General features: G+C 35.7%; 4 protein-coding genes across 5 annotated transcripts; 1 reads left to right on the top strand and 3 right to left on the bottom strand.

The window, feature by feature from the left end:
- The first annotated feature begins 24,128 nt into the window (after nt 1-24,128).
- On the top strand, nt 24,129-130,341 carry LOC111513967 (phosphatidylcholine:ceramide cholinephosphotransferase 2). Its single transcript, XM_074181613.1, is given in 9 exon segments — nt 24,129-24,553; nt 58,761-59,019; nt 110,208-110,371; nt 116,075-116,259; nt 116,261-116,291; nt 120,344-120,554; nt 120,766-121,040; nt 121,120-121,295; nt 127,238-130,341. Coding segments are annotated over 8 exon segments (1,377 nt in total). The 5' UTR covers nt 24,129-24,553; nt 58,761-58,834; the 3' UTR covers nt 127,388-130,341.
- Nucleotides 49,888-56,029, bottom strand: LOC141485252 (uncharacterized). Of its 2 annotated transcripts, none has more exons than XM_074181600.1 (8): nt 55,160-56,029; nt 54,984-55,085; nt 53,705-53,848; nt 53,564-53,626; nt 51,122-52,763; nt 50,669-50,828; nt 50,201-50,275; nt 49,888-50,151 (listed from the first exon to the last, which is right to left on the bottom strand). In XM_074181600.1, exons 1-5 carry the CDS (start codon nt 55,229-55,231, stop codon nt 51,744-51,746), a joined length of 1,401 nt encoding a protein of 466 aa, XP_074037701.1. In that variant the 5' UTR covers nt 55,232-56,029; the 3' UTR covers nt 49,888-50,151; nt 50,201-50,275; nt 50,669-50,828; nt 51,122-51,743. The 2 variants fall into 2 exon arrangements, with proteins under 2 accessions (XP_074037701.1, XP_074037708.1); XM_074181607.1 differs by having other exon boundaries at nt 54,984-55,069.
- Nucleotides 130,342-133,121: 2,780 nt separating the features above from the next.
- On the bottom strand, nt 133,122-138,071 carry Ppcdc (Phosphopantothenoylcysteine decarboxylase). Its single transcript, XM_023160772.2, has 3 exons — nt 137,930-138,071; nt 135,831-136,031; nt 133,122-133,500 (listed from the first exon to the last, which is right to left on the bottom strand). Exons 1-3 carry the CDS (start codon nt 138,026-138,028, stop codon nt 133,234-133,236), a joined length of 567 nt encoding a protein of 188 aa, XP_023016540.2. The 5' UTR covers nt 138,029-138,071; the 3' UTR covers nt 133,122-133,233.
- On the bottom strand, nt 138,030-138,409 carry LOC111505881 (cytochrome c oxidase assembly protein COX19). Its single transcript, XM_074181622.1, has one exon. The coding sequence runs from the start codon at nt 138,285-138,287 to the stop codon at nt 138,030-138,032; it is 258 nt and encodes an 85-aa protein (XP_074037723.1). The 5' UTR covers nt 138,288-138,409.
- Nucleotides 138,410-144,179: the final 5,770 nt, after the last annotated feature.

Here is a 144,179-nt window from a genome sequence, read left to right as displayed (position 1 = left end):
AAGACAAATACCACTGTATATCATCTGCGTCTAGATGTACTTGACAATGTGTTAAGAAAGCGGGGTAATCGAAAAATAAACCCTGAAAACATCAAGGGTCCTAAAATACTTCCCTGCGGTACACCCGAGATTGTTTCTTTTCGGCATGACCATGAGTAATCATCCAGTTTAACCCTTTGTGATCAGCCTGTGAGACAGCTGGTCATCCATTTAAGAGAAATGTCATCGAATCCTATAAACTTGAGCTTGCTGATGAGTAAATCGAAATTAACTGAATCGAAAGCTTTACTTTGATCAAGCAGTACTAAAATGGTGACTTTTGATTGATCTCTGGATCTCGCAAGATCGTCGATTACTTTCAAGAGAACAGTCTGTGTTTCGTGTTTTTTGTGAAACCCAGACTGCTCGTATCACAGAGCAGTCTGGGTTTTATATCACAGATGCTGGGTGTAACTTCATTCTCATTGGTGGAGTTAATTGACCTGATTCATAAATTGCTTAGTGAGGATTGCCAGACTTCACTTATGTTATTTATGTCTTCTTTTCGGTTGGAATCGACTCTGAGTGTTTGAATTCCTCTCATTTCCCTTGAATAGTAGTTCTGTCATGCCAGATTGTAACACTTTTTTTCGTGGTTCCAATGTTGACCGATATTTACAAAGGATCCGATATATCTTGTCCATTATATACTATCTTGTCCATTCATCAAGTCTAGAAGACAACACGAAAACGCCCAAAAATATTCAGGACATTCTTTTTTATACTCGCCCTGGACTAGATGACTAAGTCGTCGATATCTTTTATGATCCAGAAGCCGTCGTTACTCGATTGAGATGAAACCATCCCCTTAGAATAGTTAATTTTCCACCCGTGTCACTCCCTCATAATATTTTTACTAATCTTCTTCCGAGCCTACAATCTACCTGTAACCTGTTTCGTCGATATTTCTTCCACTCGTATTCATACAAACTAAGGTTCTGTAACGTAACAGATCCGTAACGAGGTTACGAAACAGTGCCGCATACAACAAGAAGAAATACGCGAAACCTATATACTCGTCCCAGCTTGTCGCCATGCGTAACGTAACAATGCGACTGTTAAAAACCGGCAAACAGTGGTTTGATGTGTAACTGTTGCCCATGTCAGAGTGATCATGGATAACAATGAACAGTACCCACTATCCATTGGCTTTAACGTTGTTTCCTGTTACGGAAAATGGTGTCTGTTACGTAACATATTCCTTGTTATGTTACATGTTCCCTGTTGCCTAACATGTTGCATGTTATGTTACATGTTCACGGTTACGTAACATATTTCCTTTTATGTCACAGCCCATTTGTTAGCGCCGTAAGAACGAATCACAGAACGACTATCTTGGAACAGTTCTTATCTAAGAAGACGGTACTTCATTTGAATCAATCAAGAGTTGGGTATTTTGCCGCTCAGCTGCTCAATTCAAATGAAACCTTATATCTTCGTTTAAAACCTTCTTTAACTGAACACTCTATTTCTACTGGCCCTTTCGTAATTGTTTTCAATAACAACTAATTTATTGTCATGATTTACTGCCGGAGAAATAAGGTTTTCCTAAGATAATGCCGTCTTCAGGGGTTCTGCTTCTGAGTATATATCTTCTTAGAAGATATAATATACTCTTGATATCTTTCAGGAACCTTCCATTCACCATGGCGCTTCAGCGTGTTCATACTACCTCCAGTCTCTTCCAAAAGAGTTAACAATGTTTGACGCAGCCAATGTTAGGCTTGGTAAATCCGCTCATATAAGAAATTATAATAGCTTATAATTCTGAGTATTTTTTATTTTTCATATTCGAAATATACGCCACTGTGAGAAAACATGCAATACAATATTGATTCAGGAAGGTGTGTCTCGGCGAATAGATTCAGACTAGCCTGTTACATTAGTAGAAGAGGTTCAAGAAAATTGAAATAAACGAGAGATTGATATATTTGAAGAATGGCTTCAATAATAATTTTCCACCAACTGTGAATGGATGCTTTGAAAAGTTACTGAATGCAATTAGGGATCATCTTTAGGAAACTTATTACTTTATAATAATAATAATAATAATAATCGATACAATATAAGCGTAACCTCTCTATGGCCTGGATCGATTAGCGTAAGGCGAACTCGCTTTACCATAACATCTGGTCAGCAAGAGTCCAAATAGGATGGGTCACTTTCAGAAGGGGTGTATTTTAGGGTGATTCCCTCAGTCCCCTCCTCTTACTCGAGGGTATAACTGTGGCACCTCCTTAAACCGGAGGCACAAGGTGACCCATTTGTTTTATATGGATGATCTTAAACTTCATGCCTCTGAAGAGAAGGATCTCCATCAGTCGTTGAGGGTGGTGGAAGAGTACACGCATGCTTTCGGTACGAAATTCGAGATAGACAAAAGTGCAATGGTCCATCTCAAGAGAGAACGATGCGGGGACTACGGAGAGGATGTGCAGCTCGTAGATGGAAGCACCCTACACCATCTGGATGCCGGAGAGACGTATACTTACCTCGGGGTGGAACAACGCCACTCACAAGAGGTAAGAGCAGTGAAAAACTCTCCCCGCGGCAAGTATCAGCACAAACTTCGACAGATACGGTCATCGGATCTGTTGAGGAAGAATAAAGATGCTGCAACAAATATGCTTGCCGTTCCAATCTTACTCTACTCGTTTGGAGTAGTGAAGTGGACTCAGGAGGAGCTGTATCAACTCGACGTAAAGACCTGAAAAATGATACATCTCTATAGCAGTTTGCATCCCAAATCGTCCGTTCCACGATTGTACTTCCCTCGACAACAGGGAGGCCGTGGACTTTTGAGTTTGAAGTGGCTACATGACAGAATGGTACTGGATACAGCCTGTGAAGTCGTCAGGAGTTTGAATCCCCTTCTCTGCATGGTCCGTGACCATGAGATAGCAGGAATTGGAGCATTTCTCTTTGGGGCAGCTGGCCGAGCAGCTGATGAACTCGGTATAGTTTTCAACACTGAACGAGGTGACCAAAACTCTGTCACCGAGTTGGAACCTGTTCAGCAAAAAGCTCAGATAAAAGCCGCAGAGATCACCTTACTTCTGCGGAAACACAAGGATAAGCCAATACATGGGGTCTTCTTCAATAACATTGGAGACCTTGGCTTATCAAAGCGCCTGACCGCTTTTCTCAGGTCGAGTGGGCTGAAGTCGGAAACTGCGAGAGGTTCATCATGGCTTGCCAGGATGGTGTCTTCAACACCATAGCCTACCGCAGACGCGTGATGGGAGTAGAGGTTCCTGACACAAGGTGCAGGGCCTGCCGCGAGGCATCCGAGACCCTATTGCACTTGCTATCAGCATCTCCAGCATATGCGGTCTCGGCCTATATCCATGGACATTACGCGGGCCTAAGAGTGCTATATTACCATCTACGGCACTCTTACGGTATTGACGAGACACCGGTGTTGCCCTATGCTCTGGGGAATCCCTTGTGGGGAACGAGAAGTGCCGAATTCATTGGAACTATTCGTTCCCCACCATCAGGCTCATACAAACTAATAAGCCTGATGTGGTCCTTCTCAACCATCAGAGCAAAACGATATTTGTCGTGGAGTTTTCAGCTCCTGGCGAGACGAATATCGTCAGAAAAGAGGAGGAAAATCGGATTAAATATCGAATCTAAAAATCATACCGGCTTGCCGCACTAAGGCAGAAATCTTAGCCGCACAGATGCAGAAGGCTGTCATTCTTGGCTCACTGCGTTTGCTCAGGGCACATGATTCTCGGACCCAATGATCACTTACCCCACGGTGTGGGGAGTGGTCATTGGTTGATTATGCTGGCGCGCCCTCCCGAATGTGTCGGGGCTTCGGGGATAGGGCCTGACCAGCGCACACTACGGTGAAAAAAAAAAAAAAAAAATAATTATATATATATTCGTCTCTCCGGCATCCAAATGGTGTAGGATGCTTCCATCTATGAACCGCACATCCTCTCCGTAGTCCCCGCATCGTCCTCTTTTGAGGTGGACCATTGGGTATCCCGAATTTCATACCGATGGCATGCGTGAACTCTTTCACCGCCCTCAAGGACTGATGGAGATCCTTCTCTCCAGAGATCATCCACATAAAACAAATGGGTGACCTTGTGCCTCCAGTTTCCGGGGGTGCCACAGTTATACCCTCGAGTATTTCTGAGCGCAACGGATAATGGCAATAGTGAGATGCAGAAGAGAAGGGGACTGGGGAAATCGCCTTGAAATACACCTCTTCTGAAAGTGATCCACCCTGTTTGAACTTTGGCTTCTCCATAAGATAATTTGCTTTACGCCAATGAAGTTCATGGATACATTTTCGTGGACCACCACGTATATAACGGACATAATACGAATATAATGGAGGTCTTCCTGAAACTAACCATTATTACTGTCATTCATTTTCTAACATACATCTCAACACTGTTTCAACTTTATTAATGAAAATATTTTCCTCGCTTTTTCTAGAGGTGGCGATAAAGATAGGAGCGGTGGAAGTGGTTCGAGACATCAAGTTTATCCATCTAGTAGTCAACAGGATATTCAAACTATCAGTTTACCATGGACTACCCCATCATCTAAACATTACACGGAAATAGGTTATCTCTACGGGGTTTTTCGTCTCCTGGCAGACTTTGGATTGAAAAACACAAATAATGCGAATCGGTAAGTCCATTTGTTTCGATATAAACTTCCATTTCATAACTCGGCAAAAACGCAGCGGATTCCATTTCCATTAATCGCAATGTACAGGGTGGCCCACACGGAGATACCAATTACTTTTCAATCAGGACAGCTCAAAACTTGTTATAATAACTTCAATGTACAATATGAACTACGCCAAATTCTCTATTGAATGATGTCATTAAGTTTTTAAAAACTTACCTTTAAGTTTCCTTAAATATGTAAAATATGTTAACTCGAAGATTCTCACGGATAAAGTATGATGAGCTGTTTTCTCGGGTTTCGCTCCGTGTTCTGTGTATTTTCTCCCCATAAGGATTATTTTCACAACGTTTCGGCAAAGTCTCATTTGCCATCTTCTGGTGATGTCTGGTTTTTTCAACTAGACTGATTACTTCGAACTCTGTGTCTCAATTTATAGGGATGGATGTTTCCCTTTACCTGCGTTGCTGCCACTACCTGTGTTTGCTCAACTACCTGTTTTGGTCTTATTATCTGAGCTGCCTCTCCTGTCTCTGTTATTGTACCTGTATTGTCATGTACCGAGTTTTGCTTCTGGGGTTGAGCGGTCTGATTGCTTGTGCGAAGCGATAAAACGGATCTCCATGTTGATGGTAATCTTTGCGCATCATCCCTCTTGTTCATATTATTAGGTCGTTTTTCAATTTCGATAGCCTCTCTGATTGTTCGTGAGTAAAAGTTTTCGTTACTTGCTAGCATTTTTGTGTTATCGAAATTGATGTTATGTCCTGTTTGAAGTACGTGTTGGAAGAGAGAAGACGTGGTGACTTTTCCCTTCACTGCTAGTTTGTGTTCATCTTTGCGAATGTTGATTCGTCTGTTGATCTGGCCGATGTAAGTCCTGTCACAATCATGGCATGGTACTTCATACACTCCTTGTGATTCCAGTGGTATCTGATCCTTGGGATTACGAAGCATGGACCTTATTGTCCGTTCTGGTACGAACGAAGTTGATATGAATATATGGTAGTGTGGTTGTTATGACCGGTGTATTTCGAGTTTTTTTGTTGTTTCCGTGTGGTCTTGGCAACCGCTTTTATACTTCTTTCTGAGTAGTTATTCATTTGTAGAGTTGTTTCGATGGTGTTCACCTCTTGTTGTCTGTGATCGTTGTCTGCCAGCCTCCTCGAACGTGTAATGAGTGTTTTTTGCCACCGCGTGAATTTGTTTTGGGTGGTGGTGTGAATTTGCGTTTAGGTACCTATTCGTGTGTGTTGGCTTTCGATATACCGTGTGACCTAATGTTCCGTCCGGCTTTTTCATAATCAGTACATCGAGAAATGCGAGCTGGTTGCCTTCTTCAACTTCTTTCGTAAATTCAATGCGTGGATGGATTTCATTCAAGTGATTAATAAACCTGGAAAGTTCCTGGTGTCCATGAGACCAAATCACGAAGATGTCATCGACATACCTCAGCCAGAGTTTAGGTTTCAAGTGTGACGTTGCTATTGCTTCGGTTTCGATTTCTTCCACAAAGAGATTGGCAACAACGGGTGATAGTGGCGAGCCCATTGGTGCCCCTTCAATTTGTCTGTATCGTTGGTCGTTATAGATGAAGTAAGTGTTTTTGATGCAATGTTCCGCCAAGGTGATGACATGTTCTTCCGGTTTGTATTTCTTTTTAATTATTTCTAGTGCCTCTCCGGTGGGTACCTGGGTAAATAACGAGGTTACATCAAAGCTGACAAGGATGTCGTCCGGACTAACGGTTTGTGTTGTTTCCAATATGTCTATGAGGTGGTCGGCATTGCGCACATATGAATCGACCTTTTCCGCATGTGGTTGAAGTACATGAGCAACGTGTTTCGCTAATTGATGCACTGGTGAACCTACCGAGCTCACGATTGGCCTGAGTGGTGCCCCTTCCTTGTGGACTTTGGGGAGTCCATAAAGTTTAGGGCACTTGGATGATTTCTCTCACGGAATCAGATGTCTTTTGATTTCGTCGTCGATAGGAGAATTATTGATGGCAGTTTTTGTGGTTTTCTTTAGATAGGTAGTTGGATCTCTAACTATTTTCTTGTATGATGTTTAACACTACTGTTGCATTGCCTTTGTCTGCTGGTAGGATGATGATATCCTCATTCTCTCGTAGATTTTTCAGTGCTTGGTATTCCTTATGGGGTATATTTCTGGTAGGCGGATTTGCATTTTTGAGTACGTGTGCAATGTCCTGTCTAATTGACTCTTGCGTCTCCTTGTCGTCTATTCTATTCAGGGCTGATTCTACATTGCTAATTATATTTTCAACCGGTATGGGGCCTGGTGCGACCGCGAAGTTGAAACCTTTAGCTAGCGCCTCAGTGGATGCCTCATCTAGGTGCTGGCTCGATTAGTTGTAAACCACTCTGGTAGCCTCAATCCTTGGTATGTTGTTTTTCCTTGTTTGTGTCAGACTGAGACGGTTGAACTTGTCCCTCTGTTTCTCTGTTGTGATATCGAAGTCATTTTCCGCTCGGAATTCCGCTAGTGTGTCAATCTTATCCCATATTAGTGGATGAATTATGTTGCTTGAAGTTGTGTGTAGTTGTGAAGTTGTGTGTAGTCTAAGCCGTTGTGTGTCTGTTTCGTTTAGTTGTCTTCTGGCGTCATAGATGTTGGCTCGTAAGAGTGCAAAACTTGTTCTTCTCATGATGTTTTCTGTGGCCTGGGTCTTGAGGTGATAATTCATTTTTACGTTTGGAATGATTTTTTGGTCTCTACAGCGTCGAAGGAACGTGAGTTGGCAGAGAAGCCTGGACCTCTTTGTTCGAAGTTTCTCAAATGTTCTTGTTTGTTGGAATACCTTCTCCCCGTAAAGGTTTAAAATGTTTACTCGAAGATTCTCACGGATAAAGTATGATGAGCTGTTTTCTCGGGTTTCGCTCCGTGTTCTGTGTGTTCTGTGTGAAAATACACAGAACACGGACCGAAACCCGAGAAAACAGTTCATCATACTTTATCCGTGAGAATCTTCGAGTTAACATATATATATATATATATATATATATATATATATATATATATATATATATATATATATATATATATATATATTATGCATATTATGCATCACGCACAAGCATTTTTTGCTTCAGTGATTAATATGTTTGTTTTCAGAAATTGTTTTAATTTATAAACGTGTTGTAATTTGTGTTTCATCGAAAAATAAACATTATCATTTATTCAAATATGATTTTGACTAAATATCGAAACTTCTACAAAAATTAGCAGACTCCTGCGTTCCTGCGAAAACTGCAAATTCTCAGAGCAGAATACTGAAATGAGCAGGTGCACCATGGTTCTATTCAAAGTGGGTATTTGTTGACTTGCAATCTATAACCATTCCTAAGAATTCAGATGAAGTGGATGTTTTAACGAAAGTATCATTGATTTTCTGTCAAAAATGTTTCGAAAATGTTTTTAAAGGAACAACAAATTTTTGAAAGGAAAAAAGTTACAGCAACTTTTCGAAAATTCACATGCAGTTTTCACCAAAAACTTTCTTATAAAATTTGACCCGCAGACAAAGCCATCAGTTTTCATCTATCTACTTTGAAAACAGGAGTTTCACTTCAAAAGTATCCAATTTGGCCAACTCTGTACACAAGCAGTGTATTCTCACTATTGAATTTATTACTATTATCATCAAATTCTTACAGAGGTGACCTATAAAACGTTTCGTCATGATTGGCGTAGGATGTAGACCTGTTACGTCCTACTTAGATAAAGGTCCTTGTCCCAATAATGGAGCGGCGACAATCCTCCCAAATTGATTCCAACAACGCAACGGAGCGAAAATCAATACAAGCAAATGACAAGTGAACGTGAGGTCAACTCAATCAAGTCGGGGCATAAACCCGAAGTTTCAATTACTGCATCAATTCCTTAGATGAAATCCAGACGATTTTTTCGAATATCGAGTTAGTCATACTGACGCCACATGTTTTCTAGACGGAAAATGATAAGGGCATGCGTCGTTTTGGCATTCTACATCCACCCCGTCATTCGCGGGTTCAGTTCCTAGTTGTACCTTGCGAAGTCGGAAATCGACATAACCTCAATTCTAAGTGTTTTCTGTAGTTTTTCTTGGGCTGTCAGTCGAAAATCGATTCTGGAAGGTAAATAAATAGCTCTTTGTGTCGGGAATTCTTCCAGAAATGTATGGTTGAAAATTGCTGGGTGAGGTTGAGTTTTCTTTTTTTTATTCTTGAGGAGTCCCTTTCTGAAACTAGGCAGCATCCATCTCCTGGATATGCGATATGATGCTGCTACTCTGAGTAGTAAAATATGAAAACATTTTTATTGAGGAAGCATATTTTCAATCTATGAATGTAAGTGAAAGTACCAAAAATGTACATAGGTACAACATATTCAATATTGTATCTTAATATTTTAAAGAACTGAAAATTTACAACATATTATAAAATCCGTGGACTGCATTATTCACTCCCAGAAATAAAGTCATTTTCCTGGGTAGTCCTTTCCAATAAAATTTTATGGAATTATTTATTCCGTGAAGAAATTTTGGTAATTCATTATGGTTTATGTTAACTGTTCATAATGTAGTGTGTTCGTTGGCAGGTTAGGATTTAGGTTAGGTTTTCTTGAATTGACTTTTATACAGTTGTTATTGTCTTTGTGCAGAATGAACAAAAAATTGTAACATATGTAATAATAATAATAATGAATCTTTGTTTTCCTTTTTGGTAAACTTATAAAATTTGTTTAGGAATCGTCAAAAAGATCGGAGAAGCAGATAATGAAAACTATAGTTATAGGTACACGTAAATTCTTCAAAACAATAATAACAGTTATCAACAAGAAAATCCTTGAGTTTTCTTTTGAAGATATGCATGGTTTTGTACTTTTTTGTTACATGTGGCAGCAAATTATAGATACGTGGAGCCATCTGATCGGGTTATTCAAAAGTCAATTTGGTTTTTGCAAATGGTACAAAAACATTGTAATTTTGTATCTTGTATCTCTGGAACGCTGTTCCATAGATACAAGACACCAATATTCACCAATTGTCACCAATATTCATTTCTCAATTTATTCAACAACCAATTTATTTGTTTGAATTTAATTGATTCATGCATTTGTTCGACACATTAAAAACGATTGTTCGCAAAATTTGTTCATTTTAAATGACACTTGATTTAAAATGTTACATGAATTAATTTGTTTGATGAAAAGTTGCGAACAGTTATAATATAGATTTATTGTTTGAAATATTTGGAAGTAAATGTTTGTCATAATATACTTTTTTTTGTAACTATCGAATAATTTACTACAATTTCTGTGAAACATGAGTAAAATTGTTAGTTGATAATTATAGTTACATGAATTGAAACGATTGTTGATAATTTTAATTCGGCGCTAGCGTCGAGTGGATTCTTGCAGAAGCTGAATTTTTGAATCTGGCAACATGATAGTCTAGTGATAGTAACACAATATTCCGTCCGACCGCAGCGCCGAATAAAAATTATCAACAATCAATTTGATTCATGTATCACCTAAAAGCAACAATCAAAACATTTCATTTTTACAAAATGCCAATAGAAAGTAAAACGGCGTGCCACGCCGTTTTACTTTTTATTAATATTCCTTTGAAATGATCTGAATTATTTTGTTTGCTGAATTTCAGTGATACATGAATTCAATTGATTGTTGATAATTTTTATTCGGCGCCACGGTAGAACGGCGTTTTGTCGTACTATAAATGAACTAGCATGTTGCCATATGTAACACTTGAAGTTCTTGATAAATCCGCTCGATACCAGCGCCGAATTAAAATTATCAACAATCGTTTTAAATGTATCTTCCAAATACAACAAACTTTTTAAATCATCAAAAAATTTAATTCTTTGTCAGAAATTGGCTTTTTAAAAAGATTGATGAAATAAAATTATACTGGCTTGAGAATGTTTTGCACAAAAGTTGTAATCAAATTTTAAATTGAAAGCATCAAAGTGAATGTTGGAAATATTCAACACTTTCAATAAAATTGAAGTATAACAATCTATATTATTCATAGGAAAATATTTAGTATGAAAAGTTAATTTGCTACATTTTCAGACAAACGAAAGTCTATTTTTATTACCAACAATGTTTCATGGGAAAACTTTGACAGTCATTCAAATATATTCATTGAAATTTTATTCCCAAACTTACTTTTAGAAAGTGAATTTAAAGTTTCATTATAATTCAACAGTCATATAAATAACTAACATTTTATTCAAAGGTAAAAATTATATGCGAAATTGAAACGTTCGTTGAATTTACTCCAATAATACATTCCATTGATTGTTGAATAAAAATGTTTGTTCATTGCTAAGTTGAACTATGTATGTAGATTATTTTTCAGCATAATATATAGTAAATTGGCATTCTATTTTCCAATACTCTGAAACTATATTTTTCATCGAAACCAATAAAAGCTTCAAGTTATTTCATTAGTTATTTTTTTTCAAATAACAATTTTATTCATGTAACATTTTAAATCAAGTGTCATTTAAATAAGAACAAATTTTGCGAACAATCGTTTTTAATGTGTCGAACAAATGCACGAATCAATTAAATTCAAACAAATAAATTGGTTGTTGAATAAATTGACAAATGAATATTTGGTACAATAAAAAGTAAAACGGCGTTCCATATGTATCAATATTATGCTTACATTTATTTGGTATAAACAACTCATTGCTATACTCAAAAATAGACAAGCACAAGTCGACAATTGAAAGACTGGGAACTGTTAGAATTCAATTTTTCAAAAGCATTTCTGCACGAATCACAGTAATTTATGCCACTAATGATTCGTATGAGTATTTTTTGTGCTATAAAGACATCAGAGCAGCGAGAGAAAATATCCTAGGAGCACACACTCCATATCTCAATTGGTATCAACCTGGGCATAGTACATCCTCAGCAGCTGATTAACATTTAAAACCTGCCTAATATTTCGGAACTGATATGAAATAGAGTTATTTGTTTTGATAAGGAACTCTCAGGAACGTTCATCAACGTGCACATTCATCAACTCGCACATTCTATTGTTAAAGTGTCAGAATTATCAGTTGTTCTGGAACTGAACATATGACATTTCCGTTGCCGATGATGAAGTCTATTAATACTTCCAAAAACTTGGTTACATTTTTCTTTCAAAACTGAATCTGATTTGTCAGAGATTATAATCGATGTGTCTTCTGCATACTTCGTTATGAATGTTACGGGCGTTGCATACAACAATATGGGTCCCAATATCGACCCTTGTAGTACTCTTTCTCGGAGTGGGCCATGCTGGAGGTTACATGGTTGACAGCGACATACTGTTAACCATACCAACGGTATACCCCTTATGCCATAACTGTACCTATAGTTTACTTAAGAGAATGTTATAATCAACACAGTCGAAAGCCCTGCAAAATATTCCATCAGGGCACTCACCTGCTTCAATATAGTTCACAATCTCTCTATGATATGATATATGGGTCAAATCAAACTAAAACTTATTTCCTGATACTGGAATTTAAAAAACACTAAGAAATGAAAAAATCGAAAAAATATTACAAGAACTAACCCCCTTGTAATTACAAGATCTTCCAACGATGGAACGAAATCGCAGTTGGCCACTGATGGTGAATCTGCTTGCTTGTTTTTGACCCCTTTTTTTGCAACCAAGTGTCTATCCTTTACACTTGGCTGTACTTCCATGAAAATCAATAGGTGGTTCCACTTATGTCTCGCTTGCGTTTACGCAGTTATTTTTATTGAGTACTTTTCTTGGTTAATCACATTTTGTCTTCAATTGAGTACCGCCTGCCGGGTACTGACGATGCCCAATAGGCTGAAACAGCTGTCTACCGGTGGCTCTTATATTGAAATCAATATGGGAATGATCAGAATGGTACTTATTTATATATCTTTTGATTTTCATGGAATTATTTTCCAGCAGCGTGACTGAATTAACCTTTCTTGATTTCAAATAATTTCTAGAAACATGTGGATTCGTTTTTTGATGACATTCCAGATCAGCTTCCCAAATTTCTGCTACCGCAGTTGCCGGTTGATTGATCAAACCACCAACACTGACATAAAAACTTGGCAAGGTGATTTGGATGTCACACTAATAGGTGGTTCCACTTATGTCTCACTTGCGTTTACGCAGTTATTTTTATTAAGTACTTTTCTTGGTTATTCACATTTTGTCTTCAAATGAGTACCGCCTGCCGGGTACTGACGATGCCCAACAGGCTGAAACAGTTGTCTACGGGTGGCACTTAAATTGAAATCAATATAGGAATGATCAAAATAGTACTCATCTATTCATCTTTTGATTTTCATGGAATTATTTTCCAGCAGGTTGACTGCATTAACCTTTCTCGAAATCATATCATTTCTAGAAACATGTGGATTCGGTTTCCGATGGCATTTCAGGATAGTTACCCAAATTTTTGCTATCACAGCTGTCGATTGATTGGTCAAACCATCAACACTAACATAAACACTTGGCAAGTTGACTTGGGTGTCACACCAATAGGTGGTTCCACTTATGTCTCGTTTGCGTTTACGCAGTTATTTTTATTCAGTACTTTTCTTGATCATTCACATTTTGTCTTCAATCGAGGACCGCCTGCCCGGTACTGACGATGCCCAATAGGCTATGGCTCTTAAATTGAAATCAATATGGGACTGATCAGAATGGTACTTATTTATACAGGGTGTTCCTTAAACACATGCTAATATATTTGAGGAGTAATTCTTAGACCCATTTTAAGAAAAAAACTTCCTATGGACGTATGTCCTAAACGCCTTAACTTTTGAGATACAGGGTGGCAAAGTTTTCAAAAATAATCAGTTTTTTAATAATAACTGAGATAATTTTGTAGACATCTTTGGCATATTTGGTACATATGTTCCATGTCTCAAGGCGCATTTTTTGATGTACACAAATTTGTATTTTTTCAAACAGTGGCATCCCTACGGGTTTCGCATTGAATATTTTTGGGGCAAAAGTACTACGCCAATGCTTTCTTTTCAAAATAAAATCATTTTTAAAATCCTCATTTATTTTTGAGAAAATTTGATCTCCTGGTATTTTTTGTCCGACGCATGATTTTCACTCAAAAAAATAAAAATCGACAGAAAGCAAATAAAGAAATTAGATCAATTCTAAAATGAATGAGAATCTGAAAATTGCTTCATAACGCATTACCAATTCCCTAATAATATTTGAAAACATAATCTGCAAAAAAATTATTTTTCACAAAAACGAGTTTTATTTTATTTTGTGACAGTGTCTAAACGAAAAGCACAAATTTGTTAATTAGTAATAATACCAAAACTGATTATAAAAATTGTTGGAAGTGGCCACCTGCACCTTCTACGCATGGAATTACGCACCCGTTCAAATATTCCCGGCGTATTTCGTATAGTTTCACACGAGGCAACTATTCGCTCTCTCAAATCTTCTGAAGTATTAACGGGAGTTTTATACACAAGAGTTTTAAGGTGACCCCATAAAAAAAAAATCTAAACTGTTGAGATCGGGGGATCTTGCTGGCCAGGTCCTCCGCGACCTATCCAACGATTAGGATAAACTGTATTTAAATGGTTTCGGACAATTACACTGAAATGAGCAGGGGCGCCATCGTGCATATACCATATTCGATTCCTTAACGCAAGTGGCACATCTTCCAACAACCCAGGTAAGTCTTCTTCAAGAAAGTGTAAATAAGAACGACCATCAAGGCGTCCTGGTAGAAAAAATGGGCCTATTAGATGATCACCTATAATTCCTGCCCATACATTAACCGAAAATTGGTGTTGGAAATGGGTTTCGGTTATTGCATGGGGATTTTCTTCAGCCAACACATGATTGTTATGGAAATTTTGAATGGCATTCCGAGAAAAATTTGCTTCGTCTGTAAAAAAAATTGTGTCTCAAACTGCGGATTTAGTGCAATACTTTGTAGATACCACTGACTGAAGTTCACACGCTGTGGAAAATCTCTGGGGAGTAATGCCTGCACTCTTGAAATATGGTATGAGTATAACAAAAAATCAACCAAAATACGCCAAACAATTTGATGACAAATATCCAGAGTTCTAGCGATCTTCCTCGTACTCGTCTCAGGATGTTCCTCAATTTCAGGCGTTTTTACTACACGAAGTCTACCTTCCGGAGTCCCTTTCTTGAAACTACCAGTTTCCCCAAGTCGACGATGAATATTTGAAAAGGTTCGGCTATCTGGTAAGGCACAATTAGGATATCTTTCCTGATAAATGCGCCTGGCTTCTGTTGCATTACTATCGGCAAGGCCATATACGTAATGCATTTGCGCCATTTCCGCATTCGTATAATTTAACATATTTACTGATATTCAGAAAAACAGTGGACTACCAAAATAACTTCAATAACACTTCAAAATCAATCAAAACGCGCTGTGACAGTTTTTACCACCAACACCTTACTTTAAACCAACATCAATATTAGCTACTGACGTTTGTACATACAGAGAATTCGTTTTTTATTGCTATGGTGTGTACGCTGTTTTTTCTGCTTTTAATCTTTAAAAGAAATCACATATCGACAAACCCCATATTTCCAAGAAGTGCAGTAAATAAATTCTGCTACACGTCATTTATTCCAGGATAACTATTATGTTTTCAAAAATTATTAAGCGGTGCTGCGTTATGACATAATTTTAATTGAAAACAGTGCATCTGACAACAAACAAATACCTTTTAGATCCTCAATTATTTTGCAACAAATCTGATCTCTTGGTTTGCTTTCAGTCGATTCACGATACCGCATCAGATTTTTAAGGAATTTATCCTTAAGTAAAGCGATTTTTAATTTTTTGAGCGAAAACCATGCGTCGGACAAAGAAAACCCAGCAAATCAAATGTGCTAAAAAATGTATGGAGATTTTAAAAATAATTTTTAATTCAAGATAAAGCAATGGCGTAGTATTTTTTTCGCCAAAAATATACATTTCAAAACTCGTACGTACGCCACTGGCAGAGAAAATTAAGAAAATTGTACATCAGAAAATGCGCCTTGGGGCATGGAACATATGTACCAAATATGCCAAAGATGTCTACAAAATTATCTCAGTTATTATTAAAAAACTGATTATTTTTGAAAACTTTGCCACCCTGTATCTCAAAAGTTAAGGCGTTTAGGACATACGTCTATAGGACGTTTTTTCCTTAAAATGGGTCTAAGAATTACATCCTTAAATATTAGCATGTGTTTAAGGAACACCCTGTATATCACCCGTATTATAACTGGCTGATGCGAATATGTCATAGATTTCTTGAAAACAAAAATTGTGTAATGAATTACCAATTTATATATATATTAAAAATTCTCCTCCTTGAAAATCACTTCTACTTTCCGAAATTCAGAAATACCCCCCTAAATTCATATCTAAATCCGCCCTTGACCGCCCCCATATCAGCACCGTTAATGCAATAGCAAATTTCAACCATATATTTCGAGTCTTTATTCAAATTCATTAAATGCTTCGAAGGGCGTTATTTTAGCTTCTTGAAGGACTTTCGTAAAGTTGTTAGATTGATTTAAAAATTATTGAATATGTGATTGAAACTATGAACACAGAAAGTGAAATAAAGTCATGACCACCTATCAACAGTGCTTTTGAGGACATGAAACTGCAACTCATCGTCGTAGAAACTGGAGAGAAGTGGAGAAGAGCACTATTGAGGTTAGCATATTGTTTTGTTGATGATAATTTTGTATAGAATTTGGAAGGGAAGTGGTCCAATCATCTTAGTCAAAATTAGGTGAGTATCTCGGCTATTAACTCGTATAAACTTGTATTTTGACGTCCTACAAACCCCTACAACTTTTGTTTCAAAATTTTTTTCGTACATTGAATCGTTTTTCAGATAGATGGCGGAGAGCGCGCGGTTAGAGCATCAATCAAGGTCAACCGGTAGTCCCGGTGAAAAACACGCCATATAATTTTCTACAATAATTAAACATCTAATAGGTTAGGTTAGATCCAAAGTGAGTGGGTCTATCCGCCCTCTACCGCAAATCGCAAGGGTTCATTGTGTCATCCATGTTCAATCTTTGTTTGGCAAAGCCTGAAGCGATGCCAATGACGGGTTCTGGTCCAATAAAACTACTTGCAGCACCCTCCTTTGCAAGGGAGTCGACAGTTTCATTGCCTTTCAGGTCGGTATGGCCAGGAACTCAGACCAGAGACAATCTGTTAAGTCTTTCTATCGAGGAGAATCGTTTTTGGCAACTTGCTATTGATTTAGAAGTTGCTCAGTAGGACTTGTGGTATGAGGTTGGATGGTTCCAATCTCTCCACACACAATTCAATAGCGTAAATTTTTGCTTGAAATACAGTCACAAAGGTTCCTAGGTAGGTTGATATCTCTGTCCTGCGTCTGCGACTGAAAACACCTGCACCAGAACCGGAAGGTGTTTTTGATCCATCTGTGAACCAACAACTATCTGCTCTTAAAATTTCCTTCTCCTGGAGGATCCAGTCTTCTCTACTCGGGAACAGTACTTTATAAGGCAGTTCGTAGTTGACAGTTGGAGGCATAATATCAGAGGTCATCTCCAGAATGCTGTGTCTTCCAGTGTCAACCAACAGACTGTTGCACTCTGCATTAAATTGATTGGAGCAATTGGCAATGTGCGCAAGTCTACATGCAGTCCATCTAGTCTCTCTCTTTAGAAAAATTTAGAGAGGAGGTAGATCTAGAAGGATCTCCATGGGCGCTGACGGTGTGGTACTGATGGCACCACTGATAGCTATCAGTGGTGCCAACAAAAAAATATTTTTTGAATGTTTCCTACACTAAATTAGTCAATTTCTACTAATTTTGGGGTGATAAAAACGAAAATAACAATGAAAAATTTTTATTAGCTCTGGTTTTTGAGATACACAGTACTTAATCTCAAAGAGTAGTTATACTATACGTGAAAAGTGAAAGTACATAAAAAACAATATTGTTATGTTTCTTTTAGAATATTTTAAGTACAATATTAATAAAAAAAAACATTATTCTTAGTGTTTTGACAAATAAAAGAAGTTTGTACCACCAAATTTCAATTAAGTCCATCCGATTCATTGTAAGATCGCTGTCGTTTAGCTTGTCTTTTATAAAACACTTCTGGAGCATCCCTACACACAGACCAGCGGTAGTCTGCAAGCATTGCTTCATTCCAACGGCCCTGATATCTCTGTTCCATTAAGGCAATGTCTTGATGGAATCTTTCTCCATGTTCGTCACTCACAGCTCCACAGTTTTGTGGGAAGAAATTAAGATGAGAGTGAAGAAAATGAATTTTTAAGGACATGTTGCATCCAAGTTGGTGGTAAGCTTGAATAAGCTCTTTAACCAATGCTGTGAAGTTATCATCTCTTTTGTTACCTAAAAACCCATGTACAACCCCCTTAAAGGCTTCCCAGGCTCTTTTTTCATTTCCTGTTAAAATCATGTCAAAAGCAGGATCATTTACGATTTCACGGATTTGAGGCCCAATAAAGCTTTAAAGCTTGTCCTTCCTGGTCCATGGCCTTCACAAAGTTTTTCATTAGTCCCAACTTAATATGTAATGGGGGAAGGAGAACATCCTTAGGATCTACAAGAGGCTCGTAAACTACATTTTTCTCATTAGGGTTTAGGTCTCGTGTAGGCCAGTTCATTTTTTTATAGTGAGATTTTCTATCTCGACTGTCCCACAGACACAAAAAACAACAGTACTTGGTGAACCCTAATTGCATTCCTAGGAGTATAGCAATGACTTTCAGATCACCACAGATGTGCCACTTGTGTTGTTCATAATTGATTGATTGGAGAAGTGTTTTCATATTTATATACGTTTCCTTCATGTGAACTGCATGACCTATAGGAATAGAGGGTAGCTGATTTCCATTATGCAGAAGTACAGCTTTTAAGCTTAGTTTTGAAGTGTCTATAAACAGTCTCCATTCAGATGGAGTGTGATCCAAATTCAAGCAGTCCATCAAACCATTAACATCAGAACAAACTACGAGATTTTCTTTTTTCTCAAAAAAAGGAAGCAAATCTTTTTGACGCTGTCTGTAGTGAGATATTTTCACATCATGTTTTAGAAGATTCCTATGTTGTAGTCTTGATCCTAACAGCTCAGCCTTTTCCTTAGACAAGCGAAGATCTCTTATAAGGTCACTCAACTTTGCTTGACTAATTCTGTGCGGATCACTAGACCTATCGCTTACCTCAAAATCAGGGTCATAGGATGTAGAAGGATGGGTTGCTTCTTCTAAACAGTCTTCATCACCTTCCTCTGAAATTTCATAGTTTTGGGGTGGAGAAGGGACTGGCAAATTGTCTGAGTGTGGTACAGGCCGAAGAGCAGATGGGAGATTAGGGTATTTAACCGTTCCTCTTTTCTTCATAGATAAACCTTGCTTAATGGGAGGAGTTAAGCAGAAATAACAGTCGTCTGTATGATTGGTAGGCTCACGCCAAACCATAGGTACTGCAAAAGCCATTGCCCGGTTTTTATTTTTCAGCCACTCTCGCAATATGACGGAACAAGAATTACAACATATATGAGGAGCCCATGATTTATCTTGGTCCCCAACTTTCACACCAAAATAATGTTCATAGGCTGTCTTAACGATAGGTGTCATTTTACGTTTCTGAGCCTTAAATGTTATTTCACCACATATATAGCAAAAGCTATCGACAGAATTCACACACTTTCGAGGCATTTCAGATCAGCACTTAAATTAATTTAAAAATCAACTTCACACGATAATTTCAATAGCAACCACGTGCGTACAATTGACAAACTCACATAGGTTATGTTTACCACTTAAGAACAGCTGATGAGAGGGGTGTTATGTAAACAAACATGTGTACCAACTGTTGGTGATGAAATATTTCATTTGTTGAAAACTCAATATACATATATATATAATATAATGATACTATATCTTGAAAACAAGAGCTAATATATAATTTTTATAGTCACTTTCGGTTTTAACACGTGGAAATACATTAAAATCATCTAATTTCAACCCCGAAACAAAAACTTTGTTGTGTTGTGATAGCCATAGACTGTCTCTATGTCTCTGTAAACCAGAGACACATCCTGAGCCATTTTCTGTAAAGCCTTCGGCCAATAGACAATTGTTTCATAAATGATCATTGGTTCTGACACTCATCACATGAATCTAATGTATTTGTTTGGGAACTAAATCCCAAGTTTTACCAAAAGTCCTTCGACATGTCCATAGAGACAGTCTGGCTTTGTGTAAATATCTAATCGTACTTGTGACCGATTCCTAAAAGAAATGTGTGTTTATTTATGAGTTTCTACAATTGTTGAAATTATTACAATGTGTTAAAACAACGATAAAAATAAAATAAATACAACAATAAAAATCAATTGGCGCTCCGGGGCGACTTCATTGATTCCAGTGGCGCATTTGCTTTTTCAGCTGCAGGAAAACCCGGAAAAACCTGCAGCACCACATCATCTGAAGATTTTGATCTAACAATGTCCTCTCTCTCATAAAACAAAATGTAGGGTGTCTCCAGAGGCTCCAATAAATTCAATGCATCGCCAGAACACTTCGTGACACGACTATCGTCAAACTTAAACCAGTCCGTTTCTTCTTTGACCAAGGCGTAATAATGACCAAATTCATCGCCAGAACCACAGTGAGCAATTACTGCATGAATATTATAACAGTGGTCTGCTAGGTTGAAATGTTCATCTATTTCGAACCTTCCAAAGAGTTTCTGGCTTCCGTTAGAGGTTGAGTCTTGTTTGAAAATCATCAGTGTTATTATTAGATTGACTGGTGCCTCAGCTATACTTGTTTCCTTATAACAGTCAGTTAGTTTGGCGCATGTTTGACAATACAGTCGATCATCACCTGTTAAAAATTCCATTTTCAGATGATTTAACAATAAACTTTGCACGGACTGGTTTTTAGTCGTATTAGGAAAAGCTAGATGAAGTTCCAGAAATTCACATAAGTTTTCAGTACTTCTTGAACATCTACCACAAAGTAAACAAGTGAGGATTTTTCCAGCAAAAGATTTACAAACACAAGACGAGATGGGTTGTACGGAATCATTCAGTCCAGAGCGGCTGGGAGTATTGATTTTGCTATTGTTTTGCTCACGAAGAGTATTCAACAAGAACCCCAAGAATTCGGAACAATCCTCTTGTTGTCCTAACGAGTATCTAGTGGACTTCAAAGACTCCAGGAAATCGGTTGGAGGGAAAGATGATACCTTCTTACGAAACTGCAGCTGCATGAACAGTTGTTTGAGTTTGATGAATAAGCAGGAAACATTCCCGTTCTCGTTCATCATTAAAACTTCGTTCTTGAAATTCTTCGTCATGAACAACACTTGTAAAATGCTATTCATGTAGCAAGTGTTTCCTAAATTATCCAATCCAATTTTCTTCTCTAGATTTTCTGGACAACTCTCTACTGATTCGTAAGGAAAAACACGTTTCACAGAATCTCCATAAGAACCATTTCTCAAGCTGCGATCGATCCTTCCAAGTGAAAAAGGGTTTCGTAGAGGGATCGATTCGGCTCTTGCTTCAAGAAGCGCTTCCACTGAAATGGTACCAGTTCTACGAGGAATGCAACTCATTTTTTGGGCCAAGAATGACGTGAGTCCACTGACCGCACTGAAAGAGAAGAAGGTGGATCAATCACTTGTGAATTGACCTTGATAGGAGACTGATAAATATCCACATATCTCGGCTTATTTCGAAGAGGTTTCAGTTCCGTACTGAAATTAGGGCAATGCATGATCTCATCAAAATTATGTGAAGGAGGAATAGTTCCAAGTACTGAAGCAGCATTGCCACGTTGAATAGCAATACTAATTATTTCTATCAAAAAAGAGGTAGAACGGTGATCTTTCGTTGCTTGGCCTATTCTTCTTCCTAGTTCATAAACGAATAACAGAGACTCCGGGCCATAAACACCAAAAGTTTCAACCGCTACTGAATGAAACAGATAGTTGTTTCCAAGATTTTGGTATCTTTTCCTTTTCAATTTCTCGCCATACAATGCTGCAGTTCCAGCAGACTTGGAACTTTCGGCTAGATGGGAAGCCGCGACCGTGTCAACGCAAGTAAAGTCCCATACCACAGGTTTACCGTATTTCCATGGTATGAGAGACATGCCATCTGGTCGTTTACCATCATCTCGACTGGTACCTAAGGGTTCCAGAATTGCAGGAACATCCTAAAATTGAAAATTATTTAGTGGCAAACTTCAACTCTCCGGTTCAAAGATTATTTGAAAATGGAATTCACATCTTATCGGCTGTCCATAATGTTCCAAAATCTGTGGACAGTGTCTTTGTTACACACAATACGTCAAGACTACAAAACTGAATAAACCTGTGCAGTTAACGATGTTCTGGAACCAATCACGACAATGTTAGCATCTGCTCTGAGCAGGGGCTAAACACAATGTTCTGCAACTGCAAGAGTGATTGTGGTTCGCGATGTAGATGCAGGAAATTGGGTTGCAGTGCTCTTTAGCTTGTGGTCAGTGTAATGGAAAAGCTTGTCTTAATGCTTAACCATATCAGAGCGATGTCATTGACGACAGGACCTAGGGCACCGAAATCATGGAAGACCTGGAGACAAATTTCGTTGAAGACGATAAATAAGAGGACTTTGAAATACTACAGCGGTCGGAGGACGACCAAAGTGGACGGTAAAATTGTAGTTTTTGTAATTTTCATTCAATTTTTTTATTTTCCACAATCATAAATGTATGGAATATTTTTTAATAAAACATCAATTAAGAAATACATTTCTTTATTGTATCAATTGGAGAATTTACTATTATAATTTACATTAGTACTCAAATATAATTTGAGTTGGCAACAGTGACTAAGAGTTCATCTATTGTTTGCTTGCCACGCCACTAGATCACTAGTTCTATTTTAGTCTTGCGTTTTGTGTGATTAAATGAGGTTATGTCAGTGTTAGCGTAATCAAGTGTCAAGTCAAGTTAATGTTAGTGCAATTCTAATACCGGCTTCTCTCATTAATCAATACGCCACAATGCCGAAACGTCAGTGCAAATTCAGTGACACTCATTGCAAGAAGTGGAACTTCATTAAGACAGTTCGTTTCGAGTACGAAGCAGAGTGTTCTGTGTGTAACTCTCTTATTAGTATCGGTCATGGTGGCCGTTCTGACATAGTTGATCATATCAACTCGCAGAAACATAAAATTAATTGACAATAATTAATAGAAAACAAAAAACAAACTTTGTTTCATTTTCAATTCATTAATTTTATATGTTTTAATAATATTAGTAGTTAAAAGTTGATCTGATATTGTAGAATTGAATATGAGTAATTATTTTCCCGGGTCCTGGGTAAATTATGGTTGGAGGAGAGGGAGAGTAAAATATGGAAGGAGATCCGGTTTTCTCGAGGAATGATTTGGTCAGCCTACTTTAGAGACAACTTTTCCAAAATAAAAGTTCATACAAGTTCATAACTGGGTATCTCAAATTCCGAGATGAACTTACTAAGATGACTGGACTGTACCAAAGAGGTATATTTTGGGTTCACTCACAATGCGTATACTCCTTTGAACCAAATGCGTAATGCACTCAGTGGGTTGTTGCTTTTATTGAAGACAATTTATGTAAATGTCTTTGTGTTTTGCTAACCTAGAAAATAATCAAAGCAGCCTGCATAATTGTATGCCCTAACATTATTATGTGACATTTATCCTAGACTTTCTTAGCCAGCATATCACCAGCGTTGATGTTAATTTCTAATTTCACATGGAGTAATGTAGGATTTCAGACAAGTTGCGCTAACATATAGTTCAAAAGTTATGAACAATCAAAGGGAAAATAAATATTTCGAAATGAAATCTGGAAATTATCATCCCTCCCAACTTACCTACACAGTAAATTCTGGTAAATGCCTGTTGGAAAACAACTACTTCCACGGCTAATACCACGACAGACTGTCGACAGACAGTCCAATATAATTCAATTTCAATTACTGTTATAGCCGGTGGCAGAGGAGCTGTCACTTTTAGAACACTAAACTAAAAGTGACAGCTCTTCTGCTATAAAATTTTAGGACACTAAAAGTAGAATCGTAACCATGCTGACCATTTGAATTTGATGACGAGTCAACTTCAGTATAGGAGCCTTAGTCATAAAGTATCACGTTCTTTTGACGTTTGAAGAAAAAGCGTCATCCAACAGTCATACGTCATAATGCTCTACTTTTCGACTGTACCCCGTATTTTCGCCAATGAGCCGGTACGATGTCGGCTACGGCTATCACATGAGGTAATAATAATTGTCTCGTCGTTTTGCTCTAAAGGTTATAGATCTGAATCTATTAGGCGACAGCTCGCCGACAGCGTGGAGTGCCGTGGAAGGGAAAAAGTCGAATGTTGACTCACAAACAAACGTCAATCGGTAAATAACTCGAAAACCGCACAGCGATTGCCGAACGGTTTGCGTACTGACGATTATTTTAAAAAAGGTTGCGCGGAAGATAAGCAATAGTTGGTTTTTGAAGTGAATGTGAAGGTCATCGTTATAAATAAATAGTGAGTTCTCGTGTTGCTGTGTTTGTTTCGCGGTGAGTTTAAAAACAGGTGAGAAAAACTGCATCGGTATTAGAGAAAAGTTGACGAATCTTCGAAGGCGGGATATACTCCATCAGTGCAGTGTCAACGCTACATCTACAGGTGGAAATGCGTACTTTTTACGTAGTTTGATAGCGATTACCTGATTGTCTCACTCGAGTGGGTACTTAAAAGGTAATTAAAATAATCGATTGATGGGTTGTGAAGGTTGTTTTCGAAATTGTAAAACAATCGGTCTGAGAATTATACAGTACGTGTTATACAGGGTATTCATCTGTGATATACAGGGTGTTCATACTTTTATCGTAATTCAACCTCAGTATACTGAATAAATATTTGCTTTTGCCATGATATCAATGCCGTGAATGTCGTAAATTCTAATCGCATGGGCGTAGATCTAGAGCCTGTTAGGTATTCATTGAATCAGTATTGAAACTACGACCTATGTAAATACTTCATTTCATTTAAACTCGCTCATATAAAAATAAAAAATAGAGATATAATTTGTTTTTCTATTACTGGAAAAAGCGAAGCATCAAATATGTGACCGTTTCTTGTTAGGTAAGAAGCCAAGATTACTCATAACTCACATCTTTGAACCAACTTATGATGCACTGTTGGAACCTTTGGTGTAGTAATGAATATTACTGGAGTTTTTTCCCAACACCAAATGGTTTTTTTTTAACCTCGACACGTGTTCCGATCACCAAGTGATCATCTTCAAAGAGGAAGATTAAAACTAGAAACTAGAAAGTTGATCAGATTCATAGCTCACTATATCGGGGCCAATCACAGATAAGCAAATTCAAACCTTGCGGGATTTTCAATCGCTTTGAAAATTTTCTATTTCAAAATGTATATTCTCAAACGTCAAACTCATTCTTCGATCTCACATTTCGTCTAGAAACATATTAGTTTGTTTCGACCTCATTTTCGAGATATCGACTCTTTCTTCAAAGAAGATAAAAGAAAAACAAAGTATGACCCTTCTAAAGTTTTGTACATTTTCAATGCTAGTTCACATGCAATTTTTTTTTCGAATCTTAAATAACTCATCTATAAAACCAAATTATATACAAGTTGGTCCAACTGAAACGAACCGAAGTCGATTTCTCATAGTAGGCGAAAAAATAATCGCTCAGCTTCGTCGAGTTCTATGTTTAGGGGGTAATATTTTGCGCTCATTTGAAAAGTCGCCGATTTTTCTTTTCATTTTCCATATTTCCCGATGCATTGGAAATCAAGAAATGATGTAATAAATTGAAGAAAAGTTAAAATGAGGAAATATACTTTTCATTATCCTTTTCCTCATTTTCATTGGCCTATTCTGTGTAGGATACGAACTTTGCACACCAATTTGAAAACGCTTCTATTTCAATTGAAATTTGTTACTTGAAAACATCCCGTGAAAGCATCTATAGAAGAGGAACAAATCTCCAACCTTTCTTCAATGTTCCAGACTATCAAGGTTGCAAGTGATGTTTGGGTCTCCAATCAGGCGGACGGCTCCTTTCTGGATGAAATCCAGCAACTTCAGGATATGCATAAGGGCGGAGCTCCATATATGAGAGCAATGTTCCAAGAGTAGTGTTCCAAGATTTTGAGAAGCAGCCATTGCAATTTCAGTGACATGATTATGCCAAGACATATTGATGTCCATTTTAACCATTAACAAACTTATCGAAGCAGACAGCGGAATTGTCTGCCTTGACATTATTATATCCGGTTCGAAGACCTTTATCTTCTTGGAGAAAATCGATGCCTGGGTTTTGGTGGCATTGAATTGAAATGTAACCAGGTTCAATTCAATTCCACCAATTCGAAATTACTTCTAGGTCCTCATCAAGATGATGAAATATTCTCTTTCCTTTATAAACTTTATTCAGATATAAATACTGGTGAAGTAGTTGCCACAATTTTCTGTGACCTTTCTAAGTCTTTTGGTTGTCTTAATCAAGAATTATTAGGGGAGAGGGGGGGACATTGGGACGCTACAAATATAATTAGCTATGTAGAGCTTGGCTTTCGATATATTGATCAAATAATTTTATGTTGTTTACATTTATAAGTGTACTATCTATCACCATAGGCTTAGCGCTTATCCACTAATAGATAAATCAGATTTTGAGATTTTACCGAGTATTCAAAATGTCCCGATGTGCCCCTTGGCTGGGGTAGATTTGGACAGTGTAGGGGCAGATGTAGACAAAAACAAATTTCTTTATTAAAAAAGTTTTGAGTCATATTCACTTGGTGAATAAAGGTGGTACGATCTAACATAAATCGTATAAACAGTAAAATAAAAATAAAAATACATTAAACAACATTTTCATTTGATTTAGTTGACATTATAGGCGCGGAAGTCAACTTGAAACCGTTTTATTGAACTAGACCTTGCAGTTGTTTCAGACGTTCTTGGCTTAGGTAGTTTTAGTTCCACTTGTTCCAATTCTATTAAGTCCTTATCAGGTACTTGGGGTAAGGTAAATTCAGTTCCTGTCTTCCTGAGAAAATTCATGAAATATTTTCCGTCGACAATTTATTCCACTTCTCCTACATAATATTTTTGGGTTTTCTTCGTGCAATACTCAACCAGCAAAAAGTCACCGACTTTGATATTTGGCATCCCAGATTCAGGATCTATGATAGCTTCTACATCTTGCATGAATTCTTCGTCAGAATTTTCACGGTCCATTTCACTCAAACAGTCAGATTCATCATCAGCATAGCTCACTTTCTCTCCGGAATCATCTGAATCATTCGCTTGTTGCTCAACATTATCAAATAGGTTATGTTTAACTTGCTTCTTCTTTTGCTTAGCTATTTTTTTTTCTTCCAGTCTATCTTTTTCTGGCGTCTCTGTTAGAATTCGTGATTTTCCGGGCTGTCTTCCTTTTGAATTTGATATCTTTCCCTCTGCTTTGGGATAGGGCCGTATTATGTCTGGAGATATGACATCCGACTGTAATGGAGTTGATGAAGTGCTACTGACCAACACAGATGTTGATGGTGCGTCTGTTGCTACTGGATCCCTTGTATCTTCGACAGCGGCCATTATGTTTTCCTCTGATATATCAGAACGATTGGTCTTCCTCTTGTAAGTCCTTACCATGTTGATATCTGAAAAAAATGCAGTCAATTCCCACATTTTTCTCTGGGGCAGATTGGGACAGTGTCTATATGTGCCCCCGACTAGATGTCCCAATCTGCCCCAATCATTCTTATAAACAAAATGGGTTTATATAAATAACTAAAATAAACAATAACATCAGCACTTACAGACATAATGAGCATAAACAATTCCACTTTCCTTCAGAATTTCAACAGAGTTAATTCCAGCATCCACTTGAAAAATAATCGATCTCAAACGATTTCTGATTTATTTACCACGCCGGACACGTGCACGTAACAAACTGTAACTAGGTACTGAGTCGCTTGACGCTTTCGAAACTTTTCTACAATAAAAAAGGTACGTGGTGCGCTCTAACGATAAGCATTACAACTCAACTTTATGCTTAATGGCGCAAAAATTTGAAATGTCCATATGTGCCCCGTGTCCCAATGTACCCCCCTCTCCCCTACTCAAAAAACTTCACCGGTATGGCTGCAGAGGGGTGACGTACAATTGGTTTGAATCGTACCTCTCAGACCGAAGTCAAATGGTAAAAACATCGGAACCTTCAGATAGTAGGGCAATCACATCTGGTGTGCCACAGGGTTCTGTGTTGGGTCCAGTTCTATTTTTGTTGTATATTAATGATTTGACTATGATAGATATATCTGGCAGCTTTACTCTATTCGCAGATGACACAACAATATTGTGGAAGGAAAAAAACCCAGCAGAGCTACATAAAAAAAATCATCTGATTTAGAAAAGGTGAAAAATTGGTATGATGCTAATTTAATATCCTTGAATATCTCCAAAACAAATATAATAACATTTAAATGTCAATAGACAATGATATCTTGTGAAAAAAATTGGACACAAAATTTCTTAGTGTCTATATTGATAATAGGCTCAAATTTGATGAACGCTTCAGACAACTTAAGAGTAAAGTCTCATCCGGATGTTATGCAGTGAGGGTGCTTTCTAACGAGCTGGGTTTTCACACAGCAAAAACAGTTTACTACGCTTTAATTGAATCCCAAATAAGATATGGAATACCATTTTGGGGAAAATGCAGTGCAACCATTTTCTCATCTGTGTTGATATTACAAAAAGGTGTCTCTGTAAAGGCAAACCTAGGAAATCCAAGGTCAAAGATGTGGGTCAAAATAATATCCCAAAATACCTTCACACATTCGAAGAAACGTGTATGGTTCATCAAAGCTCATTTATAACCACCGAGTTAGCTAACTACGGATATTTTCTACATCCCAGATAAAATCTTCTTTAACAAGTTGTCAGTCAAAGTAATTTCCAAAAATTCCTGACGTTTATGATCACTAAGCTCAGGAACACTACATATTATCTATTTTACAAATAACACATCTTCAATGATGACAAGTTGTCAGTGAAAGTAGTATTCCAAAATACCTGCACTCATTTTTAAAAAATGTGTGGTTTAGCATGTAATCACATAATAACAAAAAAAATGTTGCACGTATTTGCTCTATTTGAAGAAAATATCATTTAAAATTAACAATACCAATTGTCAGTTTGAGAAATATCGTTTTTTGTTATTTCTAGGAGCGGGTTCCTCAGAAATATGTATAACTAGAAGGGAATTATTCGACAAAATGAATGATTCTGGTTATTCAAAATTAGAAGAGCGAGTGAACGCCTTGAAAAATTTTTTCGAAATGCGTACAAAGTGTCCAAAACAAGGTTTACCTGCACTTCATAAAAAAATTTCATTCTTTGCCCTGGATTTTAAGAAAAGATGACAGAGGTCTAATCGAATTCATGACAGATTTGTTATGAAAAACGAAAACTGGCTGAATACTTCAATAAGTTTTCCGAATTTTAGCATTTCATCTAAGAAAGCAGGTAGACCTCAAATTACTTCCAACGCATCTTCAGAGAGAACAAAACGCCAAAAAACGGAGTTCCTAAGAAATATCTCCTCGCCCGTTTTTCTGTTCAAAACCAGTGAGACCAAGATGTCCCCTGTAAATGTAAAATGATGTTGCTTTCGAAAATAGGGGAGCCCAAGCGGGGATTTCGGGATCAAGTAAAGCGCGGCAGAATAATATACAGGAGGATAAGTTGTATCCGGTTAAGTACCTCCACCAAATATGAGCCCCATATATAAGGCCGCCCGTGAAGGATATAAGATCAAATTAGTAAAAAAAAATGATCATCAGAAATTCTCGAGCGCGTCAGATTAAGGTAGGGTGAGGTAATTACATGCTGAAAAGTGTAATCTGACAATTTGAGAGTGACGTAAAGAAATATGAGGCAGCGGAGTTGTAAAAAATAACGTCATTTCGACATTCTCGAGCGTAGCTAATTTTTTTTGATTTTGAAGGAAATAATTCAAGGATAACGAAAAATATATAATCTGACGATTATACAGCTGTGTGATACCTATCTCTATCTATTACTCTCTCACTCCGTCCCCACTCTGAATTCTGTTGCCATGACGCCATTACAGCTGATCACAGAGACTCGTTCGTGATGAAGATGATGATTGATTATAAAATATTACATTTTTTTGAGCATTTTTCAAAAATTATTTTCTTATAAGTATAAGAATTTGTTTTAAAAAATTGTTGTAATTCATAAACGTGTTGTAATTTGTATTTTATCGAAAATAAACATTATTATTATTATACTCAAAAAACATACACTTATTCATTTGCATGCTATTTCCTGAGCTTTTCAATTATTTGAGTTCAATTATTTAAAAAAAAAATATTTAAAAAATGTTTTTGTCAGATTAGGCGAATCCCTCTGGATAATCGTCAGATTATGAGACAGCACGTCTAGAACATATATATCTGATGCGCTTGAGTATTTCAAAATGGCGAATTTTTTTGCACATTATAATTATGGCCGCGAGTTTGCGTCAGATCGAAATCGTCAGATTGTTGAATGATAGCTTTTTTTTGTTGCACTCAACACCTCCTCAGAAAATCTGACGCGCTCGATTGAATTGTTTTTCTTTTCACTTTTAACCCTTACGTATGACCACGAGCATTATGCAAACGATCAGATCAACATACGAACATCATTAAAAATACGTAGGACATTGATACTATCAATATCTGATGCGCTCGAGTATGTCCATGCAACAGTATTTTTTCACATATTTAAAAATCTATAGTCGCTTGAAAACCATGAAAAGGTATATATTATATATAACATTTTTTTCTTCTTATCATCTGAGCTTTGCAACCTGATATGTCTCTATGACGCTAGAGTAAATCCTCATTTTGCATCGTGGGCTCCCCTACTACAAAGCTTTAGAGCAGCCACTACGAACTCCATAGTTAACCCCAATTGAACACTTCTGCATTAGAGGCGGAAATATTAGTTTCAAACCTGAAGAGACTGAACCTCAGTAATCAAGTATGATTTATAGTTCACACAGAAATTAATCAATCAAATAGTTTTCATCCCCTTCAATATTTGAGTTATTGCCAAATGGAACAAATAATAACCTTTGAAATAGATTGTTTCATTTCGCCTACGAGTTATCATTAATTCCCGTGGTAAATTTTTATCAATGCATGATTCACTCCAATGATGAGTGACCGAATGAGTAACCAAGCATCAGAGTTATTTATATCAAGGTTCTCAAACAAATCACAACAAATAGGTTAACAAATTCCAGGAAATAAATATTTGAATTGTTCTGTTGTATCACTATGAAAACACCGGTAGGAAGTTTCCACGTTGTGTGTACCTAAATGATCGCAATATAGGTACATTCTATACATTCCAGATAAGATATTCTTTGACAAGTTATCGGTCATAGTAATATCCCAAAAATCCTGCACTGATAAAAAAATGTGTGGTTTTTCATAAAATTGGAAAAGCTCGTTTATGACCACCAAGCTTGCTCATTCTAGATATTAATTACATTACTATCTACATTACAATCATGACAAGTCGGTCAAAGTGATATTCCAAAATACCTGCACTCATTTGAAAAATTGTGTGGTTTTTTATTAAATTTAACAAGCTCTTTTATGACCACCTAGCTTGCTAACTCTAGATATTATCTACATTTCCAAAATGAGATCTTCAATAGCAAGTTGTCGGTCAAAGTAATATTCCAAAATACCTGCCTGAAAAAATGTGTGGTTCATCATAACATTGAAAAAGCTTTTTTTTATTACCACCAAGCTTGCTCACTCTAGATATTATTAACATTACCAATAACACTTCGTCTATGATGACAAATTGTCGGTCAAAGTAATATTCTAGAATACCTGCACTTGTTTAAAAAAATGCGTGGTTTTTTATTGAATTGAACAAGCTTTTTTATGACCACCAAGTTTGCTAACTCTAGATATTATCAATATTTCCAAAAGGAGATCTTCAATGGCAAGTTGTCGGTCAAAGTAATGTCCCAAAATACCTGCATACATTCGAAAAAATGTGTGGTTCATCATAACATTGAAAAAGTTCGTTTATGACTACCGAGTTTACTAACTCTAGATATTATCTACGTTACAAATGACACTTCTTCTATGACGACAAGTTGTCGTTCAAAGTAATATTCCAAAACACCTACACTCACTCTAACAAATGTGTGGTTTTTTATTAAATTGAACAAGCTCTTTTATGACCCCCAACATTGCTAACTCTAGATATTATCTACAATTTTAAAAGGATATCTTCAATGGCAAGTTGTCGGTCAAAATAATATCCCACAATACCTGCACACATTCGAAAAAATGTGTGGTTCATCATAACATTGAAAAAGTTCGTTTATGACTACCGAGTTTACTAACTCTAGATATTATCTACGTTACAAATGACACTTCTTCTATGACGACAAGTTGTCGTTCAAAGTAATATTCCAAAACACCTACACTCACTCTAACAAATGTGTGGTTTTTTATTAAATTGAACAAGCTCTTTTATGACCCCCAACATTGCTAACTCTAGATATTATCTACAATTTTGAAAGGATATCTTCAATGGCAAGTTGTCGGTCAAAATAATATCCCACAATACCTGCACACATTCGAAAAAATGTGTGGTTCATCGTAACATTGAAAAAGTTCATTTATGACCACCGAGTTTGCTAACTCTAAATATCTTCTACATTCCAGATAAGATCTTCTTTGACAAGTTGTCAGTCATACTAATTTCCCAAAATCCTGCACTAATTCATAAACATGTGTGGTTCTTCATAAAATTGGATTCACAAAAAATTGTTTCTTCATAAAATTGAAAAAGCTAGTTCATGACCACCAAGTTTGCTAACTCTAGATATTATCCACTTTCCAAATAAGACATCATCTTCAATGATGACAAGTTGGTCAAAGTAATATCCCAAAATACTTACACTGTCATTTTAAAAATGTGTGGTTCTTCACAAAATGAAAAGGCTCGTTTATGAACACCAATTTTGCTAACTCTAGATGTTATCTACATTCAAATTGAGCCATGTCCAATGACAAGTTGTCGTTCAAATTAATATCCCAAAATACCTACACTTCACGAAAACGGAGCCTCTTGTTTGTGTGGTTAAAAAGTGATGTAGACCAGATACTTCACTTATGGTGATATCGTCTATAATTATCCCCGTTTTATGTGGGAGGTAAAGAATTCGTAACCTTTGCTTAAATTGAGTTTTTTCGTTTACACGTATCAATGAATTGCCCAATAAATTTATCTGTGTTATTATAAAATACATGAACATAGGTATGATTTCATGATTTATTTCTATTCAGTTAGTCACCTAGCGATAATGTGTATTTATACCGGGTTCTTCACAACTATACTATATACAAACAAGGCTTTGTAACTAAGGAAAAATTCAAAAAGAACGAGCATTTCGTTATTTATTTTGCTCACAATAAAATTTTTGAAGAAAGAAAGAAAGCAATTAGTTTTAAAAGAAACTCTTACAACTTGTTGGAGTGTAGGAGCAGTTTTGAAAACCACTTTTGTATTTGATTTTTCTGATCAAACTAGATAAAATCAAATTAGCTTCAAGAGAGGATATCCAACATCTACTTTAACTGAATTCTTAAATACTCTCCACGAAAATCTCAATGAAAGAAAGTATGGGCGAAATACATACAGGGGTGTGCAAAAGTCCGGAATAAAATTAATATCTTTTTAACCAGTAGGAAAAAAACGCTGAAACACGTCAGTTGATTTCACGTTGTACACATTTTTTGGCAATAAAATGAAATTTGTTTTCCAACCCCTTAGCTGCAACCCTCCCCAACTTTTTTTATCAAATACAAACCTATGTCGTGTATGGGCTCATTGAAAAGCTCGTAAAAATGGATTCTAACCATATCCTTAATTTTTTTTGTGGTTACAACAAAATGAAAAAAAAACTCTTTTGAAAAGTTACAAATACCTAACTTAGTGCTATCTACGGGTGAATTAACGTAACAGATGCTGAAATTGGCCTCCACCCTCTACTTGGCAGGCTCCTAGGCGATGGTGAAACCCGTCTACGGAATTCCGAATGGCCTCAGCCGGTATGTTATGTGATTCCACTCTAATTCTGCTTCTTAGATCTTCAATAGTAGCCGGCCTATTTTGATAAACCTTGTCTTTCATATATCCTCAATATAAATAATCTAATGGCGTCAAGTCTCGGGATCTAGGCGGCCATTCAATTGTATCACGTCGTCCATTCCAGCGTCCTGCAAATATGTCATCGATATATTCACTGACATTAATACCAAAATGTGTTGGAACCAAAGTGTTTCAGTGGGGATATCTGGATCTGCTTCATTGGGAAACATAACAGCATGCCATTTACTTTCTGAGGACGCTGCGTGCGAGCTTCGCATATCAAGTGTGGGTTATCCTGACTCCAGAAAAAATAGCTTCGTCCGAAAAGAGTATGTTGAGTGGAAACCCATTATTCTCGTCACATCGCCTCATTATTTCCTCACAAAATTGCATAGTCATCTTCCAAGAGCTCTTGGACAAGACATACCTTATATGGGTGGTATTTTTCTGTTTTCAAAAACCTTCCAATCGTACGTCTAGATGCAGGATTGTTTTGGGCTAATGAAACCGTTGATAAATGTGGATCTTCCTGCAGAGATACGGTAATGTCCAATTTTTGATCTTCGTCTAAAACATGTGGCCGGCCACTTCTGGGCAAGTCCTTCACTGTACCATTTGTTCAAATCCCAACAATATCAAGACTTCGATACGCTGCCTCTCTGACAATACCATTTTTGTTTAGCAAATTAAAAAGAACACTTTGAAGGTACCCAATTAAAAAACTAAACATACATATTTTCAATTTCACCCAGAAATGTCACAATTTTAAAACTGAGTTATCAGGGCATTTATTTTGGTACAAAAAATGCAACAACCTTTTTCTCTTTTTGAGGTACACTGGTCAACAGTTGCTTGGGATGGCACTAATTTTATGTGTAAGTTTTTGGTGAAAAAATAAAGTCCACAGAATATTGATGCTACATTACGTTATCAGTTTTACACATAAATCAATAAAATTTGTTGTGGTGTCTGGCCCGGTTGGTCTGTTCTTAAAATTTGTAAACTTTTAGAAAGTAAGTACTGGTGATCCTTAGCAATTGTTGAGCAATGTACGTCATCACCACTTATTTGTTTTTTCCAACGTTAATTCACCCCTAGATAGCACTAAGTAGGTATTTCTAACTTTTTTGGTTTTAAAAGAGTTTTTTCTCATTTTGTGGTAACTGCATGAGTAAAAAAAAATAAAGGGTATGGTCAGATTCCATTTTTTACGAGCTTTTCAATGAGCCTATACACTACGTAAGTTTGCATTTGAAAAAAAAAAGTTGGGGAGGGTTGCAGCTAAGGGGTTCAAAAAAATTATTTTATTGTATTGCCAAAAAATGCGTACAACGTGAAATCAACTGACGTGTTTCAGCGTTTTTTTCCTAAAATACTGGTTAAAAAGATATTAATTTTATACTGTATACCAAATATATTGGCATGAAACTGTTCAATAAAATACGGAATCGATACAAATTCCTTGATAACAAAACCTATAAATACAATCGTAAAATATTGAAATATGCTACGTATTAGTGGATAAATAAATACCCAGATGATGACAATTTGTGAATTATCTTCTTTATTACAATCTTTTTAATAACTTGTTTTATTCAACATTCAATTTTATATACACCATAGAATGTACATCTTTTTATTTACATAACTTTTAATCTTTCACTTATGTACCTAATATATATAATATATATTATGTACATAATATATCTTTCCCTTTCCGAATAGTTTGTTACTCGCCGTTAACTAGAATTGACTGGGGGAAAAATAAATTATTTATTATTAATATCATCCTAAGATGTTGCATTAATTGGGCCTTTTGTCCTTTGAGCCCCGATACATTAATAATAATAATAATAATGCCAGTACCAGAATGGTACTGGATATAGCCTGTAAAGTCGTCAGGAGTTCATATCCCCTTCTCTGCATGGTCCGTGACCATGACAGAGCAGGAATTGGAGGAAAAGTAGCATCCAAATAGTTTCTTACTTGGAGTAATGTGGTGGTGCTCTATCTTGTTGGAATACAATATCCAAATCCAATCCATTAGGATTCGCTTCGACGATTTCATTGATGAGGTAGGTAGGTCTAAAGTGAGTGGGTCTGTTCGACCCTCCACCGCAACCCATAAGGGTTTATTGTGGCTCACACCTATTCACACTCGGCCAAATAAACCCAGCTTCTTAACGAAACCGATTAGTTTGTATGGTGAGTGGTCTTTCAGGTCAGATGGTGAGAGTACGGATCTGCCGAACTCAAAGAACCTGATTCGGTCCCCAGCGGGGCAGGCACGAAGTATATGCTCTGCAGTTTCATCATTTTCCAGACAGAGGCGACACACACTGTCTTCCGACAGTCCAAGTCTTTGCATGTGATGATTCAAATGACAGTGACCTGTAAGAAGGCCTGATAGACATCGTAGTTCATCCCCATTGTAGTCCAATAGCTCTTTGGTATCAAGCTTCGAAGGGTGAATAAACGCCTTGGAGTGAGCCGATCCTGGAAGATTCTGCCAGAAGTCCATAACTCTTCTTGCCATCCAGGTGGTAATTATTTGTTTGGCAAAGCCCAAAGCGATGCCAATGACAGGTTCTGGTCCAATGAAGCCGCTTGCAGCACCCTCCTTCGCAAGAGAGTCAGCAGCTTCATCGCCTTCCAGGCCAGTATGGCCAGGAATCCAGACCAGAGACAATCTGTTTAGTCTTCCTATCGAGGAGAGTCTTTTTTGGCAGTTTGCTACCAATTTAGACGTTGCTCGGTGGGAGCCGAGAGCTTCCAACGTCGCTTGACTGTCCGAGGATATTTTTATTGACTTGTCAGAGAGGTTGGATTTATCCAATCTCTCCGCACACAATTCAATAGCGTAAATTTTCGCTTAAAATTCAGTCGCATAAGTTCCTAGGCAGGTAGATAACTCTGTCCTGGGTCTGCAACTGAAAACACCTGCACCAGAACCTGAAGGTGTTTTTGATTCATCTGTGAACCAACAACTATCTGCTCTTAATATTTCTTTCTCCCGCAGGATCCAATCCTCTCTACTCGAGAATAGTTCGTAGTTGACAGTTGGAGGAATGAAGTCAGAGGTAATTTCCACTGATAGCCAGACAAGCCTGTCTCTGTAACCCAGAGAGCTTCGCCTGGGCCGTTTTCTGTAAAGCCTTCGGCCACCAAGCAATTGCACCATACGTGATCACTGGTCTGACAATCATCACGAAAATCCAATGGATTTGTTTGGGATCTAAACCCTAAGTTTTACTGTAAATCCTTCGACATGTCCATAGAGACAGTCTGGCTTTGTGTAAAACTTTTTCCAAGTGAGCATTCCAGGTGAGTCTTTTATCAAGGACAATGCCAAGATATTTCACCTCCGTTCCAAATGGAATGACCACACCATTGAAGGAAAGTGGCAATAGATTGTCCAATTTCCTTCTCTTGGTGAAGGGGATTAATACAGTTTTGCTGGGGTTTTGCTGTCAGTGATGAGAGGGTTAACAGTAGTTTCCAGCATATTCAAATACAGTTCTGTTGAATTTTGATGAATAAATAGAGGTCCTAAAATATAATTTTCCAATATTCCTGTCCAAACGTTAATTTTTTCTGGATATTGGGTATGTGTTTTCCGGAAAACGTGAGGGTTGGTGTCACTCTAATAACGGCAATTTTGTCTGGGAACATGTACTTTCGTCACTAAAACAAATATTGTGGAGATAGGTAGGATGCCTTGCAATGGTTTCCATCATGATTTCGCAGAATTGTGTCCTTTGATCAAGGTCATCTTCAGTTAATTGGTGTACCATTTTATTTTTGTATGGATGATAAATATTCCTCTCCAAAAGTCTCCACACAGTAGAAGGAGACACCTCACAAACATTCACGACGGAATAAGTAGACTGTTCAGGATTCACTACCATCTCATGAATTATTTGCACTTGCTGTTCATCCGGAATGGACGGATGACCTGGGGGCTTTTTGTTATGTACACTACCGTTAGTTGTGAATTTGGATACAAGTTCCCTCAAATATTCTCTACAGATAGGACGATTCGGAAAACGTTCATTGAAAATCCTTTCGATCTCGTGAAAGTCAACGCGTCGCACCGTAAATAAAAATCGCTTCAATTTTTTCTTCCAATGGATGAGAATTGACCATTTTAGATATTTTTGACGTGGTACCTTTCTACTAGTAAAACCAAAAACTGATTGAGAATATTCTAACTGAACAATGATGTTCATTGTCGTACTGACATTTTTTGACGTTTTTATAAACAAAAAATAACTTAGCAAACCTTATCGAGTTGGTGGAACTGCCATATGGTAGATAAAAAGGAATATTTTTAGAAATATCCATATTGATGTCTTTGTCTTCAGGAAATTATTAAATGTTCCGCCATTTTGAAGTAGGTGAAGATATTGACTTCATTTTCTAGGTTAATGAAGTATTTGTCAGGAGCTTCAAAATGATGTGTCACAAGACCCCCCTTTCCATTTAATTTTTTTCCCAGATGGCGCCCAGTCACCATCTTGAAAGTTTCACCTGTCAATTTCACTTAAAAATGAAGTATTCATGCATTCATTTCATTATCCCATATTTCATTTCTTTGAGTTGAGCCGTTCGAAAAATAAAAAGGGGGGATATTAAAGAAATGCACTCTATACATCCTGCAGCAGATTGAGGTGTTAATGACACCATCCTGGCAAGCTCTGATGGATCCTTCAGTTTCTGACTTCAGCCCACTCGACCTGAGGAAAGTGAAGATCAGGTATTTTCATAACCCGATTTCTTCAATGTTATTAAAGAGAACCCCAAACATTGACTCATCCTTGTGTTACCGCAAAGGTGAAGTGATATCTGCGGCTTCTATGTGGGCCTTCTGCTGAACGGGTTCCAACTCCGTGACATCAATAATATCCCTCACACACACTTGTTTTATTTAAATTTAAAGATAGAAAGCGCTCAGTGGAAGAACCTATTCAAATCACCCAATAATGTAGATAGTTAATTGAGGGGTTTCAACATTTACATCAACCCTTCTCAATGTTCCCGACAGTCTGGACCGTGGAGACGACATATTGAATTATTCGCCCTTGCGTCTAGACTGATTCAACACGTGTACACTTCACTAATTGCGTTCAAGGAAATTGAAAAAGTGATTGCAATGCAAAATTGATGATGGCTTGACAAATGAGGGCTTTACATTTTTCTTTGTTTGTTCCACGACGTACACAGTTGAAACTACTACTCGTTATTGAATTCTTATTTACTTACTTGGGAACTTTGTTGGCTCATGAATTTTTCAGACTTGATTGTTTGAGTCTCAGCACCTTAATGACATCCTTTATCCAAAGTAGGATTTGTTGATGGGTATAATTTGTTAGTCTAGAATTCGTAGTGCAGGGGTGAGTTTTGTTATGTTTCATTATTGATGTGGAAAACGAACTGTCAGTAAATTCATTATTCAGTTTCGAAGAAACAACAATATGTTGCTGAGGATAAAGTATCTTTGCGAAATGACTGGTTAATTTTTCGGGCTTAACGACATCATATAATAATAAGCTGAAAATAGAAAAACTAATTATTACAGTTTTTTGTATGATTTTCACTTTAGAGGGTTAGGTCTAAAGTGAGTGGGTCTATTCGACCTCCACCGCAACCCGCAAGGGTTTATTGTGGCTCACATCTACTCTCACTCGCCCAAATAATAATAATAATAACAGGAGAGGCTGTATAGCCGTGTATAGCGTCGTCCAATCGGTTTCCGAATCGGAAGGACGAAATCTCGGCCTTGCGGTTCGGAAGATTGAACGGCGTGTACACAAGATGTAGGCTAAGATCAAGTCGGTGAGATAACACGCGTCTCGTATCCAATCTGTGATGGATTACAGGGCGACCAACAGGCCTTTCACGCCCGCAGTGCGGCGAATAGCCGCCAAAATACGACGTATCCATCACACTTTAAGTCAAGGCGTGCTGCTGACCACCAAACAGCACTGCCTTGATAGGATACGAATGCTAGTGGCCTGCTAAGAAGTCACTAGTGAGGCGAGCGAGAAGTATCGCGGAAAACCTTAGGTTCCGCGAGAAACCTTCTCGCTTACTCCAAGAGCCTCCACGTGTTGTGGATAATCCGCCGTCCGCTGATCAGGTGGAATCCTTCTGGAAGGATATCTATGAACACCCGCAGCCACTCAACGTAGACACTCCAGTCCTAGCGCAGTTCGAAGCTTTCAACAGAGAGCTTCGACAGCCTGAGCTCAATGAACTGCGCAACCCGATAACCCCGGATGACGTTCGAAGAGCCCTTGTGGGTTCCAAGAACTTTGCTGCTCCAGGCCCAGATGGGCTGAACACTTATTGGTGGAAAAAACTACCAAGCACCCACCGCCATCTGGCCAGAGTTTTCAACTCATGGCTGGACGGAGAGCAGCCGATTCAGGATTCCGGGGATTTGTCGAATCCTAAGAATTACAGACAGATAACATGCTTGAATTCGTGTTATAAGTTGTTCACAAGCATCTTATACACACGAATACTCACCGCAGTTGACCGAGTGTTCGATCGGATATATGAGCAGAGAGGGTCGAAGAGAGCAGTCGCTGGATGTGAAGAGAACCTGCTCATCGATAGATGTGTAACGCAGGACTCGATACAATATAAGCGTAACCTCTCTATGGCCTGGATCGATTACCGTAAGGCATTTGATACAATTTCGCATGAGCTCATCTTGCATTTGCTCAGATGCCTTGCAGTGCCCGACAAAATAGTGAGATGGATTGAACAACTGATACCACTTTGGCGAACTCGCTCTACCATAACGTCTGGTCATTCAAGAGTCCAAACAGGGTGGGTCACTTTCAGAAGGGGTGTCTATTTCAGGGTGATTCCCTCAGTCCCCTTCTCTTCTGCATCTCACTATTGCCATTATCCGTTGCGCTCAGAAACACTCGATGGTATAACTGTGGCACCCCAGGAAACCGGAGGCACAAGGTCACCCATTTGTTTTATATGGATGATCTCAAACTTTATGCCTCTGGAGAGAAGGATCTTCATCAGTTCTTGGGGGTGGTGGAAGAGTACACGCATGCTATCGGTATGAAATTCGGGATAGACAAATGTGCAATGGTCCATCTCAAAAGAGGACGATGCGAGGACTACGGAGAGGATGTGCAGTTCGTAGATGGAAGCATCCTACATCATCTGGATGCCGGAAAGACGTATAGTTACCTCGGGGTGGAACAACGACACTCACAAGAGGTAACTGCAGCGAAAAACTCTCTCCGCGGCAAGTATCAGCACAAACTTCGACAGATCTGGTCATCGGAACTGTCGTGGAAGAACAAAGTAGCTGCAACAAATATGCTTGCCGTTCCAATCTTACTCTACTCGTTTGGAGTAGTGAAGTGGACTCGGGAGGAGCTGTATCAACTCAACGTAAAGACCCGAAAAATGATGCATCTCTATAGGAGTTTGAATCCCAAATCGTCCGTTCCACGGTTGTACTTCCCCCAATAACAGGGAGGCCGTGGACTTTTGAGTTTGGAGTGTCTACATGACAGAATGGTGTTGGATACAGCTTGTAAAGTCGTCAGGAGTTCGGATCCCCTCCTCGGCATGGTCCATGACCATGAGAGAGCAGGAATTGGAGCATTTCTTTTTAGGGCAGCTGCCCGAGCAGCTGATGAACTGGGTATAGTTTTCGACACTGAACAAGGTGACCACAACTCTGTCACCGAGTTGGAACCTGTTCAACAAAAAGCTCAGATAAAAGCCGCAGAGATCACCTTACTTCTGCGGAAACACAAGGATAAGCCATTGCGTGGGGTCTTCTTCAATAACATTGGAGACCTTGGCTTATCAAAGCGCCTGACCTTCGCGTTTCTCAGGTCGAGTGGGCTGAAGTCGGAAACTGAGGGGTTCATCATGGCTTGCCAGGATGGTGTCTTCAACACCTCACTCTACCGCAGTCGCGTGGTGGGTATAGAGGTACCTGACACAAGGTGCAGGGCCTGCCGCGAGGCGCCCGAGACCCTAATGCACTTGCTATCAGCATGTCCAGCATATGTGATCTCGGCCTATATCCATCGACATAACGCGGCCCTAAGAGTGCTATATTACCATCTACGGCACTCTTACGGTATTGACGAGAAACCGGTGTTGCCCTACGCTCCGGGGGATATTGAATCCGTTGTGGGGAACAAGAAGTGTTGAATTTATTGGAACTATTCGTTCACCACCCTCAGGCTCATACAAGCTAATAAGCCTGATGTAGTCCTTCTCGACCACCAGACCAAAACGATATTTGTCGTGGAGTTTTCAGCTCCTGGCGAGACGAATATCGTCAGAAAAGAGGAGGAAAAACGGATAAAATATCGAGATTTTCTCTTCGAACTCCGCAGACTATATCCAGATCACTCTGTCAAGATGGTCGTTCTTATTATTGGAGTCCTTGGTGGAATGATGTCTTCTCTACTCTCGAATCTTAAAATCATACCGGCTTGCCGCACTAAGGCAGAACTCTTAGCCGCACAGATGCAGAAGGCTGTCAGTCTTGGCTCACTGCGCTTGCTCAGGGCACATGATTCTCGGACCCAATGATCACTTACCCCACGGTGAGGGGGAGTGGTCAGTGGTTGATAATGCTGGCGCGCCCTCCCGAATATATCGGAGCTTCGGGGGATAGGGCCTGACCAGCGCACACTACGGTGAACGAAAATAATAATAATAATAATAATGGTCTTTATTGGGTGAAATACAATATAACATCCAAAAGGCGAAGTTCAAAACCCAGTGTAGAACACTACAGGTTTGTTCTACCACTTAACCTCCACATCCAGCTACGAGAACTGGCAACAACAAAAAAAAACAAATACAAACAAAAAAAATGGAAAAAGTAATACATTATACACCTGATATCAATCAGCATTCCAATAACAACAAAAAAAGAATATACATTTGGATAAACTATTGAGTATTTAAGTTTGTTTACCTAATAGTTCAATTTTCAATTTTTGCCTGAAAATACCTATTTTGAAATGTTTTAAATGAGGGGGAAGTTTATTGTTAACATTGCATATCTGATACGTAAATGATCGTTTGAAAAATTCATGAGTGTGTATCGGAGGAGTTAATAACCCTTTATGCCTTACATTCAAGTTGTGTACATCAGTCCGAAAAGTAATTTTATTATACATATAGATAGGTCGGAATCTTTTTGCAGATAACCTTATGATAGAAACACGCTAAGTGTAATGACCTTCGGTTTTCCATATTGAGCCAACAAGTTTCTGACAGCTTTGATGAGATTCTGTTCCTTCTACGTACATCATGAATAAGGCGAAGGCAGGAGTTTTGAATCTTTTGGAGTCTTTTCTTGTTCCTAATTGTGAGGCATGGTCCATAGAGTACATCTGCAAAGTTCAAAGATGAAAGAACGAGACTGTCACATAAAGTAATTTTTGTGTTTTTAGGGAGGAATTTTCGATTTCCGTAAATCAGCTCGAGTGAAAGGTAAGCTTTCTGGATTAATTCATTCACATAAACCCAGCTTCTTAACGAAGCCGATTAGTTTGTATGGTGAGTGGTCTTTCAGGTCAGATGGTAATTGTATCAGCAATGGCCGGAATAAGTCATATGAGCGCATGGAGAATCCTTAAAAACCACAAATTCCATCCTTACAAAATTAAACTTGTTCATGAACTCAATGAGGATGATTTTGACCGAAGACAGGAGTTTTATGAGGGCATGAGTGAGAGATTAATGCAAAATCTCGAGCTGCTTTATAACATCTGTTTTTCGGACGAAAGCTCATTTTATTTAAATGGTTGCGTGAACCGTCACAGTTGCCGTTGTTGCTCGGATGAAAACCCAAGACAATACGCAGAAATACATCCCCAAAAGTTGAATGTCTGGGCCGGAATATTAGGCAATCATATTATAGGTCCATTTTCATTGATGGAAATTTAACCGGTGATTCTTATTCACAACTTCTTGAAGAGGCAATACAACCTCGTATAGTTGAAATAATTGAACAGGATCCAAGATGTCAAGATGAATTTATTCATTTTCAACAAGACGGTGCACCACTCCATTATGCCCAGCAGGTTCGAAATTTTTTGAATAATCATTTTGAAGGACAATGGATTGGCAGAAGAGGTCCAATTGAATGGCCAGCACGATCACCAGTTTCAACACCACTGGACTACTTTTTGTGAGGATATTTAAAGTCTAAAGTTTATGCTACACAGCCAGCCAATTTGGATGAATTACGTCGTAGAATTATTAATGAATGCCGAGCTATAACTCATGAGATGTTGAATAATGTAAGAGCAAAATTCGAACAAAATCTTTATTGTTGCATGGAGCAAAATGGCGCAGATTTCCTATGTGAGTTACCCTTATTAGGTGTTACTTTTTTTGTGTGTGCTTCAAAAACAATTATTGGGATTTATTAACCCTAAAACAGTTTTTTAAACTTTTCCGTATCATCAGCATTCAAGGAAATCAGCAGGTTGTATTCGTTGTGTAGGTATGTTTTTAGTATGATTCACTTTTTTATCAGAAGCATAAAATATCCACGTCAATAGGCAACCTTCATAAGAAGGTGCCACTCAATTTACCTAAAATGTAAGTTATGAAAGTTCTGAACGTAAATTGTACCTTAAAAACGATTTGATTTATTTTAAAAAGAGTTGAGCTCAATAAGAATACCTTTAAATCTTCAAATTATCTCGAAAACTAATCGTTACAAAAATTTTCTTTCAACAGAGATGTAAAGGTATTCGAAAGACCTGCAAAACAAGATGCCATTCGACCTACTTTCCCTATCTAAATAAGGGTAGTAAGCACCCTCCGAGGGGGTGCGTACTACAAAAAATCTGATTAGTCTGAAAGGTGTCCCCCTTTAATTAGAAATCGACGTGTCCGAGCTTTTTTTTGAAAAACTTACTTCTTATTTTCAAAAACGGCTCTGTTGACTTTTCGTTGTTACACACTGTATAAATAATACATACATTATGTACGGTGACTTTTATAGAAGTATTCATCTGAATAAATAGTTCGATCGATTGAAAACTCTTTGAGGCTCATTTTGAACTTTTCGATATCAGATAATTTTTCTAGAGTAGTAGGTAGACAATTGAAGTCTTGATCTGGCCAAAAAGGGAGACTTTTCATAGGTTGAAGTCCTATGTTGTTTTGAAATTAGGTTCTTTCTGAGCTATAAAAACAATTGCTTCCTCAATCGCTTGAGTGAACGTAATGTGTAGGTATATATCGAAGCTAAAGATATATAGACCTTCAAAATATACACGCTGCGGCAGTGTACTTGTTGAATGCTTGTTATTAATAATACGTATTATATTATATTTTTATACTAACCTTCCACTAGCCACAATAAACCCTTGCGGGTTGCGGTGGAGGGTCGAAAAGACCCACTTACTTTGTACCTAACCTTCCATTATGAGATTCTGTAATGTTCCGAGGATCATCTTCGTCTTGTTTCATCAAATATTTATAATCACTATCAAAAACGGTGATGGTATCACGTTATATGCTCACTGTCAACAGTATATGTCGACCGCACACTGAACACTGAGTCATGCGAAGAGCGGCGAGAGAATCGTTTGCCAGAGATACGGCTAGTGTTGTGTATTAGAGTGAGGAGAAAAGAAAGCCAGACATACTGACGCTGTTATGTGTTACGTTACCATAAGAAGTTATCACTTCAAAAATAGAAATTTGGAAAAAATGGACAGCATCAATGAATAGACCACAAAATTCTCTATCTATCAGTATATATCACAGTATATAGACACAGCAGAATGAATACTTATTGAGATATGGAGCTACAAAAACACATGATATTGATAGTGACAAAATGTCAAAGTGTCATATTCTGTCACAGAACAGAACCATAGTCGGGGCTAAAACAAATCAAGTGGAATTTCTCTACTGGGGCTACTACTTCTATTTCAGTTTCAGACTTTGTTCGAGATTTGTTGAAAAATGGAAACATTAATTGAATTCGGACATAATGGATTCCTGTGAAACCGATTACATAAACTACTAATTGGTCATGAGACCCAAATATTTAAATACGTTTGTTAATGATGGAATGTTAAATTATATTAGATAATTATTTTGTTAACGAGTCGAAACAAATTATGGGCCATTTCCCTTCAGATTTCGGTATACACTTAGTGTTTATCTCTTGGTCGATACATTTTTAATAATATTTACTTTTGAAAAGGTGGTATGCAGTAAACCTTGAACACTTTCGTAGTTTTCCACAGTCACAAGCAAATATTGAAATAAGAACGATACGGAGTGGCGCGTGAAAACGGTTTTTTTTTTTTCTGAACACGTCTACAAAATGACAATTTCGCTGAACGTATGGAAATATCCTGCTGGCTTCATCAGAAAAAAAAAGAAAAAGTCAACAAACCAAATCACATTTATTCAATTCAGATATTTTACAGAACTATGAATTACATCTATGAAGGATCGTGGCTATCTAAGCCTAGCTTGTGTTACAGCCACGAATCCAATACATTTACAAACTAAGATAAACCTACTAATTAGTTCTGGGAAGTTCTAGAAGGACGACCAAAATGATGAGCAGTCTTTTAGCGTAATAAAAGCATCAAATACGATAAAAGATACAGAAACAACAGCTCGTGACATTGTATTGAGTGATTGCAGAATGGTGAATTAGTCAACTATCCAGTATTGTTTCCAATCTGTGGTAGTTGTGATTGATGAATGTTTTCAATCTTCAATTTACCGTAAAATAGACTCGGCCAAGGCTTTATATAAAGTAAGCAATATTTTTCCACTGCTATACTTCTGAGCTGATAAAATTTGGAAGTGAGCTTACGTAATGTTTTCACCGTATAGTCAATATGATCATTCCAACGAAGGCACTGTTCCACTAGGACCCTTAGTATTTTATTATATCAGTTTTTTTATGAAGGGACAAGTGCAAGGGAGTCTATCGTTTTGGCAAGTAAGTTAATGGATTTTAATTTCTGTAATAGTGGGCTGATACTTCTTTGTTTAGGAGAATGCAATAAATTTAGTTTTTTGACGTTGACACCCAATAGATTATTACTTGGTGGAAAATTATATTTATACCAAACTCCTCCTTTCTATAAGCTTCTTTCCTTGTGTGCCCGACAAAAGTTAATGTTGTATCATCCGCAAAAGAGGTTATATTACCTTCGAAGCCCCTTAGGTACTGAAAAAATGTTATTTATGTGTATTAGAAATAAGATAGGGCCAAGCACCGTTCCTTGAGGTACGCCCCTGGTTATTCCTAGAGGTTCACTAATTGAATCATTTATTTTAACTCTCTGAATCCTATTAGACAAATAATCCTCAAAGATGTTTAACGCTACTCCTCTTATACCCGAATCATGTAAACGCTGAAGAAGTATATTGTGATCCACCGTGCCAAAGGCCTTGTGTCTCCGCAGAAGTAAGGTGATCTCTGAGGTTTTTATCTGAGCTTTTTGCTGAACGGGTTCCAACTCGGTGACAGAGTTGTGGTCACCTCGTTCAGAGTCGAAAACTATACCGAGTTCATCAGCTGCTCGGGCAGCTGCCCTAAAAAGAAATGCTCCAATTCCTACTCTCTCATGGTCACGGACCATGAGAAGGGGATCCGAACTCCTGACGACTTTAGAGGCTGTATCCAGCGCCATTCTGTCATGTAAACACTCCAAACTCAAAAGTCCACGGCCTCCCTGTTGTCGGGGGAAGTACAACCGTGGAACTGACGATTTGGGATGCAAACTCCTATAGAGATGCATCATTTTTTTTTCTTTACGTTGAGTTGATACGGCTCTTCCCGAGTCCACTTCACTACTCCAAACGAGTAGAGTGAGATTGGAACGGCAAGCATATTTGTTGCAACAACTTTGTTCTTCCCCGACAGTTCCGATGACCAGATCTGACGAAGTTTGTGCTGATACTTGTCGCGGAGTATATTATTATATTTTTCATCTATTTCATATTTGCTTACTGTGATTACTTGTTCTTCTTTCTCGCGAAACTTTAGTAAATGAAAAATTTTATAAAATCATAATATATATATATATATATATATATATATATATATATATATATATATATATATATATATATATTCATAAACGGGAAAGATGAGATCATATACAGAAGAATGTTTGCCAAGGTGAGATCATTTTGGAAAGTCGAGATCCATTTTCGGATCTCGCCTTTTTTAGTGTGTATTTCGGATTTTTTCAGTCAATATCAATGAGGTAGAGTTCTGCTTTGAATTTTATGCAGGATCTCATCTGAAGAATTTTTCTGCAATTTTATACACCAGCAGTTCTCGACTGTTGAGGGTAGGGGGCGCTTACGAGCGGAGTATGTAAGTGGAGATATTTTAACTAAAGTGAGATCCGAGAATCCGGCAACGTCGTGGAGCTCATGATATCTGAATTTATCATATCATATTGTATACTCTACCATAGCATAGAAAAAGATACATTTTGTTTCACTATCCCTTTGATGATTTTTTTTTTCTGATTTATCTACACTATGGAAATATGAAGGTGGGATCTCGTGGAGAACACAATATTGAATATATTTGATTCTATTGAAAATTTGAGATCGGTGGTATTGGTTTTTTAATCAAAATTTAAGATTTCGAAATGACGGCTGCAAAATATCAGACGATTTTCGTTATAATTGGCATAACAGACATTTTGAGGTAGATGATTATGAATTTTACGTCAAAATATTTATTCTAAATTGGTATCAGGGTTTTTTGGATATGATTTTTGCCAAAATTCAAGAATTCAAGATGGTAAACGAATTTTGTGATTTATGGTAAGATTTTATACTAACTTTGTATATGGGGTTTTTGGTGTCTTGAGAATATGATTTTTTGTCATAATTACGGAATTCACGATGGCGGACAAATTTGTGATTATTAGATTCTTGAATAAATTGTATCAAGTGATTTTTGGGGAGGGAGATATTTTAAAGAATAGAGTTAAACTTCACTATATGAAACTTAGGGTCAACTGGACCACGACACGTGTTTCGCTTCATCAGGTGGAGTTAAACAATTATGGACTTTCATCAAGTATCAGCAGTCTATTTTTCAAAAAATATATTTTTTGTCAAAATTCAGGAATCTTAAGGGGATTTTATGATTTTTGTTCTTGAAGGTGCTGACTGAATGACTAAAAAGAATCGAATAGATATGAAAAATAAGGACAAACTTTTATTCAAAGAAATAAAATAAAATTTCTTCAGATGTGCGATTACGTGTTTTATTCTTTTCAGTGCAATTGAATAAAAGCTAAGAGTCCTTAATTTATATTTCATAATCGAAAGTTCCCAAAACCTTTTCTGAAACATAAGAGAGATAAAAAAAATATATTTTTGGATTTTCGGTAGGTATTCAAATGATCTTTTTCGAAAGTTGGCTGATAAAAAATATGTTTTGCTCGTTCCTAAGGATATGTAATCTGAAATAGTTCATAGAATCACTCACACATCCGTCTGTGACATCTCGCTTCTTTCAAAGAACGTCCGAAGTAAATAGTTGCAATTTGATGCATCAATGGTTAAATATTGAGAATTCCAGACTTAAAAAGCTTGAAGAGGGAAAGTTTGGTAACCGATTTTCTTTTCTCATAGTAGTCGTGTGATGTGAGGTGAAACATTTTCTCAAGAATTTTCTGGGGGAGTTCTAGAGAAATTATAGACAATCATAAAATACCAAACCTCAAACCATGTGTATTGAGTTATTATATTTTTGTTGGTAAATCAGAAATTACACAAAATCTGGGTACCACAAGATGACAAGAAGAAGACACGTGAATACTTATTGACAATTTATTAATAGGAACTCATTTTTTTTCCTTTCTGAAGGTGTTATAAATGAAAACTTTTATTTGCACCCAAGTTTTGTCTTCGAACATATCTTTGTATTCATTTCTTAACTGTAGGCACTCTTCCTTCTTAGGAGTAATCTTTTCACAAATATGTTTTTTGAAAAACTTCTCCATTAAAGATTTTTGTTTGCTGCTCCACGATCCACGTAACTTTGTTTTTTTACTCATTCTCTTCCTCTTAAAATCATTTCCTATAAAAAAATAATCAATCTGAAACTTTTAAGTAAATGTGTAATCTACCTTCGTTAGATTTAGAGCTGAAATGGTGATCCTCATCTACAGGTATTTGAGTTTTCTCTGCTTCATTATCAGAATCTAAAAAAAAATTTGAAGAAAAAAAAATAAGTTATTAAGTTCAGAATTTAGTTCAGTGAAAAACATATACAAGATATGCCATTCAAAACGCAACACCCTTGATAACTTCGATCTTTAAGTTATTCAAGGTGTTGTCGGGTGAGCTGTTTGAAAAACAATGGAGTACTTTGATGAAACAACCTGCAGCCTTAACCAGATTTGGAACATTATTCAAATGAAGGATGACTTTACTGAAAATTTCATTTTAAAGTATTGTGTTATGGACCCTGGAGTGCACAGAAGTAGAAGAAAATCGGTTTTTTAAATTGAAACATGCCTCCTAATAATAGAAATCGACTTTTCTGTTTGTACCCTTCAAGACTTAGTAATTGGAATATACTTGGGATGATTTACCTATATCGCTCTCTATTTTTGGACAGTTCTCTTCTTCTAAATTGTCCAGATGAATATCGATTTCTTCAAGAGTTTTTCCTTTGAAATCTGCCCCTCTCCTTTATCCATCATCAATAACAATTTGGCTATTTTCGCTGTTTGGAATACATCTTGTGGAAGCCTATACATGCATAATTATATAAATATGCAGGTAATTAGTTAATTGTATGGTTTTTGGGAATGGGAGTCAATTTGGAAATGGAAGTGTAATGGCACAGTACTGTCAAACAACTTTCAAACTACGAATATTACTTGTAATGAATTTTCCTTATAGTTTTAGAGAAACTTCTTTGACACTTAACTTCTCATTTTCAAATTCAATATAGTTTATGGAATATGGTTGAATTGGTAAAACCACTTATCACGTGAGGAAGCAATGAAATATGAAACATTCAAACATATAAGTAACTTCACCTGTAAAACTCTTCATGGGTCTTTTTTGTGTGTCCCATGAAAGACGCCACCTGCTCTTTCTCCGTTTCATTCAAATTTATGACTTGTAGAACTGTAGCTATTTGTTTCCTTAGACGTGAGGACGTTAATGTTTTTGGATTTTCAGCGCCACATAATGCTGCATATTTACGAAGAACTGATGATCCATCCATCCATTTGTCTTTACTTCCGATCAAAGCGAATAGAAATGGATTTTCATTTGGGACCAATTGATTTTTCTCTCTGCTAGATAGAAGAATTTCAATATATGTCTGAATATTTTTGGGGAAGAGAATTGGAATAGATTTGCTGCCCTTTCCAATGGAAACAATTCTTTTAAAATGCACAGATAACAGTTTTTCTGACTCAGATAATACATTAATGCATTCTTCTTGATTTCTGCTGGTTGTACTCTCCTTATAAGAATCGAGTTTAATATATTGCACATCACCAACTCTTTTTCGATTCAATAGAACAGTCAATACAAGAATAGCCTCGGTTAACGTTTTGAAAGATTTCAGATCATTAATATTTTCTTTCAATACATCAACACTCTGTTCAGCAATATTGACGACATATTCTCTAAATTTAATGGCATCGCTTGTTATAGGTAGCGAGTGGGTTTTTTTCCGTTTTTTTCATTGAGGTCTTTCAATGCTAAACTACTCATGTCAAATTTCCATCTTTCGTCTATCAGTAACCGAAAGTTTTTCACATTCCTAAGTGCTTCTGTGTAATTGGTTACTGGTAAAACAGGATCTTGCTTCAATAGAAGTGTTTTTGCTGCTAAACATGCTAACAATAGGATTGTTCTTAGGTGCATTGCTAAAGAAGGTGATTGAAATGTTTTCGACGTGACATCATAACCAGAAATTATTTGGGCTGCATGAACAACCTTATCATAGTGTTTCGTGTTCATTGCTTCAAGCAATGTATTGAAACCATAGATATCCTGAAGGGGAATAAGCAGTCTACCGAGTTCTCGTATTTTATTAGAAACTGCGTTTCTAATATGAGGTCTTTTGTGTTTACGTAAATAGTCTTCAGCATACTGACAAATAACGGGGTCATTTTTACCATTGAACGAAGCTCTGTCTGCATGCATCTTCGGAAATACCTCATTCTTCAATCTCAGTTTATCCAAAAAGGATTTTCGAGAAGCTTTGAAAACCAAGAGATTTTGTCCTAGACTAGCAACGTTACATTTTTCGCCATTACGCGGATTGCATGAACATATTTTCGAGTGCTTTCGCAGAGTTCTCAATCGATATATACCCTTGCAATAAGGACATGGCATAAACTCAATAGCTTCTTTAGTGTTTTCTTGTCCTCCCTCATATTTTCGTGTTGCTCTTTGAACGGGTCTGATTTTGTTTTCATCTAGCAAAGTTAAATTTCCTTCTTTTCGTAAAATATTGATCATTTGCCTCCTTTTCGTATTACCTTTGGGAAGCTGCATGATTTTACATACAGAATCTTCTTTGGCGTGATTTCTGAATAAGTGCCTCGAGAAATTTGTACAGTCCCGATCACAATAAACGCATCTGTCTTTTTTATCCCATATTCTACTTTTCCGTTGACTAACATCGACTAGTTTCTCTGAATCGCCTATTTTTCCAATATTCTACGATTCAAAAAATAAATAAGTAGTGGAAAAGAGGTATGAAATCACACAGAATGGACTTTCAAACTTTCCACTCCTCGATTTTTACTCACCAGTTCCAAAACTGTTTGCCACGAAGTTAAACCACCTAGGCAACAAAGGATTACAGAACAGTGTCGTAAGAAATATCGGAACGGAGGAACATCGAATGCAATAATTCACAACAAATTTAGATTTGAACGTTTTTACTTCAGCTAACTAAATATTCATTGACACTAATTTTTAATGTCCATTCTATCAAAGTTCACATAACATAGCTATTCGACAGACTTCTAGAGAAGGTATAATTTGATCCTCATCGCTCTTGAAAGGAATTAAAAAGATGCTACCCCCTAGAGGTTTGACTTGAGAAAGTTCAGTGTTATTATAGCATAGCTCTCTTTCAAATAGAAATCGTATGAACTGATAGTGGTACTAGCGTTTGTGAACAAATATGGAGTATAGTAATTTCATTATTTTATATAGTTTGGTAAACAAATACAAAGTAGGTACCAAAAGACTGTTGAAAGTAATGTTATGAAAGCAATGAAAACACATGGTCGATAAAAGATATATGAAAATATCTACTAACAACGTAGGTTTAAATATTTTGCAGGATGCATTATTTTTATTTGAAATCGCCTATAATCAACAGAGGCGCCGTCATGTTCGAGAATGGCAGTTTCAATAGGGCCATTCTGTGTGACTTGGTATATTTAGAAAATTACAATAATTCTCTTTTTATATCAATACAATTTTAATTTCAGATCAGCTTTTCTCACCTCTATTTTAATTTTTTTTTCTGGTACTACTGTTTTTGGTTCCTTTTCTTTGGTTGAATCTAACTGAAATTGAATTATATTGTATTCAGAACTTCTTTTTGAAATGTTGTTTCTCTAACTGAAACAGGTAATATAACTTACGATGATATTTTGTATAATGTTCACTGTCGGTCTGACGTCTTGAAGATTTTTATTGCTGATTGATGCTGGGGTTTGTTCTTCAAGAACTAAAGCAATACTCGTATTTTGGATATCAATCATATTCTCTTGCGAATATTTTTTTTCCTAAAACGAATTTATGAAGGAATAATTTTTTCTTTTGAGTTAAACGGCTTTATTTCATCATATAAATGAATCACTCATGATGGTCAAACATTTTTTCAAAAAAAACTCCTCACAAACCCCTAGATACTAATTTTTGATAAAATTGTCCGCCATCTTGAGTTTTTGAATTTTCACAAAAAATTATAATTTCCGACCTTAAAAACCCATAGATACAAATTTTGAATAGAATCGGACCATATTTCACAAAACGCGTCCGCCATCTTAAATTTTTGATTTAAACGAAAAAATTATAATATCCGACCTCAAAAACCCCTAGATCCCAATTTTGAATAGAAGTCACAAAACTCGTCCGCCGCCTTGAAATTTTTAATTTAGACAAAAAAATCATGATATCCGACCCCAAAAACCCCCACATACCATATTGAATGGAATCAGGCCATAATAACAAAACTCGTCGCCATCTTCATCCCATGTATTTTTATAAAAATCATTATCTCCGAATGCAAAAACCCGCACATACCAATTTTGAATACAATCGGACCATAATCACAAAACTCGTCCGCCATCTTCATATTATGAATTTTGAAAGAAAAATCATAATATCCGACCCCGAAAACCCCATATACCAATTTTGAACAGAATCGGACCATAATCGCAAAACTGCTCCGTCATCTTGAATTTATGAATTTTGAGAAAAAAATTCATAACCCCGAAAATCTTCACATACCAATTTCAAATAGACTCGGACTATAATAGCAAAACTCATCCGCCATTTTGTATTTTTCTCTAACAGAAATTTCATAATGCATTGTCACCGGAATTATGAACACCTACCAAATTTCAGCTCAATCGGATGTCAGCAAATGCTTGAAAATGGATTACAAATTTTGAACCGGTAAGACTGACATACGATCGAAGCAAGTTAAAAAAAGGTTGTAATAAAAAAAATAAAACCGATTCTCGATCAAAATTCTGTAATTAGCGACCTTTGGAGTTGCATGTATCAATTTTGATACGAATTACCAAGCATTTATTCATCTCAAACTCCAAGTTTATGTTCCTACGCGACTGGGATTCCCCGATACATATTATTCAAGTTAATTACATCGCCTAAAATAAATAATATATTGAGTACCTGATATTGCAACAATTCTTGAATTGGAATTTCTTCTGAAGTACCTGATGGACACTCACTTGTTGAATTGTATTCTTTCTCCTCATCTGGAATCCAAGATGTCTAGCAAATACAGAAAATATTTTATAATAGTGATATAACTCGAACACAAAACTGAAAGTATGGAAAAAACTTACTGATGAATCAATAAAATCCGTTGATGATTTATATTCTTCTTCAGTGTGGTTTGATTCAACTTCTTCGTTCATTTCAATTTGCTTCTGTTTCCATTCATTAAATTCATTCCAGACATTTTCCCCTCCTTCTAAATCCTCCACTACGTAGTCCTTACAGAACGAATTTTCGTTTTCAGAGTGCTTAGAGTGCTCATTATCCGTGCGACATAATTCTAGTAGAATCAATGTTAAAGAAAAATCAGTAGCATAAGAGTATATTATGAAAAATATTGCTTACATTAAAATGCGGAAACGTCATATTTCGAACCATATGAAAATGTACTCATGCCTATGGCTCTTTGGGGAATTCAGAAATAAAAGCAGAATAAAAAAAATCATGATTTAACTTACCTTCCCTTTCTGCAGTATGCTTTACTTCCTTATTCAGAGCCAATTCCACCAGTCTTTTACTACGAGCGGTCATATTCGATGCAAAATTAATCACTCCTTCACTCAAATAGTTCCGAACGAAACTAAACTAACTTAAAGAGTGCTGCTCCACAAGGGACAACAAGGTTTGAATTTTTACTATTGACAACAGCGCGGGATCTCACCTTTACCAATAAACGTCAATATATCCACTGTAGGATCTCGACTTAGCTGTATTATTTCGTAGATCTCGCTTTGGTTTGATTTCATCATAAAAATTTATCATGAGAAAATGCTTCCCCTCTGTGATGGTAAACATAAAAACGATCTTTTCCTCAATATTTATGTAAAATATATTCGGAAATTCATAATGGTTATGGTAGATCTCAGGTTGCCCAAGATTTATCCGGATCTCAACTTGGTTTAAAAATGTATATATATATATATATATATATATATATATATATATATATATATATATATATATATATATATATATATATATATATATATATATTTATATTTTTTGGTCAACTTTTTTATTCCGTACTCGTACCGTAATAAGTTACTTACCGGACTTTAATGAAACACTTTTACCGGATATTCCTTGTTTGCATCAAATATCAAACTATTGTTTTTGCTAATGATAACAAATTGGAAATGAAAAATCAGATGAACACCTTGTATAATCAAGTAAATGTCGCTAATGTCGCAATTCTGTGGTTATTTCAACCACAACTTGTTTTAAACGATAATTTTCACGACTCAACTCACAGGTAGTACCATTTTACAAATTTCGAGTTTGTCGTCACAGTGAATTATGGTTGTTGGGAGTTATTCGATTCGTAAATTCAACAAGAGTGATTTGAAAATATTTCGCAAAAATGGTTCAAACGTTATGAACTGTTTGGAAAAAAAGGAAGCATTCGCTGTTTGGGATTGTCTCAAAAAATATTTCGAAATTGGGTGAAATTAGTTGGGCTTGGAGCGCTGCAACAAAAAAATATTATCCCGGTGAATGTGAATTGGGTACTGAAAAAATTAGGTAGTTGCTGGAAAGTCAAATAAACAATAATCTGCTTACAAAAATGTTCATAGCAATTTTCCGCCTTAGTTATACTTATTAATATATTTTCCCATATGAAGAAAACTCAGTTTTCAAAACGAAAGCTTAGAATTTTTCAAATTATCCAAAAGAACAATTTGTTCTGGCTAGTCTCAACTCAAATTATTTTTTTGCCTATATCTTCTTTATTCGCAGATATATTGAAAATCTGTCCACATTTTGCTATTGGCACTTGATGTGGGCTCTCAGAATATATCCGTGAATCTTTAATACGGGGTGTCATCTGACTTGGGCCACCCCCATCTATGAATTTTCAAATACAGAGCTGTATTTTTTGTTGTAGTTTTTGGATTGTAGACGTTCACTTCATACTGAGAAATTAAATTAAATTTTATATTTCGGGCTGTTTCGGTAATATTCGATTATAATTGTTTGAATTATTTCCTTTTAAATTACTGCCCTGGAAATTGGTTGACTTAGTTGAATAAAAACATAATAACAACTTTCACGTATCCATATGTATCGTAGAGTTTTTTTAGAGTTATTTTTTTCATTTTTAGGTACCTATTAATATTTTTTCCATTGCTCTGAGCGTTTTCTACAATGAACTTCGAATAAGAAAACTTTTATATTATATTTATAAATGCGTTTGTTTGTTTATGAAGAAATATGACACGCACCTTCAAAACTCAGATTTTCATACCTATCCTACTAGACAAAAGAATAAAATCAGATTAAAAAAGCACTTGACTGCATTTTTCGAAAATTGACCGTACCGTTACACTCTGTATATATCCATCGATTAGAACGTATTCAAAATCGATTTTTGAAACTCGTTGCTTTCAAACAAGGTATTCGAATCGCTGAAAACAATGATATTCTGCGAATGAAACTAGGACTAGACCTTCAGTTTGTGCCGTTGGAACATAGGCGTATCATATCAGGGATTTTATTTTTACAAAAAATAATAAAAAACAAAACATCTTTATTATCAATGGTTTGCTTAAATGTTCTGAATAGAACAATAAGAGCACATGAATTATTTATATTACCCTTAAAGATAATAAACTATTCGCAGAACTCTCCTCATGTCGATGCGTCAAATTGGGTAATACTATGTACATATGCATTGTAGGTTACTTTTAATTTAATATCAGTTTAATTATGTGGATAATCTTGTGAATTTTCTGTTTGTATCCGGAATATATAAATAAATGAATAAATATATTTTTTTTATTGATTAATAATTTATTGAATAATAATAATATAGATGAATAATTCACTTTCAGCATTCAGAAATAGAAATCAAGTAAACAAATGCGAATGATCATTTTATCATTTAAAAATTAAATGGAATAAGAAATACATTTTTTTTTACAAAATGACACATATTTACGTTCATTTATTCATGTATTATTTTGAAAAATGAAGTGAGGAGATATATTTGCCTTCACAACTCATTTGTAAAGCAAAGAAATGAAAAATAAAATTGAAATACGAAAGAGTAATCAGAAGTACTATTGTTATTGACGGGCAGAATAAATAGTCTATTGATAAATGCGTTTTTATGCCTCCAAAAAATTTTGCATTTTATTTGTTTATAACAATTTTTGAAGGAATAAATATATTCGTGTAACTTTATAAATGACAAAATGAAAACAAACAGGATATTAAAAGAAAATTTGGATCTTTTATTAACGAATTCTACTTTCAACGTTTTTCATTTTTAATGAAAATAAAAAATCGGTTTGTATATACACCTTCAATTCGGGTAAAATTGTTAACAGAAGAATAATTGGGATAAAAAATGTTTTGTTGGCAGATTTTTGATTATTGAAATACCCAGCAAGTGAATACCTTTTTTTATTCTTTTGAAATTATTGAGTTTTTTGTTATTGAAATGCCCAAAATGATCTGCGCGCGTGCGTAAGTCGAATAACTATAATTCGTGGACTTTTCTTTAGATGTTCAATGGTTTTTAGATATTCACAAAAAAACACAAACAAAGCAACAACAACGTGAAATTACAAATGGAAAGACACCCCAACCATAATTTTTGGTAAGGGCCACTCAAAATTTTCAAAATGGACTTGTCAACTAATCAAACTCTAAATACGTGACATCTAGCAACAGTAACAACATTTCAAAATGCGTTTTGTGGACAGAATTAGTGAAACAGAAGTTGATAAAAGCTTGTGATAATGGGCCCATTATCTGCATCTGAAAATGTCGACAGAACTTCGAAACGTTTGTCCAAAAATAATGGCTACATCGAAGATATCCATCTGGAGGAAATTAGATATATTGATGAAAACGATAACGTGGATAACTTGATTTTGGATGATGATGGCAGCAAATCTGATGGGATGCTTGTACCAGGAGGAAAGTAAGTATGTTTAATATATTTCCGGTTTTCAGTCGAAATTTTTTAATCAATTTGTATTCTGTTTATTTATTTACGAACTTGTCATTTCTCAATAAACATATAAATAGTCTGAGAGAAAAATTAACGATTGAACAATAATATAGAATGTGTCATTGCTTTAAGCCGTGGATTTTTGGAATTTCTTCCTGACGTTTCGCTGGCGCGAGTGGCTAGCTTCTTCAGAGGTTTACCCATCATGGCTTGCTTTCCGATGACTACCTTTTAGGCTTCGTAAAAAAAAATTAATCACTCCTAAAAATATAACCCCTTCAATTAAAAAAATGATGAATTTATACTATTTTCAAAGATAAGCTTATCAACCAATGACTTCTTAGACAAGTTCAACAAAATGCATACCTGTATAGGGTCAGTGTACTGGTTCTCGGCCTTTTAGTGAAAAAAAACGACTTTGTTTTAAAATAAAGTACAGAAAACGGCTTTAAATTGAAATATGCTTCGAATGAAAAATATTGAGTCATGTGTTGTTAATAACCTCCGAAATGTTTTTTTTGTTAATTGAAACTTTTCGGCAAAGAAACCTGAAAAACTGAAAAAAATGCTTTTTTTGGTTCTCAGCCACCCCTCAAAATTCTCGGCCATTTTATATCAGTTCTCGGCCATCCAAAAATCTGTCTCAATAAGTAGGTATACCTATAATTCTTAATAATTATATTCGTTAATGTTAACTATAGAATGTTTATGAGATCACCCAACAAATAATTATACAACTAGACATATAAAAATATATTTATAATTCTTATTTTCAAATATTGAAATATATTTAAATCCTTATAGGTATTTCAATGTTGAATTTCGCACATATCGCACTTGTAATTTTCCTTCTGCATTGAACATAATGAGAAATACTATGTTCTCTTTTTCATTCCTTTGTTTAACGGTAGGTCAGTGTTGGTGGTTTGACCAATCAACTGACAACTGCGGTAGCAGAAATTTGGTTAAACCACCAACACTGACATAAAAAAAACTTGGCAAGTTGACTTGGGTGTCACACCGATAGGTGGTTCCACTTATGTCTCGCTTGCGTTTACGCAGTTATTTTCATTAAGTACTTTTCTTGATCATTCACATTTTGTCTTCAATCGAGGACCGCCTGCCCGGTACTGACGATGCCCAATAGGCTGAAACAGCTGTCTACCGGTGGCTCTTAAATTGAAATCAATATGGGAGTGATCAAAAAGTACTTATCTATTTGATCAGCAGATTGCCTGCATTATATATATATATATATATATATATATATATTATATATATATATATATATATATATATATATATATATATGATGAGCTGTTTTCTCGGGTTTCGCTCCGTCTTCTGTGTATTTTCTCCCCATAAGGATTATTTTCACAACGTTTCGGCAAAGTCTCATTTGCCATCTTCTGGTGATGTCTGGTTTTTTCAACTAGACTGATTACTTCGAACTCTGTGTCTCAATTTATAGGGATGGATGTTTCCCTTTACCTGCGTTGCTGCCATTACCTGTGTTTGTTCGACTACCTGTTTTGGTCTTATTACCTGAGCTGCCTCTCCTGTCTCTGTTATTGTACCTGTATTGTCATGTACCGAGTTTTGCCTCTGAAGTTGAGCGGTCTGATTGCTTGTGCGAAGTGATAAAACGGATCTCCATGTTGATGGTAATCTTTGCGCATCATCCCTCTTGTTCATATTATTAGGTCGTTTTTCAATTTCGATTGCCTCTCTGATTGTTCGTGAGTAAAAGTTTTCGTTGCTTGCTAGCATTTTTGTGTTGTCGAAATTGATGTTATGTCCTGTTTGAAGTACGTGTTGGAAGAGAGAAGACGTGGTGACTTTTCCCTTCACTGCTAGTTTGTGTTCATCTTTGCGAATGTTGATTCGTCTGTTGGTCTGGCCGATGTAAGTCCTGTCACAATCATGGCATGGTACTTCATACACTCCTTGTGATTCCAGTGGTATCTGATCCTTGGGATTACGAAGCATGGACCTTATTGTTCGTTCTGGTACGAACGAAGTTGATATGTTATGTCGGTGAAGAATTCTGCTGATTTTATCTGTTGTTCCTGCAATATATGGTAGTGTGGTTGTTATGACCGGTGTATCTCGAGTCTTTTGTTGTTTCCGTGTGGTCTTGGCAGCCGCTTTTATACTTCTTTCTGAGTAGTTATTCATTTGTAGCGTTGTTTCGATGGTGTTCAACTCTTGTTGTCTGTGATCGTTGTCTGCCAGCCTCCTCGAACGTGTAATGAGTGTTTTTGCCACCGCGTGAATTTATTTTGGGTGGTGGTGTGAATTTGCGTTTAGGTACCTGTTCGTGTGTGTTGGCTTTCGATATACCGTGTGACCTAATGTTCCGTCTGGCTTTTTCATAATCAGTACATCGAGAAATGCGAGCTGGTTGCCTTCTTCAACTTCTTTCGTAAATTTAATGCGTGGATGGATTTCATTCAAATGATTAAAAACCTGGACAGTTCCTGGTGACCATGAGACCAAATCACGAAGATGTCATCGACATACCTCAGCCAGAGTTTAGGTTTCAAGGGTGACGTTGCTATTGCTTCGGTTTCGATTTCTTCCATAAAGAGATTGGCAACAACGGGTGATAGTGGCGAGCCCATTGGTGCCCCTTCAATTTGTCTGTATCGTTGGTCGTTATAGATGAAGTAAGTGTTTTTGATGCAATGTTCCGCCAATGTGATGATATGCTCTTCCGGTTTGTATTTCTTTTTGATTATTTCTAGTGCCTCTCCGGTGGGTACCTGGGTAAATAACGAGGTTACGTCAAAGCTGACAAGGATGTCGTCCGGACTAACGGTTTGTGTTTTCAATATGTCTATGAGGTGGTCGGCATTGCGCACATATGAATCGACCTTTTCCGCATGTGGTTGAAGTACATGAGCAACGTGTTTCGCTAATTGATGCACTGGCGAACCTACCGAGCTCACGATTGGCCTAAGTGGTGCCCCTTCCTTGTGGACTTTGGGGAGTCCATAAAGTTTAGGGCACTTGGATGATTTCTCTCTTGGAATCAGATGTCTTTTGATTTCGTCGTCGATAGGAGAATTATTGATGGCAGTTTTTGTGGTTTTCTCTAGATAGGTAGTTGGATCTCTAACTATTTTCTTGTAGGCTGGATCCTCTAGTAGTTTCATCATTTTGGATTCATAATCTATGGTGTTTAACACTACTGTTGCATTGCCTTTGTCTGCTGGTAGGATGATGATATCCTCATTCTCTCGTAGATTTTTCAGTGCTTGGTATTCTTTATGGGGTAAATTTCTGGTCGGCGGTTTTGCATTTTTGAGTACGTGTGCAATGTCCTGTCTAATTGACTCTTGCGTCTCCTTGTCGTCTATTCTATTCAGGGCTGATTCTACATTGCTAATTATATTTTCAACCGGTATGCGGCCTGGTGCGACCGCGAAGTTGAAACCTTTAGCTAGCGCCTCAGTGGATGCCTCATCTAGGTGCTGGCTCGAATAGTTGTAAACCACTCTGGTGGCCTCAATCTTTGGTATGTTGTTTTTCCTTGTTTGTGTCAGACTGAGACGGTTGAACTTGTCCTTCTGTTTCTCTGTTGTGATATCGAAGTCATTTTCCGCTCGGAATTCCGCTAGTGTGTCAATCTTATCCCATATTAGTGGATGAATTATGTTGCTTAAAGTTGTGTGTAGTCTAAGCCGTGTAGTCAACATACCAAAGATTGAGGCCACCAGAGTGGTTTACAACTATTCGAGCCAGCACCTAGATGAGGCATCCACTGAGGCGCTAGCTAAAGGTTTCAACTTCGCGGTCGCACCAGGCCGCATACCGGTTGAAAATATAATTAGCAATGTAGAATCAGCCCTGAATAGAATAGACGACAAGGAGACGCAAGAGTCAATTAGACAGGACATTGCACACGTACTCAAAAATGCAAATCCGCCTACCAGAAATATACCCATAAGGAATACCAAGCACTGAAAAATCTACGAGAGAATGAGGATATCATCATCCTACCAGCAGACAAAGGCAATGCAACAGTAGTGTTAAACACCATAGATTATGAATCCAAAATGATGAAACTACTAGAGGATCCAGCCTACAAGAAAATAGTTAGAGATCCAACTACCTATCTAGAGAAAACCACAAAAACTGCCATCAATAATTCTCCTATCGACGACGAAATCAAAAGACATCTGATTCCAAGAGAGAAATCATCCAAGTGCCCTAAACTTTATGGACTCCCCAAAGTCCACAAGGAAGGGGCACCACTTAGGCCAATCGTGAGCTCGGTAGGTTCGCCAGTGCATCAATTAGCGAAACACGTTGCTCATGTACTTCAACCACATGCGGAAAAGGTCAATTCATATGTGCGCAATGCCGACCACCTCATAGACATATTGAAAACACAAACCGTTAGTCCGGACGACATCCTTGTCAGCTTTGACGTAACCTCGTTATTTACCCAGGTACCCACCGGAGAGGCACTAGAAATAATCAAAAAGAAATACAAACCGGAAGAGCATATCATCACATTGGCGGAACATTGCATCAAAAACACTTACTTCATCTATAACGACCAACGATACAGACAAATTGAAGGGGCACCAATGGGCTCGCCACTATCACCCGTTGTTGCCAATCTCTTTATGGAAGAAATCGAAACCGAAGCAATAGCAACGTCACCCTTGAAACCTAAACTCTGGCTGAGGTATGTCGATGACATCTTCGTGATTTGGTCTCATGGTCACCAGGAACTGTCCAGGTTTTTTAATCATTTGAATGAAATCCATCCACGCATTAAATTTACGAAAGAAGTTGAAGAAGGCAACCAGCTCGCATTTCTCGATGTACTGATTATGAAAAAGCCAGACGGAACATTAGGTAACACGGTATATCGAAAGCCAACACACACGAACAGGTACCTAAACGCAAATTCACACCACCACCCAAAACAAATTCACGCGGTGGCAAAAACACTCATTACACGTTCGAGGAGGCTGGCAGACAACGATCACAGACAACAAGAGTTGAACACCATCGAAACAACGCTACAAATGAATAACTACTCAGAAAGAAGTATAAAAGCGGCTGCCAAGACCACACGGAAACAACAAAAGACTCGAGATACACCGGTCATAACAACCACACTACCATATATTGCAGGAACAACAGATAAAATCAGCAGAATTTTTCACCGACATAACATATCAACTTCGTTCGTACCAGAACGAACAATAAGGTCCATGCTTCGTAATCCCAAGGATCAGATACCACTGGAATCACAAGGAGTGTATGAAGTACCATGCCATGATTGTGACAGGACTTACATCGGCCAGACCAACAGACGAATCAACATTCGCAAAGATGAACACAAACTAGCAGTGAAGGGAAAAGTCACCACGTCTCTCTCTTCCAACACGTACTTCAAACAGGACATAACATCAATTTCGACAACACAAAAATGCTAGCAAGCAACGAAAACTTTTACTCACGAACAATCAGAGAGGCAATCGAAATTGAAAAACGACCTAATAATATGAACAAGAGGGATGATGCGCAAAGATTACCATCAACATGGAGATCCGTTTTATCACTTCGCACAAGCAATCAGACCGCTCAACTTCAGAGGCAAAACTCGGTACATGACAATACAGGTATAATAACAGAGACAGGAGAGGCAGCTCAGGTAATAAGACCAAAACAGGTAGTCGAACAAACACAGGTAGTGGCAGCAACGCAGGTAAAGGGAAACATCCATCCCTATAAATTGAGACACAGAGTTCGAAGTAATCAGTCTAGTTGAAAAAACCAGACATCACCAGAAGATGGCAAATGAGACTTTGCCGAAACGTTGTGAAAATAATCCTTATGGGGAGAAAATACACAGAACACGGAGCGAAACCCGAGAAAACAGCTCATCATACTTTATCCGTGAGAATCTTCGAGTTAACATATATATATAATATATATATATATATATATATATATATATATATATATATATATATATATATATATATATATATATAAATATATTCGTGGGAAAATGCTTGGAAGTCATCAAGTGAGTAGCAAATTTTTTCAAGTAAAATTTCAATCTATACTTGTAGCTTTCCAACGTAGGTGAGTTCTTAACTGAGTCATCCAGCTTATTGAAGAATTTCGGGCCGAGATAAAGGAAACTTTTTCTCTATGATGGCTCTTTTTTGGAGAATAAACACTCTTTCAGCAGAAGAGCTTGTACCCCAATTCAAGATTCCGTATCTTAAATGGCAGTTTATAGTCGCATAGTACAAACTTAATAAGACTGTTTCACTACAGAAATTACCCATAAACCTGAGAGCATAACAGTTCTTTATTAGTTTATTACATAGAGTATCTATGTGAGGAGTCCAAGTAAGTTTATAATCAAGAGTTAGACCTAGCATTTGGTGGTTGCTCAAGATTCAATTTGTCGATCTTCGTTTTTATGTATAAAAAAAGTTTCTTGAATATTGCTCATTGTGAATTTCATCAGTGTGGTTTTAGATATGTTGAGTTCAAGGTGATTATTTTTTGCCCATGTTTGCACTTTTTCATACACAATTTGGGTACGACCTACTAAATTTGATGCATCTTGTGCTTTAATGATGAAGTTTGTGTCGTACGCATATGTTATTACTTGAATGTGCGGAAAGAGAGCATACAAGTATACAAATTATGATAAAAAAAGAAAAATATTAGATTTATTTTCATAGTTCAATTGAAAGGCAAATATTGAATGATTTAACTAATTCTCGGCCCTTTTGCCCGGGAACTAAAAAGTCTTTTCTTTCTTATACTGGTTCGCGGCCACTGAAATTTCAATATTCAAATTAAAAAGTCGTTTTTGGATCAGTTATATGAAAAAATTCACTTTTTCAAACCTTTCAGAATAATCTCCAATATATTACATGCATTTTAAATGAAAAAGTCATAAAATACTTACTATTTCGTCGATTGACTCCGCTTAAAACTTTCCTAATTCAGATACACTTGTTATCTCTACCTCAGCCAGGATAACTCATTTCTTTTAATATTTCGCTTTAAATGATTAAAAGGCCGAGAACTAGTGCTGGCCGGATAACCAGTACACTTACCCTATCTTCCTCAACTTCATTTTAAATCGAGTCTTCCTTAAAAAAATTCTAGCTTGGACGTCACTGGGCAATTTGGAAAGGCCAATATCTAATTGGTGTGTCTGGGACAGCTCTGCAGTAATAATGAGTTACTCAGTCTTCATCGTTAACATTAGTTGAGGCCTTCATGAAATACCCTTGTCTAAAACGGCGAGAGCGAAACGATCCATTGACCATAACATGAATCTAGGACCGTCCATAATCCGGTTGGTTAGACCTTCTACTTATTCCCAATCCGATAATATCCGAGATGCTGCCGCGCGATTGCCAGATTTACCTGGACATCGTCAGGTCATAGATAGTTTACTTGACCCTACTCGAATGTTTAAGCTCAGTGGAACAATTGCATGTCACAAGAAAAAACCGCAATAAGTAAAATTTGGAACCTATTGAGCGAAATTAATTTATTGAAAACTCTTTTCTCACATCATTATGTCTTGAAAATATGAAAATTTTTATATAGACTCCGAAAAATACGATAATGTTGTAATTCCATTTGTATTGTCGCGTAGAAAGATTAAGGAAAAATTCGAAAACGCACTGAAAAAAATTACAGAAGTCATAAACAAATTAGTAAAAAAATTGAGGTTTGGTTTTATTTGAATATCTCGAAAAATATTCAAAATTTTCGAATTTCAAAATAAGATGCAAAAAGATCATCAAATTTGCTAAAAAAAGTTCCGAGTCCGGGAGCTGTACCTTTATCATTCATAATTTTTACAGAGCCCTGAAACTAGAGTCAAAAACGGGTAGTCTGGCTTTCGCGCGCGTTGAGTCGAACTGACAGCAACAAAAAAAAAATATTTAAATATATTAAATATCGATTGAAATTGGAATACATCAATGAACAATAATCCGGGGTTGAAAAATTTGTATCCCAATTATTCCATTAATTATGCATTTGTTAATTAATAATTCAACAAAAAAACATAAAAACCCTGATAATTAACAAACTAATAATAATCTACATTATCAAGTAGGTATTTGAAAAAATAAATGGAAAAAATAAATTTATTTAAAACAAATTGTGTTTTTGAATAAACAAATAAAAAAACAAAAATCTCGAAGAACAACAGAATTTCCTAGTTTTTCGGAAAAAAAAATGGTTCCCTAATTTTAATATATATTGAAAAAAATCAAGTAGCTTTCAACCATTAGACATCGAAACAATCAAGATTTAGGTAAAAAAATTTGTTTATTTTTTTTTCATTTTAAATTTTCAATTGGTAATGAAAAAGTGGAAAATTGAAATTTTGCAACGATTAGCCTATTGAGAATCTTGTCAAGAAGTGAAAAAAAATCTAGGGTTTCAGTTTGTTAATTATCAGCATTTTCATGTTACCTTTCAGTTTATACAAAATTATTATTTAACAAATGCATAATTAATGGAAAAATTGGTATAAAATTTTTTCAACCCTGGATTATTGTTCATTGATGTATTCCAAAACTACATGAATTTTTTCATTCCTTAATTATCATATTAAATATATTTAAATAATTTTTTTTGTTGGTGAGTCAGATTGGGCTCTGTAAACTTATAAATAATGGAGGTTCAGCTCCAGGACTCGGAACTTTTCTTAGCAAGTTTGATTATATTTTTGGATCTTCTTTTATTATTCGAAAATTTTGAATAATTCTCCAGATACTCGAAAGAAACCAAACTCTATTTTATTTAACTAATTTGTTTATAACTTCTGTGATTTTTTTTTTCGGCGCCTTTTCGATCTTTTCCTTGAACTTTCTAGGTGACAATACGAATCGATTGACACTTCGATCGAATGAAAAAGAAACGGCTTGGCTCTCTACTTTATACAGAAATGTGGGAAACTGCCAAAGGAAGGAAAAATGCAATCAAATCAAATTAAATTACTGTTTGGAGAGGGCTACTTCCAGTTTGAATATAAAAGTAACTCCTATGCATAATCTAGATATCTTTGTGAATAATTTATTTTGAAATATAATTGTTCTCTCCCTTCCATATTTACGAACCATCAAGTATTTGTTATTCATTTGTTAGCCAAGCTGTCTTTGTACCGCTTTCTACAACATATAAAAATAGCTTCTGAAATAGTGATTAATATCTAGGTGGAAATTTGACATGATTTCTATTTACTGGGAAATGTTATCCTAATATTTATTCTTCTAGAACAGAGATTCCGAAACTTTTTTATCGTAGACCACTTTAAAAATTTTGCTGGTTCCGAAGGAACCCCTGCAGTTTTATTTCTACCATATTCCCAATACTCGACAAAAAATGTGAAGATTAGATCTAACTATGGAAATTCGCTTCGCGGTTACATTGCAACCACGAATAAACAGTTTTCGAATAGAAAGTGTGAATTGATTGGTCATATGATGTCAAATCCTTTCTATCTATAATTAAATATAGATAACGCATCTGCCTTGGTCTCTAAATGACAAATAAAACCAGCAGGTAGCGAAGAGCTACTGGTTTTCCTTGAAGGAGAGATAATACCAGCAGGTAGGTATTGCTATTGTACTTCTAGTCAAAAGCCAACTCGGTATATCTATGAGAATACTTTTTATACATTTTTGGTACTATTATTCTACTATGCAAACCGACCGTACTTCTGAAAATAGACTTTCAACTCTGAATACAAGTGATGGGACTGCATACTAAGGTAAACCCTTTTTAATTGCACTATTTCGTTTTACCTAAATAAAAAAAAATCATTCATATTTACTAAAAATTGTGTTTTCCATATAATGAATTCGTCATGACCTATTCGCAAATAGACTTGTATGTTTATTGACTCTACACCTCCACTCTTCTTCATCACATTCCAAATTTTAAAATACTGAAGCGATTTTAGGACCAATTGACTGACTTGATTTTGTTTTCAGTGATTCATATGCTGAAAACTTGAATAGTGTATGCATCTTCCTATTTTTTAAGTGGACCAATTGAAAACACCAAAAATAAAATACTGCTACTTGACGCGTGTTTCGCTAACCGATTTCGCATCATCAGGAGATATGACTAGAACTGTAAACAACCTCCAAATTCCCCATGCCAAAATCTTGAGAAAGAGGTGGGTATTATAGTTGTCTATAACACTTAATGAACGAATCCAATCTCACCTAGAAATATACCCCTTTCACTTTGAACCTGTATAAAGTCTTTCATTAGAAAATTTGTATTTTGTCAGATTGTGAAAATACCAAAAAATGTCGATTTTATGTTATCATATTCTTGCCATATTTTTTTAGACTGCCTTTCGAAAATATCCAGGTTTCATCTATATATATATATATATGACGGAAAAACTGTTCTGTTTAAACTAATGGTTCTAACGGACCAGTTACGACCTACAATATCTTCTAACTTGCCCCGTATGCAAGTAAGTCCTTCATTCTGATAATAAGAAGACCTTCTCATATACGAATTTGGCAACTGCGCATTGTCTTTCTCTAGCCTTTGCAACGTTTTCTCTATGGCATTTGTTTTGATGTCGAACTGAAGGAAGCAGTTGTAGTGAGAACTGCGTAGTTTTAAGTTCATTAAATGGCATTTTATGGAGATTTTGGTTCAGTTTCTGTAAAAATAAGGCTCGGTTATTTGTGTCGAAATCCGGTCAATCTGCCAGTCAGTGCATACTCGCGCAACCAGTTTTTTTGTCTCTAAAAGTGTGTGCCTTTCGGGAAACTAGGTTATGTTTGTACTTTTACGTATGTTCGTGTAGCAGAGCAGTTTCATTAAGTTTTTTTTAGTGATTGGGTGATTTTATTTATCGACATTATAAACTTGTGAACAATAGTGACAATTGGGTTGGATCTACTGCTACACGTGATTCAACTATGAATGGATAGTTGGTCACTTTACCGATTTTTTAGGTAGGTGGTGTTATTTTTAGTTTGTTATAAGACATTGAGATTCTGTGATTTTATATCGCCTGAAAAAATCTTAACTATGAAGGACCCACATTACCTTTTCTATTTTCAGTGGAAAATAAAGATTTAGGTACTTGAGTAAACAATATTTCAAAAAAGGAAGTGTCTGTTATCCCGTTCATGTTCTGTAGGCTGTTTTTGTTTTTCTTTCATTTTCACGTGACCTCATCAATCGATATAATCTTGTGAAAATAAGTATCACATCATTTTTATAAATCCGAGTAAGGCAAATATAATTAGTCTTGGGAGGTTGAGGTTATCTATTAATTCCAGTGAGTTTATTCAACAATCGTGAGTAATTTGTCATAAGTCATAACAAGTCTAGTAAAAAGTAGTGGTTAAATTTTTTAATAAAACTTTAAAATAGACTTGAAATAAGAAATAAACATTTTTCTGCAGAATCAGTGAGAAACGACTTTTCATGAAAAATATATCACATATATATATAAGATACAGCTTGGCAAATCCAGCTGTCTCTGAGATGGCCTAATGATAGAGAGAGATGGTAATTCTGCACTACCTACTTTTATTAGGAAGTACAATCGGGAAAAGAAGTTTGGCTTAAATAAATTCGCAAGTACACATATACCAGTAAGTAGGTAGTGAGAACCCCAATTCTTCGTTTTGTGGAAAATAATTGAAAGATGAAAGTGATATATTATTGCCATAAACGATAAACGAATTAGAGGAAATGCTCAAACTTAACATCGATAATAGATACTTGAATACATAGTCACTAGAGATGATTATGAAACGTATCCGCTAGATAATATACAACGCATTGTTTGCAATATTGATAATAGTTAATATTTCGAAGATGGGTTGCCTAAAGATTTCAATATAATTTTTTCTTACTCTTCATACATGGTTTTCGTCTACATCCTTCGATGAAAATGCTTACCTATCCATATTCCTGTTCCGATGCAGTGTCACTATCCTCATAAAGTGAATCAATAATCAGATCATCCACGATGATGTTTATCATGGGTCCATTTGACATGAAATCGTACTTAAATTTATCTATTTCTTCACAACGAGATTTCCATTGCTCTGAAGAAAACTGTTTAAAAACAACATCGCAATATTGCATGACATCGTTGAAAGTGGAAGTAACGCTACGTAATCTTTCAGTCCAGCCCAAACAAACTTAATTGGATTCAAATCCGGGTGATATGGCGGTAATCGAACAACGTGTGATTTGTTGCTAGAAAGATCTGATTAATTTCGTAACGTTCGAATTTTGGCTTATAGATTTTAATTATTCCGGTTTCAACATAAGTAATTCAGGTTTCGCGTGTTTTTCCCAAATTGAATCTTTTTTCTGAAAACCATGATTGCATATCGTCTTTTTCGGTCAATGTCGTTGGCATGTTGTCGATTGGTTATCACCAGAACTGTTCTCAATAGCAATTTGGAATCAACTGTTCCGACATCCATTTCATATAATTATCAAAATTCATCTCGTTGTGTTATTCAATTTGATTTCCTTCTAATGCAAGCATAAGGCACAAACCCGTATTCAACACCCGCATGTAACGTTGCCCATTACTAACAGTTTCTTTCAGACTTTTCATTGTGTGTAGCGTGAATATTTGTTTCATCCAAATAAATAATAGGTCGACCTTATTCTCTATAGGTCAGCATTTTCTTCAAGAATTCTATCGTGAGTAGTCTAATAGGCTGAAGTTTATGATTTTTTTTTTCGCAGACTCCGTGCTACCCTGATATAAAACTCTTTTTTTTTACCATTTTCAATTTTTTTCATCTCTGAATTGATTTTCGTACAGTTCACCCGCAAACCACTTGAAATTGTACAACTTTTTCCTTATTTAACCAACTTTGTATCTCACGGTTTTCGATTTTCCCAGCTAGAACTCCTTATCTTGGACACACTGCTTGGCAAATCTAGCTGTATCTCTGAATGTCGGATGCACAGCAGATCAGCTTGCGAAGTGGGGCGAGAGCTCATTAACATCGAGGAACTCGTGTAGCGAACATCGTGTAGGTACAGTAAATGAAATTATTCTGTGTGGTGAACGTTAATTTGTTGTCTTTGCAAACGCTTTCGAACAGTAAATTGAAAAACGAAGTTTTTAGTGGACAAAGCAGAGAAATTGTGGACAACGTATCAATAATTATGCAAGCAGATGCAACGGTGTATATGTGTACAGCTTGTCTAATGTAGGAAGAGCTTTTCGAATTCCGTTATTGCCCCGCCCACTAGATCTACGTTCCTCAGAAGACAGTGATAGAGAGAGAAAGAGAGAGAATAGAGAGAAATAGAGAGAGAGGAGAGAGAGAGAAGAGAGAGAGAGATAGAAGAGAGAGAGAGAAGAGAGAGAGAGAAGAGAGAGAGAAGAGAGAGAGAGAGGAGAGAGAAGAGAGAGAGAGAGAAGAGAGAGAGAGAGAGAGAGAAGAGAGAGAGAAGATAGAGAAGATAGAGATAGAAGATAGAGAGAGAAGATAGAGATAGAAGAGAGAGAGAGAGAAGATAGAGAGAGAGAAGATAGAGAGAGAAAAGATAGAGAGAGAAGAGAGAGAGAGAAGATAGAGAGAGAGAGAGAGAGAGAAGAGAGAGAGAAGAGAGAGAGAGAAGAGAGAGAGAAGAGAGAGAGAGAAGAGAGAGAGAGAAGAGAGAGAGAGAAGAGAGAGAGAGAGAGAGAGAGAGAAGAGAGAGAGAGAAGAAGAAGAGAAGAGAGAGAGAGAAGAGAGAGAAGAGAGAGAGAGAAGAGAGAGAGAGAAGAGAGAGAGAGAGAGAGAGAAGAGAGAGAGAAGAGAGAGAGAGAGAGAGAGAAGACAGAGAGAGAAGAGAGAGAGAGAGAGGACAGAGAGAGAGAGAGAGAGAGGACAGAGAGAGAAGAGAGAGAGAGGGAGAGAGAGAGAGAGAGAGAGAGAAGAGAGAGAGAAGATAGAGAAGATAGAGATAGAAGATAGAGAGAGAAGATAGAGATAGAAGAGAGAGAGAGAGAAGATAGAGAGAGAAAAGATAGAGAGAGAAGAGAGAGAGAGAAGATAGAGAGAGAAGAGAGAGAGAGAAGAGAGAGAGGGAAGAGAGAGAGAAGAGAGAGAGAGAAGAGAGAGAGAGAAGAGAGGGAGAGAGAGAGAGAGAGAAGAGAGAGAGAAGAGAGGGAGAGAGAGAGAAGAGAGAGAAATAGAGAGAGAAGAGAGAGAGAAAAATATTTCTCAAGTCTCTTCCTTCGGCGAATTCATTTCAGCCAAAATTATTCTCACGATTGTACTTCTGATAAAAGTTAGCAGTGGAAAGTTACCATCTCTATCGTTCGCGCATCTAAGGGTTCGCGCATACAAGGCGCGGTGCCCACTGGAGCGAAACGATAAGCGATGCAACAGGTGATTCGATAAGCAGCCCGATCCTGATTTGACACCGATCACTCATAATCGTGCGTACCTAATGGAAGCAACTAATCTAGTTCCGATAATTACCGGAGTCGCATCGGTGAGGGGAACACAGCTGCCGGGTCGCTTAAGCGAAAGAAATGCGCAATATGGTTCGACACGTTCATGTCGGGTCAGCAAGAAGAGGTGGAATCCTCTGTTTCCTTCGTGAAATTGGTGGAGTAGAACCCGTGCTTATCCAGTTCCCTTGACACCAATTTCAATACAACATGGTAACTATTTGAGATCATTCTATAAAACTCTATAAATTTCTGTTCATGTTGAGAGAGCTCTCGGAAAACCACTGCCGAACTGTGTTTAGTATTAAACATTATATGGATGTACCCAGATTGCGCACGGCTGGTGTAAACCACGAAGTAGGAATGGGTCAGTTGAGGCTAAGTCTATGGCGAGAAGCGCTTAACTGCGCAACCTCTGCTACAGGCAACCAGTGATACAATTGAACCCAGGTTTGTGTTTAATAAACCCTACAAAATGCAAATTAAGCAGAACACAGAGTCAGATGCTACAAATGCAATACGAATTTATACAGACGGCTCAAAAAACAAAGAAGGCTCAGGATATGAAGTGTACTCCAGATCGCTAAGCCTAAAGATTAGGTGGGGAATGGTCCAAACAGAACTGGCTAGTATGTCAATTGCCAAAAAAGAAATAACCAGGAAAGAAATTTCTGGAAAAAACATAACAATCTGCACTGATAGCAGACAAGCCGTATTAGCGTTGAACAGACAACGTGTTACCTCAAGGCTAGTACTAGAGTGCCACCAAGATTTAGCCAAAGCCTCGGTAGATAATAACATTATCCTGAGATGGGTTGAAGGACACGACAGGAGTAAAGGTAATCGCATTGCCTACTCTTCAGCCAAGGAAGCGGCTGGACTAAGAATTTTAGGACCCAGTGGCACCAACGACTTGATGACATCGACAGTTGCGGAACTAGCCAAACGTCACATCCATGCTCAATCTTTGAAGAGATGGGATGAAATCAAAAGATGCAATCTTGCCAAGATCACCCTGGGCAACAGTAGGATTTCTGACTAGCCACTGTCAACTGAGGAAACAATATGGGGCTAGTGGACACACCTTTATGCAAGATGTGTGAGCAGGAAGATGAAACTGTCAGCCATGTCCTATGCGAGTATCCGGAGTTATCGTTTATAAGAGAATGTGTGTTCGGCGAGTCTTGGCCTACACATGCCGATATATAAAGGAGATATCTCCCACCTTCCTGGAAAGGATGGGATCAACGATGACCTAGGACCTAAATCTACTCTCACCCTCCCTACTCTACAGATACAGATGGGTGTACCCAGTATTTTTTAGATTCCTGATTTCTCTTTTGCAAGTATCGGTAAACAAAAACAACGTCCTACTCTAAGGAGCTCGTGGCGACTGAAGAAAACAACTGCTCCGTTGCTTATCCTATAGGCTATCGTATCGCTCCAGTGTGTACTGGAGTATTGCGAGGATAAAAGCTGCATCGTGCGATAAAAGATTGCTCATGTTGCATAGCTTATCGTATCGCTCCAGTGGAAACGACACCTCAAAGGCACAGCTGAATTTGCCAAGCTGTACAAATGAGAAAAAGCACAACTACTTTCCTTTGTCATCCATAGCAAATGCTAGCCAACGTGAAATGTAAAATACTTAAAAAAAATCATTTTCACTCTAAAAGATCAAATAAGACATTTTTAACACGCTTTTATTAGCTTCATCTGTATGTATGCATGTATGTTTGTTTGTTTGCTTGTAACTCTCAAGCTTGGGATATGTATTTGACAGAATTATCGACATTATCACTTGATCTTTTCGCGGGCAGATGGCGCTGTAGGTAACCTCCTTGATATATCGACAGTATTGCTTGATCTATTCGTGGGTTGATGGCGCTGTACGTAACCTCCTGGATATAATTCGAATTCACTTCACATGTATTTCTTCATTTGAAAAAAGTATTTTTTTATTAACACGCGCGCCTGCTGCCTTATTTGTAACCCTCCTTTGTGTGCCTGCTGCCTTGGGCTTGATAGCTGATTTTCAGGCTCCCTCTCCGGAATCGGAAAATATCAATGGTAATATTTCTGAACAATATACGGCTGATTGATCCCAAACTTTAGATAAACTAAATATAGTAAAAAACACGCTTTTATAGCATACGAATCTAAAAAATGAAAAATAAATATAGTTTAGAAAACTAAAAAACACGCTTTAAAAGAACATCGAACTAAAAAGTTACTTTTTAAAAAATAAGTTCAAAACAATAATGAACGAAAAATACTAGTATTATTATGAAAAAAGCGTGGGCTTTTTGTGCCACATTTTTTGTATATCAAGCGTCCGTCGCTTTTTTCACAATAATACTAGTATTTTTGGCTTGTTATTGTTTTAAGCTTATTTAATGAAATATTTTTAACTTTTTAGTTCCATATTCTTCAAAAGCGTGTTTTAAAATTTTTCAAACTTTATTTATTTATGTTATTTTCTAAACAGTCGCGGCAATATAAACATTAACTATATTTGTTTCTCATGCTCTGATGTATAAGCTGTATTTATGTAAATAGTCTAATTAACAAGTTCAAAAACATGAAAAATAGAGATAAAGGTCCTAAAAATATGAGCGATAGCTCATTCGATTCGGAATAACCTCTAGAAAAATGTTTTTGAAGGATTTTGGTGCATGTAAAAAATTGCAATTGTTATTAACAAAATAAGATTTAAAAAAATGGTATTTAGTTTTTTGTTGATAACTCAACAAATATCAATGTTTGAGCAATTTTGAAAAAAGCTCGTTGAATAGGAGGATAAAAAAGTCCCGACTCCCGAAACTGTCTCCATTATTTATAATTTCAATTTGACGTTGAAAATAGGATTCCGCGCGGCTGTTACGGCATGCGCGCGCTGCCGCTAAAGAGAGTTTATCAAAAGAAATAATTTTTTTACAGCATAAAATGTCATTTTAAAAATTTGAAAAAAATCTAATATCTTCTTAACACTTGAGTCCCGTAGAAAAATAAGTTTTATCACCATTTTTCAAAAAGTTATTCAATTGTTAACTAACAAATTTTTTCCCAATCTCGGTTGGCATAAATAAATAATGGGATAAAAGGTATAAATAATTGGCCTATAAATTTTAAACTTCGTGGAGCCCTTTTGATATATATAGGTATATATATATATATATATATATATATATATATATATAATATATATATATAAATATATATATATATATAAATATATATATATATATATATATATATATATAAATATATATAAATAATATATATAATATATATAATATATATAAATATATATAAATATATATATATATATATATATATATATATATATATATATCCTGCGATAAAAGTTCATAAAAATTTATCAATTTGTTAATTATGATTTTTTATAACTATTGCAAAATGAAATATCTAAAAATTGTTGATAATTTTTTTTTCAACTGATATTTAGCTATGTCTATTTTCACATTAAACAATGGCAGTTGTTAACATAGGATAAGAATTTTTTACGTAATTTGTTTATTAAATTGTTTTAAACAAATAGAGAATTTCAATATATTTGAAACATTTTTTTGCTATTCTGTTGTCTAGAGATAATTATGATAAATTTTTTCTTCTAAATTTTAATTTTTAATTGTTCAAAATCGATTTTTTTAATTGTTTATTAGTTTAACAATTTGTTATAAACAAATATTGACCTACGTTATATTTTTTCTGAAGCAGAAAAAATCATAAGAACAGCCAAATATAAAAAAGTGCCATGAAATTTTTATGAAAAAAATTATAAAAACAGCTATATATAAAAAAGTGTCATAAAATATATGTGGCACTTTTTTATATATAGCAGATGTTTTAATATTTTTTTCTGCTTCAGAAAAAAATATAACGTTGGTCAATATTTGTTTAAAACAAATTGTTAAAATAATAAACAATCAAATAATAAATAATTTTTTTTTGTCAAACTATTCAAAAGTGTAAATTATGATTTTTTAATGCCAAGGTATTTCTTAACTAATCATTTAAATAATCCAAATATAGCAAAATCGATTTTAAACAATTAAAAATCAAAATTAGGAATTTTTTTTTATCATAATAATCTCTAGACAACAAAATATAAAAAAAATAAAAATTTTTCAAAAATATTGAATTTCTCTATTTGTTTAAAACAATTTAATAAACAAATTACTTAAATTCATATCCTATGTTAATAACTGCCATTGTTTAATGTGAAAACAGACAAAGCTAAATATCAATTGAAAAAAAAATTTATCAACAATTTTTAGATATGTCATTTTGCAATAGTTATAAAGAATCATAATTAATAAATTTTTATGAACTTTTATCGCAGGATATATATATATATATATATATATATATATATATATATATATATATATATATATATATATATATATATATTTATATATATATATATATATATATTTATATATATATATATATATATATATATATATATATATATATATATATATATATATATATATATATATATATTTATTATATATATATATATATTTATATATATATATATATATATATATATATAATATATATATATATATATATATATATATATATATATATATATATATATACCTATATATATCAAAAGGGCTCCACGAAGTTTAAAATTTATAGGCCAATTATTTTATCCCATCATTTATGCCAATTCATCATTTATGCCATCATTTATAACAATTGAATAACTTTTTGAAAAATGGTGACTCGATTCATTCAAGTGTTTGGAAGATACTACTAGATTGTTTTCAAATTTTTAAAATGACATGTTATAAAAAATTATTAATTTATATTTTTTCAAAATTGCTTACTTAAATATTAATATTTTTTGACCTATTAAGGAAAAACTTAATACCATTTTTTTTAAATCTTATTTTGTTGATAACAATTGTAATTTTTTACATGCACCAAAATCCTTCAAAAACATTTTTCTAGAGGTGATTCCGAATCGAATGAGCTATCGCTCATATTTTTAGGGCCTTTATCTCTATTTTTCATGTTTTTGAACTTGTTGATTAGACTAAATGTTTCATCTAAATACGTTCAGTCGTTTAGGCGTGAAAGATGTACAAACATACATACGTATATCCATCCTCACAAACTTCCACGTTTGTATTTGTATTGATAGAATATTGTGTTTGAAACATCCGATTCACTAGTAGTATTTATTCTGTTATTGGCGAATTTGAATCATTCGTTTTCTAGCGATTTTCTATTTTTATTGATTTGTCATCGTGCGGATATGGTATTTATGTTTGCTGCTGTGATACACTCATATGAATATTTAATAGAAATACCTACGTTGTTTCAAGTCGAGTGCAATGTATGACAATGGCTTTGAGTGTGATATGTTACATTAATAATTGTTCAGTCGTCAATAATGAAAAATTCAATAGGTGTTGATAAACATTATTTGCTGGTAAATCTGTTTTGAATATTTGGTTTGCAGGAAATTTATTGTCTTCGATTGGTTGATTCTTACTGAATTTGATAAAAAAATAACTACTCTATGAAGATGCTCAGAAATTGGTATGACATAAAGCTATTCCAGTTTCTGATTACTCTGATGAATTCATTAAATTGTATTGTCATCAAAAATTAAAGGGGGACCAAATTTTAGATCAATCTGTCAACAGGGAGTCAAACTTCAGTTACTAAATTTGACCCAAACAAATAAATAAACAAACAGGGCAAGCTGATACCCTTTGAAAATAGCAACATGTGTTTTGTCTTCGAGAAGAGAATTTTATATTCGATCAGTTGGCAGCAAAAAATCCAGGATTCTATTCAAAATTCTTGACTTGATTCTTTGGAGAATTAAAAAAATTTAATTACGCTTTATCTAGTCTGAGGAAACTAGATATTTTATGGATGGTTAAAACGTCATTTTTATAGTGGAACAAACCTTCCGTATTATTTCGACATTTCTGATTGTATATTCAAAAATTGGAAGTGATTATTAATTTTCAAACTGTAAGTCATACAATCAATTTATTTTCACTATACTAGCGATAGTGGTTTTTCGAATAACCTTATAGGATGTTGGGTAATTCGATAGACATCCGTTTCCTGTTGCGTAAAAGTGGCTGCAGAATTTGTTACCATTTTTCAGAAAGAGTTTATAGATAGATGTAAATATAAAGGAAGTGGCTGTTAGTTTTTCATCTCTTCATAAGTGGAATATATATAAACTTTTAGTTTTGAGTATTGAATAGCTTATTGACATTTGTGTAGAACAGTGCATAAAACTATAGAAATATATGTATGGTTTCAGTATCTCTATATTGTGTATCATAAAAATATCGGTATTTAATCCAAACAAATATGAATACATAACATTTTGATATTCAAGCAATTTTGAAAAAAGCTCGTTAGAGAGGAGGAAATTTCCGATAAAAAAGTCACGACTCCCGAAACTCCATTATTTATAATTTTAATTTGACGTTGAAAATAGGGTTCTGCGTGGCTGTTACAGCACGCGGAAATCAATTTTAAACAATTAAATATTAATATGAAGAAGAAAAAATTTTTTTAATCATAATAATTATCTCTAGACAAAAAAATAGCAAATTTTTCAAAAATATTGAATTTCTCTATTTGTTTGAAACAATTTAATAAACATATTACGTAAAAAATTCATATTCTATGTTAATAACTGCCATTGTTTAATGTGAAAACAGGCATAGCTAAATATCAATTGAAAAAAAAAATTATCAACAATTTTTAGGTATTTCATTTTGTGATAGTTATAAAAAATCATAATTAACAAATTAATACATTTTTATGAACTTTTATCGCAGGATCGTATGAAGTATATATATCAAAAGGGCTCCACGAAGTTTAAAATTTGTAGGCCAATTATTTATCTCTTTTTTCCCATTATTTATGCCAACCGAGATTGGGAAAAATTTTGTTAGTTAACAATTGAATAACTTTTTGAAAAATGGTGATAAAATCTTTTTTCTACGGGACTCGATTCATTCAAGTGTTAAGAAGATACTAGATTTTTCAAATTTTTTAAATGACATTTTATGCTATAAAAAAATTTTTCTTTTGATAAACTCTCTTTGGCGGCAGCGCGCGCATGCCATAACAGCCGCGCGGAACCCTATTTTCAACGTCAAATTAAAATTATAAATAATGGAGATGAAGTTTCGGGAGTTGGGACTTTTTTATCGGAAATTTCCTCCTCTGTAACAAGCTTTTTCCAAATTTGCTTAAATATTGATATTTTTTGAGTTATTAACGAAAAACTTAATACCTTTTTTTTTCAAAAACTTATTTTGTAAATAACAATTGCAATTTTTTACCTGCACCAAAATCCTTCAATAACATATTTCTAGAGGTGATTCCGAATCGAATGAGCTATCTCTCATATTTTTAGGGCCTATATCTCTATTTTTCATGTTTTTGAACTTGTTGATTAGACTAAAACACAATAATGTGTTTTGCGTTTATCGTAGATCTCACTTCTGTCTAATCGAATTGGAATCTAGAAATCGTCCTTTTGGCTATTTATTATTGACTAATTCTGTATCGAGTACTCAAAGGTGTGGTCCTGAACCATTTCCAAATCAAACACATTTTTTCAAACGTTACTTTCCTGTCTTCTCCGAATTTAAGGTTTCTTATCGTATATTGGCATAAGGCCGACATTTTTCCACATTCACTTTGAAGGTTTCCCGGTCTTCATTCCAGTCATCTGAATCGATAGAGGCTCCTTTGTTGTTGTGTTCGCTTGTTTGTGTGACGTCGTTTGACATTTGATCAGGCGGTTCATGCGTAAGCTAATGTTTTCGTATACGGGTGATACGAAATGTTGGTACCCGTTAAATGTTGTCGCCAGTGGTATTTATCTATTTAGTACAGTCATCTTAGTGAGTCTACCTCGGAATTTGAGATACCTAACTATAAACTCGTATATAGTCATATGGTCTTACGATCAAAAGTCCCGAAAATCGATTTTTTGCACAGTTTATACAAATATCTCGTTTCCTATGTGTTTTTGCTATATGTATTAGATTAGAGCAACAGGCGGACCGCGGTCCGCATACGGAATGGGCTCATTTAGTTTTTTATTGAAAATTATATATTATAAAAGTAAATCATCTCCCAAGTATCCCACAAAATTTTCCGGTTTGTATGTCAATTAACAACTGAGCAAGAGCAATTGAAAATAAGAGATCGCCCGCGGTACATCTTGACGTCACACCAGACAAACGAGCTTGGAGCGGTGGCAACCGGGCCTCTAGTTGGAGATTATGAATCGCTGCCATCGTCAATTCAATTTAATTTTCTTCAAAGTAATGTATACAGGGTGTAACTGAATAAGTGTTAAACATTTAAGGAAGTGATTCCTCATCGAAAAAAAGATAGGATCTTTCATATAAAGAAACTTCATTGGAGCATCCCTGTTAAGATACAGCCCTTTTAATGGGGTACATACAATTTGTATAACAATTTTTTTCACAAGCACTAAAAAAGTTACAATATTGTAATTAACCTGATGTTTTGTACTACCGAAAAGACACTTAGCCAAAAATTTATTGGGTTTACCCCATGGTTGTAAGGGGTGGAAAACGCAACCCCTAAATTTATTTCCAATGTAACTTTTTGTCTTATTATTTGTTTAACATTTGAAAATTTATTTCCGATAGCCTGTTTCATTCTAAATAAAAAATGTGTCTTGGATTTTTTCCCAAAATAAACCAGTTCGCAGCAAATAATTATTTTACGAACAACTATACTAAAACCAATAATGATTGAGAGTAGAAGTAAGCCCAGTTGACAGCAAATCGGGGGCGTGCTTATTAATTTTTGAGAGGGTTAAGAATGAAAGAAAAATCCTTAATACAATTAGTTAAAATATTCATACACATTTTTTATTTATTTCATTAAAACTTTGCAATATCGTAATTTACCTAATCGTTGTAGTCATTAGGTGGGCCTTATGAAAACGGAGTAATAATCCTGGTAATTATAGTAGGTACCAAATAAATTAACAATATTAATAAAAAACACTATATATATATATATATATATATATATATATATATATATATATATATATATATATATATATATATATATATATATATATATATATATATATATATATATATATTTTCACTACTGGGTTGCAGCAATTGATAAGTGAACTCTAATATTCAACTTCAGATTCGTCACTGTTGCTACCGCTATCATCAAAGTGAATTATGATTGGTTCAATATTATGTTCAATACAGTTGTCTACGTCCCACATTTTTTTCTCCTCTTTTATAACATGCTGCATGCATTTCTTCCAGTCTTCTGCAGAAACAGTTCGAATAGCTTCTTGTAGGTGATGTTGCACGTCCACTAATTTAAATGTTCTGTTTTCTCGTGCCCCATATCCTTTTACTTGCGCCCAGATTAATTCTATTGGGTTTAATTCGCAGTGGTATGGTGGTAACCTTAAAACTGTAATTCCACGACTTAACGCCATTTCATCCACTGCGAATTTTTTATATTTGTCTGTGTGTAATTTTGTTAGCTGAAGTAGTTCTGCCTTTAAACTATCTTTGTTATATTGGATGTTCTTATTAATTAACCATTCTTGAATTGCTGCTTTTTTCCATGATTGTTTCGGTAATGGTTCTAAATGTCGACTATGGTATGGGGCATTGTCCATGACGATGACAGACCCAGGTTCCATAAGTTGAATGATACCTTCAAACCATTTTTCAAACACCTCCGCATTCATCTCTTCATGATAGTCGCCTGTTTTCTTAGATTTAAATATTAATTCACCATTTGGTAAAAATCCACTGTCGCTTCCTTTATGCGTAACTATCAGACGACTACCTTTTCCAGATGGCTGTTTTAAACCAACTGACAAACCTTCAATGAAGGCTTGTCGTGCACTTGTTATATTACCATCCTGCCATACTTTTTTGACCGTATGTCCTTGGTTAACCCATGTTTCGTCCATGAAGTACAATTTTTTTTGAGCTTCCAAAATTCGTCAATTTTTCTTAGATAGTTTCTTCTCCATGCTATTATTTCTTGACGTTCAATGAGAATGCTTTTCCTGTCAACTTTTCCGTACGTAAATTTCATTTCGTGTACAAGTTTCCTAAAAGTTTCTTTACCCATTTTTGGGACCAATTCATGATCGCTGAGTGCCTCCAAAACTGTTTGTAGTGTGGGCAGTTCATTTCTGAAAAAGAAACTGTGAATAGTTCTGCGTATACTGGTTTTGGCTTCTTCATCAACTGTGATTTTTTTTCGTCCGCTACTAGTTTTTGGCGTTTGTACGTCCCCATGAATTTCTGCTTCTCTTAGTATTTTGTAAATCGATGATTTTGGTACACCGGTATAATCAGAGCACATATCAACTAATTTATCTTTTGTAATTGTGGAACTTAATGATGTAGAAATGCCCGGTTGGTTATTCGGAGGTACACACGTAGAAATACAGCACATATGCACAGTCATCTTTTGGTGGCTGATGATCTCTTTCAAGACAGTGAAATACTCGCAGTACAATTTGTTTTTCTCTTACTGACCGAGACTCCGACCGTTTTACCTTTTTCGACGTGGAAGGCCCGACCATGTCTCCCATTTTTTGAGTAGTTTGAGAACGGTGTAGAAATATAACGCTTAAACACTTATTAGCACTATTATTTTCACCAATTGTTATCACAGCACGTCGATTGCTGACTAAATTTAACTGTAAAACGTACAATTCACGCTGTATAATTCACAAACCAATGATACGCTCATGGCTGCAAGTACATTAGTAAGGACTGCAACGATGAGATGGAAGTTACGGTAAAGTGACAAAGACAGAAATATCGTTGCGTACAGCGTTGCCACTAGTTGTAATAAATATCTAACACTATACAGAAAATAATGAATTTTAACTGATCAGTAATCAGGAAATGTATAAGTATTACTCATTACAAGCTCATTACTGATTTTTGTCATAAATAATACCTTTTAATCGTACTAGTATTGTGTATTATCTATAATTTGCCACAACCTACAACTCTACTGCTTACTATATTTTGATTCTGCTATAAACTGGTAACGTAAAATTTAGATATGACAACGCGCTTTACTCTCAATCATTATTGGTTTTACTATATAGAGATACATCGTCATAAATGCGAAAATACGAAACTAATTTATCTAGTAGGTCGCTATTAGCGATAGTGACAATTAAATTAGTATGACGCTGTCAGTTTGTGAATTTTCGAAATTGAATTGATACTAATTGTGTGTTGTTCGGTTCTTAATTTGTTACTCTAATAATTCGCATAGAATATTTGCTCGACTTCATCAACGATTACGACAATATGGTTCATTCGACAAAAGAACGCAGAATTGTGGTCGCCATTGAGAAATACGAACAACACAGCTTGAGGAAGCAGTACTTAATTTGATTGAAGGACAAACTACTACCAGTACTACAAAGATTGATTTCCAGCTAAATGTTGATCATATGACGGTATTTCGAATTTTAAATTATACCGAATTATACCCTTACCATCTGCAACGAGTACAGGCACTGTTACCGCGAGACTTTCCGAACCGTCTTGAATTTTGCAACTGGATGCTGGAAATGATTAGAAGAAATTGTGACTTTCTGAAGACAATAGAATTCACAGACGAATGTTGTTTTTCTCGGGACAGGATTATTACTTTTCATAATCACCACATACGGGCCATTGACCTTAAGATTTTATTATTCGTGTACACCCTACCCGAGGGTTTTGGTACAACTTTCAAGATGTCAAAATATAAGTTAAGAGCTGGGTATCCCAAACTCCCAGATACTTGACTAATTTTGACTAAGATGACTGGACCATATTACAGAGTTTCGCTAGGTCGAAGAGCAAGGTGAACTAGTATCGTGTTGTTTTTTCCATCACAGAAATTGTTCGTATTGAAACAGTAGTTTGGAGATAGATTCAGTAATATGCACTTTTAAAATTTATATAATTCGTGAAATAACTTTCAGTCGATGGCAAGCGTATATTCTTTATAATCAATTCAGTTAATTGGCTTCATTTGTGTGTTGTTGAATGCGGGTAGCTAGAATGTATTCATGTTAGTTTTCTTTCTTGGTTCAAATCTATTGTATTCCTATAATACAACGATACTATCTATCAACTGAAAACACCCCAAGGTAATGGTGAGGGTTGGGAGCGTGTCAAGATGTTGGCGAGATCTCGCCAGTTGTTATATAGACTTGAGGTTCATCAAATATCACATTCGCTGGTGATCTGATTTGTGACAGAGACTCCTGGAAAAAGCGCATGCTGAAAAACCGAGTTGCATCTGCGAATCAATAGTATCTTTGAAGAAAGCCTTCAAAAGGGGTTTAGGTTCCCAGGAAAGATAACGCAAAGGTAATCCGAGGGAATTTCCAGTTTTATGTTGAAAATGTTTTCTTGAACCTTATTGGAGGAACTCTAAAGCATAAAACGAGATTCAGCCCAAGGAAACCTATAAGAGATAAAAAAAGCGATTTATTTCCAACAGGAGTACCATTTACTGAGTATATATGAAACAAATATTAAAAATAATGGAATATAGAAATGTATAAAAGTAAATGCTAAAACAAAGTATACACTGTGTCCGTAAAGTATGGAACAAATTCATTTTTAGCTAAACAGGCAATTGGTTTAAATGTAACACCCAATAGTTTGCTACATGTTTAGAGTAATAAAAATGAGCTGTTTCCAAACATGTTTGGTACTTGTGGTGTAGCAGACAGAATATGAAAGAAATTATTTCTTATCTACATTTATAAAAAACATAGTCGTCTAGTTTTTTGTGAAATATCATTATTTGTTTAGTAATTTATTGATGTTCAGTGACAGTTTAGTACTACAATATTTTTGGTATTCGTGAATATTCGAATGATTGCTTAGATTTAATTGGAAGTAGAAATGGAGTTAAGTGTAAAACAAAGAATTGAAATAATTATGATGATTGGGTATGGAGACAGATCGCGAACTCAGATGGAAGTGTGCAATTTGTTTAATGATAAATATCCAGAAAGACCTATAACGCGTTCAACAGTCAGTTAGCTGGAAACGAAATTTCGAGAAACTGGTACGGTTGCAAATGTACGCAAATCAGGTCATCCCCTGCAAATGCTGATACAGCATTAGATGTTTTACTGAGTTTTGAAGAAGATGCGCACACTTCTGTTAGTAAAGTTAGTCGCGAAATCGGTGTTGGCAAAACAACGGTACACAAACTATTGAAGCTTGAAAAATGGCATCCTTATAAAATCAAACTTGTGCAAGAATTAAACGAAAATGATCCCGATAGAAGACTCCAATTTTGCGAAGAAATGATGGATAAATGTCACCGAGACCCTCTCTTGATACAAAACATTATTTTTTCTGATAAGTCCACTTTCACGTTAAATGGTGAGGTTAACCGTCAGAATTGTAGATATTGGGCAAAAGAAAACCCCCACTGGATGCGTGAGCATCATACACAATACCCTCAAAAGGTAAATGTATGGGCTGGAATTGTACGAAATCGAATCATTGGACCCTACTTAATCGAAGGTTTGAGTTTTTAAGGGGGTATCTCGTACCTACTTTACGTAATTTATTTCCCAGCAGGCGTGATCCTGGAGGGTTTGATGAAAGTTTATGGTTTCAACAGGATGGTGCACCTCCACATTATGCTGTAGATGTTAGAAGGTACGTAGATGAAATTTTTCCGAACAGGTGGGTTGGTAGACGTGGACCCACTGAATGGCCAGCGAGGTCACCAGATTTAAATCCTTTGGATTATTTTCTGTGGGGATTTGAAGAATGTCATTTATAAAACGAAACCAGTAAATATTGAAGATGTACAAGTGAAAATTCCAAAAGAAATAAACAATATTACGCAAGAAACCATACACAAGGTTCAACAAGAATTTGTATACCGTTTGGGTTACTGTCAAATACACCAAGGGCTGCAGTTCGAACATTTAATATAAAGTCATGTATTCCAGCATATTCTGTCCGCTAGACAATAAGTATTTTTGATAATATTGTTAATTTACCTAATAAAGAATGTTACGCGTTACTTTATTAGCACACACACAACTACTGTATTTTTGTCCACCCTGTACCAATTAGAATCAACATGTGATACATTTTTGGAATCAGCTCAGCTAGAGTAATCCGAAAATTGAGACAAAATGGGGGAGTTCCTTTTAAAAAAAATGACGGTGACGTCATTACTCGAACGTAATTCACCCTGTATATTAGATTATAATTCTAAAATACGGTAAATTAACATCAAAAATCGACGTGTTTCAGGATTATTTCTTAAAATGACCTGTTTAGCTAAAAATGAATTTGTTCCATACTTTACGGACACAGTGTATATGAAGTATTCGTATACGTAAAATTTAAAAAGAGAAATGAAAAATTGAGTATATAACATAAAAAGTTACAAATCATGCAAAGTAGCAGTACTGACACAAATGTTATTTATAGTATTATTAAAAGTGATTGTGGATACATGATACCAAGGCTTTCAGAGAGTTGAAATGAATATCGCAATGTTCACAGATTTTATTGAAGCTTCTGCACATAAAATTCAATGGTGATCGTATCATAACATTTGTGCGTGATGCTTCGCAATAGAAAATAAGAAATTGATCTCGGGTAAAAGAACCGTACTGTCAATATTGTTGTTTAGTAATTCATGCAGGAATTTGATACCAAGGATAACACTCCACACATGTCATATCAAATCGTGTCAACAAAATGTTATGATCGATGCCTTTCGGTCCATCAACTTTTAGACATAAGTATTTTAGGAACTTCCTTTGCACGCTCTCAATTGATGATTTTTGGTAGTCGTAAACTGGATTCCATAACACAGAGCCATACTCTTACTTAAATCTGGCATACGCAAAATATAGCAGTTTTAAGGTGGCAATACTTTTGTAGTTTTTGGCATTAATGTAAATGTATCTATCCAAGCATCCTATTTGCATCAGCAGTCATATTCTTTATATGTGTTGTAAATGTTAATTTACTGTCGTATGGAATACCAAGATCTTTTATCTCATGTACGCGGTTGATTGTAGTATTGTTGATTGAATAATCGTACATTAAAGTTCGCTTTTTTGTTGTTATTCATGTAATAACAGTCAGTAATGTCGTCGATTTTATAATATAGTTTCAGGTCGTCTGCAAATAGTAGGCTAGGAATATTCAAAGAGGTTGTCAAGTCATTAATAAAAATAAAAAATAAAAGAGGTCCAAGATTAGAACCTTGCGGTACCCCAATGATTCAATTAGAGGAAGCACTTGGTTAGAGAGTCCCAATTTTGTCAATTTGCTGAGAAGAACATAATGGTCTATTTGATCGAAGGCTTTTTGAGAGTCTAAATGAACAATAGAGATACTCTCAAATCAAATAAGGACCCTCAGAAAACCTTCAGCAACACCAGAGTTAAATCGGATCCCTTGTAGATGCAGATCGGTCTACAATGGAACCAAAAAAGATTTGTCAAAATCCAGGTATCTGAATACAAGAGAAATTGACGTTTCAGGCGTATACCGGTGAATCAGTAATAACCAGATAGACCCTTCGTTATTCATTGCTGATTGCATGTCATGCAAGTGCTACTCTGAACTCGTTAAGTTTGATAGTAGAACTTTCACCAATCAGGATCAAGAAAAATGGCCTTCGTCGACTTTATCGAATTCCGAGCACCCAATTTTTATGCCGACTAAATTAATCGACTTGGCAAAGGTGCACTCATTCGAATGGACCCAATACTGAACACTGTGATACTAAATAATTTATGTCAACTGCTGCTAGAGATGAACATATTAACACTAGTGACATCATAACATCCTTGAGCGTACAGTTAATACATTCACGAACGGATTTCATTCGTGACATGTGGATACAAAATTTTCACGCGAGCCTTGATAAATATATCCGTAACCCTTCTATCGCCACAGAACAACCGATATCACTCACTCTTTCGAACACTTAACCTAATTAATAATCGGTTCGTGATCACGGAAGTTTCTCGTTGAAAAAAACTTGACATTGCCTAGTGCTCGCATGACACTTTTAAGCTTGCGATGTTCTTTCATGTCAAAATTTCATATTCATTTACGTCGGTGTACATTGGAAATAAATCAATCGCGTATGGTTGAGATTTCGGAGTGAGCGTTCGCTTGTGAAAATTGACTGGTTAGATAGATGGTTGGACAAGAGGTCTGGTTTGGTTCTGTTCTTTGGAACTGTTACAGAACTGATCCGAAATGACGCAGAACACAACAGCTACAGAACAGCTACAGAACAGTTCTTGCGATAAAAAACCAAAACAGATAATCCATGGTTCCGTAGTTGAAGTCATTCATTTTCAACACGCATGTATGTATGTATGTATGTATGTATGCATGCATGTATGTATGTTTGTTTGTTTGTTTGTATGTTTGTATGCATGTTTGTATGACCGAATTTTCTTAAAGAATAGACAAGTCTACAACAGAAGTTCTGTACTTTCTGTTTCCGATTTAAATCAAATTTACTTAAAAGATTGCTGTACACAATGTCACCATAGTTGAACCGTATTAAGACCAACGACTCAGTGAGAAGTTTCCTGATTGGTCGACTGAAAAAATATCTATTTGAATAAATCAGTTTGAGAGTCCCAAACGATTTTCTAAGCAAATCATTCAAATGCAAATCAAATTTTAGGTCAGAATCAAAAATAATACCTAGGTTTTTAATGGAATTCACAACGGGAAGTATGGTGTTCTCAATTCTAATTGTGAGATGTTGTGCGACTATAGCCCTATTCTTTTTATTACCGAAAAGTATCAAATGGCATTTATTCCTATTAAATTTTAGATTATGTTGCGCAGCTAAATTAGAAATGGTTGTAGGTCGGAATTGATGAGGTTTTGAATAGTTCCATAGTTGTAGATGTTTAAGTTGGTATACAATTGCGTATCATCTGCATAGGCCTGAACTTTTGAGTGCTTCATAGAATTCAAGATGTCACTGGTGTAGATTATAAAGAGTAAAGGTCCTAAGATTGACCCTTGAGGCACACCAGAAGTAACATTTCGAGTTGACGACATTTCATTATTATAATATACCTTTTGACAGCGATTCGTTAGATATGAAAATAGTAGCAAGACTAACTCATCCGAGAATCCATAATATTTCAATTTGAAACATAGTAGAGAATGATTTATAGTATCAAATGCCTTCGAAAAATCTAAGGCAACTAGAGCTGTCAACTCTTTATTATCAGAGTTTCGAAATATGTCATCTGTAACCTGAACGAGGGCTGCAGATGTACTATACCCACTTCTGAACCCGTCTTGACAATCAGGAATAATATAATTTTCATATAGATATGAACTTACTTGATGATGAATGAGTTTTTCTAATATTTTTGAAAGCGTAGAGAGAATACTTATAGGACGGAGGTCAGTGTAGTTCACTGGGTTCGAAACTTTACTCAAAGGTCTGACAATGGCAATTTTCCATTGATTAGGAAAATAACATTTTTCTAAGCAACAATTCAAAATATGAGTGAGAAAATTATCTATAAACGGACTACAATAGTTAATCATATTGATGGATAAACCATCAAAACCAGTGGCATTCGATTTGATAGTAGCTAAGACTTCATTCATTTGATTAACTGAGATGAATTTTAATTTGAACACACTTTCTTGATTTTTTAATTTTGGATATTTATTACTATTGTATATTCTAGGAGGTTGTTATCAATATCATCATCAATAAATACTGAAGCAAAGTAATTATTGATTTCTTCAGGATTTTGCAAGGGAATTGGTAAATCAGTATTACTTTTTGTATTATTAATATTCTTTAGGTTTTTCCATAATTTTTTAGAGTCTTTAGATTGAAATAAATAGTCATAATAAGCCTTCTTCTCGCGACGAACAGATGATAGCGTGAAGTTTCGCAAATTTTTGTAGTGTTCCCAGTCAGCTTCTGATTTTGAAATTTTGAATTTTGCAAGAGCTTTGTCTCTTTCTTTCATCATTATTTCGATGGGATATGTCAGCCAGGGAGCTGGAGCTTTCGTCATACGTGCTGTCTTGACAGGTGCATGTTTATTAAAAATAGTTAGAATTTGTCCCGTGAAAAATTCAACTCTGTTATCAATATCATCTATTGTATAAATGTCCTGGAAAGGTGCACTTACTAAATCTGTACAAAACTGATAATAATTAAAATTCTTGAAATCCCTAAAGGTATGAATTTTGGGTTTTTGTTTGGGACAATCAATCTGAATTTCAATAAATACCAGGCAGTGGTCCGAAACAGAGCTTGCATCTTTCACTATAGTATAGTCTTAGTCTTATTCGAACTCTTGAAGAAAATTTTTTACCAAAAAGTTGTGTCACTTTCAACTCGTCACCCTCCTGCTGCCTTTGGAAATAATATCTTTCATGCTAGGATGGAAACTTCACAAAATGAATTACAATCGGATTCATTATCAGATATCATTTATCATACCCACGTATACTGCTGATTGCAGTTCAGTTGTGTATTTTCAGTTATAAAGGTAGAGTTTGAATTGAAATTACCCATCGTTTTTATTCGAAAATGCGATATAGGTAAGTCAGAAATAAAAAAATGTTTGTTAAAATTGTTTAATTATTATCATAGATAGTGTTATTGATTTTCAAGTAACGGGTCAGTTCATTAATAATTTGATGAAGATGATACGCTTTTACCTGAAGTAATATGGAGCTGTGATATGAATGCAGTTTTTCTACTAACGGTATAGTTCAAGTAAACCTACTTTCCAACAACTCCCCTTTAATAATATAGTTAGGGAACTTCTCTATATATTTTTGGGAAAAAAGTTTTTGGCTTTCTACTACTCTATCTTGATACAAAAAAAGGATGAGGGAATCTTCCAAAGAAAGGAAGTAATCAATTTGAAAATAAGTAACTTTATACATGGATGTGTAGATCATGCAAACAATAACTTTCAGGCACAAACTAAAAAAAAGTCCTCCTGAAACAGCTACTTTCATTTAAACATTGAATTACACGAAAGAAAAAAATTCTTTCGAAACAAATACTTCTATATGAACACTGAATTACACAGAAGATACTTTTCTTTCAAACATTCGTTGTGGAATAAAAATCAGATATCATTCACATGAGTTTTACTTTAAATGAATGTAAAAAATTGCACTTACATGGAACAGTGTCATCCTCACTGGTATACATCGATGTTTCGCCTTAAGACACTTGCCCCAAGGCTCTTCAATACTAAATTGGATAACATTATAGAAAATACACACAATTCGTTCATGAATTGCGATTTTTGATGTCACGCCTATTTGATTTAATCCCAGCCAAGATGAATCTTATTTGAATTGAAGGGGTTATATTTTTAGGAGTGATTAATTTTTGGAAAAGAAAGTTTTGGCTTTCTCACTCCATCTTGATACAAAAAAATAAAGATGAGGGAATCTTCCAAAGAAAGGAAGGAAGTAATCAATTTGAAAATAAGTAACTCTATACATGGATGTGTAGATCATGCAAAGTAACTTTCAGACACAAACTGAAAGAAATTCCTCCTCTATATATATTTTTTCAACTAAAATTACTTTTTTAGTCCTTTTGTACCAGTCTTCTTCGGTAATATTAGATACTTCTCAACTGAAATTACTTTTTCAGTCCTTTTCTGCTAGTCGTCTTCGGTAATATTAGATACTTCTTCTTTAATTAGCTCTATTACCTTCTTATCAAATTTCAATTTTTCCAAATAAACTCGATGGGATTGAGAACACAAAAATAGGGAGGAAGTCGCAGTATGACGTGTTCATACTTTTCAGCAATACTCTTAAGGGCATACACTTTTTCAAATGTTCATGTATGTAACACTTCAAGTAGTTGGTTTTTGGTATAGTAATCTTCAAAATACAAATTGTTATCCATTGAGAAACTTTGTATTTCATCTTTCCTCGAATTTTTATTCGGTACTTTGATGAGTTGTTGCGAATGTTAGGAAGCGTTGTCAAGAACCATTACACTATTCGCATCCAAATTTGGGATCAATGTGTTTTCAATCCATTTCTCGAAAATATTTGCTTCTATGTTCTTGGATAATTAACATTGCAGTCCTCAAGTTTTTCCCACATAATTTCACAAATTCGGAACCCATCCTTTACTTCTTCCGCAATGCACAGTGAATAGTCGCCATCGTTTGTTTGCAGGCATGTTAGGCGTACACATTCTCAAACCATCAGTCCACCCTTTCGTAATTGTGTCGTGAGTGTCATACCAAATTTCGTCCAAATAGAAAATTTGCGGTTGTTCTTGTCTATATTTGGTTATTTGTTCCACAATTCCACAATTCTTCAGCTTTCCATAACTGCTTGACGCTTGTTTCTTTATTCAATTCTGAAGAGTTTTGTCACAGCAGCTCACGTTATGGCCAGAAGTATTCAATGAAATGTTTTTACCCAATAATCCCAGGTTCGTTCAATATCATTTTAAGATTAGATCGGCTTAGTGCAAAATAAATCTAAGCGGAAGGTTTACAGTTTGAACATCTTTTATAAATAAGTGCTGATATTTTGTTATTACAATTTTGTGATCAATGTTTAAAGTTCAATTTTTTTGATAACGTACTTGGTTCAAGTTTGCTTATTGTTTTGTCTGTGAATATTCATTATAACGAAATGTCTAAAGACTAAACGTAGTTTTTGTTTTAAAATAATAATACTAGACATCTTAAAAAAACACGCTCTTTTGAATGTAGAAATTAAAAGTTTCAGTTAGAAATGATACTTCAATTAAAAATAATTATTTTGGTCCATGGCCTCTTTTCATTTCAGTCAGTTACCCTGCGAATGTCGCATTGGCACGGCCAACTCTTTGAATATATATTTTTTTAAAAGCTGATGATGGTTTCTGAAAAACGAAACTTCGGATTTGAAATTTGAGCACTGCATGTTGTATAACGAAAAAAGTTGCTTTGAGAAAGTGACTTTTGTTTTTTTCAAAATGACGTCAGAAAAAAATAAAAGCGAAATCGTGCATTTTCGATTTTTTTCATGGTATCTCCGGAAGTATTTGAAATTTTCCAAAAAAAAACATTCTGAAGAGTACCAAATAACGCAACTTTGCCATAATTCAACATTCCCTATATCTTTTAGGGTTTCCGAGATCCCATGCTCACCCTCGAATTTGGGACACCCTGTACACATTGAAATCAGATCTGTCGACAGGATTTCGATAAAACACAGCGAAGCTGCGTTGTTGAAACTCACTCGCTTTGAAATCTTCCGCAAAAGGAGACCGTTAAAATATTTTTTCAATTACCGATGGAGGGATACAAAAATTTGTTTACATACCATAAACATTTATAGATATGAATGAACTGTCAACTCTAAATAATCCGATAATAATTATTTACTGTATTTTTCTTACTTTGAGAATGGTTAATTAAAGTCGATAACGCAAATAACGATATTATAGTAGTATAATAATAATAATAATAATCTTAAACTTTATGCCTCTGGAGAGAAGGATCTCCATCAGTCCTTCAGGGTAGTGGAAGAGTACACGCATGCTATCGGTATGAAATTCGGGATAGACAAATGTGCAATGGTCCATCTCAAAAAAAGACGATGCGGGGACTACGGCATCTGGCATCTGGATGCCAGAGAGACGTATACTTACCTCGGGGTGGAACAACGCCACTCACAAGAGGTAACAGCAGTGAAAAACACTCTCCGCGGCAAGTATCAGCACAAACTTCCACAGATCTGGTCATTGGAACTGTTGGGGAAGACCAAAGTTGCTGCTACAAATATGCTTGCCGTTCCAATCTTACTCTACTTGTTTGGAGTAGTGAAGTGGACTCGGAAGGAGCTGTATCAACTAGACGTAAAGACCCGAAAAATGATACATCTCTATAGGAGTTTGCATACCAAATCGTCCATTCCACGGTTGTACTTCCCCCAACAACAGGGAGGCCGTGGACTTTTGAGTTTGGAGTGTCTACATAGCAGAATGGTACTGGATACAACCTGTAAAGTCGTCAGGAGTTTCGATCCCCTCCTCTGCATGGTCCGTGACCATGAGAGAGCAGGAATTGGATCTTTTTCTTTTGGGCAGCTGCCCGAGCAGCTGATGAACTCGGTATAGTTTTTGACACTGAACGAGGTGACCACAACTCTGTCACCGAGTTGGAACCTGTTCAGCAAAAAGCTCAGTTAAAAGCCGCAGAGATCACCTTACTTCTGCGGAAACACAAGGATAAGCCAATGCATGGGGTCTTCTTCAAGACCTTGGCTTATCAAAGCGCCTGACGTTCGCTTTTCTCAGGTCGACTGGGCTGAAGTCGGAAACTGAGTGGTTCATCATGGCTACCCAGGATGGTGTCTTCAACACCTCAGTCTACCGCAGTCGCGTGATGGGTATAGAGGTTCCTGACACAAGGTGCAGGCCCTGCCGCGAGACGCCCGAGACCCTAATGCACTTGCTATCAGCATGTCCAGCATATGCGGTCTCGGCCTATATCCATCGACATAACGCGGAACTAGGAGTGCTATATTACCAACTACAGCACTCTCACGGTATTGATAAGACACCGGTGTTGCCCTACGCTACAGGGGATATTGAATCCGTTGTGGGGAACGAGAACTGCCGAATTTATTGGAACTATTCGTTCCCCACCCTCAGGCTCATACAAGCTAATAAGCCTCGACCACCAGAGCAAAACGATATTTGTCGTGGAGTTTTCAGCTCCTGGCGAGACGAATATCGTCAGAAAAGAGGAGGAAAAACGGATAAAATATCGAGATTTTCTCTTCGAAATCTGCAGTTTCTATCCAGATCACTCTGTCAAGATGGTTGTTCTGATTATTGGAGTCCTTGGTGGAATGATGTCCTGCACTAACGCAGAAATCTTAGCCGCACAGATGCAGACGGCTGTCATTCTTGGCTCACTGCGCTTGGTCAGTGCACATGATTCTCGGACCCAATGATCACTTACCTCACGGTGTGGGGGCTTCGGGGGATAGGGCCTGACCAGCGCACACTACGGTGAAAAAATAATAATAATGATAATAATAATAAGTTAATAAGCCTGATGTAGTCCTTCTCGACCACCAGACCAAAACGATATTTGTCGTGGAGTTTTCAGCTCCTGGCGAGACGAATATCGTCAGAGAAGAGGAGGAAAAACGGATAAAATATCGAGATTTTCTCTTCGAACTCCGCAGACTCTATCCAGATCACTCTGTCAAGATGGTTGTTTGATTATTGGAGTCCTTGGTGGAATGATGTCCTCTCTACTCTCGAATCTTAAAATCATACTGCTTGCCGCACTAAGGCAGAAATCTTAGCCGTACAGATGCAGAAGGCTGTCATTCTTGGCTCACTGCGTTTGCTCAGGGCACATGATTCTCGGACCTAATGATCACTTACCCCACGGTGTGGGAAGTGGTCATTGGTTGATAATGCTGGCGCGCCCTCCCCTTTATAAGGAAAATCATACAATAAACTGTATTAACTAGTTTTTTTATGATATATGTGTTACAAAATAAATATGATCATTGTTGTGAAATGACGAAATGGAACAAAAAATACAATCAATTACATGTAAAATTGAATGGAAAAAAGAAAAAAGTTGTTATCAATTATATCTGGAGCTGTTCGGATGAATTTACTCTTATGAGTACATGGGACAGCCCGAAACATTTTTTTTTCAATGTATAATAGAACATAAAAGTAACTTTCACAACGAGAAACTCAAAAATCAATACAAACCAAAACATAAAAGTAACTTTCACAGCGAAAAACCCAAAAATCAATACAAACCAGAGTGTTTACTAGATATCAGTTGAAAAGAAATAAAAAAAGTACCACAGTACAAATTTTCAATGATTTATTAAGAATATCAGAACATCGTGTAGTTTATGAAACATAAAAATGTTTATCCATAATCTATGTATCTTCAATGATTCATATTTAAAAATACCTTCTCCATCTGGATGCCTTTATCTTATCGACTTATACGTGAGATGTTTTATTGCTATGGGTGAAGTTGAATGCATTTTCAAAGTTACAAGTACATTGAGTTTTGTTAAAATTTTTTTTAGTACACAAACCGATCAATTAATTCATTTGGTGAATCATCTTCCAGGTCAGACGTTATCTTCCAACTATCTCCCTATAGGTATAGTCTATCCATTCCCAATTGGAATGGCAATAAAAATAAGAATACACTCATAAACATTTTTTGCCTATGGCCCCTAGTCGCCCAGATAGTTAGTAAACGTGCTATCAAATGTAGTTGAGGAATAAAGGCTCGGCTAGCTGGACTGGCTGAATACTAATTTTTTGTCCGTTCCACAATATTTCTTTATCAGTGCCGTGTGTTTGTGGGGTTTTGTGCGGTTTTGCAAACCGATTTTTGAAAACTTACATGTTCAAGTTAAGCGAGTAATTTTGAATATTCATAAATGCTTGAAGAAGGAAAACTGTCACACTTCACAGAATGCTATTGTGAATAGAGTATGCGAGTTAACGAAACTATCTCGTTCGACAGTTCTTCGAGTCATTAAAATAGGGGATGTCATTGACCATGCAATGAAACGAAAACCAAGGAATTAAAAATTCGCAAACGTTAATGGTGCTACAAAAGATGTGATTCGGCGAACAATTTATGCTATATACCAAAAAAATGAAGTACCAACCTTGGAAATGATTTGGTATAAATTACTCATCTATCTCGATTACAAATACAAGTCCTTAGAAACTCTACGAAGTGTCTCATTGTCTTGTGGTTTCAAATATAAAAAATTGAACAATCGGATGGTCATAATGGAATCGACACGCATTGTTCAACTCCGACAAGAATATTTGAGGCGAATGAAAAGCTACCGAGAATCCAGACATATAATCTACCTCGACGAAATTTGGTTTGACACCATGATGTCAAATATGGCTGGGTAGACGAAACCAAGTATTGTGCTTTGAACACACCTTCTCCAAGGGGAAAACGTGTTATAATTTTGCATGCCGGGAATGAAAGTGGTTTCGTATCTAACGCGTTGCTTCTGTCGGCCAAAAATATAAGAGATTCGTCTGCTAATTACCACGAAGATATGACTGCGGCTTTATTCGAAACCTGTTTCAGTTAGCAGCTTCTCCCAAAAATTCCTCCAAACTCGGTTATTATTATAGAAAACGCTTCGTATCATTCTCGGTTATTGACTACAATACCAAAGAATAACACAAAAAAGCAGATATTGTTAATTTCATGCGAAATCATGACATGGAAATACCCGAAAATATTCCAACGAAAAGGTATTACTGGCGACCTTAAAACAACGTTATTTCAAATATATTATTGATTCGATGTGTGAAACACGTGGTCATATTCTCTTACGTTTGCCTCCATACTATTGTGTGTTCAATCCAATTGAAATGGTTTGGGCCACAATGAAAGAAAGCTTGCGGAAATGTAATCAGTCACCGACTTTGAATGCTGTGGTGCTTGACAATATAAGGCGAGTGGTGACTGAAGTAGGTAATAGTGATGTGTGGAAGAACTGTGTGGCCATGGTTATAAAAGAAGAGAACAAATATCATGTGCAAAGTTCCATAAATCCGATTGTTATTCAACCCGATGATGATTTCACCTCATCCGAATATAGCGAAGAAGAATTTTGATTTTTCTAGCTATTTTGTTGGCCTCTATCATTTTGTAAATATATTTTGACGAGAATTCGGTGTGATTATTTGTGTTTTCATTGTATTTTAGAGTTTTCGACTCGGAAATCAACTACTTCAAATTTCGAAGTTTTTCATAATTACCCATGGTGGAAAAATTCAGTTGAGATAACTTTTTCATGGGATGATCAATTGCTATGATTGTAAGAATAAGTAACTGGAAAACTACCACTGAAAAATGATATGCCGACGCCTATGTCGAGGCGGGAATTCCTTCTCTATGCTGTTCCAATTGGTATTGGAAATACTATACAATGTTACCAATAATTACAAATATGATATGAATATATTGCAGCCATGCCGAGCTTTGACTTGAGCTCGGTTCGGATCGATTTTAAAAACCTGGGCTCGGCTCGAGCCGAGCTTTTATTGGTTGTTTTGTCCGTTTTCATGAGTCTACTTTGAACTGTAATATCTCAGTACACAGTACACAATTCAATCGAAGCGGCATCTGTTTTATTGAAGTGCTTGAAAAGCTGGTTAGTCAGTTAGCCGAGTAAAAAAATGTTTCTCTATTAAAAAAAAAATTATTTTTTTACACAAAAAGTGACACATGGTTGTTTTTTTTTGGTAGCATTTAAAAAAATATATCGTAAAAATTAATTTGCTTAAAACAAATAGTTTATTAAATAAATAAAGAAAATATAAATTAAAAATAGTTTTTTTTTAGTGTATCATCGTTCCCTACTATTCATATTTAGTAGCAAAAAAAAATGTTAATCAACAAATGCGTTTTCAAGCAATAAAAATTTTTTAAGAAACGATTTTGTTTTCAAAAATCATAATATTCATCACTGATAAAAATCCCCCCAAAACAATTTCAAATATCTTATAAACAATACATTCGTTTATAATAATTTTTTAAAGAAAATACAGCCAAAAATTATGAAAAATCATTTTTATGTAATTTTAAATAATAAGAATACGAATAAAGTTGGAATAAAGTCTTTGAGAAAAGGGCCGAAAGCTTTCAAGAAAAGCTCCAAGAAGGGAACAAAATTTAAGGTTTTCAGTTTAAAAATCATCAGTATTTTTTTACTAAATTGTTTATTACTTATGCAGTTTTTTTCGATCCCTTCTTGAAATTTTTCAAAAAGTTGCTAAAGCCCTCGATCATAATTTTCGGTGCCCTTGGACAGAAGTTTAAAAAAAAAAAAGGATTTTGTGACCTAGACTAACAACTATGTTTTTGAAGGAATTCATTAGTGCAGTATGGAACATCCAAAATAACTCAAATATAAACACAAATTTCCAAGATAACTTCAACTCATGAGGTGACTCTAATTTTATGCCCGACAGATTATCTGCGACTGCATTATATTGTCAAAATTTGGCAAATTCAACAACAATAAACAATCGTCTTACTATAAACAACTTCTCCGATCCTTTTTACGTTTTTGAACTGTTGATTCGAAATCGTCTCGGTTTATTTTTACTTTGTAAACAGCGAACGTCGTTTGTTTAGGCACAATATTGACTGATTGCCAAAAATATGTTTTTTTATATATTTTTCGTCGGATTCCGTAGGCAGCACTTTCTACTCTACTCGCTACTCGTTTTCGATATTTTTCTGTACCCTTTCGGCGGTGTTATCGTCAAATCACTTTGTTTATTGCGTTTCCGAGTTCAACTAAAGATGGTAGTGTTGAAGAAAACAAGTGAGGGATCGAATGTATTCATGTCTAAATATGGATGACGCTCGGTGAGTTGACAATTATTTTTTGAATAGCCCACCGTTTATTATCGATTTATAATTAGTTGTTCACGTGAATGAGGACAGGGCAATGAACTTTCTCTGGACGATTTTTAATATAGACGATTTTTTTATATTAGGTATCTAGAGTGCCACCAAGATTTAGCCAAAGCTTCGGTTGATAACATTATCCTGAGGTGGGTTAAAGGGCACGGCAGGAGTAAAGAGTAATCGCTTTGCCGACTCTTTAGCCAAGGAAACGGCTAAACTAAGAATTTCAGGACCTAGTGACACCTACGGCCTGATGACTTCGACAATTGCGGAACTATCCAAACTTCACACCCAGGCTCAATCCCTAAAGAGACGGAATGAAATCAAAGGATGCAGTCTTGCCAGGATCACCTTGGGCGACCCTGGGAAGCTGGCACCGAAGATATATCTGGCGATGACTAGGAAAAATGTACGCTTAACAGTAGGATTTCTGACTGGCCACTGTCAACTAAGGAAACACCTCCATAATATAGGGCTAGTGGACACACCTCTATGCAGGATGTGTGGACAGGAAGGTGAGACTGTCAGGCATGTCCTGTGCGAGTGCCCGGAGTTATCGTCAATAAGAGAGTGTGTGTTCGGCGAGTCTTGGCCTACACCTGCCGATATAAAGGAGATGTCTCCCAGAGACCTGTCCACCTTCCTGGAAAGGACAAGATGGACGATGACCTAGGAGCACAACTCCTCGGGACGATGTACAATGGGTAACATGTGGCCTAAGGGCTGTGGGTCTACACTCACCCTCCCTACTCTACAGATACAGACAGATATATGGTGGGTGATGCAAAACTTCGACGCTGATTTCGTTTAATTTTTGGACGGTGATTTGTGAAATGTGCAGACCGGCGTTGTTGTGGAGCAGGATCGGACCTCTTCTGTTGACCAGGGCCGGCTGCTGGTGATGCAATTTTCCGTACATTCCGTCGATTTCCTCACAATGGGACTATGCTGCGATGGTTTGGCCCGGTTGCAGAAAGTTATAGTGAATCACACCAGCCACTGACAACCATACAGTATCCATGGTCTGTTTTTTGGTGGATTTTCGCCTTGGGGAGGTGCCTAGGTGTCCAACCATTGTTCTGAACGTCCCCTGTTATCGTAGAGGTTTCAGTACTCATTACACGTGACGATCCGACACTTCGTACATTATATTGCATCAACTTTATTTTTTTGAATACGGACCATTGGTTCTTCTCTTCATCGATTTTTGTAGCCACTGTATATAAGAAAAGTTAATTCATTTTTCCACTGAAAGGGGGTATCAAATTTGTATGGAATCTATTTTAAATGCCTCGATCGCATATCGAGGTATATTTCAGGTATATTTTCAGCTCATGTAAAAATACTTCAAACATTTTCTAGTTTTTTTTTTGCACCATTGTGTGTAAGAACAATTCGTTCAGGCCAGTCTCAGCTCGTCTACAGTGTAGGTTACTGGACTGACACCTATCAGAAAACAACTACTCTCCTTGCTAATACCACGAAGGGAATTGAATTACATCTGACAGTTGTCAGTGCAGGAGTCTTCACGGAAGTAATTTCTGCATATGCTGTTGGCGATACAACTGCCGGAATCGATTTTCAATTATTGGAACGGGCACACCTGCAGACCGGTTTCGTCCTATTTGGTCTCTCGTCAGTGCAAGGTAGTGCCCATCATCAACATGAAGTCTATGATTTTCCATAATTTGAAATCGAATTCCTTTCAGAGTATCATTTCTCGAACTAGGCTGAAGCGAACGACCAACAACACATTTGTCATCGCTCTATATGACCGTGAACGAGGTAACCAACCACATAATTTGATTAACAGCCAGTTTTTAAGTATGCTCCCTTACTATATGTGACTAATATTGGGATACCCGTTGCGTGAGCGTGTCCTAACTTACATTTCAAAATGTATCCACTATCAAATTCGTGACACACGTGTCACGATAACTATTTATATAACTCCTACCTGAAAAACCACGTTTTTATATTTTCCTGCGAATCTATCCACATAAATATGATGTCGCTGTCTATGTTCATTCTGTCCTTGAATCTGAAAACACTAAAACGCAGGCAATCGATGTCATTTTCGAAAAAATACTAGTAGTGCGTAATGTGATATTATTTTTTTGCAAAGCATGCTTGATTACTGTATTCAATAACCGCATTGTCGGCGTAGAACTCTCTCGTCCGCAGCGAAGGTCAAATTTATTCAATTGTTTTCGATATTTGTGAATCAATTGATGAACAAGGCTTGTGCTATATTCGATTCTATTTATTTCGTTTACGTGGTTGTTTTATAGTGTTCTATTCCCAGCGTTCAGCTGTTGCTTCCAGAATGTTTCACATGGGTAGGTGAACTTTTACTGTACGTTTTATTGATCATAAATAATCGAAACATTGATAAAAGAAGCCATTTTGCTTCTTAATCGATTTGAATGCCGCTACACTGTTGATTTTAATTGGTTTTACTGTCTATTAAAAGGATCCCGAGTCAGCTCAATGTCAACAAAGCTTTCGATCATCATATTCGAAAAATGCGCGGGCTTAACTGTGCTGTCATATTAGTGCACCTACTAATATGACAGCACAGGCAGTTATAACTGTCGAATTCGAGCGACATTTTTCGCTGGTTCCGTTTTCATTGGCCCACCCTGTATATGTTCCGCAGGAAACTTTTCGTGCACAACAGAGACGTCCACAAGCCAAACTATGCGATGGTGACATTTCTTGCCTGGAAACAAATATTCATGAATTCAAATGAATACAAAGGATCTGAGATAGGTAGAAGGCAGAATGAAACTCATTTTGTGACAAAGGGATAGAACGGAAAGTTTTTTGAATGTATAGTCAATAGCCACCAAAGAAGTATAGGTTATCATGGGTTCCATCATCGATATATCAAGCCCCGAGATCTTCTTGATCAGCATCAGTGGTACCTCTGTTCAGGCCCGACCCTGTGTGATTTACCGCTCGATATTCCTCATGCATTCAAAACGAGCACTTTTGCCAAACACCAGAACAAATTCAGTTGAATTTTGTACGGGTGCAGGCCCAAGTCACGACGCAAAATTCGCCACGTTGTGGTCTGCGAAGAGGTCTTGTGAGCGACGCGAAATCGACTGCTTCGGATTCTCCTGCACACTCTCACAGACAGCGACGATGTTTATTGACTCTGATTTATCCACCACATTGCGAATAGTCATCCCGATAGGACGATTATGAAGACCGTAAAATGAGCGAAGTGCGCGGTACGTTGCCCAAACAGAACACCCATTTTGATTAAACAATTGTATCATTTGCACGTGTTGTTGAATGAAATATCCGTTCATGGCGATTTGGCAAAATAGACTGAATAAATAACAAGTAATTTGACAAATGTAGCTTCAACAAGATGCCGTTATCAATGTTCGGAAGTCCCTGTAGAAGACTTTATACAGTGCATTTCTTAAATGCCCCCCCTTTTATTTTTTGAACGGGTCAACTCAAAAAATTGAAATTTGGGATAATGAAATCATGCATGAATACTTTATTTTGAAGTGAAATTGACAGATGAAACTTTCAAGATGGCGACTGGGCGCCATCTGGGAAAAAATTGAATGGAAAGGGGCGGTCTTGTGACACATCTTTTTGAAGCTCATGACAAATGCTTCATAACCCTAGAATATAATGTCAATATCTTCAACTACTACAAAATGGTAGAACTTTCAATAATTGTCTGAATAAATTGATATTTAACTACATAATATGAGATAATAAGCTTGAGGTCAGTTCAGAAGATGCTCGAAATGGTTGCCTTGAACTTCTTGACAAATGAACAGCCTATACGATATTCCACGCCGAACATTTTCGAACACAGTAACGTCAATATCTCTACAAATATTTTTCAGGTATTCTCTGCCGTATATTCAATATTGAAGCAGGTTCAGTTTCGTACACCTTTTGCTTCAAATAGCCCAATAAAAAAGTCCAAAGGTGTCAAATCTGGCGAGCGGGCTGGCCATTCTGTAGGACCTCGACGGCCAATCCAACGAGCGGGAAAAGTAGTATCCAAATAGTTTTTTACTTGTTTGGAGTAATGTGGTGGTGCTCCATCTTGTTGAAATACAATATCCATATCGAATTCATTAGGATTCGCTTCGACGATTTCAGTGTTTCAACAGTAGTTTCCAGCATATTCAAATACAGTTCCCACGTTGGATTTTGATCAATAAAGAGAGGTTCTACAGTATGGTTTCCCAATATTCCTGCCCAAACAATATTTTTTTCTGGATAGTGGGTACCTATGTGTTTCCCGGAAAACGTGAGGGCTGGTGTCACTCCAATAACGGCAGTTTTGTCTGTGAACATTGCTTTTGAAAAAATGTACATTCGTTACTAAAACTAATATTGTGGAGATAGGTAGGATGCCTTGCAATGGTTTCCGTCATGATTTCGCAGAATACTGTTCTTCATCTTCAGTCATCTTCAGTTAATTAGTGTATCATTTTCCTCTTCAAAAGTCTCCACACAGTAGAAGGAGACACCTCACAAACATTCGCGACGGAATAAGTAGACTGTTCAGGATTTACTACCACCTCACCAAATATTTGCACTTGCTGTTCTTGCGGAATCGACGGATGATCTGGGGGCTTTTTGTTATGTAGTTGTGAATTTAGATACAAGTTCCCTCAAATATTTTCTACAGATAGGACGATTCAGAAAACGTTCATTGAAAATCCTTTCGGTCTCGTGAAAGTTACGCGTCACACCGTAAATAAAAATCGCTTCAATTTTTTCTTCCAATTGACCATTTTAGAATTGACTATTTGTAGCATGTAAATTTTCGCTACTTTATTTTCTAAATAAATAAAAAAGTTTTAGATCAACATGGATTTCACTCCGTGGTGACGGAGTGAAATCCATGTTGGAAAAAAATAATAATAACAACATAATAAACATAACAAACATAGATATGTAAAGTTGGTTGTCTGACCTCATCCATAGAAACCGTATAAAATTCCTATTGCTAATCTCGAATGTTTTGGTTATGGACAAGTTTCACAAGGAGTATTTCCAAGTTGGTATTTTCCGTTTAATTTTAATTGTCAGCTGTTTAATGATATTTTGACTGTCAACTGTTTCATTTTTCAGCCAATATAGCTTTAGGGGGTGTCTGACCAGATACAAGCAAACATACCATTACTTTATTCTGTTCAGATTGGTCCTTTAGGCATGGAACATGCAAATATAGATAGGTCAAAACGCTAGTACCCTATATCTTCCGAAAAGAAGAAGAAGAAAAGGAATTGTTTTCTGATCAGTTAAGATGGTAGATTTCGCGAAAACGACAGGTGTCTGCCCTAGAGGTGTTTCTGGTTTTCTTTGGCTGACAAATCCTGAATTTGTCAAATGACTTTTAGTGGATATTTTGTTCTACCCATCTTATTATCAACCAATACGTCCTGGCTTTCGATAGAGGCCTATATTGAACATTTACGACAATTTGGTGTTTGAATACTTTGTACCACGCCAACGCCTTTTTTGCTACAAGATAAAATCCTTCACAGAAGGTGAGTTTTCCTACTTTTCTTTTCATTGTTCTCTTGCTAGCGACAATATAGGACAGTCTCTATAAAAAAACATTTATAGGGTTGTTGTACACGAAGGATTTTCATCCAGGGAATTGTCACGGTTTCTGTTCTGGTTAGTTATCTCCCAAGCTTTGGTTTAACCCCTCGTCTACATTTCAAGGATATTTTTGGTATTGTGGTTCCAATAGGGGTCACTTGCCCGAAGTGTACACTCCATGGTTCAGCCCGATGAATATTTGATTGCACTCAGAGAGAATAAAGCTGTCGTAGTATCGCTCCACTCGTCACTCCAGACCTGGTTGGCCTGGGATTCCGTACTCAGTTTTCAAAGTGCTGTGGCCAGAGGAACAGGTTTTACTTATATATTTTTTATACAGGATAAAATCCTACCATTTAAATTTTTTAATTATTAATGTACATTCAATCTAGATACACTCATGTTAAAGTATATGTTTTTCAACGAATATATGTAAACCACCACATAGTACTATGCGCTGGGAAATTAATTTCCTAAAACATCTTCTACCTAATCAATTAACCTCTCGAAGTATCTAATATTGAATATTATTATTAGAATTACAAGTCTTATTTCTGGGAACTCTTGCTCTGAACCATTGAAGAGTTATTAGTATTAAATGTTTGTATTAATGAATCGAAGAGGTTTTGTATTAAAGTGTATAATATTTTAAAATTCTTGCAAAGCGCTTTCGACGTTCGTCATCATCAGTGCTCACTTGTCAGGCAACAGGAAGTATCAAGATAAGTCTTGATACTTATCTATTTTGCTATAAGTATGGGTTCTAGAATATTGTTTCTGTTTTCAATTCAAACGTAAGGTGCCTCCACCACGAAACCTTGATCGGTCTATATCTTTCCTATGCATTTAAACTTAATCCGAGGATTACCCATGATTTTGATAGATTTTCGGGGTTCTCTGGGTTTCTGGTTAGATGTCATCTGGTTGAATTGAGTTTACGGCCAATTTATTCATCTAAATTTACCGCTATATTCTTTGCCAATTTTCTTTGCTACCAGCTAATCATCTTTGGAAGTCTTTTAAGAGTCTCCAGTTCTGAATTTGTCCAAGACTCCCATGTTAGATTTGTAATGCAGCGGTGTCAAACTAATTACTGAGTTGCCTAATTTCTACACGAAATTTTCACATGAAGGAGTATCTCTGTATCTATATCTGTAGAGTATGGAGGGTGAGTGTACGGCCACAGTACTTAGGTCACATGTGACCCATTGAACATCCTCCCGAGGAGTTGATAACTCCGGACACTCGCATAGGACATGCCTGACAATCTTCCTGTTCACACATCCTGCATAGAGGTGTGTCCACTAGCCCCATATTGTGGACGTGTTTCCTAAGTTGACAGTGGCCAGTCAGAAATCCTACTGTTAGGCGTAGATTTTTCCTGGTCATCGCCAGATATTTCTTCGGCGCCAGCTTCCCAGGGTCGCCCAAGGTGATCCTGACAAGATTACATCCTTTGATTCCATCCCATCTTCTTAAGGATTGAGCATGGGTGTAACATTTGGCTAGTTCCGCAATTGTTGAAGTCATTAGACTGTAAATGCCACTGGGTCCTGAAATATTTAGCCCAGCCGCTTCCTTGGCTAAAGAGTCGGCAATGCGATTACCTTTACTCCTGTCGTGACCTTTAACCCACATGAAGGAGTAAATGAAACGCTGATTGGGATTAGATCTTTATCAATGGACGTCATTATGTATTTTTTTTCTAGAATTTCGAATGTTTCTAAAATCCTATTGTCATTGTACAACAATTACAAAAATTTCTCATTTATTCAGTAATCGTTCTCCAAGGCATATTTAGCACTACTAGACGTATCTGGTTCACGAAGCCTGGTACTTGAAATGTGTTTCTTAAAACAAGTTAATTCTGTCTGCTCAGATTGACCAACACATTTTTCATCGCAGTCCGCACGGTTTATATCGTAAATCCCAAACATCTTTCCGTTTCCATCATTCTGTATGTCATTCTTGTTGAAGTGCCAAGGAGTTTTGAAAGCTTTGACATTTTGAGAGCGAATATTGAAGGTAAATGTGGGTCCCTCTGGAAGGTCCAGTTTCACTTTCTCTTTCTCTGCAATAAGAAATCTATATACCAGAGGATAAAAAATGTGGCCTTGCTTAAAATCATGTTTTTGCTCTGTTTTATCACTTATTTATTTATTTCATACAATATTCTACAGGATGAACCCAATTACAGAATAGGGAGTAACAGTGGCATTCACAAATATGTACTTACATAGTATAATTTGTGAATCTACATTAAAAAAATTTAAAAAACCTGTCAGTTAGCTAAGAAATGTCTTTTGATTTGTATAATCTGGCAGTTAAATATATCTAGGACATGACTACAAAAATTATGAGTTTCAAGCAATTCATAAAAGGGTATTCTTCCAGTAGCATACGTGCCTTCAATTTTGAAAGACATATATTTCAGGAAGCGCCTCTGTAGGGCTTCTAGTTGATTTATATGAACCTGATTAGTAGGGACTCCACACGACAGATGCATATTCCCGCCTAGATCGAACAAAAGTGAAATAAAGTAATTTCAATGTTGAAGCTTTTTCGAAGTCTTTTGTATTTCTAACTAAGAATCCATACATGCGATAAACTGATGTTAGAGTAGTATCAATATGTTTATTGAAAGTGGGGATAAATAAAAAGTAACGCCTAGATCGGTGAGTGTGTCAGGACGCTCCAGAACTTGATTGTTTATGACGTGGTTGTGTAAATTCAAGTTTGTTTTCAGTGAGTAAGACATTACATTGCATTTGGATATGTTGAGAGATAGATTATTCTTCCGGCACCATGTAGCAACGCGATTTAAATTCAGAGCAAGACGCCCTGAATTTAAATCATTAGAAGATGTTATATTGTGATAGAGTTTCAAGTCATCTGCGTATAAAAGGAAATTGACATCAATCTCAGCTCCGATATCATTAATGAACATATTGAACAGTAGGGGTCCTAGGTTTGATCCTTGTGGTACACCAGATGTGGCTACATATTCGATAGACTTGAGGCCATTGAGTTGTAAAAATACGATTTGAAAAGGGTAATTAAGTCATTGGATAACCCAAAAGTCGAAAGATTGTTTAGCAGGATACTTTGGTCAAGTATGTCGAACGCTTTAGAAAAATCAGTGTAGATGACATCAGTCTGAGACTGACAATCAATACCCTCTGCAATACATGGAGTGATTATTACAAGATTGGAGGTGGTTGAACGTCCTGTCATGAAACCGTGTTGATTGGGGCTAATAATGTTGCTGACATGACAGTAGATTGTCTTCTCAATAAGCATCTCAAACCCTCTACAAAAGTTGCATGGCATCCATTCATGGATGTTATTATTTAATTTCCCACAGTTGACTTCCTAGTACAAATATCCGTCGCATACGCCACTGATCAAAATGTACACTTCTGATGGCGTATCGTTTATGTTAATCTCTTTTACAACCAAGATACGGTAGGCTTATCATTTTGTTATTCATTGTTACAGAATGATATTGGAGCCCAAGTTTGTCGATTATGGCAGCATCCATCCGACGTCAGCAGATCTGCCGCAGCTGCAGCATGGAATGCTAAGTTCCAGGTCCGCCACACTTCTACCTCACGCAGACGACGAACTACCCAACACCTCCAAAGAAAATAAAATGACTCAAGGTGAGTGGTTACGAATGAGCGATGAAATTTATCGGAGTGTCACAAGGTTTCTCACCTGGGCCCTTACTATTCAATCATTTATCGGTTTTACCAACTGTCCGTTTTGTGTACACGTTAAACTCGAGCAGTTGGTATTAAATTCGGGGTAGACAAATGTGCAACGGTCCATCTCAAACGAGAACGATGCAGGGATTACAAAGAGGATTTGCTTGTCGTAGACGAAATCAGCCTACACCATCTGGATGCCGGAGAGACTTATACTTACCTAGGGGTGGAACAACGCCACTCATGGCGTTGTGTTGTGAAGAACTCTACGCGGCAAGTATCAGCACAAACTCCAACAGATCTGATCGCCGGAAATGTCGAGGAAGAACAAATGTGATGCCATTCCGATCTTACTCTACTCCTTTGGAGGAGATGTATCAACTTGACGTAAAGACCCGAAAAATTATACATTTTCTTAGGAGTTTGCATAGCAAATCTTCTGTTCCACGGTTATACTTCCTCCGACAGGGAGGCCGCGGATTCTTGTGGCCACAACAGAATAGTGCAAAAGTGGGCGCCGAGCGAGCTCAGTAACCAAAAACGTTTTGAAGATGCTGAGACATGTTTGGCCATGTTCAAACAAAACAAATCGAATTTTTTGCGTGGATGTGTGACAATGTATGAAACATGGATCCATCACTTCACCCTGGAGTCAAAACGATCGTCATCTGGGTGGAGAGCAACTGGAGAACCTTGTCCAAAGTGCCCAAAAGCACAACAAATCGGCTGGAAAAGTTATGGCCTCGGTGTTTTGGGATGTGCTTGGTGTAATATTTGACTTGAGAAGGAAAATACCATCAAAAGTGAATATTATTTTCTACTGTACCGCAGTTTTCTCACAGCCCCTTGAGACTCTTGAGAAATGATTCCTTATAGCCCCTAACGACCCTGAGAGATGTATTTTGACCTGGGAGACCAGAGCATACGGAGGGACACAAGGTTATACGTCTAGTGGGGTCCAATGATTGATGACCCCAATGTCCAATGACATTGGACCCCACTAGACATATTACCTTGTGTCCCTCTGGATGCTCTGGTCTGCCAGGTCGAAATACATCTCTGAGGGGGTGGTTAGGGGCCTATGAGGGATTATTTCTCAAGAGTCTTAAGGGGCAGTGAGAAAACTGCTGCACAGTAAAAAGCTATAGAATGTTCGAATAGTTGAAGGGATATCTCAAAAGTGAATATTGTATGGCATTATTGGAGCGTTTGAAGGCGGAAATTGCGGAAAAACGACCCTATTTGAAGAAAAATAAAGTGCTGCTCATCAAAACAATGCACAGTGTCACGAATCAATGAAAACGGTGGCAAATTTGCATGAAATGGGCGTCAAATTGCTCCCGCATACACCATATTCGCCAGATTTGGCTCCCAGTGAATGCTGCCTGTCCGCAGACCTCAAAAAAATGCTCATCGATAATAAATTCCGCTCGAATGAAGAGGTTATTGTTGAAGCTGAGGCATATTTTGAGGCAAAGAAAATCGTTCTACAAAAGTGGTATATATTGTCTGCAGGTGTCGCGGCGGCTCTTTCTGCAGGTGGAGTTATGACTAGTTGGAAAGAACTTCGTTTGTTCGGAATATTCAGACGGTTAACTCCATCTGAAATTACCCACCTGGCACTGACGAGGAGCTAGTACTCCGAAACCTGTGTCTGTCTTTGGTCATCACGAACAAAATGAAATTTATTTCAGCGTTTCATGATTGTGACGAATGTTTCAAATGGAAGGTGTTGCACATGAGTCTTACGGTTTTATTTCAACAATTTTTATGGCGTCAGCTGGGTTTGTTGTTTTTTCCATCGGGTATCAGCTATCAAATTTTTGTAGAACTTGGGCATTTAACCACACACATAACTATAATACAAGATTGAAGAAGACGTTAAATTAAACAGTATGAAGATGCTAAAATCTTGAAATACGACATTACCATTATTAGTAGGGCCTTTTATAATTAGGGCAAATATCTCAGTAGAAACATTAAGATTGACATTGTATTTGTATTAGATAACAAATTATTTTAACCTGTAAACATGTAAATGTATTTCATAAGTTGTAGCTTCAGTCTATTTTGGTTATGATGACTTGTGTAGAACTAACTCAATGTTCAATAGTAAACTGTTTTATTTTATCTTATTCTATTCCAAAAAGCGCAATAAAAAGTCAATGATAACATTATTTTTCAAGGGATTAAATGATTTCAATAATCTTGCCAGTAATGTGAAATATTCACCGTCATTAAATATTTTCAAGTCATCTAAATAAATTACTAGCGAATGGAAAACATTTGAGAAAGTTAATTATGAAAAACTATTGATTTTCTCATTGTTATTGTAGTAGGTTGTTTCTGTTTTAATGTTTTTGTATCTCCATATCTCAATAAATATTTATTGTACTGTGTCGTGGCTTATATTGATCGATACAGAATTTCGTACTCTATATCTCAATATTGTTAGTTTTTTTTCAATTTTAATATTTGATTAACCCAAAGCACTGCCGAAACAGCTCGAAAAACTTCAGAGGGAAAATGAAGCAGTTAATTTATTTTGGAGTGCCTCAGGGATCTATACTTGGACCCTTATTATTTTGCGTATACACTTGTGATCTAGTTTTTGTTTTAAGACATTGTAATTCACATATGTATGCGGGTATCATATCACAACTATATCATTCAACCCCAATGACGTTGCTACTGCTAATCGAAAATTGAATGAAGATCTAGCTCGTCTTATTTCAGCATCTGAAGCTCATAACCTCAAAATCAATTCAAACAAAACTAATCTGCTTGTTTTTGGTACTAATCGTGGTGGGTATATTAATATTGTTATTGGTGATACAGTAATATGCCCCGGGAACGTGGCAAAAAATTTAGGTATCGAAATGGACGTAAATTTAAGGTTTACAAAACATGTCACAAAATGTGTTCAGAGACATGAGTTTTGAGTTATTTATTATCAAAAAGTTTGAAAATGAAAGTAGCAAATGCGCTTGTGTTGAGTCATTTTGCATATTGTGATCTTGTGTATGGTACATGCCTGGATAAAAAAGACATTTTTAGAATTGAGAGAGTTCAAAAATCATGTCTTAGGTATATATATAATATATATATATATATATATATATATATATATATATATATATATATATATATATATATATATATATGATATTAGGAAATATGACAGTATTTCATATAAATTTGAGGAAACCAAATGGTAAACTATGAAAAAAAGACGTGTTTTGCACTCAGCCACTCTCTTCTATAAAATATCAATAAACAAATGTCCATCATATTTGTATAACCAAAATAATATTTCATAGCGATGTACATACTTTAAATTTGAGGTTTAAAGGGTTACTTTCCCCTTCGCTCCTTCGAACGACTGTATTTCGACGATCTTTCAGTTATAACCTTATATAGTTTGTATAATAATATTCCACAAAAATATAAAGTTAGTGGAGTTTCTTTATTTGAGTGCTCTTACAAAAAATATCTCATCGCTGCTGAATCAGAAATTCATTGATTTCATAGATTCATTCTTCTGAGAAATGTTCAGTATGAACATTCAACATGTTTTCTCTCTCTCTCTCTCTTCCCTCTTTCCCTTTTTTTTTTCTCCCCTTTTTTTTTCTCTAGTTTAGTTTTCTCTTCTTCAGGGCTATAACTAAGATCAACAGTATCCTTCCGGTACCTCATTTGTAGTTTTTCAAGTTTTATAGATTGTTACTGAAGAAGACCCCTTGCATTGGTTTATTCTTGTGATCACGCATAAGTAAGGTGATCTCCGCGGCTTTTATCTGAGCTTTTTGCTGAACAGGTTCCAACTCGGTGACAGATTTGTGGTCACCTCGTTCAGAGTCGAAAACTATACCGAGTTCATCAGCTGCTCGGGCAGCTGCCTCAAGAAGAAATGCTCCAATTCCTGCTCTCTCATGGTCACGGACCATGCAGAGAAGGGGATCCGAACTCCTGACGACTTTACAGGCTGTATCCAGTACCATTCTGTCATGTAGACACTCCAAACTCAAAAGTCCACGGCCTCCCTGTTGTCGGGGGAAGTACAACCTTGGAACGGATGATTTGGGATGCAAACTCTTAAAGAGATGCATCATTTTTCGGGTCTTCACGTCGAGTTGATACAGCTCCTCCCGAGTCCACTCCACTACTCCAAACGAGTAGAGTAAGATTGGAACGGCAAGCATATTTGTTGCAGCAACTTTGTTCTTCCCCGACAGTTCCGATGACCAGATCTGTGGAAGTTTGTACTGATACTTGCCGCGGAGTGAGTTTTTCACTGTTGTTACCTCTTGTGAGTGGCGTTGTTCCACCCCGAGGTAAGTATACGTCTCTCCGGCATCCAGATGGTGTAGCATCGTCCTTTCTTGACATGGATCATTGCACATTTGTCTATCCCGAATTTCATACCGATAGCATGCGTGTACTCTTTCACCACCCTCAAGGACTGATGGAGATCCTTCTCTCCAGAGACATAAAGTTTAAGATCATCCATATAAAACAGATTGGTGACCTTGTGCCTCCGGTTTCCGGGGGTGCTACAGTTATACCCGCGAGTATTTCTGAGCGCAACGATAATGACAATAGTGAGATGCAGAAGAGAAGGGGACTGAGGGAATCACTCTGAAATATACCCCTTCCGAAAGTGACCCACCCTGTTTGGACTCTTGCTTGACCAGATGTTATGGTGAAGCGAGTTCGCCAAAGTGGTATCAGTTGTTCAATGCATCTCACTATTTTGTCGGGTACCGCAAGGTATCTGAGCAAATGCAAAATGAGCTCATGCGAAATTGTATCAAATGCTTTACGGTAATCGATCCAGGCCATAGAGAGGTTACGCTTACATTGTATCGAGTCCTGCGTTACACATCTATCGATGAGCAGGTTCTTTTGACTTCCAGCGACTCCTCTCTTCGACCCTCTCTGCTCATATATCCGTTCAAACACTCGGTCAACTGCGGTGAGTATTCGTGTGTATAAGATGCTTGTAAACAACTTATAACACGAATTCAAGCACGTTATCGGTCTAAAATTCTTAGGAATCGACAATTCTTTGCTTTTGGGGATAAGAACGGTATTATTATTATTAAAAAATCAACCAGGCATTTGGCAATGACTGTGTTAATGAACGCAGTTCGACAAGAATTCAGCCTCGAAGATAAGCCCCGAAGGATTTTAGGACCATGGTGGAGAATAAACTTCCTCAGAACGTTTTCCTAAACGAATTTAATCTCCAGCGATTCAAATTGAACGTGAATCTCTACTTTCTCACAGACACCTCTCTTATAGCGCCTCAAGGAGTTTCCTGTAGTGCTTGTGTTTTGTCCCAGACAAAAACGGCCTTCGTCGACTTGATCAAATCCCGAGCACTCAATTTTCATACTGACGGAATTAATCGACTTGTGTTACGTTGGCAAAAGTGCTTTGATTCAAATGACGCTTATTTCGGTGAATCTGAATCAGTATTCTCTGAGGTGTTACAGTTTAAAGTATACTTAAAAAACGGACTAAACTTTTCAAACAACCTAATATTGTTAGTATATTCAAACTTGTGATATTCAATAATTTTGTATAACGGGGATTATCCCACTTCCAAAAATGAAGCATTAAAATTTTTGTTTCAATCTGTTGTTTTTGCTCCAGGTGACTTGTATCAGAGGCAACCACTGCTGCCAAACACTAGCAGAGATAGCAAGTGGGGCCACAGCGCGAACGATCCATTGGAAATCGAGTGTTACGACGATGATGAAGAAATCATACAGAAGAGCACGGAAAGAAACGGTCACATTGCGATCGACCTGCCCTCTCCAGCGAGAGAGGAACCACGTTTTTCCACAGGAAAAGTGTAAAACGCTTCTGGGTGAGTTGACGGAACTACCAAAATATATGTGAACTGCTCCATTTTGATATAGGCAGAGAACTTCCAATGATAGAAATTATCTCTTCTTCTTCTTCTTTTTTTATCTTCTGCTTATTAGTTTCCATTTTGGGAGGACCATAACTTAGAGGTCACTCACTAACACGTCATATAGAGAGAACAAAATCCGAGCTAGTAGGCCTTGGTCTACAACCCATCAATCTAGAATTATTTACGTCAGAAATATTTTCACTATAGAGATTTTTGAGAAAATTATTGTTAGGTTGGACATAATATTCCGTAGAAATTTCAATACAAAATGTCACTTTGACAATGGCGAATGTTCCTCAATTTGGGTTATTACAGCAAATGCAAGTTTGAACAAAATAAAGTTGAGTTTAATTCTTGAGTTTTTCAAATTCACTTCGAAAAGTATTCAAATTGATGTTTCAAATGTTAGGTTTTAATTTTTAAAGGGATTTGTTTCTAATTCACATATTGGCAACAGATATTCTACTTTAAAAAAAGAAAATTATCTTTATAAATCAACAATTAAGGCAAAATATAAATTATAGTTCAATACCACCTCCACAAGCCACATAAACAACAGTTGTTTTGTTATTTATTTATATAGAGGAAGATAGGTTAGGTGCACAAAATGTCATATATCACGGAATGTCTCGGAACTCGGAACATAAGTAAACAGAACAGCACGCCTCTGAAATATGTCATCTTTGTTTGTCTCATACAGGTAACAGATTCATTGTCCTTTATTAGCTATAACCGATGTCGCCAAATGGTGAGATAGAAACGAATCCCTTTAAAGGTTGAATGCATTATTTCATTCCTCATTTTTTAAGTATTTAAATATTTTTTTAAAGAAAAAGGTTTAAATGGTAAGTTTAAAAAGCTTGTTTCAGAGCTCTTTTATGAAAACTACTTGATTTTCGTCAGGAGGAACATTTCCCATTCTTTGTTTTCCTAGGGTTTGGCACCGCCACCTTGTGGCAATGGTCCTCTCAAATCATTCTATTAAACCTCCTAATCTTCTCTTTAGCCTAGCTTTCTATACCGATATATTTGTTCTAGCTCAAGTTCTCCTGGATATTTTCCTTTTCCATATTCTTCTTTTCAACAGCTCTACTTCTTTTTGGTTGCTTATACCATTGAGAAATGTTAAACCGAATTATTCCAATTTGTGTTGGAGTACAGAAAAACGTTACAAATCAAAATAAATGTATTTTCTAAAACTATATTACTCCAACCTCCAGAAATTTTGAATTTCTGTCGAACATTTTCTTTCGGGGGGGTATACAGAAGGGGAGCCCTCTTTCTTGAAAATTCATAAGAAGTATCAAGTGATTTTTCATAGATATGTGACAGAGATATCGAGAGACTTTTATGAGTTCATTCATTCAAGTTGATATTTTTGAAAGTCAGTTCGAAATTATGATAACTTATCTCATCAGTTTTTTCAGATTGTGACCAGAATATTGAATATTAGGTGTAATTGGGTTGGATATCACGGATACAGCTGTTTCAAAGAAAGTCATTAACATTATTTATGATAATAATTAAAAATGTTCACAGTATAGACTTTATTTCCATTTAATCGATCCTCGCCTTCCTATCCACTGATTGGGAAATGTTGTATCGAGGTATTGCCGGATATTAACTTGGTAATATGGTGGTGCTCCATCCTGCTGAAACCATATCATATTCTTTGGAACTTGAGAGTTTCCTGGATCAGGATATATATTTGCTGAACTTGGAATTACATCATTTTGAAGTAGTGCCAAATAATTCAAGTTGAACTCAACGAAAAAGGGACCAATGAAATGGTTTCCTACAATCCCTGCCCAAACATCAACCTTTTAAGCTATTCCGTGTGTTCTTCTCTCATCCAGTGAGGATTTTCCTTTGACCAGTAGCGGCCATTTTGCCGATTAGCATGACAGTAGAGACAAAGTTCACTTACCAGAAAACAACATCTTCCAATTGGATGATATTGTTATCCAACATGTCCATCATTTGCTCACAAAAATAAGTTTTTCTAACAAAATTGTCTTCCATGAGCTCCTGAGTAGATATCATTTTATAGGGATGCATTATATTTTTTTTAATATGTTTAGTATCAATGTTTGGCTAATATTGAATGTAGTGGATACCTGTCTACACGATGTATGTGGGTTTTCCTTCTCAAGGAAAACCCACTGATTTGAGTTTATTACTCATTGCTTTGGCAGCTGCTTTTTTATCTGCCCCATATGAGCAAGCTCGCGAAACTGCTTCTCTATTTCTCCGTAACCAATCATCTGTAAAACTGTTATTTTATGCATCTCCGTTAATCTAACCATTTGTCAGACTAGAAGTTAACGAACTTCAAACTTAAATTAAAATATTGGCAACTAATCTTGTAACTCACAAAACAAGTTGTCAAGGCGTTTTAAACTAACATTGCCACGGAAATTATTTAGTTTTTTAAAGGATATTTACCGTCTAAAAAGAACATTGCTATGGTTTTTGCTTACTTTCTTATTATCAATACCTCAACATGAAATAAATTTTGAGTATATTGCAATAAGTTTTGAGTGTACTTTATCGAATTTTGGTCGAATCACAATTAGAGAAGTTGCTGAGGATGTCGGAATATCGGTTGGCTCATACCATGCAATTTTTTTGAAAATTTTGGGCATGTAACATCACCATAATGCACCTGCTTGTTCGTAATTTTTTGGCCAAAAACACCGTAATCATGCCTCAGCCATCGTGTTCATTAGATTCAACCCCCTGCCACTTTTTCTCATTGCCAAGATTGAAGAGACACATGAATGGGTGGCGTTTTGCGACGATTAAGGAGATAGAAACTGAGAGGTCAAAGACATACCAAAAAGTGCATATTAGAACTTGTGAACTGCTTGTGAAAATTTGTAATCATTATCATGAATAGTAAAATTAAAGCAAGACAATAATGATTTGAAAGGGTTATATTTTTAGGAGTGATTAATTTTTTGGGAAAGAAAGTTTTTGGCTTTCTACTACTCCATCTGATACAAAAAAATGGATGAGAGAATCTTCCAAAGAAAGGAAGGATTAATCAATTTGAAAATAAGTAACTCTATACATGCTCCTGAAACAGCTACTTTCATATAAACATTGAATTACACGAAAGAAAAAATTCTTTCGAAACAAATACTTCTTCTATATGAACACTGAATTATACAGAAGATACTTTTCTCTATTCAGTTTGTATATCGAACATTCGTGGAGGAATAAGAATCAGATATCATTCACATGAGTTCTACTTTGAATGAATGGTAATAAATTGTACTCACATGGAACACTGTCACCCTAACTGGTATACACGTGTTTCGCCTTAAGACAAAATCGTAATTCATGAATGAAGTGTGTGTATTTTCTATAATGTTATCCAATTTGGTACTGAAGAGCCTTAGGGCAAGTGTCTTAAGGCGAAACACGTGTATACCAGTTTGGGCGACAGTGTTCCATGTGAGTACAATTTATTACCATTCATTCAAAGTAGAACTCATGTGAATGATATCTGATTCTTATTCCTCCACGAATGTTCGATATACAAACTGAATAGAGAAAAGTATCTTCTGTATAATTCAGTGTTCATATAGAAGTATTTGTTTCGAAAGAATTTTTTCTTTCGTGTAATTCAATGTTTATATGAAAGTAGCTGTTTCAGGAGAACTTTCTTTCAGTTTGTGTCTGAAAGTTACTTCTTTGCATGATCTACACATCCATGTATAGAGTTACTTATTTTCAAATTGATTAATCCTTCCTTTCTTTGGAAGATTCTCTCATCCATTTTTTTGTATCAGATGGAGTAGTAGAAAGCCAAAAACTTTCTTTCCCAAGACAATAATATTTCTCTAATCTTGTCAAAGATCACAATGCAAATAGTTTCGAAAACAAAAGCGTGAAAGACATTTAGAATGTATTAAGTTATGGATTTTTCAAGACATTAATAGATTGTATTTTATTCTATGAAAGCTTTTCAAAATCAAAATGAGTTTTTTTTGTTTTAGCCGCCATCATCATGATGTTCAATTTTGTTCTGACTCTCACCTCGCTGAGTCTTGTTCACGAGCGAGTGCCCAACAAAGAGGTTTACGGGCCTCTTCCAGATGTGTTCCTCGACAACGTACCTGCTTATGCCTGGGCTTTAGATGTATCAGAGTTCATCATTATATTTTGTGTGAATACTAGCATGATAGCTATGATATTTCACAAGCATAGGTGAGTAACGTTTTGTTAATTTTGAATGTAATGAACTCTACACCACACCTCACACTGGATTTATTGAATATTCATTAGCTTGATAGAACGTCAAAATGAAACTGTGAATGATTGAACTTGTCTTGTCCCACACCTGACACCAAATTAATAATATCCCCTCCTAGCTTGATATGATTATATTAACTCGGCTAAATGTGGTTTTCTTTTTCAGATTCATCGTATTTAGAAGAATATTTTTACTAATGTCCTTATTGTATATGTACCGAGCCATTACTATGTATGTAACGGTATTGCCTTTGTCAAACCCGAGTTATCCTTGTTCGCCCAAATCGAACGAGACGTCCCCCCTCATGATTGCCAAGCGGGTGGTGAAGCTGATGTCCGGTCTGGGGCTCTCTCTCAACGGACAGCATGTCTACTGTGGAGACTTTATCTATAGTGGGCATACTGTCATCTTGGTGTTTACTTCCTTACTCATATCTGAATGTAAGTATTTTGATCCATTATTTAACTGTAGTGAAGTTGCAGGGTCTTCAGCTAGTCAATTCATTTTTAATTTTTGTAGATACACCCAGAAAGTTGTACCTTATCCACTGGTTATACTGGCTGTTATCGTGTGTGGGTATCGTAATGCTGGAGCTATCCCATGGGCATTACAGTGTGGATGTTATCATAGCTTATTTCATCACCACCAGATTGTTCTGGACATATCACACTTTGGCAAATAATTCCAGCTTGAAAGTAAGTATTCTGTTTTGCCACCTTTTTTTGTTATTAAAACAACTTTTGGAAAAAAATTAATTAGTTTATGGAGGCATGAAATAGATGCTGGGCATCTTCAAAACATCAAGCTATCAAAATTCAATCTGTCATAGTCATTAACTGTTCTCCGCTGTGGATCGATACCGTCAACTTCAAAAGATAAATATTCTAAGAACTTTTTATGCGTATTTTTGATCCCAATAATGTGTGAAGCACAGTCAGGACTCTATATAGTAGAACAATATTCTAACTTTGACCTAACATAACAGATACATAAAATCTTCAAAGCTATAGAGTTTAATTTCTGCAATTGTGCACTTAGTCTAGTTCACATGTACTCGATTTAGCTCTTTTTGGTGACATTTTTCAGCCCTGTTCAAAAATTACGACCAAGGTTTCATTCGATTCGTATTTTTGCCTAGAAAGTTTAAGGAAAGGTCCGAAAACGCGCCGATAAAAATTACAAAAGTTATAAACAATCAAGAGAAGAAAAAAAGGGGCTTTAGTTTTTTCTTAATATCTCGGAAAATTTTCAAAATTTTGGAAATTTGAAAAAAGATTTGAAAAGATCAATGAATTTGCGTAAAAAAAGTCCCGACTCCCGAAACTGTATCTCGATTATTTATAATTTTTACAGAGCCCTGAAAATAGAGCCAAAAGCGGGTAGTCTGGCTTCCGCGCGCCTTTCGTCACTCTGACATAAAAACAAAAAAAATTATTTAAACATATTAAATGTAAATATTAAGGAATGAAAAAATTCATGTAATGTTGGGATACATCAATAAACAATAATCCGCAGTCAAAACATTTTTATCCCAATTTTAACGTTAATTATAAATTTGTTAATTAATAACTTTTTCTGAATTGAAAGTTATTATAAAAATCCCTATAATTATTAAACTAAAACCCTGGCATTTTTTTCCTTTGGTGAAGTTATCCTTAATAGGCAAAAAATAGATTACCGTTGCCAAAATAAAAAAATTCTTATTTTCTATTTTTTATTAACAATTGAAAATTATAATTTTATAAAAAATACATTACAATTTTTTTTTTAACATTTTTTATTGTTTCAATGTTTCATGGCTGAAAACTAATTAATGATTCTTTTTTTAATTTTTTACACCTATTGTTAATAAATTTATTATAAACAAATACATTGTTCATAAACACTTCGAATTTTTTTTGCATTATGTTAATGGAAAAAAACCATGGTTTTTAGAAAAAAAATGGTTCTCAAAAAAATTTCTTTGTTGCTAAAAAATGCGTTTGTTATTTAACAATAGTTTTTTGCAACTAAATATCAAAATTAAGGAAGCGTTTTTTTAAATCATAAATTCTATTGTTCTTTAAGGTTTTGAATTTTTTTTTATTCTTTTTTTAATTGTTTATTAAAAAAATTGTTATGAACAAATTTTTTTCAAATTTTTTTTCAATACTTTGTTCTATAATAAAAGTAACTATGTGTTTTTTTAATATTACAATATTAAAAGTTTTATAAAAAATAGAATAAATTAAAAAAAAACAGTTACATTTATTATAGAACAAAGTATTGAAAAAAAATGAATAAAAAATAATAATATGTTCATAAAATTTTTTTTAATTAAATATAATAATTATATATAATTATAATAAACTCATTAACAATAGCTGTAAGAAATAAAAAAAAATAATAATTAGTTTTTAGCCATGAGACATTGAAACAATAAAAAATTAGAAAAAAAATTGGGTAATGTATTTTTTATAAAATTATAATTTTCAATTGTTAATAAAAAAATAGAAAATAACATTTTTTTTATTTTGGCAACGGTAATCTATTTTTTTGCCTATCAAGGATAACTTCGCTAAAGGAAAAAAATGCCAGGTGTTAGTTTAATAATTATAGTGATTTTTATATTAACTTTCAATTCAGAAAAAGTTATTAATTAACAAATTTATAATTAACGTTAAAATTGGGATAAACATTTTTTGACTGCGGATTATTGTTTATTGATGTATCCCAACATTACATGAATTTTTTCATTCCTCAATATTTACATTTAATATGTTTAAACATTTTTGTTTATTTTTATGTCAGAGTGACGAAAGGCGCGCGGAAGCCAGACTACCCGCTTTTGGCTCTATTTTCAGGGCTCTGTAAAAATTATAAATAATCGAGATACAGTTTCGGGAGTCGGGACTTTTTTTAAGCAAATTCATTGATCTTTTCAAATCTTTTCTCAAATTTCCAAAATTTTGAAAATTTTCCGAGATATTAAGAAAAAACTAAAGCCCCATTTTTTTTCACTTAATTGTTTATAACTTTTGTAATTTTATCGGCGCGTTTTCGGACCTTTCCTTAAACTTTCTAGGCAAAAATACGAATCGAATGACACCTTGGTCGTAATTTTTGGACAGGGCTGAAAAATGTTACAAAAAAAATTACATGTGAACTAGACTAACTATAAAACCATACATCTAGATGCCTCTGGAAGTTTAATACCAACTCAGTTCAGAATCAAAGACAACCCCTATATCTTTTATGCAAGTATCTCGTAATAAGGCGGTGTCATTCATATTATACAGTGCTTTTACTTAATGCCCCCCCCTCTTTTTTGAACGGGTCAACTCAAAAAATTGAAATTTGGGATAATGAAATTAATGCATGAATACTTTATTTTGAAGAGAAATTGACACAAGAAAATTTCAAGATGCCAAATCTGGGAAAAATTAAATGGAAAGGGGGGTGAGGTGACACATCTTTTTAAAGCTCCTGACAAATGCTTCACAACCCGAAAATATAATGTCAATATTTTCAACTACTACAAAATGGCGAAACTTTTTATAATTGCCTGAATACATTGATATTTAACTACATAAAATGAGGTAATAAGCTTGAGGTCAGTTCGGAAGATGCTCGAAATGGCTGCCTTGAACTTTTTGACATATGAACGAACAGCCTATACGATATTTCACGCCAAACATTTTTGAACCCAGTAACGTCAATATCTCTACAAATTTTTATTATTCTCTGCCGTTTATCCAATATTGAAGCAGGTTCAGTTTCGTACACCTTTTGCTTCAAATAGCCCCATGAAAAAATGTCCAAAGGTGTCAAATCTGGTGAGCGGGCTGTCCATTCTGTAGGACCTCGACGGCCAATCCAACGACCGGGAAAAGTAGTATCTAAATAGTTTCTTACTTTTCTGGAGTAATGTGGTGGTGCTCCATCTTGTTGGGATACAATATCCATATCGAATTTATTAGGATTCGCTTCGACGATTTCAGTGATGAGAGGGTCAACACTAGTTTCCAGAATATTCAAATACAGTTTCCCTGTTGAATTTTGATCGATAAATAGAGGTCCTACAATATGTTTTCCCAATATTCCTGCCCAAACGTTAACTTTTTCTGGATATTGGGTATGTGTTTCCCGGAAAACGTGAGGGTTGGTGTCACTCCAATAACGGCAATTTCGTCTGTAAACATTTCCGTTTGAAAAAATGTACATTCGTCACTAAAACAAATATTGTGGAGATAGGTAGGATGCCTTGCAATGATTTCGCAGAATTCTGTTCGTCGATCAGTTAATTGGTGTACCATTTTGATTTTGTATGGATGATACCTATTCCTCTTCAAAAGTCCTTCACTCTCGGAAAAATAAATACTGTCTTTTTTTGGCACATCATGGGAACCTGTCTGGTCATCATACATTTCCAAATTTTCCTCCCAATTTGCCGGGGGTGTTGGGACTGGTAAACCTCCCTTCAAACAGTTTGAAGGGTGCCTAGAAGATGACAGTACTACCAACTGTCGAAAGCGCTCGCAGATAATTTATAGAAGATATAAAGCTTCAAATCCTTTTTGTAAAATTCAATATTGAAATATATAATATATATATATATATATATATATATATATATATATATATATATATATATATATATATATATATATATATATATATATATATATATATATAATATATATAATATATATATATATATATATATATATATATATATATATATATATATATATATATATATATATATATATTATATATATATATATATATATATATATATACGCACATCGGAAAAGTCTAGGGATATTTTTATAACATACTAAATATCATAAAAATAAATGCATGAGGTCGTTTAATTTCGATTAAATTGGTACACTCGACCAATCTAGGGATATTTTTAAAAATGGCAATAATTTTTTTTCAGATCGCTTTAGGGAAAAAAAGTTGACGGGTGATTATTAAACGAATGTAACTTACAACAAAATTTATTAAATGGTCAAAAATACTGAGTGCGCATATAAGCAAAACTAAAATAAAATGTGGCTCTTCTTTGGCACCCCGAAAAAAAATCATAATACACCAAAAAGTGGAATCAGTACAAAGTACGGCCTCCACACTGGTTTATTACGGCCCTACATCTATCGTGCATCGACAAAATGAGATTGTCAATGTCTTGTTGAGGTACATTTGCCCATCCAGCGATTAAAAGCTCTCTCAATTGAAACGTTGTGTGAATGTTCCCCATATGCGGAGTAATTCTTCGTTGAAGCATGTCCCACACATGCTCGATGGTATTCAGGTCCGGTGATTGTGCTGGCCATGGCAATACATCAACTCCTTCGTGCATTAGGTGGAAGTTTTCACCAACAGCACCAGCAAACGGACGGACGATAGGTAGAAGAATGGTGTCGAGGTACTGTCGAGCTGTGAGGGAGCGATTTGGAAAAACGAGATCGGTTCTGTCGCCGATCATGATTCCGCCCCATAGCATTACTGTACCACCTCTGTATGTGTGGACTTCCTGGACGTGTCTCAGACGTTCATTATTTCCAGGTCGTCTCCACAGTCTTACTCGACGAGAATCTGGATGAAATCCAAATCTGGATTCGTCTGTAAACAAAACTGTGGCCCAATCATTTGCATCCCAGTTTTGATGTTCTTGACACCACTCTAATCTTCTACTGCGATTGCCTCTCGACAAAGGTGAACATCTAAGTGGCCTTCTGTTGTGGAGATCTGCTTCATGCAGTCGATTTCTGACAGTATCACGACCAATGGTTACCTGGTGCGTCTGCTGCAACACGTTAACCAACTCAGGTGCTGTGATTGTCGGTTGTCTTCTTGCGGTTAAGACCAAAAATCGGTCTTGAACTGCAGTTGTAGCGCGTCCTTGCCCTGGATGTTGTTCGGCTGGACTGCCAGTTTCACGGAAACGCCGCCACAATCGATTGATAACACTTTGGGAGACCCCCAAACGAAGAGCTACATCATTTTGTCGCATGCCACTTTGAAGAAGCCCTACAGCTCTATTCATCTCAGCCAATGGTAAGTGATGGCGTTCCATGTTAAAGCACAATATTTCCAGTTTAATTGCTGAGCAAGAACTGCATAGAATGTACAAACTCGACACTTTCAGATTATTCATTTCAGCCGAAAACCTACAGTTTGTAAAAAACTTGATAAAATATTAGTTACCGTTTTTGCAGGTTTTGTTCAACCCATAGAAATCTACAGGGTGGTCAAGTGTACCAATTTAATCGAAATTAAACGACCTCATGCATTTATTTTTATGATATTCAGTATGTTATAAAAATATATATATATATATATATATATATATATATAATATATATATATATATATTTTTATGGGTCAAAAGTACCCAAATTTCAGATTTTTCGAACCTTCAAAAATTCATATCTCCAAAAATGTTAAGTTTATCAGAAAAGTCATAGCATTTTTTTATTTGTACTTCAAAAAAATTGTCCGGTTGAAAAATAACAATTCCTTGCAATTGGCAACAATGTGGCACAGGGTTGGCCTGAGGCAAATTCCGGTACTTCTGTGCCGATTCCTCCTGGACTAATTTCTTCTTCTTAACTTCTGTAATGTTTTAATCATTTCACCTTTTTTTCAGCAACGCTCCCCCAACAACTTACTAGGTCGCGAGTGGTGGTTCGGGCTGTTCCTCTATTTCGAGGGGAACGTCGGAGGACCGCTGCCGAGAAAGTTCAATTGGCCTCTGCCCTGGCCTCGGAGGTGGCACTTGAAAAGCCGGGCCAGTTAGTAAACGCCTCCGGCTGTCGTCACGCGTAAGGACTCTTTGAATATGTGATAAAAATAATGTGTAATGCCTTACTAACTCGAATATCCTGTGCTCTTCATATACATACAACTATATACAAAGTGTTGATTTTGCTGGTGGTGATGTTTTCAGTCTGTCATTGTTATCAGAGTTTTCTTGGAATTTTTATACATGTATTTTTTATTGGTAGTTTTTAACTATTTCTTAGACGTTTAAGGTGAAATTTGTATAGTTGAAGAGAATTCGTATTATTTTATTTATAGAAAACTTGTTACGCTTGGGTAAATGTTTATTCAAACATTTTTTTGTGTTTTAACTTGCCAAAATCTCTGTGAAGCTTCATTTTTCCCTGTAAAAATTTTCAACAGTACCCAAAACCGTCTTGTTACATAGATGATACATGGATGTTACATATTTTTCAATTAACCATTATTACTCCACAGTTTTTTTTTCACAAAGATCAGCATCCTATTATATTTCGATAATCAAGTTCACAATATCGATTTATTTGGGTCTGATACAGTAATTCAGAAATGATTTATCTTCATTTCGTCTGTCAATGATGTACAGGAAATTATTGATATTCTTCATTATCATCAATAGAAATTGAAACGTAAATGGTACGCTACTACATATTACAATTTGCTCAAAAATGATTTAAGAAATGTTTACCAAGAAAATGATTCGCTGTAATGAATTGACATCAACACTTTGTTATATCTCTGTTACATTCTAAAGATTCGGAATGAATTATTTGGTTATTTGAAAAGGTATTGAAGAGAGGTTTCAACTGGTGTATGCAGATATAAGTGTCATTATTATTCATCCATTTTTGTTACAAAGAATATTGAAATTCTGTTCTATTCAACAACTATTTGATTTATGAAACTCATTCCCGTTAGACATTCAATAAGTTTCAACTTGGGAATACTCAAATCAGATCTCTGTATTTTCATGTGAAAATAGAAAGCTACATGCTTTTGTGGAAAATAGGATGGAATTTTTTCAGGGGACTAAATAGTCACATGTCATTGTCAACTGAAAAAAAGAGGTAAGATATCCTAATACACTCAATATATTGAAAAAAGTTTCTAGTACAGGATTAGTGTGTTTCATTACTTCATATACCTGTGAATGATGATGAAACTACAGTATCAAAAACTGATTCTTACATACACTGTGTATTCCTTTACTACGAGATCACACTATTTCCAAAACTGGAAAAAAAATCTAACCTCCATATTCTGAAATATTCAAGTTTCTTCAGTTCATCCGACAAAATCTCTTGTAGCTTCAGAAAACTACTGTGGTAATATCTAAGAAACAATGCAGTAACGATGAATACCTACATTAAACTTAGAAACAGGTTGGAAAATGATTAGTTCAGACATTTCCCAAGCAATTGAAAATTGTCATTGAATTAAAAAAATAATCCTCCTTGATATCTAAGTTACAAAAATCGGACAAGTTCATGTTGCTTGGGTGTTCTTCTCATTTCAAATATCCCTTTGTTTATTATTGGTTTGATTTGAATATTCTTAGTTCCTTTTTTTTCAACGTCTTATTCATTATGTACCTAGTTTTTTATTATGTAATATTTCAGTTACATAATCCCATTATGATGAATCGACAGTTATATCAAATAAAATCATGGTTATAGCCTTGTTACTTCTCTGTTACATTCTGATGATGTACGATGAAAAATCACATGGTTATAGCCTCGTTACTTCTCTGTTACATTCAGATGATGTACTATGAAAAATCACAAATAATAATTGAGAAAGTAAAAAAGCTACAATTGAAACCTGTGGCTTAGAATAAATCCAAAACGAACACTTTTCCCAGTCACTAGAACTGGAATACTCTTCTTGACGAATTCAGGAGAAACGCGCATCGAGAAAAGTATTGCAGTTCTGGTGATTGAAAAAAGTGCTTGTTTTGCAACTGAAAAAGTAGTCTACACTCAAATGTGGTGAATTTTAATACATTTATCAATAAATCATTCCCGAGCATACATGTAACATTCATGTAACAATGTTACGTTTGTTCAAGCTGAGGTAAACATGGCTAAAAATGTGTAAAGGTGATTTCTTTGAATTCTCTTCTTATACATTGATAAATGTTTTATTGAGAAATAAACCTGAGCAGAGAAAACTGTTTGAAGAAATGATTGAATAAAAATTAATTCCAGGCAATTTTTAGTGAGGAATGTATATGGTGTAGCATTTGAGGTTTGAAAAATGTGAGAACATAACAAGTAATGGAGTTTTCTCTGACTCGGTAACAGATAATTGGGAACATCTCGCCTTTTTCAAGCTCCAAATGGGATATTGTGGCATTCCAGGTTTTCTGTTGATTCATTTTGTTCGGGCACTATTTGACATGTGCCAACCAAAAAATGTACTTCTTTATGTGAATTCTGCTTAGGATATTAACAAAATGGAAATTGAGCTCTGAGTGTAATGTGTTTGTAATACTTTCAACCAATCAAAACACTTTGTCTTTGCTAGTGGTATTTCTGGGAAGAAATGCCGGGTACACTGGTGATTGCTTTCAGATTTGTGATAAATGCGGATATATTTTTTTAGATACATTGAATAGAATTATCTGTACTGATTGGTGTTGCGCGTTTCGGATCGAGGCTGAAATTCACGAGAAAAAAGTTGTTTTGACAATAATCGAAGTCGACATGAACGCAAACAGGGTAAGCATTTCTCCCTTACTGCCAGTCAAATCGAAAACCGTTTTCTTGTGAAAATATAGTGTAAGCCCACCTGGAAGTTGTATATTGTAAGAATCAAACATTATGTTTCAAGTTGTTGGGAATCTCAGATTATTTATGTTGAAATTTGCAATTCTATCCCCATTGAAAGTTCTTGTGAATTGTTGTAATGAACCATTACATTTTTATTTTTAATAAACGTGTCTGGTTGAAACCGTCTTTTGATTTCATAATACATCATGATCAGTTATAAATACTTACAAAAAGTTATTGTTCGAAACATGTACGAAGGTGGATTTTTATTTTTCTCAGAAAATATTCATTCATCCATTTCTATTTTGTCCCTTTCAGAGCGGTCCCATTCATATATGATACACTTGTGCATGCGTTTTTTCCAATCCTTGAAGCCTTCTCATATGCACTCATCTTTTTGATCGTCGCAAAAAGCCGTACTTTCATGGGTCTCTTCAATCTTGGGAACAGAAAAAAGTCGCAGGGGACCAAATCTGGTAAATACGGTGGCTAAGGCAATATTACAGTGTTCTTAAATCATATCCATTATACAAGAAATGAACATAAGATACACTTACCGCGAGCTGGGAAAGCAATTGGACAGAGATACTTTGCGTATATTGCACCACGACTTATAGAAAATATCCCAAAAGCCCTGAAAATTTCATACATTCTCATCCTTTCAAGAAAAAAACTAGAAAAATTGGTTGATATCTTCTGATAGACACACAATTTATGCTATTATTTTCCCAGAAAATATGTGAACCCCATGTATAAATATGAGATTATATATGTGTATATAATACTCACCACATTCTTCACTTGGTTGGTTCTTAGTCATTGACCCTTTACCCAGTCACTGAAAGTTTGAAATTATTCCAAATGTAAAGGTAAAACTCCTCAAAGACAAGCTTTCCTGAGCTTTTTTAAGACTCCCTTTCAAAATCATTGCAAATGTTGAGCTAAAACTCTCAAAGACAAGCTTTCCCGAGCTTTTTTGAGGTTCCTTTCAAAATCATTGCAAATGTTAAGCTGAAACTTCTCAAAGACAAGCTTTTTTGAGTTACCCCTCAAAGACAAGCTTTCCCGAGCTTTTTTGAGGTTTCTTTTGAACTCATTGCAAATGTTAAGTTGAAACTCTTCAAAGACAAGCTTTCTCAAGCTTTTTTGAGGTTTCTTTTGAAATCATCGCAAATGTTAAGTTGAAACTCTTCAAAGACAAGCTTTCTCAAGCTTTTTTGAGGTTCTTTTTGAAATCATAGCAAGTGTTAAGTTGAAACTCTTCAAAGACAAGCTTTCTCAAGTTTTTTTGAGTTTCCTTTTGAAATCATTGCAAATGTCAAGCTTAAACTCATCAAAGACAAGCTTTCTCAAGATTTTTTGAGGTTCCTTTTGAAATCATTGCAAATGTTAAGCCGACATTCATCAAAGACAAGCTTTTTTGAGGTTCCTTTTGAAATTATTCCAAATGTTAAGGTAAAACTCCTCAAAGACAAGCTTTCCCGAGCTTTTTTGACGTTCCTTTTGAAATAATTGCAAATGTTAAGTTGAAACTCTTCAGAAACAAGCTTTCTCAAGCTTTTTTGAGTTTCATTTTGAAACCATATCAAATGTCAAGCTAAAACTCCACAAAGACAATCTTTCCCGAGCTTTTTTGAGGTTCCTTTTGAAATCATTGTAAATGTTAAGCTGAAACTCCTCAAAGACAAGCTTTTTTGAGGTTCCCTACGTTTGTATTTCATCAGTTCCGGCTTCCATTGTTCAATATAATATAAATTGATTTGAAAACCCTGAAAAAGTTTATAAAAATTAATAAGATTAACCGAAGATAATAATTTTATTAAACAAAAAACTGAAATTACAAGGAAATAACATACAAGCAACAACCAAACAATTGAAAATGAAAAAATTGAATCGTCTTCAGGTGATAGCCCGAAGGCGATTGTGGATACTAACAATTGAAACGTCGTGACATAATTTGGTTTGAAATCTCATAATTTTTATTTTTCATTTTTTGTTAATATTTTTTAATTTTTTCATTTTTCAGCTTTTATTATTATTTCAATTTTTTTTATTTTTAATTGTTTGGTTGTCGCTTGTATGTTCTTGTAATTTCAGTTTTTTATTTAATAAAATTGTTATCTTCGGTTAATCTTAGTAAGACAATGGAAGTCCGAACTGATGAAATAAACCACGAAACATTGTCAACCACCATATTCACCAGATTTGGCCCCCTTCGATTTTTTCTGTTAGCAGTATTGAAGAGACCTATGGAAGAACGGCATTTTGCCGAGGAGATACAAACCAAATTGCTGAGGGAGCTAAAGGACATACCAGAACTGCTTTGAGGATTGGAAAAACGCTGGCTTGGGTCTATTATATCTGAGGCGGACTACTTTGAAGTAGACATCATGAAAATTGATGAATGAGTAAATATATTTTGAACAGACACTTAATTTTTTTTTACAGATTTTGTATATAATTGAAACACAACTAGAAAATCACTATTTCATTATCATACATGAACAATGTCAATATAAACAGGTGAAATTTTGTAAACAATAAAGAACGGTCATACAAGCAAGCGGTTTTTCCTTTGCTGATAATTTCTATTTCTCAATTTCTTCGTCACACTGTGGAAGATAAAAATACCCTAAGAAGGTCGATAAAAAATTGATTTTCCTCCACAAAAAGTGCATTTTGTTCCATCTCCCAATATGTCTATCAAAGACGTGTTCAGGACATCTTTTCGGAAATAGAACACATCTTTAAGAAGTCTGGTATATCTTTAATATATCCTCAAGACATTCTCGTATTTAATGAATTTCTATTGGAGAAACTCATTGTTATTCAAGACTCAACTGCTTTGTGAACCGGGGGTTAGAGGCCCGGACAATCGAATCGCACGTTAAAAGGTAAGACCTCGTTGATTCTTATCTCGCACAAGATTAGACTGCTGAGGGTTGTCGTTTGTGGAGGAAACAGATTTCAACAGATTTATTTTTACCAGGGTAACTAAGACATAACCTTCTATTGGGAATACTAAGACTCAGTGAACTAAAAAAAAAACAGTATGAACATTGAATACATATGTTTATAAAACTATTTTCTCTGAAACTACACTTTTCAAAAAGTCTACAATAGTTGCTACTTCGGCCATTGCACCAAGACCACTGTCACCACATATAAGTACTTTCTCGATCACTGGAACTTCATGGTATCCCCAGGTTTTGAGGGTCGATATCTGCTGAGAGGTTATGGGGTGCTGGTACATTCTAGTGTTCATCGCCGGGCAGAATATGAGAGGCTTGTTCAAGTCCCAAGCTCGCACAACGCAAGTGAGTAGGTTGTCGCAAATACCCTGAAAAAAAAGGTGATTATTGACAGAATTAGAGAAAAGTTACACAATTGCTCTAATTGTCAACGTGGAGTAATTCATGCCAGATTCCTCAAATACCAAAACATTAGGATATCTATACAGAGTAAGTCAAAAGTAATGAGATGGTCCCTGGAGAGAAGACGAAACATCTCTTCAAGAAAATGCAGGTCACTTGTTTCAAAATTATTTTCAAATATACAGAGTGTCCATGAGAAATTATTGTTATTTTTTTTCAAGTGGAACACCTCTTCTTCCTCATAAACATGTTTACAAAACCCCATCACGTGTTCTGCTGTATAATAGCTTCTTCAAGCTTTTCATAAATTCTACTCAATTCATTTTTTATATAATAACAATTTGAATAATATGATCTTCTACTAATGTAGTGGCTAATAATCAACTGAGTTGAGTCCTAATTGAAAATTCAAACTTTACCAACTCATGGTAAGTACACGGACATGTACTGAACTTATTATACTTTGTGCTTTTTATAACAATTTGAATCATATGACTTAATAACTGCCTACTTGATGATTGATGATTTTACCTAAAAAAAATTGAAAATTGGAACAACATCGAAGAAAATTTCACCAAATCATATGAAATGAACATGTTAAAAACTAATTACCATTTTCCATGCTCGAAAACAGACTCAGTCAAAAGATGGTTTGCAAATGTAGAATTGGTCTTCGCATTCAAAAAACTACTCATATGTTCCTTTATTCTTTGGGAACAGGTTCTCCCTGTTTGCCCAATATAAAGTTTTAGACAAGAACTACAAGTCATCTTATATATTCCTGATTTATCCGACATCGAGTTTGTGTCTTTATTGTTTTTAAAAAAGTTGCTTAAATATTAATTTGTTTGGTGAACCACGTAAAATTCGATCAGTTTCAAAAAAAGAGCGATGTTATTGATGGGAAAGTATGTCAATGATCTATGACACTTATTATTTTTTATTTAAGAGGGGAGAGACCTGCTAAATGGCTCTCGGCAGTTTTTTGGAAAGAATGGAGATTTTAATATGTACCTTATAACAGTTGTTGACAGCAATTTCTTTGATAAAATTCAGATCTTTCTGACAGTAGGAAATTCAATAGTCTGAGAAGCATACTGCTACTTTATGCTGATTAGAGATGTGTCGAGGAACTATGTATGACAAAGTATGTATAAGATGGTTTATGGAAACTTATTATTTACCAATTCGTCAGTCAATCAGTCAGAAATGCTTTCTTGTCATAAAAGTTTAGGTTTTGTTGGCAAAGCAGGCTTAAGAACTAAAACAATCTGAAACATTAACATATAGGTCAAGAATTTAAAACAAGATATTAATATGGCTCAAGCACACTACAAAAAGTTTATAGTAAAAGTCTGATAAAAAATTTTATATGTTGACAAAACAGGCTTAAAAACTAAAACAATCAGAAACATTAAAATAAAGTTGAATAATTAAAATGAAATATTAACATGGCTCAAGCACACTTCAAAAAGTCTATGGATAAAAGTCTGTGATAAAAAATTTTATAAGTTGGAATTATAAGTTGCGAAGTCATCCGAAAGAAATTCCTCAATAGTATAATAAGCTTTATCTAGCAGGAGTTTTTTTACTCTTTTTCGAAACTGTTTGTAGCATAACTTTCTGATTGAAAGGGGAAGATGATTGAAATATTTTTTGCTGGGAAGAGGAATATTGAATGTGAGATGAGTGACATAACTCTGAGTTGAGTCTAGATGTTATCGTTGTGCTTTTTGTGCATTAGGCAGACTGTTTCTAAAATAAAGAGGCAGTAGACTGTTAAGATTTGATGTGCTAAAAAAGAGGCTTACAGGAATCTTGCACTCTAACTCTGGTAATGAATCTCACAGCTCTTTTTTGTATTGTAAAAACTTGACTCAATAAGTTTTGACAGCTGCTCCCCCAGAAACAAATTCCGTACCGCAAGTGGGACTCGAAAAGTGCAAAGTATGCTTTTCTAACAGAGTGATAGTCTAAAGAGTTACAGATAGACCTTATCACATAACAACTTGAGGATAATTTTTTGCATAGTTGAATTTCCATTCAATTGGTTGGTGAAATTTTCTTTTATGTTTACACATTTTTAATCTGTTTTCACCTCAACTCAGGTAAAATAATTTGTCATCAGTCATAGTCATATCTCTTGTATTTTGTTAGAGAAATTAGATATAAATTTTTTATGGAACAGCTAATACATTTTTTTATTGATACAAATTCGAAATGATTTTTTCAATAAAATCTTGATTGGTTTGAACCCTACACTATCTGATGAGAACTGTATTTTGAAGATACTTACATTTGAAATTTTCGCAAGAGTATTAGCATCCAAAGGAGCTATCAGAAACACATCTGCCCATTTCGACAACTCTATATGTAACACTGGATCCCCTCTTTGTGACCAAGCTTCCCATTCGTCTGAATCGGAATAGGTACAGACATCTTCAATGCTGTTTTCAGCGATGAAATGCTTTGAGTGCTCAGTAAAGCAAACCTTAATCTGAAATGAAATTAAGATATTAGTTTTTCGAGACTGTTGACCGTCATCCATTCCAGTGATTCTGATTGTTTTGCTTACATACAAGGTTCGCATTTCAAGTAACATAAAGATGATCTTTGTAATAATAATGAAACCTTTATTTCCTTTAAAGACTTACATAATTGTGCCTGAAGACTGTTTCAATCTTTCTCTTGAAGATGATCACTTGGTGATCGAAACACATGTCGAAGTGTTAAAATAATAATTCTCAAGATTTTCAATTTATATGCCTCGGTTCTAGAATATAATTATAAGTCTGATAGTAAGGGTTCCATACCACTGACACATATTCAGTACGGACAAATGCACAGTAAAGAACTGGATACTTTCTTGATGTAACCTAGCATCTTGCGTGCTTTGAGGGACATCATTATTATGAGTAGAGAAAACTTTAGTTCATCATCCAATAAAACCCCACATTTATTTTGAACATTACGAGCATTGTTTATATCTGCCCTCAAATTGTTAAATATTTTCAATCTCAATATATTTGGTGATTTATTAGTTACATTATTTTTAGCATGTGATAGTTGATACTTCATTATTTGCTTTGAGGATCGAGAATAATATCTATTATCAAGTTTGTGATTCGTTTCGGAAAACATTGCGAGACAGTTCCATAACTATTTAAACTCTTGAAACTTCACATAGGATATGGATTAATATGGAAGCTTCCCAAGAGCATATCGCAGCCCAGTCTCAACAGAAGTATAATAGAGATTTGTCAGCTCATTTGCAGTGAGAACAATTCCCAAGTTTTTCAATTTATATGCCTCACAGTTTCAACCAGAGACTAATCAAGAACAATGTGTTTTGAAATTTAAATGTTCATCAATATGTACTCCAAGAAGGTTCATAACTTGTTGTTTCTCCAAATCAGTATCCTGAATTTTGGGACTCAAGGTTTTTCTCAGATACTATAACCAAAGTATCATCAGATAATGAAATGAGCATCAGTGTGTAAATTGTAAAAATAGCGTAGTAGGTAAAGAGAATTGGCCCAATGATTGACCTTTGAGGAACTCCTAAATTCATAGGCGAACTTATGGGTTTGATAACGGCCAAACAGTTATCACGTTAGTGTTTAATAAGAAAGGAAGGATGTGTAGATCATGCAAAGAAGTAACTTTCAGACACAAACTGAAAGAAAGTCCTCCTGAAACAGCTACTTTCATATAAACATTGAATTATACGAAAGAAAAAATCAGGAGGACTTTCAGTTTGTCTGAAAGTTACTTCTTTGCATGATCTACACATCCATGTATAGAGTTACTTCCTTCCTTTCTTTGGAAGACTCCCTCATCCTTCTTTTTTTTTGTATCAAGATGGAGTAGTAGAAAGCCAAAAACTTTCTTTCCCAAAAACCTCATTTGTTTTTCTCGTTTATCTCTGTTTTGTTTCAACAGTTCTAGCAGGAGCTGATTAAAAATAGTTGTTGAACATTTTGGTATTTCTGAAGATGCCAAATACTTGTTTGGTGGATGCTAAAAAACACTCAACCAAAACCAACAAGGGTACGAAATTATAATACAATTCTATTAATCACAAAAATATCATTAATGACATTTGATACATCAAAACGGGGAAAAAAATCACAATATAATATCTTTATTGAAACTCTGGAGGTAAAGACTGGAATCACACTGAATATTTTCACCAGTAAGAATGAAATTGCTGATATTCAATCACAAATGCTTCATTTTTGGGTTCAGGTCCCTTCGTAAGTTGTTATATATCATTACTTCATAATGGACTGTTTTCAATGACTGGTGAAAATGTAGTCTGGCTCCAGTCTAATAGCATTTGGACTCATTGGTGGAAAAAATAAAATAGAATCAAAATTTACACAAATCACCTACTTCTGTTTTTGAACCAAAACCAAGTGAAATAGCCTCAAGTAAGTTATGTAGTTTGATAGTAGCAACACTCCCGGTGCATCCAATCAAAATTTTGACCATTTTAGGAAGACTTTTTCTCCAAATCGGAAAAACCTAGTTTGGACCAATCTTCCTTGTGCATAAGATTATTTTCCATTCGGCAGCCCAAATACTCTTTGGCAACTTCTCGACAGACGGAATTATCGTTTTTGTTAGTATGCAGACATTTCATATATTTCACCATCAGTTTCCTGCAGAGTCCGTCGTGATCTAGTGGAAAACTTCCTTTGTCTGGAGCGGTGGGCGTGAATTTTTTTTGGCCAAAGGTCATAGACGACATCAGACACAGGTGGTAACAATTAAATGGATAATGAAACTATCGAATTAAAATATCATTTCCGATCAATTTCGTCCCTAACCTAAAACAATGTATAGTATAAAACCAATAAAACCATAGACATGACATATAGAGTATAGACTTATGTCAACTTCACCTACTGATTGACAGATGAGAGATGACACAGAGATATGGAAACTACGGCACAGCGATAAACATGCCCGTGACTCTACTGTGACTATGTCATCAGTAATATGGGTTGCATACATAGTGGTCGTTATGTATCCAATTAAACAATATCGATATACTTTTTTGTCAAGAATCTTCTTCTTCCATTAATGATTTATTCTGGCGTCCTACAAAAAATAATTGGAATCACTGTCAAAAAAGTAATAATAAATGACACCCAAACACTCAAAAGTCACATTTATTCAAATCTCCGTTACCCAAACAATTCGCATGAACGAATAAATGGAAAATCACTACTATCAAAAAACCTAAATAGACAAAAATACCTACTTCATTACAAATAACATATCAAAATCCTTAAAGTTTTACAATAAATATATATAGGCAATACTGACATCTGATTGTGAAGTATATCAGTAATGTAGATGCCAAGATGTGGATCTCTCGGTTCTGTTTTAGTTGTTGGAGTTTCTGTTCTCGCTTCGAGAATAATTTTAATTTTCCTTGGCTCTTTTGATAAAGTGTGAAATCATTCCCATATTATATTACACAATATATAACTCTACCTTGAGATGAAATGGGTAACTTTAATAATTTCATCTCCACCTTTCTTCAATGATCATTCTGAGGTTCTCCAACCCTGAGTAGAATTCGTTTTTCTACTCAATAATTCTGTTACTTTTTTAGATTGTAGGTGGCAGTTACTGTTCAGTATCATCTTTGTATATAGACTTTTATACAGTGTGTACAAGCCAAATGGAATAAATTCATTATTTCGATTATTGTAAATATTAAAAAAAATCCCGAAACAAATTTAAATTAAAATTTGACATACTCAACGGAAAAATGCTACCTCGACCTTCAACCACCTTCGAACGACGGATACAACCCCCAATTTTTTAAATAGGGAGTATATGCATAACTGCATAACAGTCAGATGCTATTTTTTGCATAAATAATTTGTTATATGCTCATCAAATTTTAACATATCATCTATAAATACCCTTAAAAATTTTGTGTCAGTTTTGTTAACTATAGCGTGATTTTCTATAAGTAAGATTCAGAGTTATGATGTCTCTGAGATTATCTTCATTTGTCCCACGCCAAAGGACCGTGATTTCATACGCAAAAAGTGTGAACTTTCCTTCAATATCAATGGTTAGCAGATCATTCAGATGAAGCAGGGAAAGGTTAGGACCCAAAACCGAACCTTGTGGTACACCTGATGTATTATTCTCAATATGCGATGTATTTCCTTGGAGTTTTACTGACTGCTTCACGCCTGTTAGATAACTGTAAAGCCAGTTATATGCCAATTCTCTAAAGCCATAGCACATGAGTTTAAATAATAGTGTTTCATTATTCACGCAGTCGAATCATGATAAATATATACTTTACGAGTACTTATATGAGAATTTCAGTTGTCTATACGAAATCTTTTTGTTATTTTTCCAGAAGAATTGATCAAATCAAGCCAATAAATCCAATTTTGGTCAAGAAGGAACTTTATTGACGTTTTTACTATTTTTCAACTGACAATCTTGTTTACAAAACAAATGAACACAAAATAAACACACAGAATGATAAATAATAAGTAAATATCTACACTATTGTTTCCCAAAAACAAAAGTGGAACTGTATTTCTTGACAGCAGAAAATTGGACGACCCTATAATTTGACGCGACCAAACGTCATACACACCCTCATTGTAGTCTGTAACGTAACAAGACGTGACAAACTACGTTAATAGATAACTCCATTGATGACTTCCAAGCAACTATGTCAAAAGTCGTATAATCAATCACCTCGTAAAATCTCCAGACGTCGCTGCCTCCATCACAATGCCGAGAAACTGAATTATCAGTTTTATTGCCGGCGAAAACAGAAGAGTGTTTATCGCTTCTATTTCAATCTGAAAAACAAGTCGATTCAGACACGCGATTCACTTTTTTATTGGCACGCAAAACGAAGTTTGGTTCGATTTTTATGAGGGATATTTTGACTGAAACTATGTTCCAACTGTGGGTTTCATGGTCGAAACGATAAAATATTTCGATTACGTGAACTCTGTGAAATTATTGTTGTGGAAGTTTGTTGGAATGGAGGTTTTTACTGAATATCCAACAAAAATGAGGAGTCTATTTAGGAATCGTGTCATATAGAAATATGAATCGATTTAGACTTTGCATTTCAGCAAGTGGGAAGCTTGTTATGGGAGAGATACAGAACAATTGCAAAATAGACAGATAATCATAAGGAGAGGAGGAGAGAGAGGCTAGATATTTCTCTTAACCCATTAATACTCTTCAAGAAACCCTATCTCTACTTTTCAAAAACAGTTTTCCCCTCATGACATTAAGGGAAAAAAGAAAAAACCATGGATGTCTCTAGGAATAAAAACATCAGCTGCAAACTTCAGATCACTGAAATTGTTTAAAAAAACACACTAACAGTGAACTCATATTGAATTATATTAACAAATATAAAGGTATCTACACACTTGTGATTGAGGCTGCAAAAGAGAAATACTATAAAAATAGGATAGACAATGCAAAAAATAAAATGAAGGGAAATTGGCTCATAATTAATAATCTGAGAGGGAAGAATTCAAAGCTCCCCACCCATATGAATATAGAACCCAACACTCTAAATGAATTCTATCGCACGGTAGGTAAAAATCTAAGCTCAGACATAATACCCTCAGTAGATACTTTGCATTACCTCATATCAGATAATTTTAAGTTATGAAATACTAACATTGAAGAACTCCTAACAACTCTATCGGATATTGAAAATAAAAAGACTTCTGGTATGGATGAAATATCTGTCAAAATATTACTAAGTTTACCATTTGAGGCCCTACAGGTATTGGTAGATGCGATCAATATATCCTTCTTAACAGAAGTATTTCCATCATGTCTTAAAATAACAATCATCATCCCATTTTACAAAGGTGGACAATTTAACGAACCAGCAAATTTTAGATCTATTGCATTACTGTTAACTATCTCCAAAATCATAGAGAAATTAGTTAAGAAGAGGATAGTACTATTTTTAGTTGAACACAAAATATTGTCGAATACTCAGTATGGCTTCCAATATAAGAAGATCACCAATGATGCAAAAGTCTTATTAAGTTTGTACTATGCGAGTATAAACTGCCATTTAAGATACGGAATCTTGAATTGGGGTACAAGCTCTTCTGCTGAAAGAGTGTTCATTCTCCAAAAAAGAGCCGTCAGAATTTTAGCTGGAATAGGGTGGAGAGACTCATGTAGAAACGTTTTCAAAAACCATGGAATACTTACAGTTGCCGGTTTGTATATCTATAAGTTATGTAGTTATGTTTCCATGAACAAACGTATATTTCCAACCCAGCAACATAGATATATTACCCGTAATAGAGATTTTCTGATGCCCAACACTCACAGAACGACCTTATTCCAAAAAAGTTTCCATCATCTCGGCCCGGAATTCTTCAATAAGCTAGATGACTCAGTTAAGAACTCACCTACGTTGAAAAGCTTCAAGTATAGATTGAAAAAAATTTTACTTGAGAAAAATTGCTACTCACTTGATGACTTCTAAGCATTTTCCCACGAATGTATGTAAATGTGTATACACACATCGGAAAAGTCTAGGGATATTTTTATAACATACTAAATATCATAAAAATAAATGCATGAGGTCGTTTAATTTCGATTAAATTAGTACACTCGACCACCCTGTAGATTCCTATGGGTTGAACAAAGCCTGCAAAAACGGTAACTGATCTTTTATCAAGTTTTTTACAAACTGTAGGTTTTCGGCTGAAATGAATAATCTGAAAGTGTCGAGTTTGTACATTCTATGCTGTTCTTGCTCAGCAATTAAACTGGAAATATTGTGCTTTAACATGGAACGCCATCACTTACCATTGGCTGAGATGAATAGAGCTGTAAGGCTTCTTCAAGGTGGCATGCGACAAAATGATGTAGCTCTTCGTTTGGGGGTCTCCCAAAGTGTTATCAGTCGATTGTGGCGGCGTTTCCTTGAAACTGGCAGTCCAGCCGAACAACATCCAGGGCGAGGACGCGCTACAACTGCAGTTCAAGACCGATTTTTGGTCTTAACCGCAAGAAGACAACCGACAATCACAGCACCTGAGTTGGTTAACGTGTTGCAGCAGACGCACCAGGTAACCATTGGTCGTGATACTGTCAGAAATTGACTGCGTAAAGCAGATCTCCACAACAGAAGGCCACTTAGATGTCCACCTTTGTCGAGAGGCAATCGCGGTAGAAGATTAGAGTGGTGTCAAGAACATCAAAACTGGGATGCAAATGATTGGGCCACAGTTTTGTTTACAGACGAATCCAGATTTGGATTTCATCCAGATTCTCGTCGAGTAAGACTGTGGAGACGACCTGGAAATAATGAACGTTTGAGACAGGTCCAGGAAGTCCACACTTACAGAGGTGCTACAGTAATGCTATGGGGCGGAATCATGATCGGCGGCAGAACCGATCTCGTTTTTCCAAATCGCTCCCTCACAGCTCGACAGTACCTCGACACCATTCTTCTACCTATCGTCCGTCCGTTTGCAGGTGCTGTTGGTGGAAACTTCCACCTAATGCACGATAATGCTCGTCCACATGTCGCGCGTCTATTGACTGACGGCTCACCAACGAAGCAGTTGATGTATTGTCATGGCCAGCACAATCACCGGACCTGAATCCCATCGAGCACGTGTGGAACATGCTTCAACGAAGAATTACTCCGCTTATGGGGAACATTCACACAACGTTTCAATTGAGAGAGCTTTTAATCGCTGAATGGGCAAATGTACCTCAAAAAGACATTGACAATCTCATTTTGTCGATGCACGATAGATGTAGGGCCGTAATAAACCAGCGTGGAGGCCATACTTTGTACTGTTTCCAATTTTTTTGTATTATGATTTTTTTTCGTGGTGTCAAAGAAGAGCCATATTTTTTTTTAGTTCTGCTTTTTTTTTCCCTAAAGCGATCTAAAAAAATTATTGCCATTTTTAAAAATATCTCTAGACGACTTTTCCGATGTGTATATATATATATATATATATATATATATATATATATATATATATCTATATATATATTACAATGTAGGTTTTCACGGATGGTAGAATATGATGTGTTGTTTTTCCGGGTGTTCATCCGTTGTGTACTATTCGATAGTCGACGTTTCGCCATCATCTCAGATGGCATTATCAAGACGAGTTACTGCTTCGCTTCGAGAGGTGTATATATGTATGTGCATATATATATGTGTGTATGTGTATATATATATATATATATATATATATATATATATATATATATATATATATATATATATATATATATATATATGTGTGTGTGTGTATGTATATGTATATTTATGTATGTATATGTGTGTATATATATAGTGTAATAGTCTAAACTGAAAACATTCTCTTTATTTACGAGGAACTAATGTGTATTGTTCAACTACTACGACAAGCACTACGATTATCGAAGAGCAACAGTTAGCAGAACCCTGATTATTGATCGAACTTGGCGTGCTTTGTATAACAACATTTCTGAATTTCCAAAAAAAATCAAGTTGAACATTGTAGACATAAAAATATCGCAGGAAATATGATAACGATAATAAAATGCCCGTTCACTGACGAAACTTATCGATCCGATTCATGAACCGTCAGAG

This window comes from Leptinotarsa decemlineata, unplaced genomic scaffold (genome assembly GCF_025532065.1).
Source record: "Leptinotarsa decemlineata unplaced genomic scaffold, Ldec_3_MD MMD2_P_RNA_scaffold_2, whole genome shotgun sequence".
In the NCBI taxonomy this organism is placed as follows: domain Eukaryota; kingdom Metazoa; phylum Arthropoda; class Insecta; order Coleoptera; family Chrysomelidae; genus Leptinotarsa; species Leptinotarsa decemlineata.
This window is presented reverse-complemented; position numbering and strand designations above follow the sequence as displayed.

Coding starts and splice junctions, on each gene's coding strand:
- LOC111505881 (XM_074181622.1), bottom strand. CDS start 138,287: ATGTCGTCTATGACCTTTGGCCAAAAAAAATTCACGCCCACCGCTCCA.
- Ppcdc (XM_023160772.2), bottom strand. CDS start 138,028: ATGGTCAAAATTTTGATTGGATGCACCGGGAGTGTTGCTACTATCAAA. Junction 136,032..137,929: donor GTTTTGGTTCAAAAACAGAA/GTAGGTGATTTG, acceptor ATTTCATTTCAG/ATTAAGGTTTGCTTTACTGA. Junction 133,501..135,830: donor CTCTTGCGAAAATTTCAAAT/GTAAGTATCTTC, acceptor CTTTTTTTTCAG/GGTATTTGCGACAACCTACT.
- LOC141485252 (XM_074181600.1), bottom strand. CDS start 55,231: ATGAACGAAGAAGTTGAATCAAACCACACTGAAGAAGAATATAAATCA. Junction 55,086..55,159: donor CGGATTTTATTGATTCATCA/GTAAGTTTTTTC, acceptor TGTATTTGCTAG/ACATCTTGGATTCCAGATGA. Junction 53,627..53,704: donor ACATTATACAAAATATCATC/GTAAGTTATATT, acceptor ATTCAATTTCAG/TTAGATTCAACCAAAGAAAA.